The sequence below is a fragment of the Callorhinus ursinus genome, unplaced genomic scaffold (genome assembly GCF_003265705.2).
Source record: "Callorhinus ursinus isolate GAN/ISIS: 27379988/994484 unplaced genomic scaffold, GSC_fseal_2.0 scaffold22, whole genome shotgun sequence".
NCBI lineage: Eukaryota > Metazoa > Chordata > Mammalia > Carnivora > Otariidae > Callorhinus > Callorhinus ursinus.
This window is the reverse complement of record NW_027397084.1, coordinates 5,721,297-5,857,979: the sequence shown is the minus strand read 5'-3', so window position 1 is coordinate 5,857,979 and position 136,683 is coordinate 5,721,297. Positions and strand designations below refer to the sequence as shown.

Genomic DNA, 136,683 nt, shown 5'->3' with positions numbered 1-136,683 from the left:
TAGTTGTACCCAGCCCAAGTTTATTGGTGTACGGAAGAGAAGAAGGGGCCCTTATAATTGCTTCCTTTCTGTCCTGAGTTCCACCTTGCACTAAATGATACCTGCAGGTGCTCAAGAGCACTTGGATTGATTGGCATTCAAAGTGTTGACATGAAAGTGGGAGTAGGGTGTGTTGGGTGGGGGTGGGGGGTTGAAATGGAGGTGATGAGGAGAAAGATTATTAACGTCCCTATACGTTTATAGCATACTTTTGTAGGCTTTTATTTGTTAAAATGAGCATACATTGTGAGTTAAAATCTAGTCAATCAAAGTAGACACTAAAGAGACTAAGCACTTTCCAAATGCAAAGTATGATCATCACTTCAAGGTATAGGCTGACTTGCTGTCCTGTAGCCTTTCATGTCATGAGGAGCACTTTGCCAAGCACTTGTGCTTTGCTTAGGCTGGTCACACTGATGGTTATAAACTTGGGGCTATTTCCCAAGACGCGTTGTTAGTAGATTTGCAAAAGAGAAACATTTTGATGTTCACACAGAACATTTTTAAAAGTAAAGACACTGAGCTTTTAAAGACACTTTTAAAAAATGAGGTAATTTTAGAAAGAAATTAAAGCTTTTGGGTACCTAAGCCAAGAGTAAATTTAAAGAATTAAAAAGGTAATTGGACTGAAACTGGGTTAATAAAACCAATTTTCAGAGCTAAGGGAATCACAGGGAAAGGAGAACAATTTGACCGCGGAGCATCCCAGACATTGTCTGACCTTTCTGACCTTTCAGCTTCTGGTTCTTCTTCATTGATTCTTCAGGATTACATCTTTTACAAACCAGATCCGACCCTGCAACTCTACACTATAATTGTTGGCCCTCATTTGACCTGTACTCTTTTAAAGTTAAAGTTCATGTGATCTTAGTTTCTTTGGATACTCATTTTCCTACATTCAGATTCCTACCTCACTACTTCTCTCCCAAACTCAAAAAACATGGCTGTGGTCACACTTTTAAATCATATTGTATCTATTTATTTATTTTAAAAATATTTTATTTTTTTATTTATTTATGAGCTAGAGAGAGTGGGGGAGGGGTGGGCAGGAATAGGGAGAAGCAGCCTCCCTACTGAGCACAGAGCCTGACGCGGGGCTCCATCCCAGGACCCCGAGATCATCACCTGAGCAGAAATCAAGAGGGTGATGCATAACAGACTGAGCCACCCAGGTGCCCCTATACCTATTGAAAAATGAGATTGTCATTGTGTTTTTCAGTTTTTGATGTTGCTGTCAAAGGCAGTCCATTCCTTTAATTCTATTGCCCATGTCCCATGTGAGATTTTGTAGACAGAACTGCGTTGATGTCATTGAATCTAAAGATGAGGCTCTGACACCAGAAATACATCTGCACCAAAAAGTTAAGCATTTTGCATGGTTTTCATTGCTTGGGTAAAGTAAGCCAATAACTGATGTTGTTTTCCATTTCCTAGGTCTTCTTAAGGGGAGATTTTAAAAGACCTGGCTTGAAAAATGCACATGTGTGTGTGTGTGTGTATGTGTGTGTGAATTCAAATGGCAGACAATTCATCAACATGGATTGTATAAGCTTTTATTCTCTGTGGTAAAAATTTCAGAAATTTAAAACACTGTGCTAAACTGTTAGTAAGACTTCTTAGAAACACCCAATCTATGATTTATTTCCTCATCCTTCCTCCCATTATTTGAGAAACACATTGGCAAACGTAATTTCTTTCATTTTCCTATCTCTTTTCACATTTTATCCCTTCAGGTTACTGTTTTACAGATGATTTATTTATATTGCCTATTGTAGTTCCCAAACCTCACAAGGCTTATGTTTATGCATTTAAATCTTCTGGGACTCCACCAGAGTGATTGCTTTCATTGCATTCAATATTCATCCTTTCCATATCAACGAGTTTCTAGGAGACTTTCCACAAGGTTCTTGGAGCCAGTGCATTTTCCTGCAATTTTTTCTTGGAATGATTTAGGACTTGAGAATAATCATAAGAAGAAAAAAAAAAAGAAAGAAAGAGCTACCCATCTAGGATATGATTAACATCATTAAAAACAAATAATACATTGTATGTTAAAAAAAAAAAAAGAAGATAGTAGGAAGGGAAAAATGAAGGGGGGGAAATCGGAGGGGGAGATGAACCAAGACAGACTATGGACTCTGAGAAACAAGCTGAGGGTTCTAGAGGGGAGGGGGGTGGTGGGTGGGTTAACCTGGTGATGGGTATTAAAGAAGACACGTATTGCATGGAGCGTTATACGTGGTGTTATACGCAAACAATGAATCATGGAACATTACATCAAAAGCTAATGATATAATGCATGGTGATTAACATAATAAAATAAAATTTAAAAAAATGAGGCTGGCTTTACAAGATAATTTTCATCAAAAATTTGTAATTTTAAAAAATTTCAGAAAGTATAGTGTTTGAGTTTTTTTTTTTTTTTTTTTTAGTTTGGCAGGTAGACAGAGGTGTGCTGTGAGACAATGATCAGATTTTTCCAAATCACATCTCTTAGTTCACATTCTTGGCAGAGTGTTTGCAGTAATCCATCTTTGAGGGCTACACCTGAAAATAGTAAATATGAGGTCTTAAAGCTTTTAAACTGGTGGGTTTGATTTTGGTGTGCTAACTCCTTTCTTCGATGTTTCATTTTAAAAATGCTTCTCTTAAAATTTACTCTCCCTTACACAGGGATGAATTAAACCAATTAAAAGTGTACACGTGGGATCCTTTCTGGACTTTAAAATTCAGAGATTGTTTGCAACAAAAAATAAGTAGAGTGGAATTTTATTTTATTTTTTAAGATTTTTATTTATTTATTTGACAGAGAGAGACACAGTGAGAGAGGGAACACAAACAGGGGGAGTGGAAGAGGGAGAAGCAGGCCTCCTGCGGAGCAGGGAGCCCGATGCGGGGCTCGATCCCAGGACCCTGGGGCCATGACCTGAGCCGAAGGCAGACGCTCAATGACTGAGCCACCCAGGCGCCCCAAGTAGAGTGGAATTTTAATAACCCCTGCAAAGACCAACCTATACAGCCCTGGTTTCTCTAACTAGGAAAAGATTCCTGAAAACAAAATATCCTGGTAGTATTTTATGTTGAAAGGGAAAAGGGAGACCCATGAGGCTTGGGGTGTTCTGGAGAGAGGTACAAAATCTCTACCTCCTAAGTGGATGGGGTCTTTGAGTGACATGATCAAGTTAAATGCCATGAGGAGAACAAGTTTCAGCTGGACTGAAGGCAGTTGATGTCTCTCACTTGAATGGATACCCAAAATTATTGGGCTTTAATTATAGGGTCTTGTTTAGATACTGTTGCCATTTATAATTTGTGTCACTGATTTGCATAAGTATATATAGTTCATCTTCATTATTCATGGATTCTGTATTTGCAAATTTGCTTATTTGCTAAAATTTATTTGTAACCCCCAAATCAATATTCTCAGTGCTTTTGTAGTCATTTACAGATGTTCCTAGAGGGTGAAAAATTTGAGTCACCTGAGGCACATGTTCCCAGCTGAGGCTGAATAATGGAGAAGAAAAAAAAAATCACCCAGAAAGAAAGACTATTATCACTGTTATCACTGTTACTCTTCTACCATTTTTCAGATACATATGCATTCACAAAGTTGGGACATAATGTAAGGCAGTTTTGTGTCCTTTTTTTAAACTAAACATGTTATTACCATTTTCTATCCTTCAAATACTGTTCAGAAGTCGAATTTTAATGGCTGTATTCATTCTTAGCCTCACACAGCAAACCTAGAAACCTCCTGGGCTAACTTAAGCCTCATTTTCTCCCTTCAAAGAGTCTGGGGGTTTGCATCCTAGTACTACTTGAAGGAGAGTCTCTTTAGAAAGTCTAATGTAAATGTGCTTTTACAGTTTTCTCTGGAGTTCTCAGGGACTAAGTGTAAGAACATAAAGTGCAAACATTTTGGAAGCCAACTGGGAGTACCTTGGGAAAATGTATGCTTAAGGAGAAACACGTGCACAAAGAGAAAAACATTCAAAGATGCTCAGTTTAGCCGTCCTTAAAACAAAAACAGTAAAAATAGTAAAACAGTAAAAAATTGCAACTAACCAAAGCGGCCATCAATAAGGGAGTGGATAATAAACAGTGATATATTTACGTGATGGAAGACTATGGAGCCATGAAAAGAAATGGGATGGAACTGTTCAGGTCATCATGGGTAGATCTCAAAAGTAGAGTGCTGAATGAAAATAGTAAGTGGCAGGACAGTACCTTCAGTTCACTTATGAGCGTCTGATTCACAGATGCACAAGGGTAGTAAATAGAAAAGGAAGGACGCACAGCAAAATCATGACAGCATGCTCTTCCTGCCTCTGAACTCAGAGCTGTTCCTGGCTGTGCAGCAAGGGTGGAGGGAGCTGTCAAAGCCCCCGGACTTTGGACAGTGGTTTCCAGACTGAGTCTCCAGCTTCTAGTCAGGACTTGTTTCCCACTGTGAAGTTTCCACTCCAGCTTCGGCTGCTCAGGACTTTGTCGGCGCACTGCCCCACGGCGCATCTGCGTGGGCAACACGAAAGAAGCTAAGCCACGTCTTCAGATTTCCTGCCATCGCCATGCGTCTGGCCGAGGAGAGCTGTGGCTTCTTCGAAGATTTTGGCGCATTGCTCCTAGCATCACCCTCTTTCAGCACACCCTCTTCCTGGCTGCCTCCTGCTCTTGAGCCTAATCTCAACTCTCAGGGGGTCGGTCATAGCTGGCAATTTTGTCTGCCTCTCATACTTTCTCATCTTCCTTCTTCAGGGTATAGCTCTCATATGGGTAATTGTTCCCTTTATTCCCCCTGTGATCTTGATGAGGCTCCTCTCCCCGCCCCCTGCAGTCACGTGACCCAAAGCAGGACCAATCAGGGCCTTATCTGAAATTCCTCGAAGGGAGGTGGAAAAAAAAAGTCTTCGGTGTGTGTGGACCTAAGGCTGGGGCTCCCCGAAGCAGACTTAGTCTACAAGGCGGAGGAAGCCTGTGTGGATAAACAGGCAGGGTGCGTGATGGGTGATGGAGGAAGAGAGAATGACTCCGGGTGTTAGGGAGTCCCTCTCTCCTGAGGCTTGGTTCTGCAGCTCCCTCTTGAGGCACGTGAATTGCGCTAGTATCCTTCCCAGAGGAGTCAGCCAACACCTTTCCTTTTTATTTCCCCTTTTAAACTAGTTTGAGTGGGATGCCTTACTTTTGTGATGTAAAGAGCCTCACTCAGCTGCCCCATCATTGCCTGTCCTCTGGTGAAGTGTCCAATTTTCACATAGTTCTCTATTACTCTCTTCCAGTCCTTCCACAAAGGACGTGGTCTCTACTGGTGACTTTTCCTGGGCTCGTCTCTCCTCTTTCCAGCATCACCCACACCCACAGCTTGGTCTTTTCCAGTAACATGTTTATACACATATACATATATTTTATGTATATAATAAATATATTAAGAAGATATATTTTATATAATATAACTTTATTTCATACATTATATATTTGTTATATGTATTTATATATTATAATATATATATATATATTTTAACATAAAGTTGGGATCTACAGATGCTGTGGCAGACCAGTGGAAGAAATGTTTTACACCCCCAAAGAGGACACACCCTACCTTTGTGTAATCCAGTATTTCACAAAGGAGCCTTATGGTTCTACTTCAGAGATCTCCAGACACTCCCATCATGGAACCTCTCTACTTTTTACAGTGCGTTGGAGGATCTTTATTTTTATAGCAGCTTTATAGTAGGTGGTACAGGTTTTCTTACAGGGTGAGATCTGCTATTGTTGAGAAGAAGCTCAATTAAAGCCACTCCCTGAGGAAAGTGTGCCTATAGCTCCAAGGCAGAAGAGCTAGGGAGAATGGTGGGGGGGGGGTATTCAGGAATGGCCTATGCCGTAATAGAAGTTGGCCAGTTCATGACCAGGTACCACCTGTAGTTTCTGGAGCCACAGAATGCTTTGGTGTGAATGACATTTGTGTGGATTTTTTTTTTTTAAAGTATGCTCTGTGGAGCCCAGTGTGGTGCTTGAATTCGTGACCCTGAGATCAAGACCTGAGCTAAGATCAAGGGTTCAACACTTAACCAACTGAGCCACCCAGGTGCCCCCATGTGGAACTTCTAAAGGACTAGACATTCTGTAACTTGGCAGCACATTTGGGTGGATGGTGGTGGATAGAATTAACTCAGGGAATTGGCAGAAATATTAGGTAGTACTTGCATAGGTATGGAGATTAAGGGTTTAAAACAAATTAACAAGATAACTGCTTGGCAGCAAAGTATGAGAAACTCCAGACATCTGTCAAAAAAAAAAAAGACACTTTGTTAAACTTTACTTCAATAATCTTGTAAAAGGCTGTGTCTTGGTGTGTGCTTGAGTTTGTTCCTAAGAACAAGCTGCCTCAAACAGTAACTGTATCTGTTAATATGTGAAAACAGGTTGCTAGGCCTAATCTTGTCAGCAGAGAAAGATACAGTATTTACATGACCAATAAACTCTTTTTTTTTAAAAAAAGATTTTATGTATTCATTTTAGAGAGAGAGAGTCTGAGTGGGGCAGAGCAGAGGGAGAGGAACAAGCCGACTCCACACTGAGCGCTGAGCAGGATGTGGGGCTCAATCTCATGACATTGAGATCATGTCCTGAGCCGACATCAAGAGTCAGATATGCTTAACCCACTGAGCCACCCAGGTGCCCCCATGACCAATAAACTCTAAATGGCATCTAGAAACCTAAGACAAGAGAAGTCGTTTGATTCTTTCCAAGGTGATACACTGTCAGGAAACCCGTGGAAAGGGAAGATAACCTACTAATTTCGGTGCCTTTGTGTATTGGGCTTCTGTGCACCACGTGTCTTTTAGCCTTTTAGCTTCTGTCATGTAAAGGAAAACTAAGACGGGGCTAAGAGAGAGTCACAGAAGAGAGGCAATGTCTTTATTCCAGCAAATCTACTGCCAGGAAGGGAGGGAGAAACCGAGGTTTAGCTCGTTGCAAAGGCTCTGGAGAATCTGGGTCTTTACTCCCCAGAATTCCGCAGAGTTGAGTAAGCAACTGAGAAAAATTCTGAGAATCGAGTCAAATTAATGAGAACAAAGGGTTAACTGTTTCTCTTTGGAACCTAAGGAGGAAAGTGGACCAAAGCAAAATGATTTAGGATCATAAGAATTTAATAAGAATGAGTGAAGAAAAGACAAAATGTTTATTTCTATTCTTAATCCCTTGTTGACAGACTTAGTATAGTTTAATAATACTTGATGGAGTTAGCTATTTTTATATGTGGTTCTGTTTTTATTTTATTTATGCCAAAATTTCCAACTCGAAATTTCCAAACCACGTCCATGGCAAAGGATTCCTGTTTCTCCAGGAGCTTAACCAAACCCATGGCTGTTTTCCTGGTGTCTAGAGACTTTCAGTAAGCAACATAGCTGAAGAGGAAATAACCTTTCTGGCATTAAGTTAACAACCTAAAAATACGGCATAATGGTATGCCATACTCCCACTCTCAGACATCTTTGCTCTTCCTGTTATTCTAGCTACTTCTTTTTCTTAAATTCAGGGGGATAGCAGTGTGGGAAGCTGGAGTCTAGGATAACCATAGTGACTTTGATTTCTAGCTGTGAGGAAGAACATGCCCAAGTGGCCATTCCTCCAGCACCTTGATATCTATTGGAGCAGGAGATAACTATAGAGATCAGGGAGACAGGACCTGGCGAGCATCCAAGCTGACAGCTGGATACTTCCTGCCAGTGCATTCTAGGGACAGCTGGCCTCCGACATCCTCTGCAGTGGCCAACAGAAACGAATGGGGTCAACTCTGAAGAATAATTACTTCTCAGTCGGGAGGGGGGACAGGTTCACTGTTAAGTGAATGTGGGCATTTTCAAGACTAGAATATCACAAATAAAGGCAGCAGAGTGGAGTAGAGAGGGCATGAATGGGCTTTGGAATCAGGCCGCCTGAGCTAAAATCTAGGCTTCCCCAGTAACTAGTGGAGTCATATATAATTTGTCACAAAATTATGAGACACAAATTTGAGACCCCAAATTTTCGCTGAGCGAAATCCCTAAAAATTCACTGTCTGTCAATTTCTAAAATGTCTCAGCTCTTCCTGTGCCCCTCAATGCATTGTTAATATTTTCAACCTTTAAATCATTTTTGTATTTAGCTTTGACACAAACCACTGGGCTCTTAATATAGATTAGGAAGGATTCTCTAGAGAGACAGAGCCAACCTGATATATATAGGAAGAGATTTATTATAAGGAAATTGGCTGAGAAGTTCCACAATCTGCAGTCTGCAAGCCAGAGACCCAGGAAAGCCAGTGGCGAAATTTAGTTTGAGTACCAAGGCCTGAAAACCAGGGGAACCAAGGGCAGAAGAAGACCGATGTTGCCGCTCAAGCAATCCGGCAGGCAAAGCCGGATTCTTCCTTTCTCTGCCTTTTCGTTCTGTTCAGGTTCTCAACAGATTGTGCGAAGCCCACCCGCCCTGGGGAAGGTACCAACTTATTGATTCTACTGATTCAGATACTAATTTGATCTGGAAATACCCTCACAGACATTCCCAGAAATAATGTGTAGCCAAATATCTGGCCTCCTTGTGATCCAGTCGAATTGACCATAAAATTAATCACCACATAATATACATACTGTTGGTACACTTGTCAAATTATCATATTTTTCCTGTTTCCATGATGAAAAAAATAGGCTCCATAAGGGAAGATAGAAAAGATTTTATCTTATATCTCTTTATGTCCTCTTCAGCAAAGAAGATTCGTCCACTGTTGGGACTCCTTTGATCATTCCTGGACGTTTAGCATCCCTGAGCCTCAACACTAAATACTAGTAGCATCTGTAAGACATGGTGACCACAAAAATGCTCTTACAAATTTCCAAGGCTCCTCATAAGGATGGTACAACCTTTGACTGAAAATCATTACAATGTCTAATATATTGTAAATGTATGTTCAGTAAACCTAAGTTTATTTGTTCAGCATTATGATTGTTTCATTTGTTGCAGTAGGGACATCTCGGTCTAAAATCCGTTACTTTTTCAGCAAACAAACAAACAAAATATTCGAGACATTGGTTCATTTGTTATTTTTTCAATTCTGGTTCTACCCACTAATCTTTGTGTATCCTTTATGTTTGTGTTGCAGTTGACATTCTCTGAAATGCAGATCTGAGGAAGATGCTGTACAGTTTTGTGTGTGTCTGTGGTTTTTTTTTTTTTTTTTTTTTTTTACTTAGGGAGTGCTTTGGGGATGGTTGAGGGAAAGGAAGAAAGTAGGATTAAACAGAGGGAGAAGTTGGCAGAGTGTGATTCAGACTCAAGAAAGGCGAGAGCCAATTCCACAGGGGGCTCCAAAATTCAGATGGCCCTTCAGAGTTGTCCCAAGCTGGAGCAAGAGAGCCAGACCTTCTATCCTATGCCAATCAGTCCTTGCGTGTACACTGTAGAAATGCCGTGAGCTGGGTTAAGGTAGCTCTTTTCAGCAGAGGAGAGCTGAGGGCTCTTTGTGGGTTTTCATGGTTCTGGGGGCCAGAAGTCCAAAATCAGTGTGTCAGCAAGGCTCCGTTTCCTCTAAAAGCTCTAAGGTTGAATCCTTCTTTGCCCTTTCCAGGCTTCTGGTGGCTTTGAGCATTCCTTGGCTTGGGCAGCATAACTCCAATCTCTGCCTGTTATTACATGGCCTTTCTCTTCTTATTTGTGTCCCCTCTTCTGTCTCTTATAAGGACATTCATCATTGGATTTAGGGTTCCACTTCTTTGATCCAGAATGATCTCAGCTCAAATTCTTTAACTTAATTGCACTTACAAAGATCCTTTTTCCAAATAAGCTCACAACACCAGAAAAATACACACTAAACAAATCAGAAGTTAACAGAAACCCCCCCCCAAAAAAAAAGAGAGAGAGAGAGAAAGAAAGAGAAAAATGAAACCAGAAGTAGAACAGAACACAACAATAAACTAGATCCTGGGTGTTATTTTGGTCTGTTTGTCCTAGAAGAAACTAGATTCCAGAATAGGAAAGAAAAATTTATATACATACAAAAATAAAATTGAATATAATGAAAGGAACGCAAAATGAGAAAAAAAATATATATAATGTAAATGTAAAAACAAAAATTTAAAAAGACTTAAAAAAAGAATTGATAAAATAAGAAAATAGCTGGCAAAAAGTGGTCACTTTTCTATTTGTAGAATTGCAGCAGTTCTTTTCTCAGATCTCTGGTTAATTTCGCAGGTGTTCAGAATGATTTGCTATCTAGCTGAATTCCAGGGACCAGAAGAAATTAGGGTCCCCTACTCCTCCGCCATCTTAACTCCTTTCTAAATAAGTTCACATTCACAGGTTCCAGAGGCTAGAACATTTTGGGGAGCCATCATTAACCCCTTACAAGGGGTTAAAGGTAAACGTTCCAGCTTTCTTACATAGATCAAATATGCTAATTTTCAAAAGGAAAGAACTTTGATGTGAAATGTAATGTCACCTCGGGGGTCAGTTTTGAAAATTTGAGAGTGACAACGCTGGGGTGTTACTGGTACAGTGGCAAGGGTTTGGCATGCTCACTGCCTTGCCACGTATGGGACACCCTGGCATAAAGAAGGACTGACCCATGTTCTATACAACTTTTCAAAATCCTACCCGACTTGCATATGTCCCCTAGGTCACTGATGTAGGTGAAAAACCTATTTATCATCATCTGGGTCGAGCACATAACTCCATCTTACGAACAACAAGGAGGTTAGATCATCTGTGAATTTGATTTCAGAGTAGTGAAAGGGGCATTAAAAAATATTTATTGTAAAAGGGAGTTATTGGGTCTGACAGGGTTGAAAGTCACTTACAGGAAAAAAAAAAATCCCCCTAAGGTGGTGTTCTCAAATCTTTTAAGTGACTTTTCTAGTTGGGAGTATTTTATTAGCATTTCCTAAAATAATTACAACTGTCAGCTTCTCCTTGAGTGATGCATACTTGGATCCAAGCACAGTTCGTGGCAGTGTGTTGGAAACCATTTAGAGCTCCTGGAATGGGAAGTGGAGTACTTTGTAGCGAGACCTCATCCGCAGTCCTGTTGAGTGGCCATGGAACGGTGGTGACCAGCCTCTCTGACACTCAATTTTATTATCTTTCATATAGAAATGTCATACATCAAGTGATTGTTGTCTAAAGATTAATCTGATTCATCCAATTATCCCCAAATAAGTGATGAGGATGTACTTAAATACTAATGAGATACGGAGAGTTAGGAACCCTCTGAACAGAAGGAAGCTCATCCAGGCTGATGTCTTTCTCTGTCCCACAGCCGACCAGTGCAGGCATTTGAAGATAAGAAAGTGGGGGAGTATAATAATCCATCTTCAAAACCAAACTCTCCAGTGGCGCTCCTATAATTAACTCCATTAATGGTAGACTATGACGTATGTTTTTTAACATCTGTTCTCCTACTCTCAGATGGAGTGTACAATATCTTTTGAAAGAATTGGAAAAGGAATGCCGGGGAACCCAAGGCCTGAAAGATGCAGCTCCTGGTGGTTGGGTGGCCTTCAAATGGAATCTCTACCACGGCCTAAAAGACTCTACCAAATCTGGCTTCCTGCCATAGTCTCCCCACCCGCCCCCTCTGTCCTCAGCGTCTTCGTCCTGCTTCTTGAAAGGTCAACCATGGTTTATGGCCTGTGTTTCCCCTTGGAACTCTCTTCTCCCAGGTATTTTCTCGTGCCTCATATTTTATATGTCATGTATCCCTCTTTTCTGATTTCTTTATATAAAATAGCACTCCCAACCAATCGTATTCCTTTACCTTACTTTATTTTTCATCTTAACACTTGCCATCTTCTTACACATTTATTCGATAATTGGTTTATTGTCTCCCACTGGAATGGAAGACACACAAGGGCAGGGACATTGCCCACTTCATTGCTTTATCCTTCAGGCCTAGAACAGAATGGCATATAGTGAGCTCCCACTAAATATTTATTCACCTTTTCTTAATTTATATTATTTACCAGATCTAGAATTCCAGGTTGATACTTATTCGTATGTCCCTTCTGCATGTTTTCTTTGTGATTTAAGTGATACTCTTCTCTAGGGGCAAGAGATTTGCTTTTCATTTTTGTTTTATTTCATGGATTTCCTTTTGATAATTAATAAATAGCTTTGTCTGATCAGCTTTTATTTCCATTCAACCCATTTGTTTGTCATGGCTTAAAGAACTAGTTAGAAATTTGGCTAGAGAGGTAAGCTAGGTTTTGAAGGTCTCTGGCTAATTCATTATGTAAATTTTACAATCAGAGACCGTTGAACATGGGCAAGATTAATAGAATATTGTAAGGGGATTTACAGCAGATGATGGGAACGTGGACTGCTTGAATTGTTTACTATTTATGCTGTACTGGGAAAAACAGTGGTTACTGGTTATCATAGTGTAATTACCGGTAATTAGACTGCAGACTATAAGTCCATGGGGGTAGAGATCTTGTCTCTCTTGCTCACCTCTGTGTATTCAGGACCTAGAACGGTGTCTAGTATATAGCTGGGGTTCAATAGATGTTTTGAATAAATCACTGAATGAAAGAAGGAATACTGCCATTGGAGATGGGGCAAGAGGATATTCTGGAAAGTAATACTGGTAATATTTCTTTTCTTTTCTTTTTTTTTTTAAAGTAGGCTCTACAGCTCCGTGTGGAGCCCAACACGGGGCTTGAACTTACGACCCTGAAATCAAGACCTGAGCTGACACTGAGAGTCAGACGCTTAGCCAACTGAGCCACCCAGGCGCCCCAATATGGGTAATATTTCTTATGCATATGCCTTTCTTTCACACTTCTATTATCAGCAGAATAATTCAGAGTCCTATTGTCACATTCTTGGATTCACTGATATATTTTATCTTAATTTTGGAAAAACTTAGTGAACAGTATCAATCATCATCTCAGAATAAGAGGGGATGAAGTCTTCAAGTGTTGCTTTTAAAATTCTTTCCTCACAAGATTTTGTGCTAGAACAATAAAAGTATTCCTGACTGTGTGATCAACTTTTGCAGCATGATCCCTGTAATAGGTTGAATGGGAGACCCCAAGATGTATTTCTCCGTCCTAATCCCTAGAACCTGTGACTATTACCTTTTATGGCAAAAGATGTGATTAAGTTAATGCTTATCATGCATTATCCGAGTGTGCTCTAAATACACTCACATGCACTCCCCATAGGAGAGAAACACAGAGAAGGGGACATCCAGGAGACCACGAGACAGTGAGTGGCGGGACCACAAGTCATGAAATGCCAACAGCTACTCAAAACTCGAGGCAAAGAAGGGATTCTCTCCTGGAGCCACTGGAGGGAGTGTGGCCTTGCTGACACCTTGATTTTGGACTTTTGCCTATAGAACTGTAGGAAAATACATTTCTGTGGTTTTAAGCCACCTCACTTGTGAAGATTGGTTACAGCAGCTGTTGGAAATGAAGGGCATGCACCAGAGGCTCTTCTTTTTTCTTCTTTTTTTATTGTTATGTTAATCACCATACATTACATCATTACTTTTTGATGTAGTGTCCATGATTCATTGTTTGTGCATAACACCCAGTGCTCCACGCAGAACGTGCCCTCTTTAATACCCATCACCAGGCTAACCCATCCCCCCACCCCCCTCCCCTCTAGAACCCTCAGTTTGTTTTTCAGAGTCCATCGTCTCTCATGGTTCGTCTCCCCCTCCGACTTACTCCCCTTCATTCTTCCCCTCCTGCTATCTTCTTCTTTTTCTTTTTTCTTAACATATGCTGCATTATTTGTTTCAGAGGTACAGATCTGTGATTCAACAGTCTTGCACAATTCACAGCGCTCACCGTAGCACATACCCTCCCCAATGTCTATCACCCAGCCACCCCCTCCCTTCCACCCCCCACCACTCCAGCAACACTCAGTTTGTTTCCTGAGATTAAGAATTCCTCATATCAGTGAGGTCATATGATACATGTCTTTCTCTGATTGACTTATTTCACTTAGCATAACACCCTCCAGTTCCATCCACGTTGTTGCAAATGGCAAGATCTCATTCCTTTTGATGGCTGCACAATATTCCATTGTGTATGTATACCACATCTACCAGAGGCTCTTCTTAAAAAACAGTTGAGTTGCCATCAATTTTCCTAAGAGCCTTTCCTAATCCTTAGGCATTCCGATCAATCTCTTTTGACTGGCTGATCCTGTCATTAGTGTTGATTTTTTTTTTTTCTTCCATTGCAAACCAGTAGTGTGCTCTGCCAGATCCTGTTCACCAAGGGCTTTTGCTTGGGATGTGAGCAGTTTCCTATCAGCGAGGTGGGGTGATTAGGTGAAGATTAATTTTATATAACGATTTCCATTTATATAACGATCCAGTCTTCAGTAAGTACTGCCAAATTATAACCTCTTTTGCTGCCCCGGCTCAACTCATAAATGGAGACTCAGAATGAAGGACTTGCCTGAATTCACTGTAAGGAAAATTAATTCAGAGAGATCAATGTGGGCTCCGACTTTTCCATAGTCGGAAAAGTCTATCAAGAAATACTTGGCCTGTGTCCTAAATGATGGACCAGGGGTTGGATTAGGGAGAGGAGGCAATGAAAAAGGGCATTCTAAGCCTTAGGTGGTTTATGATCTGAGCCGCGTCCCCTGTCAACTTTACTTGGTAGGTTGCCATAAAATGCCATACTCAATCAAGCTATGTCTGAGGTTAGGAGGCTCACTTGGGGCTTTGGTTATACAGACAGAATCAAAAGCAGAAGAAGCAGGTCTGGGTGGAGTTTCCAGCCTACGTTTTCACTCTGTTTACCAATCTCTTTCTGAACACCTGGAGGGTGGCAGATGGGCGCCACTTAATTACCTTCCCAGAAAGGAAGTGAGAAGGACAAACCCAGTTTTGATCTGCAGTCAGGCTAAGTGGCATATTCTGTTCTCTCCACCTATTGATCTCGGCTGTGCTCTGTTACCCTGAGCAGGTGCTGGGATCCTGACCCAACATAACAAATTAATAGTGCAGCCCTTTCATTTCTTTTGTAGGTACATTCCTAGTATAGCCTGTCAATTAAGTTGATATAAATTGGACCCAATTTCCCTCACATTTGGACACAGCATTGGATGCAAAAGTCCAAAAATCTAGGTCAGGTCCTGGTCAATTTGATTTTCTAGATTTGTGACTCAGAACTTTTTGAGTCTTGATTTTTCAGTCTCTAAAATGATTACCCTCTCCCAATGAGATCAGGTGTGGCTCTCTTTGGCAAACTTAGTATTCCCGTGACAGCTTGAATAGTATCTGTCTCCTCCCTTGGACTGTAAGCTCCCCAAGGACAGACGCTGTCTGCCCTGTTCTCTCTTGAATCCTCAGATTAATGGAGTGTGTTGCACACAGCAGAGACTCAACAAACACTTGTTTCAGTGAACAAATGAAACATGTATCACTTCATATTCCCAAGGAGGTTGAAGTCAAAATGGTTCAGAGTCACCGGAGGTGGGTGAAAACATACATCTTTGGTCTCCTTGACACAGAAGTACAGGACTGCTCTTGACACAGACGTCAGAGAACAGCTCATGCTCTGATGTCACACCATTCTTTAGCCAAAGGCTTTGTCATCACTACATCATGGAAACCGTGCTGTGCATCCTCATGGATCCCGGGGTGTTTTGTGAATGTTTTTCTTTTTCCCTGGGAAGGGTTTTTCTCATTTGCCTTTATAAGTTTTCCAGTGCCACTGCTATCTTCAGGTTTCTTTGCAAAAATACATATCTGAAGTCTTCTTCACGGATAAATAAACCATTCTCTGCCATGAAAGGGAGCACCGAATCATATTAGTGAGGTCTTGGACAGTCTGGGCAAAAAGCATTCATCTAACTGAGATAATTTATCCTTTGGGAAAAATTCTGAAATGTACCTCTAGATAACAAGCTTTAGAATAATGACATTATCTCAAAGGTAATCTATGTGAACAGGTACTAATGTAATGATGCGGCAATGGGAAAAAGTGTTAGGCTTTTCCCCACCTGTTTGTTTTTGTTTTGAGTGTGTCTGGTTCTTTCCCTAGTCCTCTGTTTGCCTGATCTATGAAATGGGTGTGTGAACACCACACCTTCCCAAAGGACTATAACTTTGACGTCAGCAAGGCTCATTAGCTGCTATTTGCCTACCCAAAGAGAACATAGGAGAGGTGGAAAGTTTTTAATTATCCGTCTGCTTTCATACCAGATGCCACTCATCCAGCTTTCAGACAGAGATTGGCATCAAATAGACCAGCCAAGGAAAGAAACATAGAACAATTGAGACAAAAAGCAGAAAAAGGAGCCCGAGAAAGGCTGCTGAGTAACAGAGCTTTGGTCTGGGTCCTGTGTCTCAGGATGCTGTGACTGAGACATCATGTGTTTAGAGGTTAGTCAGGCTCAGATTCAAATCCCAGATGAGGGGACTTTCTGTAAGTTACTTAAAAGTCTGAGCGCTATTTCCAAGACTAAAATGGGGATCGTCATGCGAACATTCTGGGGTTGTCACGAGAATCAGTGATGTGTACGTAAACCAAATGCTTCATCGTACCGCTCAATAACTACTAGCTGATACTGTTTCTGACGCTCTGGGGAGAGAAGGTAAGGTTTGATAACTCCCCTTGTACCTTCAGGTGGAAGAAAGTAGCCAATTGTTCTCTTATATGCTAGGAGAAACTATTATCTACTAGTTACTGGCAGATAAAGTTTGAAGATGAACTTTTGCTTCAAAAATTGTCCCTTGCCTCCCTTACCCATCAGTTTTGTTTAGTTTTGCTTTTTTCCTGAAACATCTCTCTTATAAACTCACCCTCGATTGTGGCTGAAGTCACTGGGCAGGAATGAACAATGGAATGTAAACTTGTCTCATCCTGATGGGTTTCTTCTCCCATCTCAAGCACCTTGGTGATGTTGGCTTATTCTGTATGTCCCTGCTCACACAGACACTAACCATGGACTCGAGCCTGCAGAAGGATGTTCTAGAGCCAGAGCGACCACACAAGCCCTTCTATTTGCCTGTCTTGAGCGCTCTGCACCCCAGTGTCTGTGAACCTTCTGTTCTGTGGAAACCCTAAAATATTTTAGAAGAACCCACGAAGTTTCCTAGGGCAAGAAATGCAGCTATCAGAATCTTTTGTGAGACAAACGGGTGTTACCCTGGTCTTGGACAGAGCCTCGAGGGAGCTAACATAGACATGAAGTCCAGGTAAAAAGAAGACTTTTACAAAGGTCAGGAATGGAAAACCCAAATATGTAAGGGGAGAGTTGAAAAGTAAAGGAGAAGGGAGCAGTTTACCATTGGTTTAGTCAAGATATCATCCCATATATTAGCAAGCAACCTTGGGCATGTTACCTAACCCAAGTCTTATTTTCCACAGCTTTGAGATGGGGATAATGAATATCTATCTCAAATGTTTATTACTGTGATTAAGTAGGATAATGTTGGTGAAGTGCCCTGTAGATTACCCAGTACTTAACAGGCACTAAAAAATATCAACTGTCACATCTTTTCCACAGATCTTCTTTCTTATATGGTAATGTGTTGGAGTTGGCTCACACTAGAGCTAGGGTCAACTGCATGAATTTCTGCCCCACTTTAATTTCAGGGACATCATGTTGGTAGCTCGAAACTTGGTGTGGTGGGATTATTGACACCATGGAAATTGGCAAATGCCATCAGTCAGGGCTTTCTCATCCATCCCCTTCCCTAGAGAGCTTGTTAGTAGATATTTATCAGCACACCACTGGGTACTGACCAGGTAACTTGATATCTCTGAGTCTCAGTTCCTTCACCTTTAGGTGAAGGAGAATAAACACATTCTACCCATCTCACAGGGATTTTGTGTCAAATAACAATGAAAACCCGAAAATTACTGAGAGTAGTAATGATTAATATTAACATTGGCCAGAGAAGGTGCTAATGGCATTTCCTCCAGGGAAGGGCTCTCAAGTCCGAGTTTTTCTGAGTACCCTGAGGAGGTAGAAGGACCACAAGGGTGAAAATCTCAAGTAGAATAAAGTTGGCATACTTACCTTCTAACTAAATACGCTCAACAAACATATAAACCCTATACCAAATGCCAAGGATGTAACAGTGGTGAAGATAGTCTCTGCCTTCAGGGCGCTTATAGTCTAAGGGGAGATAGGCTAGTAAAGCAGAGTAACAATCCTGTGTGGTAAGTGTCCTGACAGGGTGAGCACAGGTTGCTCTCGAACTAACTGTGCGAGCTAATGCAGCGGCCACTAGCCATACGTGGTTATTGAGTATTTGAATTGTGGTTATCCCAATTGAGATGTGCTGTAAATGTAACATACACCAAATTTTGAAGACTTAGTAAAAAAAGAAAGTAAGCTAACTCATGAATAACTTTATTATATTAATGACATGTCAAAATATTAATATTTTGGACATATGGAGTTAAATGAAATACATTATTAAAATGAATCTCACTAGTTTCTTTTTACCTTTTACAATGCCACTGCTAGGAAATTTAAAATTGCCTCTGTGCTCACATTATATTCTTATTGGCCATTCGTATATCTTTGGATAAATGTTTATTCAAATTGTCTGCCCATGTTTAAATTGGGTTGTCTCTCTTTTCGTTGCTAAATCATAAGTATTCTTTATTGTTCTGGGTACTAGACTCTTATCAGATAAGTGATTTGAAAATATTTTCTCTGTGCCTTTGGCAGGCTCTCCTCTGAGTGTGGAGCCCTACTCAGGGGCTCAATCTCATAACCCTGAGATCATGACCTGAGATGAAATCAGTTGGACGTTTAACTGACTAAGCCACACAGGCGCCCCAAGTCTCCTTTTCAAGATTGTTTTGGTTATTCTGGGCCCCTTGCATTTCCATGTGAATTTTAGGACCAGCTTGTCCATTTCTGCAAAAAAGACAGTTGAAATCCTTATAGGGATCAACACTGAATCTGTAGATTAGAGCATTGGGCAATATTGCTATCTTAACAATATTAAGTCTTCAAATCCATGAAGATTTATTTAGGTCTTCTTTGACTTCATTCTGCAATGGTCTGTAGCTTTCAATGTACACAAAAACTTGGTTAAATCTTTTCCTAAGACTTTTTATTTTATACTCGTGTAAATGGAATTGTCACACTGGGATGATAGTGATTTCATCAGGACTGGCTTTGACCCCTTCCGCTGATCTCCCTGTTAAGCTGTCTGCCTCTGGGAGTTTCACACCCAGCTTCCCTGCTCCTCAAATTGCTGGCTGATTGCTCTATTGCTTAGACAATGCCCTGGTTGTCAACTTGCTCTCCCTCTGATGGATCAGAGGTAGTTTTTGAGGCAAGTCTTTGAGGTTTGTTTTGACCCCTGGAGGGCTCTCCTCAGCTGTATGTTTTCCTGGTTCTTTTTGATAAACTAGCTGATGGATGGTTTAATTTGTTGCTCTAATGGAACTCCCAGCCTCCTCTTAATTGTTACCTCCCAAATCTCCAATGTTTTTAAGAGTGACCTTAGGCTTGAGCGTCCCCATATTCTGTTTCAGATAAAGTCTCTGGGAATAGCTTTGGAACTTTCTGTTCTTATGGACTGCCTGTCCCCCTGGCCAAAATCTCTGAGCTTCTGCTCAGGACATAGAAACAGTGGCTCACTTCTTCTGTAGTGATATTGCTGCTTAACAAGGAGGGCGCTGAAAAAAAACAAAACACAACAAAAAACCAAGCAGGGCACCGGATGAGGGTAACAGCTTCTTGTCTTTTCATTTTGCTTCTCCCAGCATAGAACCTCTGCCCTATGAGTGAGCTAGGGCGAGGCTGGTCAGGGCCCCAATATTTTCCACCTGCCACATCTGGGGCCACGCCTGTGGCCCTGTAAGTGTGAGATGGATGGAGGAAGGGAGGCCCCTATTTTTTGGTCACACTCACCAGGAATTTAACTTCAGCAACTTGGAGCTGGAGAGGCTGAGAAATGCCGATGCTTTGCCCCTTCTAGTAAACTACTGTTTTCCCTGCTCAGAATACAAGAGGAAAGGTAGCTTTATGTTCTTGGCCACACCCATCTGGATTGGAGTTTCCGTCATGGCACCGAGATACAGATGAGGGAAGAAAGGAACGATGTTGGCTCAAGTGCCACAGATCCTTGGTGTTATTTCTGAGATGTAGTAGATTTTCTTGAATAAATGTTTCTTCATTTGTTGTATGCCGTTAGGACAACTTTCAGAAACCCTAAATGGTTGTTTTTATATAATTTTTTACCAAATCATAGCTGTTTCCTGTGGAGTGAGTCCACAGCACTCCTCATGCTGCCATTCTGGAAGTGGATGTAGTAATAACTTCTTTAAACAAAACTCCAAAACCATAAAGGGGACAATTTTTTGGTTTTTACTATATTAGAATAAAAGGTTTTTGTTCAAGAATGGGTGGCATATAAGAAGTTAACTGGTCACTACCAGGTGGCAGACTGTGATAAAATATTTACAGAAGGCATCGATAAGTAAAATATAGCACATTTTAAATGGAATATACAGAATATATAGGGATTCCTGTAAATCTGCAAGGAAATGATGGGGAAGCTCATAGAAAAATGGGCAATGGATGGGAATAAGCAGTTCACAGGAGGAGGAAACTCCTAGAGTGAATAAGTTCATGAGGAGAGACTTAGTCTCATGAGTAGTCATAAAGGGGCAGTTATTTTTTTTTTTAAAGATTTTATTTTTTTGAGAGAGTGAGAAAGAGAGAATGAGATGGGGGAGGGTCAGAGGGAGAAGCAGACTCCCCACTGAGAAAGGAGCTGAAGTTAAATTCCTGGTGAGTGTGGGACTCAGTTCTGGGACTCTGGGATCATGACCTGAGCCGAAGGCAGATGCTTAACTGACTGAGCCACCCAGGGGCCCAAAAATGCAGTCAAAATAAGATTCTACTTTAATCCCAACATTGGGCAAATTAAGTTACTTTCTATCAAATACTTATGAAAAATGGGAACAAGAGCCTCACATACAGTTGGTGAGATTGTAAGTTTTTGGAGAGCAATTTGGTGGCATTTAATACAATTGACTCTGCATTTAGCCTGTGACCCAGGAAATTTCTTGCTTCGGCAAATATTTTAGAAAATCTTCACAAAGAAACTAGGGCAAGGTGATTCACGACAGCATTGTTATTAATGTTTGTCAGCGTGAAGATCTGAAATCTGCCTGAAAGTGCATCAACAGAGAATGGATGAACACGTGTGGTATATGCATATTATCAAATACAGTGTATCAATCAAAAAGAATGAACTAGATACATCAATAAGGATAGTTTACAGATGCGATATGGAGTATAAAGAGTGAAAGCAAAGCAAATGAAATGCTTAGCAACTTACAATTGATGTGGAACACAAAATAATACTTTATGTTGTTCATTGTTATACAAATATGTGAGTAAAGATATGGATGGTGGAATAATATTCCTGAAATAAGGGAGCGTGGGTATGCGTGGTGGGAGATCAGATGGCGAATAGCAGGGGGTAGGGGAAGTGAAGATGACAAAAAAGTAAATGCATAAAAATTAAGTTAAAAATGGACTATGCAAGGGCACAGGAGAAAAAAAAAAAGACTATGCGGGTAGTGCTGTCAGTAATATGTCCCAAACTAAGGAGTATGATTGGTGCCATTAATGCAATTCTGTGTGCCCATGAGTCCAATAATGTTTTTTGATGACAATAAGATGAGGTAATGTATGTATAAGTGACTAGCAGTGCTACCATCTTTGCTAGTTCTCCCTTTCTGAATACCTCACAGGTATAGCAGCAGAATCAGGGAGATAAACATTCAAGATGGACTTTGCAGATTCCTGCAAAATTAAGCATGAATTACTATTACAAAAATGACTATTCATTCCTTTAAATTGACCAGTGGTTGAGTCAAGTAGAGACCAACTGGGAGGACAGAGTTTAAAGAGAAAATATATATTTTTAAAGATTTTATTTATTTGACAGGGAGAGACACAGCGAGAGAGGGAACACAAGCAGGGGGAGTGGGAGAAGGAGAAGCAGGCTTCCCGCCAAGCAGGGAGCCTGATGTGGGGCTCGATCCCAGGACCCCGGGACCGTGACCTGAGCTGAAAGCAGACGCTTAATGACTGAGCCGCCCAGGCACCCCAAAAGAGAGAATATTTCAACAAGGAAGGCAGTCAAGGCACATATGAATTATTCACAGAAAACGAAAACAAAAGATTCCTGGACAAAATCTGTAAGTCTGGAAATATGGTCCAAATGGTGCCATCTGCTCATAAAATCATGGAAAGGCTGTTGGAACTTTCCAGCACTGGGCTGGACTGTCTCCACAAAATTCTGTGGCACCAGATCATGAGGAGCATTTCCAAAGGGAGAAGGCCACTGGGAGGCTCTCACTCTTCTTCCCTTGTTTCAGCACAGCAATTCCGAAAGTAAAGAAAATGAGGATTTTCCCTCATAAAACACCAGCCCAAACTAAACTTACTTTTACTGAACTAAATCTAGGAGTGTCCCTACTTGATTACCACCACCCATCCAATTCATAATCACTCTTCAGATTTCATCTCAAGTCCAAGAGAGAGTGGAACGAGCAAGGGCATTGGGTACAGACAAACGGGCTCAAATCTAGATCAACTTATTGGCTGCATGAACTTGGGGCATAATTTTATTTTATTTTTTGAGGGTTTTTTGTTTGTTTTTGTTTTTTGGGTTTTTTAAGAGGGGGGTGGGAGAGGTTGCAGAGGGAGAGGGAGAGAGAGAATCTCAAGCAGGCTTCACACCCAGTGCAGAGCCTGACACACGGCTCAGTCTCACAACCCTGAGATCATGACCTGAGCTGAAATCAAGAGTCAGATGCTTAATAGACTAAGGCACTCAGGTGTCCCACTTGGGCATAGTTTTAAATTTCACTGTGCTGTGATGTCCTGAGTAAAACAGCAGAGGTGTAGGGAATACCTAACTTTCAAGTTGTTGTGAGAATGAAAAAATCAGAGCAGATATTTACACATTATTTCCTCTTCACCTGCCTTGACTACTCTTGTCCCTCACCATCACTCCCTTTTTGGAATTTCCCCAACACAGGTAGGTGCAACTCAATAACTTCCCATCTTTTTTTTTTTTTTTAAGATTTTATTTATTTATTTGACAAAGAGAGCGAGAGAGTACAAACAGGGGGAGTGGCAGAAGGAGAGAGAGAGAGAAGCAGGGTCCCTGCTGAGCAGGGAGCCTGATGTGGGGCTTGATCCCAGGACCCTGAGATTATGACTTGAGCCAAAGACAGACGCTTAACTGACTAAGCCACCCAGGTGGCCCTCAATAACTTCCTATCTTGATTGTAATCTCATTTCATGGTGTAAGTCTTATCTCACCGGGAAGAGCTTGGCGTGAACTTTCTTTCCCTTCTTTTCACCTTACCCCTTGTCTCCTCTCCCCATTTCCCCCCTCCTGTGCTTAGCAGACCTGGTACTTATTAAACCCTTGTGGGCATCATGATAAGCATGCTCTCAGCCTTCCCAGAGGCCTCCAGGAAAACATCTCAGTCAGGTGCAAAATGTCTGGATGGGTGTGCAGGAAAAGCTCATTATTAGAAAGTGAAGCAAAATGTCACTGTTGGACAGACAATCTCAATGCAGAGGGTGGTGCCAAGTATCTCTGTGTGTACCCAGAGCCACCTTAGTCCTTATAGCCCCAACATCAGGCAACCAGAGACCTTTTCCAATTGGTTTCTCTTTTCTCCTCCCTAATGACCCCAACTTCTCCTCATCCTGCTGCCACAAAGGGAAGTGGACAATTTATTTCTTCTATGATAAATCTAAAGTAGATAATCACTCTTTTATCCAGATAGTAAGGCAACACTTGCAGTCAAAAGGGTTCTCTTTTTCTAGTTCATTTAAACTCATAATTTCCCACGGGCCTATGATGATATACCAAACCACAAAAACAGGCCAGTTTCATCCTACTATTCCCAATCAGAAAAACAGAGTTTAATTGGTAAGGGGGGGAGTAGTGATAGCTAAATTTCTTATAAAATCTTTAAGCCAGGGCCGCCTGGGTGGCTCAGGTCATGATATCAGCGTAGTGAGGTCAAGCCTGTGTTGGGCTCCATGCTCAGGGGGAGTTTGCTTGAGATTCTCTCTCCTTCTGCTCCTTTCTCTACTCGTTCACATGCATGCGCCCTTTCTCTCTCAAATAAATAAATACATCTTAAAACAAAATCTTCAAGCCATAGGGATGATTCCATGGCTTTCCATTTTCCCAGTGAATCCTTAAGATTCACTGGGAAAAGAGATGCTCCCTATTTTTCTGGGTGCAGAAAGCCGGTTGCCCTGCTTGGTGGGAATGCACATGGGGTGCCCTTTCAGTTTCCATGCCATAGTGGTTCCTAGAGAGCCAGTCACTCAGCCAGCTCCATGGTGTCCAATTGCCAAGGCTCTCCGGTCGAGGTTGTTACCCCTCCTCATGTAATACAAATTTCCATGAAGAGCTTATAGCCCTCAAAGGAACTTAAAATAATTCTATTTTGGCTTTAATATAGAGGCCATTTGTTCCACACATTTACATCAATCAAGTTGTATTTCAATTTACACTATTAGTATTTGCAGAGTGGTTACTGTGAACAAAGCATTATGTAAATGCTTAAGAATAGCAGCTCTCACCCATGGAGGGAATAGAAGACCCGAAGAGCTTTTCTTTTCCTTTTTTTAAACAGTTTTATTGAGGTTTAATTTACATACTCATAAAATTTACCCATTTTTAAGGGTACGATTCAATGATTTATGAGACATTTGCAGAATTGTATGAACACTGTCACAACCCAATTTTGGAACATTTCCATCATGTCAGGAGCCTTAAAAAATTTCTGATGCCCAGGCCACCCAGATACATGTAGTCAGACTTTCTGGGGTGATTCAGGCAGCTTCCCAAGTGGTTGTAGAATGCAGCATGTTGAAAAGGACAGCTGCAGAGGATTCAAAGACAGGTTCGTTCCTATTTCCTACTTTTACAGAACTTATAGTCTACAGCCGTCCCAACCTCGGCACTAGCGACATTTTGAGCTGGATAATTCTTTCTTGTGAAGGGCTCTCCTGTGCATATGGTGTTTAGTAGCATCGTTGGCCTCTACGTACCAGTAGCACTGTCTCCCTCTACTCCCAAATTGTGACCACCAAAAATATCTCCAGACATTGCCAAATATCCTCAGGGGGGAAATTGGCCCCAGTTGAGAACCAAAGGTCTACAAAGGCAACAAGACATGACTAGAAATACGTTGAAAACTTGACAGAAACATAGTAATACCGTGAGAGATAAAAAACAATGCTGTAGCAGTTTAAAGAAGAAAAGATCTCCTGTGTGCCTCAGTGTGGTACAGTGTCAAGATGGTGGGCTTTCAAGCAACAAATGTTTAGACCGATTTCCTGGCTCTGCCAGTGGCTGGCTTTATGATCTTGGACAAGGTAGCCAAATTTTATGAACATATTTTCTCATAGTAACCATTCAGGATATATGTAGCTTATTATTATCTGCAAAATGAAGATAGTGATACCTTGGCAGAAGTGTAGAGGTAGTACGCCAAAAATTTGCACACAGTAGGCACTTGATAGAGACTTACATTAATTGGGCCTTTACTCTGCTAGGCATTGTGGTAAATGCATTACATAATATCACATTTCATCTTTACTACAGTCTTATTAATTATGTATAATGATCACCCCCAGTTTACAGATCTGGATACTTCTTTAGGCTGAAACTTAGGGTCTAGGTTGATGAACTTACCGAGGTCTTGGAGTTTGGTAAAGAGGGAGGTTCAAGAAGCAGATGGGTCTGACTTGAAAGCCAGAGTATTTGTGAGCTATGCTATGTGACAGTGCTTCTTAAACTGCTCATCAGAAGAGTCACCTGGTACATCATTAAAAATGCACATCTGCAGATTCAGAAGTTTTGTGACTCTGTATTTTCTACATGTGCCACAAATGATTTCTATGATCATCCAAGTTTGGGGATGGTTGTTATGGTGCTTCTCATAAATACTAAATAAGTGTTAAATAAAAAATGAGCTAGCTAAATATTCTGGCTTGGAAAATTAGAAAAATATGTAGGATTTCAATAGATCTAGTAGGGAGGGAATAATATAACCAAAGGTAAGAGGCTTAAATGTAGGGGGTGTGCCTGGGTATTATAGTAACAAAAGCTAATGTTATTTTACATTGACAGGCACTGTCCTAAGCATATTACATATATCATCTTATTTAATCTTCTCAAACCACTTTGTGAGATAGGTATCATTATTTTCTCATTTATAGGTGAAAAAACTCAAGGGCAAAGAGGTGGAGTAATTTGTATAAGACCTCGTAGCTGGCAAGTGGTCAAGCCAGGATTTGAAAACAGACTTGCATCCCATCCTCATATCAACCGAATCAAAGTATGAGGCTCCGGGAGTGTATGGAACTTGCCCAACATAGCTACTCAGTCACGAATATTAGATGGACACTTGAGTTTGTCTATTCCCAAATCTTGATTTTTCCACTACCTCACAATTGTTTCACTCCAAATTGTAGGGAGCTTTGAATACTGTAGCTTCCAAATCACTTAAAAAATATTTATTTCATGCCCATTCTTCACTCAACAAGTAGTCATGGCGTGCATGCCGTGGACCAGAGCCACAGAGCTGCACAGGACTAAGGCATGGCTGTGTCCTGGGGGGACATCACAATCTTGTGTGGAAGCAGACACAGAAGCAATTAATTCTAACAGTAGGAAAGTCTAAAAAGCACTCTGTCTAGAGAACAGAAAGGACAACTCTACCCAGAGTGGCTGAGACTTGAGAAAAAGCCCAGGAGACATGCCGAGTGCAGAGTCTATTCTTAATTCTTCAGATAATAGGGCACGGGTGAAAGCAGAATCAAAATGGTGTTTTAAGATTCACTGATGGTAGGATGGAAATCAATTTAGAGGAGATAAATTGTTAATCTAGTCAGGAAGTTATAATAGCAGCCGGAGAATAAGATGGGAGACACTGGGGTCCTAAATTCGGGCCATGTGTGTGGGGAAGGGAAGGTAGGGGGAGATGGTGGAGAATATGTGCACCATAAACCTGCAATTAGTTACTAAGTCCTTCTATGTGCTCTCTTCTGGGCAGGAGGACTTATAGTGGGAAAGGGTATGAGTAATCATCCATCTGTCCATCCATCCATCCATCCATCCATCCAACACTGACTGAGAGCCAGCTATGTGCCAGACACTGGTCTAGCCATTGGGCATATAGTCATGAACAAGACAGCAAGGGCTGTAACTTACCAGGGTCTATATTCTAGTAGGGGGATATGAATTTTGATTCATGCCTTGCAGGAAGGATAGGGGTTCACTGTGTAGGGAAGGGAGTCAAGACTTTTCCAGTACAGAGGATAGGACATACAAAGGCACAAAGGCAAGCAATAACATGAAATATTATTAAACCCCTAAGAAACTTAATATGGTTGGCTCGTAGGATGTTCAGTGGGATGGCAAAGATGGAAGGAGATGAGGCAGGGCCAATCAGGCACATAGCTGGGAGCTTGGGTATTATCCTGTGGTGAGGGGAAGGGTTAATTAATTGTGCAATGTCTCTGCCTTCCTTTTTCTCTGCTGCTGTGCCCTCTCCTCCTCTGTATCCCAGTCAGCATGCATGCTTGTCATTCCGACCAAATGAGTCAGTGGAGATGGGAGCATTAATTTATTGGAGCAGACATGTGTCAACATCATTTGGAGAAAAGGCACCAGACCCATTACACACACTCAAATAACGTGATTAGGACTAGTTTGAAAGCAGCAAACCTCAGGCCTTCTTAATTCAGTCCTGATTGCTTCAGCCCACTCTGCTGCTCAGTCTGTCTCCCTACCAAATTTCTACTTCCCTATCTCCCCACCCCTCATTCTCCTTTCCCCTACACACACACACGCACGTACACACACACACACACGTACACACTTCACCCAACTCCGTCTCTCTCCTGTTGTCTTAATTCTTGTTAGGGCAAGGAAGGGGTAAATTCATAGGACCTATCTCCCTTGATGTAGGGGAAGGTACTAGAATAAAAAACAGTCTGATCCTAATCTCCTCACATCTTTATTAGATTCATGAAATTGTAAAGGCAAGATCTGGACAGGATCTTAGAGACTAGTGAAATCCACTTCCTTCATTTTAGAAAAAAATAGAGTCTCAGAGAAAGTTATCTAAAGTTAAGAAGACTCTGGAGTTGAAAGCAACACAAGCACTTTGTTTTCTTAATCAATGGGGGATACGTGTGAGTGTGTATGAGTGTGTGTGTGTGTGTGTGTGTGTGTGTGTGTTGAAGAGGAGTGTGTGGTAGGAAGCCCCCGCGCTATGTGCGAAAGTGGGAAGGTAAGACACAATCCCAACAGCAATACAGCCAGGCTTTATGGATGCTGAAACATTCTTTACGTTCTGCAGGAGTCAAATGAGCACCAAATCTAGGCCATCTGGCCATGCCCTCAGCATCAGGAACTCTTAGTTCCTACTTAAGGGTTATACTTATACTTTGTGATATTCCCTTTCCTCTTGATCACTGCTTCTACTGTTCCAGCTGCTTCTTCTATCTCAGGATAATGACTTGAGAAAAACCTCATGTCTTCTTTATGGCTTATGCTGACTCTTGGCTTCTCCTGAGTGTGGTTTCTGCTTGTTGGTTCTCTCTGTGGATTATTCAGCTCATGCCCATTGTTAACTCTCTCTCCTTCTGTCTAGCCTTCAAACTCCTTAAGTGAGAGGGACTGATTGGTTCATTTAGTCTCATAGTTATTCTTTGTGGACAAAATTCTTGTGCCAGCCCTTCTTGGAGATGACCACCTGGCCTGTGGATCCACTGTCCTTGGCCCTTCACCTGTGACCAGGGTGGCAGGAGTTTGCTTTTGTAAGATGAGACTGCACAGGTGACAGTGTTGAACCTCCTCTCCGAGTAGACTCTTCATAATTATTAGTGACTAAAATAGGGCTTGAGTCCAGGTTCAGACTTGCCTGCGTTCTCGATGGTTCTGTGTATTTCTTCCTCACCACCTGCCTACCCCTTAGCTTCTCAAGCTGTGCATGGCATCCTATTGCATTCACTCTCCCATTGAGCAAGGCCCACGCTTAGATCTTGGAATGATTGAAAAGGACCCAATAAAGTAATTATAACTAAGAATGGCTTGGTCTCTTTCCTTGGGTATTTACATTTTAATGATGCCTAAGCTGAGCAAATTACCTCTAATGTGGTATTTCAGACTGCTCAAGAAGGAAAGAAGAATTTGGGAGGGAGCAAATTGTCCAGGGCTGCTCCAATTACCATATAAACGGCAACATATTCTGTATGCCAATAAATAGACCTTCCCGCCTCTTCTACGTACATCATCTCCTCTGTCACCACCACCTTTATTTCACTGATGAAGATTAAGAAGTTAATAAATTTTCTGGGCACAACCCAGATTAAGGATGTTGAGACTGGTACATATAACCACTTTTTATGCTCCAAAAGAAGCTTATGCAACACAAGGTGAAGGATGAAAAATCCCTGTATAAGGGAAAATTTTTCTAATTTAAAGAATTCTCAAACTTTCTATTACCCATTGCACTCTCCTACAAGGCAGAATTACATTGTCATTCACAGACCTGGAATTAGTTGTCTTGTATTCCTGGATAGAGTTATTAATCAACAATATTATCCTCATGCCTACTACAGACTGGGTAAGATTTAGGTGCCCAGTACTGAGTGAGTAGCCCCCATGGAGATATCCACTGTAAATATTTTTATTTTTACATTTATTTCATACATGTTTCAAATAAAATTGAGAATATGTATGTGTATGCATATGCATATGTATGTATTAATATTCTATTTCTTTAATTTCATGTTATTTTACAGGAATTTTTATGTAACTGAACATGTGGAAAGATGTTATCCTAATAAACTACATAATATTTCATCACTTGGATACATTGTATAAATTAAATATTTCCCTCTTGGTGGATATTTAGGTCATTTTTTTTTAAAGATTTTCTTTATTTATTTGACAGAGAGAGACACAGCGAGAGAGGGAACACAAGCAGGGGGAGTGGGAGAGGGAGAAGCAGGCCTCCGGCCGAGCAGGGAGCCTGATGGGGGGCTCAATCCCAGGACCCAGGGATCATGACCTGAGCCGAAGGGAGACGCTTAACAACTGAGCCACCCAGGCACCCCTATTTAGGTTGTTTTCAAATTTTGACTATTGCAATGATGCTGTAAATATCCTTTTACATAAATCCTTATTTGCATTGATTATTATTCCTTAAGATAGATTCTCAGATCTAGAAATAGTGAGCCAAAGAGCATGATGATTTTTCAAGCAAAAAAAAAAGTTATCTTTGGGATGCCTGGGTGCCTCAGTCGGTTAAGCGTCTGCCTTCGGCTCAGGTCATGATCCCAGGGTCCTGGGATTGAGTCCCACATCGGGCTCCTTGCTCATAGGGGAGCCTGCTTCTCCCTCTGCCTGCCACTCCCCCTGCTTGTGCTCTCTCTCTCTGACAAATAAATAAATAAAATCTTTAAAAAAATTTATCTTTGAGGCTGAGTTGTAAAGAAGATGCAGGGGCCGATCTAGGAGCAATGCCAGGACCCTTGTCTCAAGTACGGAGAAAACTTTACAAGTCAACACTCCATTCCTCTATCATGGGAAGGGAGCCCACTTGAGGTGTGACTTCCATGTTGTCCACCTTTTTGTTGGAGAAGTGTGTGACCAGAGTTTGGAGAACAAGTCAGTCCTCTTACATCATTGGCTACCTCCCATTCTCTGCTTAAACCATACTCTCCCTTCAATGGCCTTCTGACTAATCTTAGAATAGCATCCAGGGCCCACAACATCCATACCACCTGGCATCTGACTGCCTTTACTGCCATCTTGTGACACTTTTCCCTTCCTTAGCTTCCTTCAGTGGCTTGAACATGCCAAGCTCTCCAAAAAACCTTAGTTCAGCCTTTTCTCTCTGTCTGGAAGATTCTTCCCCACACTGTTTACATGACGTAGCTCTCTCTTTTCCTTTAGGATTCAGCTTAAGCATTCCTCCTCAGAGGTTTCTTGCCTGACCATGGCACTCAATTTTTGTCTACTTTTTAGAACTTACTAAAATCTGCAACTATTTTATTTATTTCTCTGTTACTGTTACTTTTTTTTTTTCCCTCTGCTTCCCATGCATGATGGGAGAGCATATTCTGGGCATACCACATAAAATCTGGAATCCCTGGAGCTTAACACAGTGACTGGCATGTAGTAGGTATTGCTTAACTATTTACTGCTGAATTTCTGATGAATTTGGCCAGTTGTGGCAGTAGGACAAAGTGTGCAGTAAGACAAGATGTGGAATCTAAAGCCAGATTTTGAAGGGAGGGACTCGGGTTACCGGTCCAATGTTGGGTTGATCTGCATTTCCTGATGTGGTGGTTGAATAATGTCCCCCAAAGATGTCCATGTCTTCATCCCTGGAAACCGAATATCTCAGAATGAAATATTAAGGTTTGCTTGGCCAAATAGCCAACCAACCCATCCCAAGGCTGGGGTAACTGTGATCTAGGCTCAAGGCCAGGATTCTGTTAAGTACCCAGCTCAGCAGAAATCTGAACTGCAATAGTCACAGCACCCACTGAAGCCCAAATAAAATGAAGACAAGACCAGATACTGAAGTCAAAGTTGACTGTAAGCCTGAATGGACCTGACGATGTGCCTCTGTTTGTGTATCAGAAAGTGGCCTAGTGTAATTAAAACAACATGGGCTGTGCATTAAGCTTTGTTCTGAATCTGAGATTAGCTGTTTATAAACTAGCTAGGTAGACTTGAATAAGTCCTTTAATTTAGCTGAGATTTAGTTTCCTCATCTGTGAAATGTCAGTAATAACACCTACAATGTAGGATAGTTGTAGAGATGAGAAAGTCCATTTAGTATGTCTGATACATAGTAGGCTTGCAAAATGGCCATTATTATTTTTCCTGGGGTCTCTACTAGGGAGCCATTTCAGAGCCATGAATCAGGAGCTAAGGTTCTGTCCTAGGTCAGTTCTGATAGATGGGGTGTCTGCTCTCCCGCCCCCAATCTCAAAAAGGCAGGCAGATATAAGAAAGAGTTATGCTAAGGGATCAAATCCATTTCCCCACCCTTCCCCTACCTACTCCCAACCTCAAATCTTGTTTAGCCCAATTTGGCAAACCATGAAATAGAAAACGTGTATTTCTCTACCTGGCAGAAAGCCCATAAAATTTCTGTGCAGAAAGTTAACTTTCAATCTCATTTTCTTCATCTTTTCTTTAAAAAAAGATTTATTTATTTGAGAGAGAAGGAGAGCAAGAGAGAGAGTGGGAGGGAGGGGCAGAGGGAGAGAGAGAATCTCAAGCAGACTCTGCACTGAGTGGGGAGCCCGATGTGGAACTCGATCTCACAACCCTGAGATCATGACCTGAGCTGAAGTCAAGAGTCAGACACTTAACAGACTGAGCCACCCAAATGCCCCTCAGTTTCTTCATCTTTAAGAGAAGGGTAATTAGAGTACTTGCCATACAAGATTATTCTAAATAAGGAATTAGATAATGCATATAAAATACTTACTTTCAAGGAACCTGGTATAAGGTAAGTGCTTGGTAAACCAGAGCACTGTGGCCATGTGGTGTTGCATTGGTGAGCCTGAGGATGCTAATGATGAGCATGGTGATGATGAAGATGATGATTTAAGAAGACTAGCTTCCTGGTTGAACTCAGGGAACACCCTTGGAGTTAACAGTGCTCATACAGCTTTAAGCAGCTTAAACGTGGAATTATTATTATTTTTTTTTCTGGTGGGGGTGAGGTTCAAGCAACACAAATTGAATTTTGAAATCAGTCTCAAGGAGCTAAAAGTCAAGGTGTCAGCAGGACTGGTTCCTCTTAAAGGCTGTATGGGGACAATCTGTTTCCTTGGCTTTTTCAGCTTCTAGAAGCAATCTTCATTCCTGGGCTCAGGGTGTTGTTCCATCTTCAAACTTCATCACTCCAATCTCTGCTTCTGTCATCACACTGCCTTCCTATTCCTTTGACTTCTTGCTTCCCTCTTATAAGAATGCTGGTGATTACATTTATGTCCCATTGGATAACCCGGGATAATATCCCCAACTCAAGATCCTTATCTAATGTCTGCAGAGTCTCTTTTACAATATAAAGTAACATTCACAGGTTCTGGGAAGTAGGATGTGGATATTTTGGGGGAAGATTATTCAGCCTATCACAACCACGCATCATGTCCCTGTTTCCCCATTTCCCACTTTCCCAGTGTAGATTCTGTAAGGCCTCCATTGTAAACATGCTCAACACCCTTGTTCTTATTTCAGTTGTAAGCCTCATCCCTGGGTAACCCAACCCTTCACCGACTATGTGCCTGCATCCAAGCAGCTCAATGAGTCTGGAGAAAAATGCAGTTGTGCCAGCAGGTGCCACCTTACTTTTTTTTTTTTTTTACCCCAGATCTGAAGTAGGCCCTCAGCATTATGGCAGAGCTCTTGACATAGAACAGGGCATAGACAGACAAGGGAGAGATAGAATCATTCACTTTGAGATAATTAGTAAAATAGATGGAAAAAAGGTAGGACAGTTAAGAGGGGATAAGACAATCCATGTGGATTAAAAATTAATCGTGAGGAACATTTGTCCTGACCGTGAAGAGTTCTTACGTGAAGTCCTGTTGGTGATGGAATTCTATAGCACAGAGAAAGTTGTGTGACCAACTCAGAACAAGGGACTCTTTCCGGGTCTGCCCAGAAGCTTGGGGAAAAGGTCATGTAAGTACAGGACTTACATTCTTATGGGGGAGATAGCAAATAAAATAAACACATAAAGATAAAAAATAATGCCAGTTGGAGAAAAATGCTGAAAAAAATAAAACAAGGAAGAGGCTTGCCCATAGCAGGGATTGCTATTTTAGAAAGAGGATTTAGAGAGGACTTCTCTGAGGAGGTGGCATGTGAGCCCAGGATGCAGTGAGGGAGTTCACAAAGAGATTGGCAGGCAAGGAGAAGAGGGACTGTAAAAACCCCTGAGGCAGGATTTGCTTGGTGAGGTTGAGGAATAGCATGGAAGTGAGTGTGGCAGGGAGGGAGTGGTGAATTTGGAGGGGTCTCCAGGGAAGGTCTTCTTGGAGGTCTTTGTCTGGCTGCTCCTCTGGTCAGGGAGACAGATGCCCCTCACCTCTCAACTAGAGAGCATGCTGCCTTGGAGTCATGCCCTGTTCTCTGTCCCGTCTGCTGGGAAGATCCCTTGGATGCTCTGGAGCCATACCTGATCCCAGCCTCCTGCATTCTCCATCGTTCTGGAGTTATCTCCCTTCGGGCAAGTCATTGCTTCTCAAGATCTCAGCATCTGCACTGGACCAGGTCTACTTTTCTGTGCGAGTCAAAATGACACATCTCTTCTCAAGCCCCAAGATATGAGTCACCAGCACATGTCAGACTTTTTAGAGGATTTGCTTCTTTCTGTCATATCTGAAAAGAAATTTTGCTGTCTTCTCCATTGTCCAGTTTTGTTTACTTCTCATATTTTTTCCTTTGTTATATGATTCGCATTTTTGGCCTCTGGGATGAAGACAGACTCAAAAGTGTAGAAGGTGCTAGGGAGAGGTGAGAGGAGAGGTTGGATCTTGGAAGGACAAGTGAGAGCATATGACTAAAGCAAGGGTAGAGAAACAAAATAGAGGCAAAGGAGGAGTCTGATCACCCCTGAGAAATCAACCTTTTCCCCACCATTACTGCTAATGCCTTCTTCCTGATCCAGGGGCTAGAGTGGATGTCCTTGAATGTCCCCACCAGTGGAGGCTCAGCCTGGCATGCCTCCTGCAGCTGAAATGTCAAAGGGCTGGGGAGCTTATCTTTGAGGATGTGGAGGATGAGAAATGGGCCTTGGGGTTTTGCTTTTTGCTTGTTTGCTTGAACAATCTTCAAGGTTTTATTGATTTTATGTTGTTCTGAAGGTGATCATAGGAATTAGAACCGTAGCTCTATAAAGACAGACATTCTGGGGGCTCCTGGGTGACTCAGTCAGTTGAGCGTCTGACTCTTGATTCAGCTCAGGTCATGATCTTGGGGTTGTGGGATTGAGCCCCATGTTGGGCTCTGAGCTGAATGGAGAATTGTCAAAGGAATATTTTAAACTCCTGATCTAATTTCAAATCTTTTCCAATATTAAAATAATCCACAAATGATGAGGGGGCAACAAATGTTTGACACCATGACCTTGTCTGTTATGTCTTCTTGACACCTTTGGTGCCTTGTGACATAGGTGTATTTTTAATTTTTTGAGGAACCTACATACTGGCTTTTCCACAGTGACTGCACCAATTTACATTCCCACCAACAGTGCACAAAAGTTCCCTTTTCTCCACATCCTCGCCAACTCTTTTTGTCTCTTATCTTTTTGATACTAGCCATTTTAACAGGAGTGAAGTGATATCTCATTGTGGTTTTGATTTGCATTTCCCTAATGACAAGTGATGTTGAGCATTTTTTCATGTACCTGTTGGCCATTTTTAGATCTTCTTTGGAAAAATATCTATTCAAATCCTCTGCCCATTTTTTTTTATTTGGATTGTTTTTGCTTTTGTTTTTAGTATTGAGTTGTATGAGTTCTTTATATATTTTGTATATTAACCCCTTATCAGATATATCAATTTGCAAATATTTTCCCCCATTTGGTAGGTTGCCTTTTCATTTTGCTGATGGTTTTCTTTCCTGTGGAGAAGATTTTCAGTTTGATGTAGTCCCACTTGCTTATTTTTGCTTTTCTTGCCTTTGTTGTTGGTGTCAAATCCAAAAAATCATCACCAAAACCAATGTCAAGGAGCTTCCTACCTTTTTTGTTCTAGACATTTTATGGTTTCACGTCTTACATTCAAGTCTTTAATCCATTTTGAGTTCATTTTTGTGTACGTGTAAGATAGTGGTCCGGCTTCATTCTTTTGCATGTTGCTGTCCAGTTTTCCCAACACCATTTACTGAAAAATACTGTCCTTTCCGCATTGTACATTCTTGTCTTCTTTATTGTCAATTAGTTGACTATATATGTGTAGGTTTATTTCTGGACTCTATTCTGTTCCGTTGATCTATGTATCTGTTTTAATGCCAACACTCTACCATTTTTATTTTGATTACTATAGCTTTGTAATATAGTTTGAAATCAGGGCATGTGATACTCCCAGCTTTGTTCTTCTCTCTCAACATTGCTTTGGCTATTCAGTTCCTTTTGTGGTTCCATACGAATTTTAGGGTTGTTTGTTGTATTTTTGTGAAAATGTTGTTGGAATTTTGATAGGAATTTCATTGAATCTATAGATTGCTTTGGGTAGTATAGACATTTTAGTAATACTAATTCTTCCCATCCATGAGCATGAATATCTATTTATTTGTGTCTTCAATTTCTTTCATCAATGTCTTATGGTTTCCAGTGTACAGGACTTTCATCTCCTGGTTAGATTTATTCCTAGGTATTTTATTCTTTTTGATATGATTATAAGTGGGATTTTTTTCCTTAATTTCTCTTTGATAGTTTGTTACAGAAATGCAATGAGATGTCTGTATATTTGGGTCTCCGGTTTTAAATTTGGCCATTATGCTGGTCAAAATTGAAGGCTTAAAGATAAAACCCAGTATTAACAATAACAAGTATAACAAAAACAAAATGTAACTTTTTTGTTTTTGACAGATCTCATCACTTAAAAAGAGTGCAAAGAGTAGGCTTGCTGGGCAGGCCTGGGTTCAAGTCCTAATTCTGATACTTAACAACTGTATAACTTTGGGCATATGGTTACATTTCTTCGTACCAGAGTTTTTCTTGTGTGGATAGAAACACCCGGCTTATAAACGCGTGGATTAACTAATGGGATATATCCAGCCAGTTGCCTAACCTGTAGGGAAGGCCCGCTCCCTTCTTAACTTCCCTTCCTCCCTTCCTCTCTCTGCCTCTTCCTTCTGATTGTTTAAAGAGCTGTATGGCATTCCAAACATATTTATAAAGTAAAAATGTCCAAAAAGAATTTTCATAAAAATGTGGATATTTTCCTAAGGAAATGTGTCAGTGTTTATAGCAGGTGTCATATGAAACTCGAAGCAATGATAAGGAGAGGGAGGAGAAGAGAAGGAAGGAAAAGCCTAAATAATTTCCTCTCTCTCCTTCCCCCCCACTTTGTCTCTCCTTCTGTCTGTCTTTTTCTCTCAGAATATAAATTCCCAGAGGGTAAGTTTTCCAAACATATTTTTATATCAACACAAGTAATGTATTTCAGAAAAAAATAGATTTACAGCTAATCTTGAATTAGTTAAGTAAGCAAAAGTTTTTCAAGCTTCTGTATGGACAGCATTGTTGCAGGTACTGTGAGGTGATACAAACATGACTAAGAAAGGGTTTTCCTGGGGCGCCTGGGTGGCTCAGTTGGTTAAGCGACTGCCTTCGGCTCAGGTCATGATCCTGGAGTCCCGGGATCGAGTCCCACATCGGGCTCCCTGCTCGGCTGGGAGTACGCTTCTCCCTCTGACCCTCTTCCCTCTCGTGCTCTCTCTCTCTCAAATAAATAAATAAAATCTTAAAAAAAAAAAAAGAAAGGGTTTCCCTTTCAAGGGGCTAATATTCTAGCTATATTCACATATAAGCTTATGGAAGTACAGTAACTATAATGCAGTGCAGACAGCCATGCATAAAAAGAGCATGCGTGAGAACCAAATAACCTAATTGTCCTTTCTACATGTGCTTGAGGTTTTCATATCTACAGAGGGTATGAGGATGTGGAACAAAGTTGGCAGTTTTGACACCAGCCCTGGTCCAAGACGCCACCCTCTCTAGTCTGGGTTATTTCAGTAACCTCTTAACTGGCATGCCAACTCCGCCACAGTCTATCTTCAACACAACAGCCAGACTGATCCAGACCCACACACATCAGATCATGAAACTCTACCCGATGGCTTCCTGATTCACTGGGGAAAAGCCAATGTCTTATCCATGGTCCACAAGGGCATCCAGGATCCTGTCCCTGTTGTCAGTCTGTCCTCTCTCCTGCCGCTCTCTAGCGCTTGGCTCTCTCTCCTTTCTTTCTTTCTTTCCTTGTTTTTTTTCTTTCTTTCTTTTTTTCTTTCTTTTTCTTTCTTTCCTTCTTTCTTTCTTTCTTTCTTTCTTTCTTTCTTTCTTTCTTTCTTTCTTTCTTAGATTTTATTTATTAACTTGAAAAAGACAGTGAGAGCATAAGATGGGGGGAGGGTCAGAGGGAGAAACAGACTCCCCTCTGGGCAGGGAGCCCAGTGCGGGACTCAATCCCAGGACTCTGGGATCATGACCGGAGCTGAAGGCAGAGGCTCAGTGCACTGAGCCACCCAGGCGCCCCAGCATCCTCCAAAATAATGGGAATACTTCCACCAGGGCTTTGGCAGGTGTTGTTTCTCCCAGACACCTGCTTGGCTCCTTCCCTCCCTTTCCTCGATCTTTATGCAAATATGGTCTTCCTTGATCACCTTATTTAGAAACTGCAATCTCTATCTCTCTGCTTTGCCTTGTCACTATCATACTGTAGAACTCTACCAGTTTGCTGGAGCTGCCATAACAAAGGACCACAGACTGGGGGGCTTACAAACAGAAATTTATTTTCTCACAGTCCTAGAAGCTGGAAGTAAGAGAGCAAGTGTCTGCAGGATTGGTTTCTTCTGAGGTCTCTCTCCTTGGCTTTAGATGGCTGCTGTCTCCCTGTGTCTTCACTTGGTCTTCCCTCTGTGTCTGTGTCCTCATCTCCTCTTCTTATGAAGACACCAGCCATATTGGTGTTGGGCTCAACTCAATGCCCTCATTTGGCCTTCATTACTGCTTTAAAGACCCATCTCCAAATACAGTCACATTCTGGGGTATTGGGGGCAGACTTTAACATATAAATTTGGGTGGGGGGGACACAATTCAGCCCATAAAAATTACTTAAGTATTTGTTTTTATCTGTTTCTTAGTAAGTTCCAAGATGGCAGAGGTTATTGTCTGTTTTGTTTGTTGCCATGTACCCAGAACTCAGAAAAATGGCTGACCCATCACGGATGATTAATCAACACTTGAAATGAATAGGTAGTAAAGGAATAGACAAGAAGGCCAAAGGGATCTTTTAGTAGTTTGGATATGTCATGGCTGGGGGCAATGCACATTGCAAATTTAGAGAGCTGTCTTCAGTGAGGGTCAACTGGTCAGGGGGAGACAGATCTTAGCTTCTTCTCTGATCTTAGCGGATTCTTAGCTGGATAGTGCTGCATTTCTCCAACTGTGTCTTTGTTCCTGCCAACAACAGGTGTCCTCCCCAAGGGGCTGGGAAAGACTGTAGCTTTATCACTTGGCCACGTGAGCTTGGACCAGTTGCTTGCCTCTCTGAAAATCTGTTTCTTCATCTGCAAAATATGGTTAAGGATTCTTGTCTCACAGGAGTAATATGAGATATCTGTGAAAATGTCTGGCATTCACTGGTATTCACTCAAGCTAAAGTTTCTGACCCATGAAATTTCAAGTTCTACCCTTCTCAGAGCTCTACAGAGGTAACACTCCAGCCCTTAACCCTGCTTCCCCATCCTTAAGGTCTGTTCTCTGCCTTCCAAATCCTTCTGCCTCAGCCCACTGACAGAAGAATTTGAAAAAGAAGCAATAGAAATGAGGGTGGTTTTTTTTAATGGTTAGTAAATAGACAAATTATTATATTAGGGAAACAGTAATTTAATGCCCTAAAATGAAACTCATTTTTATAATTACTTCGAAGAGAAAAATTGCATAAAATACCACTTTAGCAACCAATAAAATCTCGTACAACCTTTGCTTTTTAAGATAGTAAACAGCTGCATATTTTTTTTAAAAGATTTTATTTATTTATTTCAGAGAGAGAGAGAATGAGAGACAGAAAGCACGAGGGGGAAGGGGGTCAGAGGGAGAAGCAGACTCCCCGCCGAACAGGGAGCCCGATGTGGGACTCGATCCCGGGACTCCAGGATCATGACCTGAGCCGAAGGCAGTCGCTTAATCAACTGAGCCACCCAGGCGCCCCAACAGCTGTATATTAAAGACAGAGTTTAACTGATTTGTGGCATAGGCACATAAGTAGGATGGGTTTTCAAATAACACTGTTCATAAGTCATTTCTAGAAATGACTGCCTTAGATAAAATATCTATTGTGCTCATTATTATGAATTCTTTATGTAGCGTTAGTTTTAGTGCTGTGAAGAGGAAGGGCTGAAACAACATTTTTGGTTAAACTAAGCCTTTTAAATATTTTAAATATTTCAGTGAAATGATTCTTTTCCAAGCCAACTCTGGCTGTCCATTTTGCTTGAGAACAGACTTCAGATTCAAGCAAATTAATTGAGCTTAGGGCATAATATGTATAGGATGTCCTAAAATCTTAATGCAGTTTTAAGCTTTAATTACTGGAAAAGTGTATATGTTGCAAACAACAATAATAAATTATTTGAAAATGTTATTATTTCAATTATTTTACCTTTATGAATTTTGAATAATCAATTTTTTTTTAATTTTCTTTTTTGTTTTGGTCAATGTTTGCCATCTTCAGTTAGAGGGACAAAAATTAAAATTAGATGTGTATTATTCTAAAAAACAAAAAATGTCAAAACTACCAAAAAAGTTTAAAAATTAAACTTTCAAATGTTTTTTGGTAAGTTTGTGACGTGTATACTTCTGCAAGTACTGATGTTTGAAACTGCCTTAAGACCTTTGGGGAACCCCTTGGAAAACACTCTGTATAGTAAGTGCTGTGAGGAATAAAAGTGAAAAAGATTTAATCAGAAGGGGAAATTTCCTCTCAAGAAAAAAATTCCCTTTTCCTCAGCTCAGTTGCAGGGCACCAAAGACCAATCATCTAGAAAACTGTAAAGGCCTTTGAAGGGGTGAGGCAGGGTGTGTGTGGGGTGGGGAATTGGGATATGAGATTATATTACCGACATTTCCATCACTTAAATGACCTCTGGATCCAGTTTTCTCCTGCTGATGAAGTTGTTTCTCCAGCCTTTTGTCAGAGGCTTTTTAAAAAATTTTTTATTGTTATGTTAATCACCATACATTACATCATTAGTTTTTGACGTAGTGTTCCACGATTCATTGTTTGTGCATAACCCCCAGTGCTCCACGCAGAACGTGCCCTCTTTAATACCCATCACCAGGCTAACCCATCCCCCCAACCCCCTCCCCTCTAGAACCCTCAGTTTGTTTTTCAGAGTCCATTGTCTCTCATGGTTCGTCTCCCCCTCTGACTTACTCCCCTTCATTCTTCCTCTCCTGTTATCTTCTTCTTCTTCTTTTTTTTTTCTTAACATACATTGCATTATTTGTTTCAGAAGTACAGATCTGTGATTCAACAGTCTTGCACAATTCACAGCACTCACCATAGCACATACCCTCCCCAGTGTCTATCACCCAGCCACTCCATCCCTCCCACCCACCCCCACTCCAGCAACCCTCAGTTTGTTTCCTGAGATTAAGAATTCCTCATATCAGTGAGGTCATATGATACATGTCTTTCTCTGATTGACTTATTTCACTCAGCATAACACCCTCCAGTTCCATCCACGTCATTGCAAATGGCAAGATCTCATTCCTTTTGATGGCTGCATAATATTCCATTGTGTATATATACCACCTCTTCTTTATCCATTCATCTGTCGATGGACATCTTGGCTCTTTCCACAGTTTGGCTATTGTGGACATTGCTGCTATAAACATTGGGGTGCACGTACCCCTTCGGATTCCCACATTTGTATCTTTGTGGTAAATAACCAGCAGTGCAATTGCTGGATCATATGGTAGCTCTGTCAGAGGCTTTTAATGCTGCCCTTATCATTTATAAAAGCTGAAAGAATGGTTCACGAGAGGTGCTGTGGTATCTTTCCGAGGGATCTTCTACAACCAATAACCTACTCTTGTGAGATAATCTATGTATTGGCTAAGTGGGTGAGCTATGAAGCCATAAGACTTGGGCTCAAATCCTGTCTCCACCTATGTCTGGATATGTGACCATAGGCAAGTTACAAAACCTCTGTAAGACTCAGTTTGCCCACTGGTACGCAGGAGATGTTGAGAGATACCTGGGTGGCTCAGTTGGTTAAGTGTCTGCCTTCAGCTTGGGTCATGATCCCAGGGTCCTGGGATTGAGCCCTGTGTCATTGGCTCCCTGCTGAGCAGGGAGCCTGCTTCTCCCTCTCCCATTCCCTCTGCCCCTCCCTGCTGCTTGTGCTCTCTTTCTCTCACTTTGCTCTCTCTATCAATAGATAAATAAAATCTTTAAAAAAAGGGGGGGATAATGATTTTAATAATACATGCCCCACAGGTCTCCTGTATGGATCAAATGAAATAATGCATGTGAAGGGCTTCTATGGTGCCTGGTATATAGGAAGTATTCAATACATGTTGCTGACTGTTAGTGTCACTCTGATTACAGTGGTCCAAACCCTGTCCCTGCTCCCATCATAAAGGGAATCAGGTTTCCCCATTTGAGGTTGGCAAAAGGAGAAGATTGCTCCTTTGTTTTGCAAAATGCCTAATTGAAAGGGAAGGTTCTCAGTGTCAAGACAGAGGAAGCTAAAGGGCTGTAAGTAAAAAGTAAAGCATTTCTTCCCGAGGATGTATAGAGTTTTCCATGCAAAATAATTTGGGGTTCTCTTGGGATAGACCTTAGAAAGGTCTGGAGAAGTGCAAGGAGGCTGGGAAGAGGAAAGATGCTATAAAGGACTCGTAGAGAGGGCTGGCCCAAGATGCAAAGTGGGAATCTTCAGGAGAGAGAAAGCTGCTTTGCTCAGACTCCCTTTAACAGGCAAATGGACCCCAGAACAACAGCATGTAATCTAACTTTTTGTTGTGCTCCTGATGGTAACCACTACACCACAGGGCCTCCTTCTGCTGGAAATCTCTTTCTTCAGGCCTTCCCAGATGGGCTCCCACTTGAAATGAATCTCTACTTCCTATACTCTACTACTGCACTGTATTTGCATCTCATACAACAATTATTTAGTCATTCAGTGAACACGCATTGCATAATTTGTGTGCCAGGCTCTAGCCAGTTATTTAAGGCAGAGTGTCAAAATCTGAATGTATTTCTTTGTTTCCAATAACATGTCTCTCAATAATATTACCAGCCCCTGAAGGCAGAATTCATCATTATTCACCATTGTATGACTTACATTGCCTAGTAATAATGCATTGAACATAGTCAGTCCTCAATAGATGTTTGCTGAATTGAATGGAATTAAATAAGAGAGGTGAAATATTTAGATGAGTCTTGATTGATGATTTCAACTGGTAGAGATTCCAGGCAGAGAAAATGGACTCCACAAAATCACTTAGGAAAATGCATGGTGTGTGCTACCAATAGTGAGAAGTTCTTATTCTCTATAGCTAAGGGAGTGGTGGAGGATGATGCAGAAAAGGGAGGTTGAGGCCATACTGTAGAGAGCCAAAACAAATATTTTATACTTAATTTTTCATTCAATGGGGAGCCATCGATTGTTCTTCAGCAAATGTGAGGAATAACTAAACCCGTGATTTAGGAAGCAGACTTTGGCCACGGTGTGTAAGAGTGTTAGGGCAGAAGAGCTAAAGGGAAATAGGCCAAGAATCACACTAATTAGTTCGTCTAAGCAAAGATGTTAAAAACTTCGATTAGATTGTCGAGAGAAATGGAAATAGATACAAAGACAGAGGAAACTTTGGTAAAGTACAGGTCTTAGCAGGAAAGTAGATGCGAAGGTTGGGAGGTGGGAGAGAGAAGGCAAAGAAAAGGAGGAATCAGGGATGGTTTGGGAATCCAGGCCTGTGGATGAGAAAAATGTGGTGCCATTAACAAAAACAGTGCAAAAAGAGGCATTGGTTTATTTAGGAAAGAAATGGAGAAATGTAAGGGTTTCTTTGTTTATACGTTTACTTAATTTATTTATGTATTTAAGGATGAAGGTCCTTGGATATTATAGGGATGGGAAAAAACAGAAAAGAGAGATTTTTGAGATGCAGGGGGAGAAAGAGTCATGATTTTAGAGGCAGGAGTGGTGAACTCAAGACCATAAAAGAAAACATCAGCCTTGGCAAGGACAGATGCTTCAAGGACTGAAACGAAGTAACAATGAAAGAAAAGGAGGTGAAGTCAGAGAACTACTCAGGCTCATGGAGAAGCTTACATTGCAGAACCCGTGATCAGCAAGGTGGTCTGACAAGGGTGAAGAGGCCAAGGTGGGGGGAGAGGATTTGAGGGAAAGAGAAGTGTAAGAAAAAAGCCCGATTGCCACCACAGAGCATGCTCACCATAACTACTTAGTCACTGAGTGGATAGGAAAGTCAGGCAGACAGAGCAAGTGGGGAAAGGTGAGGAGCCAATGACTTGATAAATCCCCAAATGGAAAAGCAACTCCTGAACAGAAGGGAATTGTGCTCCATCATGCTCCCTCCACACCTCCCTGCATCTGAGCGGACTTCCTCCTCCCCAAGTACTTTCTTCTTCTATCTTGTCACCTTCAGACTTTAAACAACTTGAACCCCTCTGGGCCAGGAGAAAGTATGCTGTTGGAGCCAATTAGAATCCTAGGACTTCGGTAGTCGAAAGAACCACAAATGATCACTTAGTCCATCTTTATCATTTTGCACATGAGGAAGCTTAAACAAACCCAAACAGACACAGAGCAGGGCAGTACCTTGTCCAAATTTGCACAGCTGGCTAATGCCGGACCAAGATCAGGCGTCACATTGCCTGTTGTAACTTTCTTGACACTACATTGCATTTTATCAGAGGAAGCATTTTTTTTTTATCTGTTCTAACCCCAAGTTCTAATGTGTCTATGAAGAAATATTATACTTTCCCACCTTTCTGTAATTAGAGTAGTTTATGAAAGATTATCCTCTCAAAAGGGGACTGGAGAAAGGGAGTTGATTTATTGAGTACATACTAAAGGATAGGCACTGTGCTAGGGATTTTACATATCTTAATCCATTTATTTCCTCATATCACCACTAGTTATGTCTTACAAATGGAGAAGCTCAAAAAGATTAAGGTACTTTCTCATACCTACCCAATTAATAAATGGTATAACAGAGATTTGATCTCATATCTGGTGGCTCCTCAAACCCATTGTTTTTTGATTAAACTATTAAATATTAAATATAAATATATAAATATATTTTATAAATATATATGATATCTAAAATTATATAATAATATATTTATAAATATATGAATATAAAAATTAAATGTAAAACTATAAAACTTTCTTATCAACTCTCACATGAAGTGAAAAATTATTTAGGGCCCTGGGTGAAAAAGCTTATGGCAAAATGAAAACATTATAGGTGTGGACTCTTAAAGTGCATGGAGGATGGGCAATTCTAGGTGAGCCCCATTTTTTCCCAGTGCCCACGTTCTCTCCTTCAGGGAAATGAACTAATTTAATCACCTCCCTGTTCTTGGGAGTGAGACCAAGGTGTCAGACCCTCAAAGGATTGTCTCTTTTATTTTTCAAATCATCCCTCTCTTATCATTCAAGAGAGAAGGAAGCTTCTGGAACTGTGCCTGCTTTGCAAGTCTATTCCCATTTGATCTTATCCAAGAGTGCCTTCTTTGTAGAATGTCACCATGGAGACTTGATCAAACTTCATGCTCCTGCACTTAATCTTGCAATCTGTTGCTGAATGGCTTATATTCCTTCTTAGGCCAAAGAACGGCAAGCTCATAAATGAATTTTTGAAGAAAACAGAGCTGCGGACAAAATGTTTAACCCACGTGTGGGACGTGGCACTTTGGTAATATACAAGATTAAATCTACTGTTGCGTCACACAATGCAGGATGTTTAAATTAAGGCTTGGAAAAAGAAAATGTACCATCAGGTGTGTTAACTTTTCTGCTGCTTGTCAAATTTTCCAAGTTTGTTTCACTCAACCAATATTTACTGAGTTAGTTAAATATCTTGACTCTTGGCTACGGAGATATGAAGAGGATTAAGATACAGACTTTGGCTCCAAAGAGCTCAAAATTTGGCTAGGGACATGGAGAGGTCAGCGAACTATAGTATCATGTCATACATGTTGTAACAGAGCCATCTGGGAAAAAATGAGAGGCAGGAACAACTAAGTCTTTCCAAATGAGGGTAGAGAAGGTGAAGAGAGGACATCACAGAAGGCTTCTTAGATGAAGTACCACTTGAGGTTGGTCTTAAAGGGTGGATTCATAGGAATTCCAAAGCAGAGGAGGGAAAATAAAAAGAAAACAAGACCTAAAAAAGGTCTGGAAGAATCACAGGGACGAGGTAGTCAAGAAACACAGTGATCTAATGGGGTTACTATGTAGACCTTGGGGTCTGTAGGGCTTGGCAGCAATGGGGATAGAACACTGAGCTGGATACAGGAAGTAAAGGCTCTGTGTGTCATATTTGTGATGTTTACTCAACCTTGTGTCAGCGGCGAGGGTTGAATCATCATAAGCAGAGTTCAGAATATGAAGGTTTTTTTAGAACTTTGAACTTCAAATTGGGAATAATGAGGGTTCCTTGTTGGGCTTTTGGCAAGGGAATGACAGGATCAGACTTGGGTTGTAAGAAGCTCATTTTCCTTAGGGTGAGAAGAAGAGATTTATTGCAGAACTGAGAGGTCCAGGCAAAATCGGAGGCAAGGATGTCAATCCTGAGGTTTGTGTATAGGTAAGAGGCAGAAGGGATATATAGGAGGAGCAAGGGGAAAATTTGGCATAGAATCCGATCAGAATTGATTGAGATAGAATTAGCAGGTCTTAGTAAAGTTTGAATAGCAGGGGTGAAGGAAAACTAAGATCTAGTCAATGGAAAGGTTTTTCAGAAGACACACATGACCATTCTGCTTGCCAGAAACAGGAGTCTGGTGCACACTTAGGAGCAATGGAGGCTGGGAAAGGTAGTCTTTTATTCCGGGCAGCTGCCCGAGAGTTGAAATAGGTGTGCACCTGTAATGGGGGTACAATAACAACCTTTACTACCCACACCCACTATACTATTTCCCCTCCCTGAGACCGTGAACTCAAAAACAGGATCACTTCTTATTATTGTTTGTGCAGTATCCCGACACATAATAGATACTTGATACATGTTGCAATGAAAGAGTCTTGCTCTTGCTTAGACAAGTTTCATGCTCTTCTGCCTTCTGAGTTTGGCTTCAGCTGATTCTTCTACCTTCTGCATGCTCATATCTATTCCTGTCAATTCCTGCTGTTCCATCACAAGGATCAGCTCAGGAGGTTGGCCATAAAGCAGTCACAACTCAGAATGTGGACAATGCTATTTTCGTTATAAAAACTGAGTACTCACATTTTTGAAAATTGAAAATTTATTAGAACTGTCCAAAGTGTGCAGGATAAATAAAAGTATAAAGCAAAACTGAAGGCAAGATGGTAACTTTGGTGATTTCTCCAGTGTCCAAATATGTAATAAGGATTTAGTTAGAAAGGCAAAGAAAATGGACAAATTGGAAGACTGAATAAGCAGCGTGTCTGGAAATGCATTAAGGGAGAGAAAGGAATCAACGATGATTTTGAAACTAGAAGACTAGGAGAAATGTATAGCACTGGCAGAAATTTTAAAAAAGCCCAAAGCTGGAATGTGTGTAAGGAGATGGGGGCTGGAGAGTGATATAATGGCAAAGATATGACAAAGCTAATCCTTATGGATTCTTGGATTTCCCTCCTTTCCCAGAAAATAAACATGTCTAAGTGACCATACTGAAAATGTGGCAATGAGTTAATCACTAGTTGAAGAATTTCTACAGAGTGAAATAAAAGCATTTCTATATTTTAATTCAAAGTAATAAAGTTTCACACCCTGATAGATTCAAATTATTCATAATCCATTTATGACTCATATAGAGGGACATTTACTTAAGTGTTAGTAGTAAACAGGATTGAGGGAATTTTTCATCCCTCAAAATGGATCAGTTTCAACTTGATGTGATCAATACTACGTCAGGAAATGATAAAATTCCCAAGTGGTGAAAACACAATTCAAACTTCTTTTGGGTAGTATGAAGAGAGATAGTTAAGAAAGGACTCCTCATGCCTGCATAGTAACCCAAATTCTAAACTTGAAATTTGCTAACTTCATGGAGCACATCAATCAGATCCAACTTCGAGTAGGTTTGGTTGTAAGGAGTTAAACGCACAGCTAACAGACCACTGTTTTCACCCTCCACCCTCCTCTTTTTTTACACCTATGTAAGTTCTTTTTGAAAAACATGATGATATTGACCAGTCATTTGAATTTTTTAAAGAAATAACTGTAACTGTTATATATGGAGACCCAATAAATAACCCTCACTCTTTTGAACTCCTGGAAGTAGCTAGAGACATTCAAGTCCAAATATTATGGTCTGCCCAAAGCTACATATTTAGAGATAATATTTTTCAGAACTTCTTTGGATTTCACCGGAGGTTATATATTATGGCTTTTCCTGCCTCTAATATTTAAGGATAATCCTTTTCTTTACTAATAGATGTTTGAAATAAGAGATTGGAAGGAATCTTCATATTTTTTATCATCTTCGAAGTATGCACAGAACAAAGGCCAAAGCCCAATATATTCAGAAAATGAAGAGTTCACACTCGTATTTTATAGAAGGTTATCTTCAGGAGTACTGGGTAGTGAGTCTTGAAGCTGGTAATGGAGAAAGTGTGTTTATATGGAAATAGAAGGGTCCAGGAAAGTTAGACTAAGCCCAGTATCACCCCGGCTCACAAATGACTGGTGGGCTGACATGGTGAAAGTGGTAATTTCAATATAGCATACTGTGAACTGTCAGTAGCTAGATGATGGACACCACTGTCCCAGACATGGTGGTCATGGTCAGGGGACTGACTCCCTGCAGGTGAAACAAGGAAAAAGATGCCAGGTCCTAGTTCACATTCAGAAATGTAAGAGATGTCAACCAGCCAAGATAATGTTCTGGTTGTTCTTACTTCTGAAGCAGCGCGCTAACTTCCTTTCTACCCACCCACAACCCACAAAGACATTTGAAACTCAACTCAAAAATTTTAACGCTTTTTGGGGGAAAGAATTTTTTTTTAATCTCTGTGATAATCGGATTCAAAACACTGGATCCTTAATTAGGAAGATGCACCTGCCTACACATTTCAAGGATTTCCAAGGCCTCTCAAAGACCACCCACGGACCCAACTCCGCGGACTCTGAGTTTGGAACTCTTACTTTGGACTTCCTTAACTGCATTCATTAGCCTAAAAGTTTTCAAACTTTGCTCCATATTAAAAATCACCCGGACAACCTTTAAAAACCCCAATACTCGGGCCACACCCCATTTTCGATCAAATCAGAATTTCTGGGGTGGGACCATACGTCCATGCATATGTTTTCAACTCTCTAGGTTATTCTAAAGCGCAGCCAGGTTTGAGAACCAAGTCACCGGTATATTTTTGGCACGCGGTTGATCTAAGTGTTCCATGGTCATCGGCTGTTTTTAATCACTGCCGTCAAAAACAGCAGAACGGCGCCTGTCGCAGAAATAATTTACTTAGAATCATTTTAGAAAAAAATAAGTAAATTTGGGTCAGGGGTGTGCATACCTCCGCAGCGATTTCTCTGGGTCAATAAGCTGCTGCAATTTCTTCAGCCAACGCCAAGGGGCACCCTCTCCCTCCTCGCTCTACTTGGAACGCCTTCCCAGTTCCGATAGCACAAAGAGCCCGGCCTCCTCCCGGGTGACATCACAAAGGGCCGATTCCCCCGCCCCTTCGGCGCCACCACGTGTGTCCCCGAGCCCGGCGGCCACCCGACTCAGTCCCTCGCCGGCCGGTCTGGGCAGCGGTGGAGGGTGGTTGGCAGTGGCTGGAGGCTTCGCTATGGGAAGTTGTTCCTTTGCTCTCTCGCGCCCAGCCCTTCTCCCTGGTTCTCCGCAGCCGCTGTCGGAGGAGAGCACAGGGAGGCGCGGGCTGCAGCAGCCGCTGCCTCTCCCCGCCCGGGCGGCCGCGCCGCTGGGCAGGTGCTGAGCGCCCCCGGAGCCTCCCTCGCCGCCTCCCTCCTTGCCCGGCTGCCCGGCTGCCGCAGTGCACATGGGGTGTTGGAGGTAGATGGGCTCCCGGCCCGGGAGGCGGCGGTGGATGCGGCGCTGGGCAGAAGCAGCCGCCGACTCCAGCTGCCTGGGGGCCACGCGCCCCAGGCGCCCCTGCGAGCCCCGGGCTCAGCCATGGGGACCTCAGCGAGCAGCAGCACCGCCCTCGCCTCCTGCAGCCGCGTCGCGGGAGCTACGATGATCGCGGGCTCCCTTCTCCTGGTGAGCGCTCTAGGGGACCGGGGGCGGCGGCCGCGCCAGAGCCGAAGGCGTCGCTCTCCGGGACCGGGGCTGGTCCCCGGGCCGGGGCTGCGGGGAGGCGCGGGGTCGACCGGGCTGGGTGGGGAGGGAGGGGGGCTTGCAAGCAGGGGAAGGTACCCGGGTCGTTTGGGGGAGCCACCAGGCTCAGCCGGGACTCTGGAACCAAGGCGAACTGTTTACCTCGCAGTCTGGCTGCGCTGGAGGAGGCGCTAGAGGTGGCCACCCGGCTTCCTGCGCATTTCAGGGCTTTCCCCCCTACTCGGACCCCTGGTGCCCCGACCCCTCTCCGCACACGCCCCCGCCCCCCCGCCCCTCCCAGCCACCGGCCACTGCCCACTCCGCGTGGTGACGGGCCGGAGCTGCGGTGCGGGGCGGCGAGGGCTGGCGGCGGCCGCCGCTTTGTTGCAGCTGCAGTGTCATGTCGGGATGCTACCGCAGTGGGAGAGTGGTACCGGTGCGCGCCGGACGCTGGAGACCCGGGTGCGTCCGCGCTGTGCATTCCCAAGCAGGGCGCAAAGCCCCTCCCCCACCTCGCCTCCTTGGCTCGGGTGGGTCCCGGTTTCTGCACGCCAAAAAAAAGAACCCTTAGTTAGACCCACTCTCAGGCGCCTCCAAAGCGCCGGCTCCCAGCCAGCCAGCACGCTGGTACTTGAGTGGGGGAGGGGGAGAGGGATCTACATAAAGGAAGATGAATTTCTCCAGTCTTTCCTAACCCTCGTTTACCTGTGGCCAGGCAGGTGACCCTGCAAAGTGGAGCAGGTTCCTTCTTCAGCACCCAAGCTGCATTCAGCTCCAAGGCGTGTCCTATACCTCCTCCGCCCCCCCCCCCGCCCCTTACCTGGTCAAAGCCTGAAACCATCCTTGACCCAAAACTTATCCCCAACTTCCCACAGATCGTTTCCCCTTTCCAAAAGTTAAAGGGGAGGGGCCGCGTTACGTGGAAGAAAATTTATTTGAGATCAAACCCTTGAGCCACCATAAGCTTCCCAGGCCTATCTTTTTGTCTTTTCGGGGAAGACAGAGATTCTTAGCTGAAACCCAAACAAAAACAAAACACAAGAGCCTATTTTCACGGCAGGGCTGTGTAAGGGAAAGGCAGGCTTGCTGTCTCCTTCCCAAAAAGGGCTTAATGCCTGGTCAGCCAAGATCTCTTAGATCCCAGGGCATTGCAGTTGCTATGGCCTGGGAATTCATCCTACAGACGCTCTGGTTCCCTGTGTGAGTGTGTTTTAAGGGGGAAAGAGAGACTAAAGAAAACTTTGGTGCTGTTAGCATTTATAATGAGGCAAGTCCCAGTCTCCTTCCCAGAGAGTCTTTTCTGCCCATTTATAGTAATGGCAAAGTCAAGATCTATATCCTCCAAACAAGTGTGGGGGCTGCTGAGCAGTAAGGAGGGAGTCTCTTCAGTAGTGAACCTGGATTGACAGTGTTGGTGTGTAGAGAAACCCATTTTCAGTCCATGGAACACTGACTCTAACATCAGTGGAGTTAAATCAATCCTTGAGTTTCCTCCTCCCATCTACTACTCTACCCTCCCCCCATGCCTGTCCGCTCCCTCCAACATATCTGATTATTACATGCCCCACAGAGTCCATTCCTAGATTAAATCTTAAGTCAGTGTGATATTTCATTCATTTTACAATTGAACATGAGATAGATAGTTGTTTCAAAGTAAGGTCTCCTTGTAGTGAAAGGGTAGGTTGCTTTAACCAACTGAGAAAGAGCTCAGTTCCTTTTCTTAAATCACTAAACTCAGTTTATCTAAAAATTGTGCACTAGATTTACAACTAAAGACCTGAGAATTTAAGTTTGGCTGTCCTTAAAAAAAATGAAATTTGTAATGGAGCTTAGAAGCAATCTCATGTTGTTAACTAAATAAGAGTCCTTCTTTTCCTGGTAACTAATAGAAAGGCTCTATTTCGGTCCATGGAATGGCTTGGGGTTGACCCTGTTGCCCTGAAGGGTGCCGGAGAGGGTGTAAGAGGGATCACCAGGGATTTTGCTGTAACCCCGAACCAGGGTGGGGAGGCAATGTCTTTTCTTTTTTTCTATCCCCAGTCTGCAAGCTCCAGCCCTCAGGATAGACATTGCCCATGTATAAAATGATGCTCTTATATTAGTATAAGGATTATTTATCCCATTGGGATTCTTAGCCATGTGAAAATGACAGACACCAGGCACTGGAGCCCAGCTAAGCATGGCAGGTGCTCAGAACACTACGGGTGGGGCGGGAGGGGGTGTGTGTGTGGGAAGTGGGGAAGTTAGTGCCTTACCCATATATTACAGTTAGATTAAAAAAGAATAAATTCATTAAAATGTCCTGTTTATTATGGCTTTCAGTTACTGTCATTTTTCAAGTATCTTCCTTTTTGTAACAATATTTGTTATTGTCATCATTTTTGGCACTTTTTTTTTCCATATGATGACTGGCTAACTGTATGAAAGAGAACTTTCATATGGCTTTAATAAGCTTAAAAAATACGATACCTAACATATAGTGTCATATATATATATAAATTTATATTATATATTATATATATTTATATATACTTACATATATAAATTTAATTTAATATATATAAATTTATATATATATATAAATTACTATGTGTCAGATGCTTTATATACAGGATCTCATTTACTCCCAACATCTCTGTGAAGCAGGAAGGTGTTATCTCCATTTTACAGATGAGAAGATGTAGGCTGGGCAAACTTCATTGGTTTGTTCCTAGACACACAGCTCGCCACTGATGGTGCTCAGGCCAGGAGCTGGGAGCACCTGACTCCTCAGCTCATGCCCTTGCTCCCTCCCGTGCCACAGTACCTATTTCACAACTCCAAATTGCTAGACGATGAAATGTAGCAACAGTGAAGGCTCACTGGAGCAAAGTTGAGGCTGGTGGTTTGGTTTGTTGCAGAATATTAGAATTACATGCCTGCCTTTGGAAGAAAGTGTTCTTGCTCCTTGTACTTCTGATTCTGATGAGTTGGGGTGTCTGCATGATACTGGGAAGTAAACCACAAACGGAAAGATAAAATGTTATGTGTTCCAGGCCAAAAGTCTGGAAGGAAGATAAGGGAAGCCTTTAAATTTGTGCCAGTGTTAAGAAATGCCCTAGAAGGGCTAGTCCAGCACGACAGGACACTCTCAGAGATGTCTCTTGCCCTCAGGGAGCTTGGTTTGCCTGGGCCCAGAGTGGTGGCAATGAGGCAGTCAGAAGAGAAGGGAACCATGATGGATAAGGTTCCATGTTCGAAAACCCACACCAAACACCCACTCTGAGAGGGCCACTGTACTAGGCAGTGGGAACCCAGGGATGAATTAGGGTTTCGATCTTGCCCCACAGGCACAGTTTTTATGCTACGTAAAACATACCTGGCTATCAGTAGTGACAGTTGGGTTTCATGAGCAGACATGGAATCAGTGGATGAATGTATTCAAAATAATACACAAAATGTGGTTGATGTTAAAATCTTTAAAGTACTTAAAGTGACTTTGGGCTGGTATAGTCAGTATGAAAGCCAGCAGAAGAAAAACCTTCCCGATTCTCAGAATAACATGCGTTGGTAGGGAAAGCCACTTATGCTCAGAATAGGGAGGGCAGACATGTCCTGGAATGCAGGATTTCTGACTTACCGCATGAATCTCTGATCCCTGTTGTCAAATGTATAGTAGAGGATCAAGCTTTCTCTATCTGAACTATTTCTAAAGGCATATGGCTGAATCTGCCTTTAGGTTCAGCCCAAAACAAACAGACGGACCTCCAGTATAAATAAAATACGCAAGGAAAAAAAAAAATCCTTGTGATGGAATGTATACTATACTACATTACATTGAGGAAAAAACCCGAGACTAAATAGACGTAGATCCACCAACGAGTTAAAGGACATATTTTAGTGTGGCCATATTTTCACAAAGGCTACCAAGCTGGTTGTGGTTAATGCCCTATTTTCCAGGACAGGTTGCAGAAGGCGCCTTCTCCAGGTGCGCCTGATTGGATAGAGGCGAGGAGGCGTGGCCTAAGTAACAGGTGGTCTATGTATTCTGTCCATTCGTAGATCAGAATGTGGAGACATCACACTTGGAACTGTACCTTTGACTCCATCTGTGAAGATGAGGGGTAAAGCTTCTTTGGTGACTCTGTAGACAAGCTGCAAATTGGTTTTGTACTCCGCCGGCCCTTTATAAAGCATGCTCGGCTTAAGGAAACTTGATTGGTTGATTGACGGATTGGTGCTGGGAAATGGTCAGATGCATCGCCGGCTATTCAGGAGCCAGGATGAACTGAGTGACTTTTTACTGCATAAGCGGCAGTGTCTCTTTTCCAGTAAGCGCTAAACGCGGTTGGCCTTCTTCCCTCAAACACGTCTGGCAAATTCTGGGGAGGCCGGGTCACCGGCAACTTCCTGGAAAACTCGGATGCTTGCTCTTCTGTGACAGGAGGAGCCCAGGGTATGTCATCGCCTTTGGGCATGTGCCCGATGACCATTTGAAGCTGATTCGGTCTGGACCATCAGGCGCAGATATGTGTATTTGATGGAATGAAAACAGAAGCCTTAATAGGAGTTGACTTGTTCCCCCAAATTGAATCCTCGTTTAGGGTGAGGACACTGGGATTTGTTGCTGTTAGGATAGTGGCTATTGAGCTTTGATTTTTTTTTTTTTTAAGAATGGGGGTGGGCAAATCATGAATAAATACGGGCCTTGTCCCAGTGTTTGTATTTGTCAAATACCAAAAAATAAACAAGAATCCTAAATTGGCTTGTATGCTGCCATCTGGCTCTCCTACCAGCTCCCATTTCCAGCCCAAGTCCAGGGCCCCGGCCGAGGTTATAACCAGCAAGGCACCTGGCAGATGTCAGGGAGTGTGTGCTCACCTTGGCTGCAGAGAGGTGCGGTGCGGTGATATTCAGGCTGTTGATTCAAAGCTGATATTGAGGCTGTTGACCTCATTCTTCTCAAGAGATGGAAAGTCCGCCAGGAATGGTTCATTCTTTCTGGGTTCTGGCTGTCTGGATTTTTCCCCCCACAGATGTCAGCACATGGCCTTGTAGAGACAGATGCTTGCAGTGGTGAGAAAGTTTGCTCAGAGGGACCTCAGGCTGGGTGGGGCTGGGCCTGGTGAAGTGAGGAGTCAGGGTACTGAGCTATATGTAGCCCCATCTCCTCTTTTAGAAGATTGGAAAATTATGCCTAAGGCTTTGTTCTAAAGAACAAAACCAAAACAACAAAAAAGGAGAGGGGGCTCCGTAAGCGAAGTCCTAGCAAAGGCTCATTCTCTGCTCTTTACACAATTTTCCCGTTGCTCTTCTGCCACCACAAGGGCTTGGCGGATCAGCTGCTTGGAACTGTATGCAGATCTGTTTTGGGAGAAGAAACATGAGTTTAATGGATTTAGGAGTGAAGAGAGGAGTGAGCCCGTTCGTCCTGGCATCACATGAGAGCCGCTGTGGATTCAAGAGGGCTTCAGTACTGAGAACTCAGAGGGGAGGAATATTAATGGCTGTTAATTTTAATCATTTATATTGAATTACTAAGCTCCTATTTACTGAGCTCCTACTTACTACTGACATTGTGTTGAATGCCTTCTGCAAATGATCTCAGTAAATCTTTCAAGTCCATGATGTAGTGCCCCATTTTATAGATGAGGATTTTGAGGTGTAAGAGAAGTTAGGGTCGAGCAATTGGCAGCTTCCCGAGAGAGGATTCATTCACACATCTAGGTCCGAGTGGCTTGATACACACTGCTTTTTTTCTGCCAAGTTGTGGGTGGGGGACAGATAACCTCAATTTACTGGAATTTTGTTTTTTATTTATTTATTTTTTAAGATTTTATTTGTGTATTTGAGAGAGAGAGAGCGAGCACAAGAGGCGGGGAGGAGCAGAGGGAGAGGGAGAAGCAGACGCAGGGAGCCCGATGCGGGGCTCCATCCCCGGGGCTCAGGAATCATGACCTGAGCCCAAGGCAGATGCTTAACTGACTGAGCCACCCAGGCGCCCCTGGAATTTTGTTTCTTAATGTTAAGGGAATGGTTTTACCTGAGAGCTGAACATTCCCTTTTTCCCTGGGAAGCAGGTTGGCTCCACGATGGCGCTTGGAAGTTTAGCTGGAGGAGCCGATTATAAAGTGAGAGCAACCTGTGTGTGTGGATTGAAAGCCGAGGGTGTGGAGGCCCTGGCAAGCATTTTCCTATGGTGTGCCTCTGACGGACAATGGTGCCATGGTTAAGATGGAAAGATACTCTTGCAAATTGAAATGTTAAAAATAGGGAATGGATGCTTGCTTTCCTGCTAGTCGGGTCATTTTGGAAAAATATTTGCTTAGTGAGTAACAGTGTGACATGGGTTCTGCTTAGCAAGGAGTTTTCACTCACTTCTCCTGAGAACTTGAGGACCAGGGTCCTCTCTTACCCCTCAAATCCTCATCTATAAAATGGGGCGAAGGCTACTACATCATGGACTTGAAAGGGTTGGGTTTTCGTTGCTGCCAGCCTGATTATTTGTATAGGATTAGTGCATAGGTTTGCCTCATCTGTTACTAGTCTTTACTTTGGTAACTTTTTGGGTCTCATAGAAACTGGTCTAACGTCCTGATTTGCATGGTCCCCTAAGTCATGTTTTTGTGTGTGGTTTATCCCACTCACTTTTTAACATTCTCGTCAGCAGGCTTTTAAACTTGCCTCTTCCTAGATTGCAGATGCTGAGTAGACTAAAGAAAGGCAAAGAGTGAGAAGAAATGTAATCATTGGTTCTGGGAAAGAGGATGGAATTCTGCTTTCCCAAAGAACTCATGGGACGAGACCATTATTTGACTTCATCCTAGGTATGGCCAGGTCGGCATAACCAGGATTAGGAGAAATGGGGGGCAGGGGATGGAGAAGATTCAAAGGCACATGGTGACAGGTTTCCAGAATAATTTAACTGGTTATTATTCACTCCTTGCTCTTCCTTTACTTCTGGGAGTCCATGGCCCCTCTCTCCTCTTTGGTTTGAAGCTTCTGTATTTGGTCCAGGAAAAAATACCAAATTAGACAAGGTTTGGGTGTGCTTCATTCCTCATTTTGAATGCTAGGACCAATGTTGTTCCCCCAGCTCAGCTTCTTAAAGACAACATACAATGTGCTATTCATCTTTGTGCTTTTGGCTTGATGCCCTGACACATAGTAGTTAAGCAATAAATGATTGTTGAATGAATTCCAGAAGGATCTTGCTCTAAACTAACTGTTCATTCATTCTAGACAGGTTGAAGGGTAGTTGGATCTTGAGCTCCATCTCAATACTTTGAGCTACAACTGAAGGGTATTTGAGTAATTAACAAAGAACATTTTATGCTCAGGCTAATTGCCAACTAGAAGGACCTAGGGGATATGGATTTCCCTTCCCAGTTCATTTTTATTCTTTGACGTTATACAAACATTTGTGTACAGTTAAAACTAATGTGTGCATACGTGCTTGTATTCTGCTTCTCTTTATGTAGCTATTTTCTCTTACAGAGATACATTTACATTTTTCATTCAGTTTAACAAATATTTCTGGTGCATTGCTCAATTACATTGCAAAATGTCAGGCATTGCAAAATGTCAGACTTTGGGTACATGATAGTAAAAGGCCACTCGTGATCCTTCCCTTTGGGAGTTAATAGTTTATCGAGGATGAGAGAAAGGGTGATGGTCTGGAAGAGCCGAAGGAAGAGTATACCAGTGAGAAGGGACAGCATATACGGTGGACCAGAGGTAGGAAAGAGCCTACGTGCTCAGAGAGTAGAAAGGCCATTGTGGTTGGTGCTCAGGGAACAGGGGCAAAGGGAGTGCGGATTGAGGTTGTGCAGCCAGGCAGGGGCCAGATCGGACAAGCCCTTCAAAGGTCTGAACATGTCGGGATGTTGCTGGCCATACAGTTGTAGGCAAGGTTATAATATGGTTTTATTTTTATTTTTTTAAAGATTTTATTTATTTATTTGACACACACACAGAGAAGCGGGGGGACAGTCAGGCAGAGGGAGAAGCAGGTTCCCTGCTGAGCAAGGAGCCCGATGTGGGACTCGATCCCACGACCCTGGGATCATGACCTGAGCCGAAAGCAGACGCTTAATGACGGAGCCACTCAGATGCCCCTATAATATGGTTTTAATGAGATTTTCTTTTTTTAAGATCACCCTGGCAGTTCTGTGGAGAATGGATTGGAAAGAGGAAGTGGAGATGCAGGAGGCCAGTTGGATTCTTTTGCAGTTAGCTCAGGGTGGCGCGGGGGAGATGGTGTTTCTGGGGGTCGGGGGGTGGCTGTGAAGACAGGGATTACTAGATAGATTTTAAAGATTTTGAAGGTCTACTGCCAGTGAGATGTGAGAGGGCAGGAGTCGAAGGAAAGCATGACTGCTTTCACTTGGTCATCAAGGCTGACTCCCTGGTTCCTGAGCTGAGTCTTTGGTGGTCTCATTACTTTGAAGGGCAAAGCTGCGGGAAGGGTGGATGGGTTTGGGGACCCCAAAGTTTGGGTGTGTGTTAGTAAGTTTGAGGTGCCTGTGATTCCTGCAGTTCAAGCTTCAGGCCTGCCATGCCCCCGTCCTCCCCGGGTTGGCCGTGGGTGGAGCCATCCTGCTGTTGTTGGTCGCTTGGGTTGTTGTCATTGTTCTGCAAGCCAGCAGCACTGATGAAGTTGTCTCTGTACAGATCAATTGCTCTTTTTCCTTTTGGGTTGTTCCCAGAAGTGAGGTATATTTGGGGTATATTGCCCGAAGTGGATTGCTGGGTCACAGGAAATGAATGAATGGTTTTATGGCTCTAACAGCACATTGCCAGATTGTCTTTAGAAAGACTGAATTAATTTAGAGTGCCACCAGGAACTATAAATGCGCCTTCTACCCCACAAGGCTGCCAACATTGGAGTTTATCATTTTCATTTATTTGTGCTGCTTTAATATAGATAGGTAAGGGTCCTTGGCTGTGCACATGTAGGTTTCAGGAGTTGCTAGGGATGTCATAAGTTTATCCATGTGATAATTACCTTTGTAATTACTCATGTCGTCCTCTGGCTCAGCTATTGAGTGGAGTTTATGTTAACCCCATTTACATAAATTCTTTACATTTTTGGTGATAAGCTTTTATTAGCCGTGTATGACATACTTTTTTTTTTTTAAGTAGATTCCACGCCCAGCATGGAGCCCAACATGGAGCTTAAACTCACGAACCTGAGATCGAGACCTGAGCTGAAATCAAGAGTCAGACACTTAACCGACCCAGGCACCCCTGGCATACATTTTTATATTCTACTTTTAATATTACATTTAATATCAAAAATTTAGGTTAACATTCTTAAGCCTCTTCTTTTTTGTGTCTGAGAGTATCCTTTGTTGCCATTGGTTCTGTTTTAATAATCAGAAATTGATCTCTTTACCGATGGTCTAATTCTTGTTACTTCGAATTTTATATCTGATCTTTTTAATTTTGGGTTTGTTGACTTTTCTGGACGTCAGCATCATGTTGGTGGTGGAAACTGCTTCTGCAGGTTCTGCAAGATGTTCATACATCTTGCATGAGTAAAGGATTGTATGGCCAAATACGTTTGGGAGATGCCGGATTCAACAAAGTCACTGTTTTCTGCAGTCCCCTTGCTGGGCCTCCTGGAGCCATCAGCAGGCTAATATTAATTGTGCCTCTGTGAGGGTTGCCATCAGGAACATTTCCTCTACTTGGAGGTCAGGGCTTGGTAAAGTTTATCTGTAAGGAGCCAGATAGTATTTTTGGCTTTGTGGGCCAGGTGACCTCTGTGGAAACTACTCAACTCTGCCTTTGTACTTTTTTTAAAATGCGGCTCCGGGCAGTACCTAAAAGAAGGGGCGTGGCTGCGTTCCAATAACACTGCGTTTGTGGACACTAAAATCTGAATTTCAAATTCCCACGTGTCACCAAATTTTATTCTTCGTTTGATTCCCACCCCCTGCTATAATTTTTTTTAAAGATTTTATTTATTTATTTGAGAGAGAGAGAGAGAGAATGAGAGAGAACAGGAGAGAGGGGAGGGTCAGAGGGAGAAGCAGACTCCCTGCCGAGCAGGGAGCCCGATGAGGGACTGGATCCTGGGACTCCAGGATCATGACCTGAGCGGAAGGCAGTCGCTTAACCAACTGAGCCACCCAGGCGCCCCTTGCTGTAATTTTTTAAAACGTGAAAGTCGTTCTTCGCTTGCGGGCTGTAAAAAAGCAGGCAACTCGCGGGAGTTTGTTCGCAGGTGTATCGTACCCGAGGTCCTCACCATCCTGTGGGACTCAGTCAGGGAAACTCACTCCGGAAAGTGCTTGCTGAGATTCTGCTCCATTTGTCTAAAGTGCACTTTATTAATAAGAAATCCTTTCTCCTCTCTTGTGCTTCCTCGTTTGCTACATGTTGTTTGTATGTTAAGCCTTTTTTGAAGATTGTATTTATTTATTTATTTGAGAGAAAGAGAGAGAGAGAGAGAGATGCGGCGGGCAAAGGGAGGACAAGCGGACTCCAGGCTGAGTGCAGAGCCAGGCGCAGGGCTTGATCCCATGACCCTGAGATCATGACCTGAGCCGAAATCAAGAGTCAGTCGCCTGACTGCGCCACCCAGACGCCCTTGTTAAGTCTTTTTTGAAGTGTCGGTTGGCCCTTGTTTGTCTTTTAACTCATCACCATGCAGTCTGTATTTTGTTTGTACTTTTTTTTAAAAAGATTTTATTTATTTGACAGAGAGAGAGACAGCGAGAGAGGGAACACAAGCAGGGGGAGTGGGAGAGGGAGAAGCAGGCTTCCTGCCGAGCAGGGATCCCGATGTGGGACTCGATTCCAGGACCCTGGGATCATGACCTGAGCCGAAGGCAGACGCTTAACGACTGAGCCACCCAGGCGCCCTTTGTTTGTACTTTTTGTTTTGTAGAATGCTCCAAGTCTAGTAGGGGATGTTTCAGGATGACAGCTTTTTAAAATCTGGAGTCTCTTGATACCCTTCTCAGGAACTGGACATTTGCATTTTAATTGGGGTGTTTTAAAAGATTGTCTAATCCCCGGCGCCTGCGTGGTTCAGTGGGTTAAGGGTCTGCCTTCAGCCCAGGTCATGATCTCCAGGTCCTGGGTTGGAGACCGGAGTTGGGTTCCCTGTTCAGTAAGCAGTCTGCTTCTCCCTCACTCTCTCTCAAATAAAAAAAAAAACTAATCTTAAAAAAAAAAGATTGCCTAATCCCAAGGGAATGAAGCTAAACTACAGTAATATGCTAAGCAGAAGGAGTGATCATTAAAATAACTAAACTATATGGGGGACTTGGGTCACGCATGTCCCACCTGCTTGATCTGTCTTAACAGTTGTGAAAACAATCTTAGGAGGGACGCCTGGGTGGCTCAGTTGGTTAAGCGACTGCCTCTGGCTCAGGTCATGATCCTGGAGTCCCGGGATCGAGTCCTGCATCGGGCTCCCCGCTCAGCGGGGAGTCTGCTTCTCCCTCTGACCCTCTTCCCTCTCGTGCTCTCTGTCTCTCATTCTCTCTCTCTCTCAAATAAATAAATAAAATCTTAAAAAAAAAAAACAATCTCAGGAGGGTAGGTATTACCATTATCTACACTGTACTGATGAGGAACCGGAACACATGCGTTGGGTCACTAGCCAAGATCGCCCAGCTAGGACCTGGTAGAGTGGAGCCTGCTGAGCACACGCCAGGCTAAAATAGGTTTGGTTGATGCTTTCTTGGCGGAACTGCTGTGCTGGCTGGTGGTGTTAGTTTTGCCTTGGTTTATATGCAGATTCTATAAATTCTTAGTGAGCACAGAAGAGTATTTCCCCCTAAACCTTTATCACTGTCTAGTTTATGACGTGGCTTCTCCATGTAGGTGGGGGTCCTAGCTTACAGAAAGTAGCCGTGGGCATAGATGGAAGGCGATGAAGTCTGAGGTCCGAGGACTCAGTGCCAAGTGTCACCAAATTTTTATTCTTCGTTTGATTGCCACCCCCTGCTCCTCAGCATTGCAGGTTCCAGGGAAGACAGCATCCGGTTAAGTCGTGCCTATTTTTTTCCTTTTCCCAGTGTGCCCTGAGCTTGCCTCCTTCCAGTCCTGGAGTCAGCACATTCTAGCCTTGGCGTTCTTTATATTCTTCAGCATTAACAGCAGTCCCTGCTTTTGCCTTAGCAACAGAAGCCTTTTTTAAGTCAGGGAAGATAATAGGAAATGCAAGAGCTGACCAAATTTATATAACATACATAGGAACAGTTCTGTTGAAGTTTTCCTTTTTATACCATTCTTTTTTTCCCTTGGAATCTGGAGAACTCCAGCAGTCAGGGTCTTGTTATTGTAAATTTAATGTAATTCTCAGAATAAATGGTCAGAAATTCTGGGGGTGCCTTGCCTGCCTGGCTTTTTTGCCTTTTGATCATCAGTTGACATATTTTATGGTCACCGTCTCGGGAATAATTTTCTTGCCTTATCTTTGTTATAATATCACAGTAACTGAGATCCCTCTTAAAATATTAGTTTTATGCACCATTAAACATTTTCTATAGCAAACTCACAGTCAGTCTTCCTGCTTGCCCATTATGAATAGACAAAAGTTTATCACTGCCTTGAGTTTACTCATTTTCTGTGAAAAATTATTGGAATTCTATAAAGAACAAGAAAGGCATAAATGTGTTGTACTCATCAACCGCAGGGAATTTTTTCCTCATTTGTTTGAAGGATGAGGTCATGGGATGAGAATCGTTACAGATAAATAGGCGTCAGCAATCTGACATGTGTTAGCATATCTGGGTGCTTCTTGTCTTCAGTTCCGTCCCAGTGCCCTAGAGGAGAAATGACAACAGAACCCCTGTGACATGGGCCACCACGGTGTGTGTGGAAGGCTTGGAGGCCTTTATAGTTGGTCATTTTAGAGCTACCTTTTCCTTCTTTTGAAATTTTCTTTGTCCCAGGGTTTACCTTTTGGTTACTCAACAAGTACTTAGAGCCCTCCTACATCCTGTACAGTTTGGATGGTACGTTGATATTTGGTGGTTTATCTGTTACTGTCAGTGAAATTAGTGTCCTGGATAAATGAAATTTTCCAAATAACTGAAGTTTAAACCAGGACAGAACATAAATGACTTCTGAAGAATAATCTCATTATATACTTCTCACAGTTCCAAGTATCAAGTTAGTGTCATTTTTTTATCATTTTTTATAGAATGAAGGGGGATGTTTTATTTTTTTATTTTAATGATTTCTTTTTTTTTTTTTTTAAGATTTTATTAATTTATTTGACGGAGAGAGACACCGCGAGAGAGGGAACACAAGCAGGGGGAGCGGGAGCGGGGGAAGCAAGCTTCCCGCCGAGCAGGGAGCCTGATGCGGGGCTGGATCCCAGGACCCTGGGATCATGACCTGAGCTGAAGGCAGACGCTTAATGACTGAGCCACCTGGGTGCCCTGAAGGGGGATGTTTTAAATTCTTCATTACATGTGCTTGTCATCGTAAGCACCCTGCTGAGCATAATTCTTGTAAACCAGTTAATGGTTCTGTTAAAACAGTGATGTGGCCTTAGGGTCTTTGGAGGGGAAACACATGTTTGGCCTTCTACTGAAGGGTGCCAGGCAGCTTTATCCCTTTAATTTTTTACGGCTACAGTGTGGAGGCTTTTTGGTTTTTCTCACACTTGCTCTTATACTTGTGCTCCAGCAACCTCTTCTACCATCACCCTTTAATTTGTTGCTTCTGATTATTTATGGTCTGCAAATCTGTTCATTCTGTCAACAGACCCCCTGTCAGGTATATCATGAGTCGGGTACTGGCCTTGGGGCCTTGGATAGCATCGTTATGTAAAATAGACTCTCTCCTTGCCCTCACGGAGCTTGCGGTCCTGACGGGAAGACACACCATACCAGTAAATGTACAACTATAAAATGATGGTAGTCATGTAGGAAGACAAGGGAGGGGAGAATGTGAAACCTGTTTTGAGTTAAGAAGAGGAGGGCAGGGAGGATCTTTCCCTGGAAGAGTTTGCATTTCATCCGCAGTCCTTTGTGAAACCACTGAGTTTTAAGGGCATAAAAGGATCGGATTGGGTGCGTGAGTTGGAATGTCAATAAGGGAAGCCAAGAACTCAGTCCTCACTGCTAGACTCTATAGGAGGTCCGAGGGTTCCTGTGAATGGGCTCCTGGTGCCGGGATTTTTTTTTTGACATTTCTTTGGACTGTTCAGAGCAGGTATTGGCTGGCTTTTTTTTCTGTAAAGGGCCAGAGAGTAAATATTTTATATCTGTGGACCATATGGTCTCTTTTGCAACTATCCAGCTCCGCCATTATAGCGTGAAAGCTGCTATAGGCAATACCTAAATGAATGGCTGCATCCAATAAAACTTATTTACAAGAATAAGTGACTTTGTTTGCTGACCCCTGGCTCAGAGGCTGCTTTGTTTATGATTTCCATGGTCTTCGTTATTGAGGTGGTTGAGCAGGGAAGGAAATGCAATCTACGTGGTTGTCCCTGGCCTTGAGCTGCTTATAATCGTTATGGGAAGATAAATATATGCACCTACGAGGCCATCAACAAACATTACCAGCAAGATGTAATTAGGCACCGAAATGAAGAATAGAAACAGGAAATGTGATGAAGAGTTTGCTCATCTGCTTGGAATCTGGGTGTCTAGGAGTAATTGTAAAGCCTTCATGGAGAAGGTGTAACTCGACCTATAGTCGCAGACACCTTGAAGGGTAGAGTTCAGTGTGACCAAATTCAACATACTAATTTTACAAGCATTAAGACAAGGTCCAACTGATCCTTTCTCTTTTTTTTGAAGATTTTATTTATTTATTTGACACAGAGAGAGACACAGCGAGAGAGGGAACACAAGCAGGGGGAGTGGGAGAGGGAGAAGCAGGCTCCCCGCCGAGCAGGGAGCCCGATGCGGGGCTCGATCCCAGGACCCTGGGATCATGACCTGAGCCGAAGGCAGACGCTTAACGACTGAGCCACCCACGTGCCCCCAAGGTCCAACCGATCTTAAGGCAGGTCAAAACGACAAAAACATGTCTTTTGTTTTCTAAATCTTTGCCCAAGTATTCTTATTCAGGCCTGGTCCTCCCACAGGCTGACAATACTTATATAGTAGATTCAGATTAATAGGGAAGAGGGGTGTGAGTGAGAGCTTCCAAGTTATGGGTTATATATTTGGGTTACATATATATATATATATATATATATATGTATATATATGTATATAAACACACACAAATGGGTTATATTTGTCCTTGAAAGAAGTGGTTCTCAAAAGACTGAGAGCAGGATGGTTGTATCTGTCTTTTGGGGTGGGAACGACAGAAAAGGGAAACTGGGGTGTGGAGTGGGAAGGCACGGAAGGGAATGTGGAATGCAGAAGAATGCACGGATCCCCTGACATATGGATAAGGAGGTTACTTGCATGTCCTCAGTAGGAAAAAAATCTCTGCATTCAGACGTATCCATCCTGTTGAAGAGAACTTGGGCCATTATAAGGAATAAAGTAGTCTGTGTGTTCTGATATGGAAAGATTTCAGTGATGGACAAAAGCAAATCACAGAACAGTCTGTATGGCCTGTCCCTTTTTGATACGTGAGGCAAAACAAACCCAAAAGCAACAGAAACAGCCAACTCGAAGTTCATGTGTATGTGTTACGTGTGAAAGCTCAGAAAAGGGTCTGGGAAGATATGCACCAAAATCACCTGTGAGTTTCTCTGAGGATGAGTGGATTTTAAGTCTCTAAACATTTTACTCTATTTTGTAATTGTTGGAATTGTTATAAGAAGGTTGATTTTTTTTGTTGTTGTAAAACAATAAAAAGTAGCAGGTTGGGTAAGAGGCAGAGGGAGGGACTCTGACATTGGAACCGGGGGTTCTCCAAAGGAGTTCTCAGGATCAGGGAAGGTTAGAGCCAGAGGGGTCCTGCCTTAGTTCAAGGGGGCCAAAACTTGGCCAGGGCAGCAGAATTACTTGGAAAGCTTAAAAACAAAATACATTCCTGGCTCTGTTGCAGACCCGCAGTAGTCTCAGATGATGGGAATGGGGATATGGATTTTTTTTTAAGAAGCTTCCCAGGTAACAGCTTTGATGCTGTGTTTGAAGCCTGAGACTTTGGGGTGAACCTCTGATTTAGTTTTTCTGCCTCTGTGCAAATGAGAGAATTAAAGATCTTGATCTGGTGGAACCAGACTCAAGTGCTCTGCTTCCCTCTCTCTGTTTTCAGTGACTGTGTCTCCTGATTCAGGTGTCTTCCTAACATTCGCTTTTAGGTATCATCTAAACTTGTTTTTACATTTTGTAGGGAACATTTTTTTTAAAAGATTTTTATTTATTTATTTGAGAGAGAGAGAGAGCAGGGGGAGGAGCAGAGCGAGAGGGACAAGCAGATTCTGTGCTGAGCGCGGAGCCAGACGTGGGGCTCGATCTCACGACTCTGAGATCATGACCTGAGCCAAAATCAAGAGGTGGACACTTAACCGACTCAGCCACTCAGTGCCCTGGGAACATTCTTAAATATTGTTTTTTGAACTTGATTCCCCCCGCCCCAAACGGCCCATTGCTTCACCCCCAGAACTGTCTTTGGGGATGATGTATACATCATTTTAATTTTCTTAGAAACCAGAGGCTTGCCACCAGGCTAGTGGGAAAAGTTCTAGTTTTAGACCAGGCTTCAGGCAACTAAAAGCCTTTAGGAAAATAACTTCTCAGGTGCCACCCGTGTCTCTGTTCAGAGAAAGGGGTGTTGCCACCTCTTCCCTTCAGGAGAGTTTCAGTGATGATGAAGAGCCCAAGGAGCAGGTCCTCCAGCTTTGTAGCTCAGATGGGTTTTGCCGTTAACTTTGGAATTGGGGTAGATCGTAGAGGTAGTTCCCTCAAGTAGAGTGATTTTCAAACTTGTTTTAGGAGGAATCCTTTCTTCAAATGAATTCTTACTTGCCCCCCTCACCCTCCCTTAGCAAATTGGTAAATTGGAGCTGCTGTGTTTGAGGCAGAAATGGGGAGTTTGGAGCTCTACCTCTTGACCCTGCCATGGGCCCAGAGGTGCACCCTCTCGGCTCGAGGGGTAGCCTTGAGAACGGTGTTCTGTCCCGTGCTCTCTTGAGTCCAATTTGAAGATGATTGATTTTTTTCCTCTTTCTCCTTCCGTGGGTAATCATTCAGCAAATCTAGCTGCCCTGACCTCTTAAATCTGTTGCTGTCTTCTCTTTCCATGGCCACCCCCTTCATCCAAGCTGCCCCTGACTTTCACCTTCTAAGTGGCATTTTCCATCCCCTCCCCTCCAACCCCTTTCACCTTCTGCTCTGCTGCCAGTTCACTTTTTTATTCACAACTGTGTTTATATATCTCTTCCCCTCCACCCCCCTATATAGAGGAAGGGTGACTTTTGGATTTGGATTTCCAAAATTTTGGATTTGGGATTAGGATCAAAATGCAGAGCCTCTCCAAATTTAACTATGTGGTCACTGTGTTGCATTTGAGGGAGAGCCACATAAACTTTTTAGTTCCTGAGCTGAGCTTCATTCTGCTTCAGATTTTTTCTGTGGGGCTCCCTCTGCCTAACCCGCCATCCCTTCCCCCTGCCCAGAATTACATTTGCTTCTCTGTCCTTGAGAACGACTCTGAACACTTCTGTAACGTCCCTCAGCTGGGAAGCACCTGCTAACCTCTCCCTCACAGGACTCTTGTGTTTCTCCCCATCAGTAATCTCAATTCTAATTAAGTAATTCCTGATGTAATTAGGTGTTTCTGTCTGTCGTGCTTTAGAAGGTGTACTTCATGGGGCTGGAATAGAGTTCACAAGGTTCTGTTGTCAGCCTGTGGCATAGTGCCTTGCATACACGTAGTAGGTCTTCAATACATATTTGCCCAGTGCATTCGTAACGCCTAGTTTTTGCACAAATCTCTTTTCTAGCGTTCAGTCCAGGTGAGCTGCCGAGGCATCATTGTTAACTCTGTGTAGGAGCTGGAATTGCCTCCTGCAACATGCGGTAATGAAAGGTCCATTTATAGAGCCACCTTGTCTAAAGTGGGTTACTTTACTATGATGCAGTTAAAGAGCCCTGGGCTTTGCTTTAGTTAGAAACTTGATTGGTTATTTTCAATGAACCAAGAACTGAAACATCTGCTTAATGAGTGGGGAAGTGTGTGGGTGCTGTGGGATTTGGAGGTGGGTTTTGTGTGCTGCTGGGGGACCTCTGGTAATTCGGTAGTCAGGGGGCTGATGGATCCCTAACAAGTGTGTGCCCTGGGGAGAGAAGTGAAGCTGTAGGAAGACAAGCCCCAGCCTTATGCCTGGATGCACACATGCACACACACGCACATGCACACACACGCACATGCACACACGCATTCGCGCGCACACACACTGCTATTCGCCACCACCCTGTGCTCGGGGTATGTGCCTGGCTGACTGCCCAGCCTGCCTGCACAGGTAGGGGGCCAGACTCAGAGCCCATGGCACAGCAGGGTGATGTTTGTTCCTGACCACCGCCCTCTGGCCAGATCTCCTGTTGCCTTCTCTGCTTTTAACTCGTTTGCACAGGTATAATAACCTGCCAGGGAGGTTATTTATACATCTTTCAAATTCCAGAACCCTGTGGCCATCTAAAAGTGCTTTTGCACTTAGAAATTAGATGTAAAGGAACTCGGAGAAATACAGAGCAGAGGCACTTTTGCGACCTCTCGGGTGGCTCCTTAGCGTCAAGCAGACTGGGAGGAGACTTGTCCTCAGGTACTTGCTGAATGGAACCTGGGCTCCAGGCCATGGTGGTGGCTTTCTGCCCTCCATCTAATACACCTGCCAAGAGCAGAAGAGGGTGGCTGGGCTCATTTTGCAAATAGAAGGACCAAGATAAGGGAAGAAAGCCAGAAAGTGAAAAGGGAAGATAGTGCAGAATTTACCATTATCAAGCAGGAGATTTCGTTTTCTTCGGTCCAAGATACCATTAAGTTCTTACTGAGAAAAATCCACTGCTAGCCCTTTTTTGTGTGTCTCACGTTAAGGAAAAGATGAATAGATTCTCACAAGTCAGAAATTTGTTTTTAGTATTGTTGTTTAACTGGAGGCAGCTCTAGGATAGGGTAAGGGACTTTAAGGGAGATACTTTTGATTTAGATCGTTGAATTCTGAGGTGGAGGGGAACTGAATCTTGGGTTAACTTTCAAGGTGCTAAGGAGACAGGAACTCTGATCAATTTTTGAAGAAATTCTTATTTTATTCTCTTAGTTCCTGGTACTAATTTAGAAGGAACTTGCCCTGATGGGTATCTGGTAGTATGGGGCGGCCACTATTTTCTTGACACACAACCGTTCTCCATTTTGTAGAAGGCCGTGGAAACTTCCTCCTTGGAACCTCTCAATCTTCATTCATGCAGAAAAGCTCTCTCTCAGTATTCATTCTTAAACATTTTCCCCCTGCTCTCAAAAAGGACCTCAGGATTTACTACCACAAATATAATTTCCTTTCTCCCAAGTTTCCAGTCTGGAAGGTAGTATAAAATCCTTTCTAGCTGGGTGAAGTTTCTGTCCTATGAATTAAATTTACTTCTTTTGAGTCCCTGCTGGGCCCGGCTTTGTGCCCGGACTTCCTAGGTGTCTGCAGGTCCATGCTCCAGGGACCGTGGCCTTTAGAGGCTGAGTGAACAGGATGTACCTCTAAAAGCATCAACTCTGTTGTTTAAAGCAAATTAAGAACGCCAAGGGCCTGCCTCTGTTTTGCAAATAAAACAAAACAAAAACCAAAAGATGTTTGGCTTTTTGCATAGACAAAAGCTTTGAAAAACTCCAGCCTTATCAGTTAACTCCATGTGGGTAATCTGGTGCTCCAGCAGAAGCAGCTTGAACACATTCCATCCTATTTCTTAGCTTTGTCCTGGTGCTAAGAAATGGCAACTTAACATTGTGTCATGGGAAGGAAGACAGGCTATTCAGCAGGTTATTTTCTTCTTGCATTAGGATTTTTCACTTCTACACAGCATTTAAAAAATTTTTTTTTAAATTTGAGAAAAAAAATTTTTTTTAAGTAAGCTCTACGTCCAACATGGGGCTTGAATTCATGACCCTGAGATCAAGGGTCACATGCTCTACCAACTGATCCAGCCAGGTGCCTCTGTATAGCGTTTTGAAAATGAACAACAAAGTGCTTACATGTTCATATTCTCAATCGATTTTTATAATCGATTTGAGCAGTATTGTCAGCTTCATTTGATAGAAAAAAAGGAAGTTGAGGCAAAGGTCATGAAACAAAACCAAAGCTTCGTAGCTAGTCGGTCAGGCCCCAGGATGGAATTGGAGTCTTTCTTTCTACCATGTCACTCTAGTAGTGTTAAGAGGATGCAGTACTGGTCAGATCTTTAATGGGAATGGTGGTGGTGGTGGTGGGATTGTTCCATCTTTTCTTCTCCTCTGTTCCTGTGTAACCCCTTCTTGGTTTTTGTTCCTTTTCCCTCCCCTTTTGTTTCTTTCAGCTCGGATTCCTTAGCACCACCACCGCTCAGCCAGAACCGAAGGCCCCAAATCTTGTTGGCAAATACCGCCATGTTGACCGTGCCACCGGCCAGGTGCTAACCTGTGACAAGTGTCCGGCAGGAACCTATGTGTCTGAGCACTGTACCAACACGAGCCTGCGTGTCTGTAGCAGTTGCCCTGTGGGAACCTTTACCAGGCATGAGAATGGCATAGAGAAATGCCATGACTGTAGTCAGCCATGCCCATGGCCAATGGTTGAGAAATTACCTTGTGCTGCCTTGACTGACCGAGAATGTGCTTGCCCACCTGGCATGTTCCAGTTTAATGGTACCTGTGCCCCCCATACGGTGTGTCCCGTGGGTTGGGGCGTGCGGAAGAAAGGGACAGAGACTGAGGATGTGCGGTGTAAGCAGTGTGCTCGGGGTACCTTCTCTGATGTGCCTTCTAGTGTGATGAAATGCAAAGCATACACAGACTGTCTGAGTCACAACCTGGTGGTGATCAAGCCGGGGACCAAGGAAGCAGACAATGTCTGTGGCACACTTCCGTCCTCCAGCACGACCTCACCTGCCCCTGGCACAGCCATCTTTTCACACCCGGAGCACACGGAGTCCCATGAAGTCCTTTCCTCCACTTATGTTCCCAAAGGTAACTTAACCTCATGCGTTATTTATTTGAAAAAGTCTTTGAGCCCAATGGCACTACCAAAAATGGGCTTGAACCAAGGATGTTTTCTCCGTTTTGTATATTCCAAAGTCACCCCTTGAAGAAGGGGCCTCCATTTTTGTGGCTAGTTTAATCTGTCTTCTCTGGATGTATTAGAAACATTTAGACTCAGATTTTCCATTAGGGGGGATCAAATATCTAAAAAACTAGGTCGCATCAAGCTTAAAAAGAAAGACTGAGAGAAATGAGGACAGTGCATGGCCTTATATAAGTCACTTCCTCAAACTTGTCAAATACATGAGTGATTTAGATGTTCAAGGATCCTCCCAGATTCACAGCTTTCCAACATGGAATCTATCCTGGATAGACACAGCCAGAAGGAAAGAAGGAAGGAAAAGAGGAGAAAATACCATGATGGCCTAGAAGGGAGGGATAAATATTGGAACCAAGGTGGGGCAAAAAAGGGGAAAGAAAGTTAGAACCTTTGGGAAACACACCAGTTTGTAGCCTGTTGAAGATAACTAGCGTTTCCATCTGGAAAAGAGTAAGTTTAACTTTTTTGAATGATTTTAATTTTATGCCCTTCATCAAGTGTCCCAGTTGGCCTCAGGCAGAATACAAAATTTATTCTTTATTTTCAGATCCTTTTTGATTAATTTTCTTGAGGTGATAGCCAACTTGAGTTGTGCTTTCTAACATACTCTTCATGTGTGATTACACTGGACCTTCATGATAACTCTATAAGGAGGGCCTTACGACTGCCATTTTGAAAGGGAGAAACAGGCTCAGAGAGCTCCAGTGGCCTGTCCAGGTTTTCTCAGGGACTGATGCAATCCAGGTCCTGTCTCTTGGGACTTGAAATCCCTGGCTCTCACACTCCTTAGTGAAGAGTGCTGTGGAAGCTTCTTTGAAGGAAGTCCACTAAGCCGCCAGCCCAAAACTTCTCTCTTAATAATAGATCCTAAGAAAGTCCTGCCTTGTTTTAGTCACTGATTCATCTCACCAAAGCTTTCACTGGTCAGATTTGGATTTGAGTTTGAACTCTTCTCCCTATCTTAGTCATATTCTCAATTTTACCATTGTATCTTGAAATGGCCAAAAGATGGGAGAGGAGGAATAAACGGATTAAACTTGAACTAGTTTTGTGAACAATCGACACAATTTTGAAAGTTGACTAGAACCCCAAACGTACCTGAGTCTGCTCTGTATGTGAAGCATAGGGGAAGCTGCTGTGAGGCTCAGATGTTGGATCCCTGAGGATGCTGTTGGTTTTGCCATGAGGAAGTGAGTTTAGCTGTGAAGTTTAGTTTTTACCTTCCACATAAAGGTGCTGTTAAGAGTCTTTACAAATATGTGCAGTATAATTTATTCTTAAGCTCCAAAGTCCATCTCTTCTTTTATTATCTGGCCTGGCTTGGAGATGAGCAGGAAGAGGAGGAATATGCAGATCCCCAAATATAGAAAAGCTCTCCCCCCTCCTTTTTTCTAGGCATGAACTCAACAGAATCCAACTCTTCTGCCTCTGTTAGACCAAAGGTACCGAGTGGCATCCAGGAAGGGACAGTCCCTGACAACACAAGCTCAACGAGGGGTGAGGAAGGCATGAACAAGACCCTCCCAAGCCTCCAGGTAGTCAACCACCAGCAAGGCCCCCACCACAGACACATCCTGAAGCTGCTGCCATCCATGGAGGCCACTGGGGGTGAGAAATCCAGCACGCCTATCAAAGGCCTCAAGAGGGGTCCCCCCCGACAGAACTTACACAAGCATTTTGACATCAATGAACATTTGCCCTGGATGATTGTGCTTTTCCTGCTGCTGGTGCTTGTGGTGATAGTGGTATGCAGTATCCGGAAAAGCTCAAGGACTCTGAAAAAGGGGCCCCGGCAGGATCCCAGCGCCATTGTGGAAAAGGCAGGGCTGAAGAAATCCATGACCCCAACCCAGAACCGGGAGAAGTGGATCTACTACTGCAATGGCCACGGTGAGCCTTCTTTTCTCCTCGCTCACACACCCCCCTGCCTTTCCTTTCTCAGTCCTCACTGCCTGAAAGAGGGGGAAATGCAAAGTTTCCAGAAGCCCCTGTCTACCAAGTGCCATTTGGTCCAGTTGTGTTATGAAAAATGAGGTGGTCAGCATTGGATCTAATACATTCAGAGAGAATCACCACTCTGCCCTTTTCTCCCCTGGCACATTTTAAAGGAGAATGTTGACACACCAGAGACCTGAGAATGACCTTTAGGGACTTTGTCCAACCGTGTCATTTAACAAGCGAGGAGGTAGCATTGGGGGAGGTTTGGCTGTGTCCTTGACCCAGGCTGGTTGTTTGTTCAGGACAGACGGGACTGACTCTGTGTCTCCTCTGACCATTGACTACTGAAAACTTAGAGGGCAAAAAATCCAACTTGTCTTAATTAAGTCTGTCTTTTTGACTCTGAACCTTGCTTATAGATTCCTATCACTTTCTCCCATGTGCTTTTCGGCTCCTTGTATTTTTAGGATCCATTTCTATCAGGAGGATAAGAAGGTCTTTTAGATTTTAGACACCCAAAGCTTAATATACCGGTTATCATCTGAGGCTGGACCCTACATCTTCTACCTAGCAGCCAGCGTGTGTTGATACAGGCTAGAATATTTCAATTTTTCCTTTTCTGAAGACAAACAATAGCTTACAGAACTTGTCTCTGCAGTGAAATTTGGTCTGAAGACTGCAGTTTTTAGCTTGTGGCAGTAACTTCCCTTTCTTTAAATCCTCAGTGAGATATCAGCCCAAAGTTTTGATAATCTCCTTTAGGTGTCTCCTTTTTAAAGATAAAGGCATAAGCCTAATTTTCTAAAAAAGTCATTTGACCTTTTTTTGCATTGAGTCTTAAAAATGTTTATACCCTTTGCCCCAGTAACTTAATTTTTGTGAATCTGTCATAAAGGTATAAATCAGAAATACTAAAAAAAAGACTTAAGCAGTAAGGTCTTAAACTTTTAACTCAGCATTATGTGTAATAAATAAGAATTGGAAATAATCAAAGGTCCAGTTTTAGGGAAATGAAAAAGTAAATTATGGCATATCCATATAGTGGAATACTGTGTTGACATTGAAGATTTAATGGAGTTTTTTTTTTTTCCTTTTTACCCATGACATAGGAAAATATTAATACTAAGTTAAAGGAAAAACAACAAAACCAAACCAGGCTATGCACTTTATACAATATAATCCCAATTCTCAAAACTTTGGGAAAAAGACTGAAGAGAAGTATGCCAAAATAAAAATAATGTTTCTTCCAGTTTGGTGGGATGTGGTGGAATTTATGTATGTTTCTTTTTCTTCTTTATTAGGTTTCTATTCTTTCCCCCAAATTTTCTATAGTAAGCACATGCAATTTTTATAATCAGATATTTAAAGAAAGTAAAAAAACAAACAAACAAAAAACCACCTCATTTTGCTTCCTTTTGCTAGTCTGTATGAATGATCAAAACAAGTGAAAATCAGACTGAAGCCAACATCCTACCTGGGATAGAGCCTGTATAGACCTGAATAAGACATCTCTTTGCTGGCAACCCAGCTGGGGAAGGAAGGCTTCAATTCTCCCCTCCTTTTTAATAAAACATATTTTTAGTTGGATGTCATTTCAGACTTCAGAAAAATTTGCAATAGTACAAAGAATACCAATGTACCTGTGCCCAGATTGAACTATTGTTGACTTTTGCCCTTTTGCTCTATTATTTGCTCTTTTTACATAAAAATACATGCAGACTTTATATTATGACATATGTATAATATAGACTAGTTTATTACATATGATATGATGTTATATAGTATGTATAATATAATGTTCTTTTTTAAAGATATTATTTATTTATTTGAGAGAGAGCATGAGCAAAGGGAGGGGCAGAGGGAGAGGGAGAGGCAGACTCCCCGCTGAGCAGGGAGCCCGATGCAGGGCTCGATCCCAGGACCCAGGGATCATGACCTGAGCCGAAGTCAGACACTTAACCAACTGAGCTACCCGGGTGCCCCTAATGTTTTGTAATATACAATACATAGTGTATATATACAGACTGTCCCTGATTTAATGATAGTTCAACGTAAGATTTGTTAACATTACAATGATGCCGAAATGATATGCATTCAGTAGAAATCATACTTCAAATTATGAATTTTGATCTTTTCCTGGGCTAGTGATAAGCAGTATGATCCTCTTTCATGATGCTGGGCAACAGCAGCTCCCAATCAGCCACGCAATCACAAGGGTGAACAACCAGTACACTTATAACCATTATGTACCTGAATAACCATTCTGTTTTTCACTTTCGGTAGAGCATTCAATAAATTGCATGAGATATCCAACACTTTATTTTAAAATACGCTTTGTGTTAGATGATTTTGCCCGATGTAGGCTAATAGGAGTGTTCTGAGCATGGTTAAAGTAGGCTAGGCTAAGGTGTGATGTTTGGTAGATGAGGTATATATTTTTTTTAATTGAGAATAATGGGTTAGATGTATTACATGCGTTTACGACTTACTCTATTAAATGATATTTTCAGCCTGCACTGGATTTATCAGGGTGTTACCCATCATAAGTCACTATTGTACATATGTACAGTAATTTTTCTAAATCATTTCATGGCACTTTATGCCTAGATACTTCAGTATGTATTTCCTAACAATTAAGGACAGTCTCTTAAAAAAAAAACGGTCATTTCAACCTCAATCAGTTTAACATGGATACGATATTTTAATTCACTGTCCATATTCCAGTGTTGCCAGTTGACCCAGTAAAGCCCTTGATTGATAGCATCCCTTCTTGCTCTGGTCTAGGATCAGCCTAGGGTCAGATATTTCACTGAATTGCCCTTTAAGTGGCCAGTCAGAACACTCGCTCTGATCTGTTTAATTAGGAGAAAATTAGCAGAGAACATCCTGCTGGATTTGTAAATGTCTGGAGCTGTCCTCCTACTTTATTAAGAAGTGACTCCATTTCTCTAGTGGTTGCACTTACCGATTAGATCTCAGATAGCTGTATTTCTAAACGCTCTTTTGCAGCCTAGTTGTCAGAATTCTCTGAGAACACCGGGAGTTGTAGAAGTAAAACTGGGTCCAGCAGCAGAAAGCAGCCTAATGCAGTGAGTGACCTGAGACATTCTTATGACCACTGTCACCTTGTAAACTTCCGTGCCTGTGTCCTTGAAACAATATCCTGTTTCGTAAAAAGAAGTGCCAAATCGAACAGAGCCCGGCCGTGCCTCCTGCGATAGCAGTACCTGGGCAGTATGCTTTTCCAGCTAAATCACCGTAGTCTCATTCAGGTGCAACCACCTCTTCCCATAGTTTAAACTTTCCCCCAGGTTTTTGCGTTGCTATGTTTATAGTGAAGGTGTTTTTTCTCCCCCCCGCCTCCGCTAAGGAAGGTCTCTTCTTTCCAAATTGCTCTTCTCAAAGGTACAACCAGGTAAGATCCCATTACAAAGAGAGGTTCTGTTTCATAAAAACTGTCCCGGGGGCTCAGAGAAGCCCCTAGAAACACTACCTGTTTGATCTGATCGCAGTGAGTTCTGGGCAGCAGATGATCCTGTATAATAAGATCTTTATGTGGTCCTCATCCATTTCCCACTGAATTGTTCATGAGGATGAGAGTGAGGATACAATCACCTAGCTCTGGGGCGTGCTCTATAAGAGGTCGTGTAGGACCTCCCTTACCCCTGCCTACCTTCAGCAGACCTGGCCATGACCCTGATGGCCTTATAGACCATCAGTGCTCTGAAGCTGGGCTATTAGTTCCCATCTTTGTCACCAAGAAGAGCCTCTTCTCTGTTAGGCCCCACTCACCCCTCTCTACCTCCCATGGACTTAGGGTTTTTAAAGTTGAACTCTACAAAACTGCAATCCCACTTTTACGGAATGCTAGAGTTGGAAACACCAGATGAGACATTATGTGGCCAGGAGGATCGAAGAGCGAAGGTGCTGTGGTCCATTGTATTCTTCCTTCCTTTCTGCAGTCATAGCAATGTTACATCTAGTAGGTTGGGACTGTACTGTGGTTCCCTGTAATATGTCTCCTGCAGCAACAGAATTAGAAGTCCCTTCAGAATTTTTAGACACAAAAGTGTGTGAGAGTTTATTACCTGGTCCGAGTGTCATCAAGATGTAAGTCTATTGTTAATGCTCCATTTGCCATGTTTTTGTCACTTTTGAAAACCTTTAGTTCTTTCTGTAGTATAACCCCAACACAATGAGGCAAATGGTAGGTCCAAAATGGTCCATTTAAAGTTAAGAAGTGTGGGTCACATTATTTGGGAGGTTACACAGGAAACAGTAGTTTTTGTTTTGTTTGTTTTGTCACAAAAGGCACAAAAGTAAAGATAGTGAAACCCGGTCTGTACCTAACCGGCCATACGTTGCAATGCGAGAGGCTCATATGATCTCAGGGTAGTCGTGCCATTCACTTCCTGGTAACCATGGAAGGTCGAGAACTGTGGCCCAGTCCCCCTCGAGAACAGGGATGCTGAGGATGACCATCAGCTGCTGCTCTCTCTTCACCGTTCCTTTATGGGCCATTTCCATTTACCTTTCCTTCTCTCTTCCCTCTTCTCTCTCCCTTCCCTACTTGTCTCTCTTTTCCTTCCTTTATCTCCCCTTCTCTTCAACTATTTGCAAAAGGTGTGAAGTTGGCTTCCCGGCCAACCTGTTGGCCTAGGGCTCTGGAGGGGAAGTTTGAAAAGCAGGTCGAAGAGTAGAAATCCCCTGGAAAATGCTTGTACAAATGAGAGGAAAATCCCGAGAGGAGGGCCCTGCAAGGTGATAAAAGGAGCAAGAAATGGACAGTATTTCTCCCTGGTCATTTTTCCTTTTTCTCTCAGGCTTCAGGCTATGATGATAAAATGAGAGAAACAGGAATTGGATTTATCTCGTTTACACTGAGCTTAGTTCCTGATTAGCACATTCTTAGTCCTGTGTCTTGGGGAGATAGTAAGCATTTGACAGGGGCAGCGATCCCTTCGGGGGTAGCTACTTCAAGCACATGACCTATAAGGACAGCAGCATCTCCTTTCAATGGATCGTAGAAGCGATAATGCAGCCAGGTGGCATACTCTTTCTCAAGCAGACTGTTTTGTAACCCCAGTAGCAAAAGGGTAAAGGACTCATTCTGTAGAACTAGGTTCTAAGATGCTCTTTCTTAATTCCTGTAGCTCTTATTGTCTGTCACTGTTTAATTGCTTGTGTGTATGTGGTTTATCTCCCCACATTGCTTCTAAGTCCTTAGAGAGCAGACTCTGGGTTTTATTTGTGTGACCCCATGCCTGGTCAATAGCACGGGGTCCTGGGAGGGGTGGTCTGGAGCCCGGCTGGCCCATACGGTAGCCACCCGTGCTATGTAATTTAAAGGTAAAATGAACTAAAATAAAAAATTCAGTACCTCAGTTGTACCAGCCACAGTTCAAAGGCTCGACAACCACATGTGGCTACTAATTGCCATATTGGACAGGACGGATAGAAAACATTTCCATCATAGAAAGTTCTCCTAGATAACACTAGTTGAGAGCAACCATGAACTAATTCATCTACTTAATCCTTTTCAAGGTTGGATTGTTTTCAACCCACTGAACTATTGGATTTTTTTTCCTTTTGACTTCTAATAATATTTGCTGTTAGGGATTAAGGTGGGTTCTTGACACGAAATTGCCATAGATACCAAGAATTCTTGTTCAGAGCTAATGGACGCTTCCATGACAGCAGTGCTTTAAAATATGCAAAAAACAGCTACAAAAAACTGCTGATATTCCTCCACCTGCTTTGCTTCTTCAGAGTGGAACGCTTTCGCCCATGGACACTGGGGAGCTGGGTGATGTGAAGAGACAGAAAACCCCTAACTCCTGAACGCTTCAATGCTTGTGTTTAAGCAGAACGGAAATGGCTTAGTCTGGTGGGGGGCCTTAAGCAGAGAAGCCTATGGGAGTCTTGTGGTTGGGTCAGAGGCGAGAGCAGCAGAGGTGGTGGAGACAAGGAGGCTTTGGGAGGAAAGCAGTATCACAAACTAGAAATGACAGCCATAAAGTTGGGCTCTCAAATTCTAGATTTTCCATTCCCTGTCCATTTCAGTGAAGACCTTTTACTTCTCTGGGCCTCTGTTTATAAGGTTAGAAAAAAGGTGTTATCATATGTGCTTAAGAGCAGACTCTGGAATCTGGTTGCACTTACTAGCTATGTGATCAAGGTCCAGTTGGTTAACCACTTGGTGCGGTATGTTGCTGGCATCCAGCCAGTGGTCTGCAAAGTGCCAGTGGTGACGAGGGTGGTGGTGATGGTGGAGATGACTCATCGTCACCTCCGTCCTCTCTGGTAATCTCTCGGTTTCCTGATTCACTCACAGAAAGAATGACCCTGAAAAAGGCGAAAGTAGTCTCCTTTATAATGCATGCAGCTGCACTTAAGGAAGTAGTCTGGTTCTTCTTGGAGAGCTTCTTGAGTTCCAGCCACTAGTGTTGCGCCTTATATTTAGCAGTAACTGTTGCCCAGTCTGTGGACTACTGAAGGGATGAGTTATAAAACAGGACCATCAGATACCTGTGGGAGTGAGGAAAAGGTGGCAGTTATCCTGTAATTTGCTTACAAATTGCTCCATCCTTCCTCCGTCTCCTCCTGAAAAATACTAGTTTTTACCTCAAGACCTCAGCCGCGCACTTGCTACACCGTGTCTGTCAGGCGAACCAGAACCATAGAGGGAGAGAGAGTAGCTTGGGGTGCAATCTGCCCGCCTACCTTTCATCTGTTTGCTCGGGAAACCGGTATACTTTGAGTGGAGAAAGGGGCCAAGGGGGACAGTAGACAGACGCCACCAGCTGTAGACTCCAGCGCACCCCAGCTGTCCTCAGAGAGAACCCCAGAGAGTGAATGGTTGTGAATATCTTCTTAGTTCAGTGCCCGAATAGTGCTGTGGAGGAGAGTTGGAAGGAGGCACGCCGGATTGCTACACAGGGTAAGGATATCCCAGATGCAGTCCTTTTAACAAGTATGAGCTGGTTGAGCCGAGCCGTGGGTTTATTCTTCAGAGTCTGGGTTGCAGCCCACAGGCGGAGCCGTGGCGGCAGAAATGACCTTGGCTTATGAGACCTGACGTCCGGATCTTGTTCTCCTAAGAGGCTGCATGACCCCCCGCAGAAGGCTAGCTCTCTTTGAATCTCAACTTTGTTTGTAAAATGAGGAAACTTGAACCCCTCACCACAGGGACACCCGATTTCAATCTACGTGACCATTTTGCTGTAACTGAGCATACTGCCGCCCCGCCGATGTCTGTCCTGGGAAACACTGCCCTGATTGATCCTGCGGGGTGCTGGCGAGTGGAGTACAGGGGCTGCCAGGCAGAGATAAGAGGCCAGGCTTCACCCCACACGGATGCCGAGGAAGGGCTGTCTGTGTGCTCGCTGCCACACGGCAGAGCTTTCCCTCGTGCTTCCAGTAGAGTAAGGTCAGTGCAGCGAGAATTTCCAACTTAAGTCAGGACACTTGGGGGGCGGGGGAGGCCCAGGAGAACGTGCAGTAACTGCGCATGCTTTTAGGAAGAGTGTGAGACATTTCGGTAGCATGGTAGCAACTGAGCAGCTATTAGAAACTGCTTTTAGGTCTTTCAGTCCCTTCAAGTGTGTCACCTCGATTGCAGTGGAGAAGCTGTGTCCAAGGCATTCATGCATTTCTGGATTTTTTATGCTGAGGGAGACCTTGGTCTCCTCCTATGGGCCAGGGAGCCCCAGTCACAACAGAGTTCCTGAGAACAGCTTTGCACTTGGTAAATGCTTTCCTGCTTTGGACAAGTTAACTCCACTCGTATGGGCTGGCGGGAGGCCAGCAGCTCATATGCACCTGTGATGGGTGGGCAGCTCCTAGGATACATGTGTTTAGGCCGTACCTTCCTCTCAGTCTAACTATCAGTAAAGAAGTTCAGACTTTTGCTATACTGAAACTCTCTTTAACTTTCATGTATTCTTATTAGTTCTTGTTACCTCATTAGTGTGAGCGTTACTGTCCCCTATAAAGAAGTTCTTAGGGGCGCCTGGGTGGCTCAGTTGGTTAAGCATCTGCCATCAGCTCAGGTCATGATCCCAGGGTCCTGGGATCAAGCTCCGTATCAGGCTCCTTGCTCCGCAGGAAGCCTGCTTCTCCCTCTCCCTCTGCCTCCTGCTCCTCCTGCTTGTGCTCTCTCTCTCTCTCTCTCTCTCTCTGTGTCAAATAAATAATTTTTTTTAAAGAAGTTCTTAAATTACACATTTACCACAGATCCATGTATCTTTGTAATTCGTTGGGTCTTTGTGCTTGGATTTTTATAAGATAATCTAACAGTAATCCTTGAGGCTGGGGGAAAAATGTTCCCCAAGAGTGGAAGGCTGGGGTTACAGAAATAATTTATTTCACTGTCCACAGGATTTGTCTTTAGCCAGGACAGCCAAGAATTTCTTCAGGGAAAAATGCTATGAGGGATATCAGATTGGAGAGGAGCTATTCTCCCTTTTAGTTACACGTTTCTCCCTCTCTTTTTGGTCTTTTGCTGTATTACCTCCTGTTTGAGAGTTGTTGTCCAGATGTTGAATTATTTTCCTAAAGAGAAACTCAGTGGTCAATCTGCCTCATTCTTTGGCTGAAGTAGGGGACTGTGGGATCTGAAGTAAACTTTCCCTGTTTGTAGCCAGGTTCACCTTTAAGGAATCCCAAGGCAAAAAAAAAAAAAAAAAAGAAAGAAAGAAAGAAAGAAAGAAAGAAAAAAAGAAAAGATTAGGAAATTTTAAACACGACTCATTATTAAACTGCTTAACTTCTGTTGTTTTTCATTTAATTATATGTATGTGAACACAAAGTTCAAGGTACTGTCCTAGGACTAGGCTTTAGTGACATAAAGCGTATTTGTTTTAGGTTTCTTTGGTGAGAGCTTCAAGTTGGAGATCATGGAGAATTGTGTGTGTGTGTGTGTTTTGTGTGTGTTTGTGTCTAATCCCCCATTTTACAGAAGCTGAAACTGAGTCCCAGGGAAGAACAGTGCCTTGCCCAAGGTTACGTGGCCAGTAGGGTGAGAGAAGAGACTAGGGCTGAGTCTCCTGACTCCTGGGACAGTGCTTTTTATATTTCATGTTGCCTCTCCGTTCAGGGGACTACAGGGTACTGCTCAGAACCAGAGGCTGTCGTGGTTTGGAAGCTATTACTCCAGTTTCTCGAATGACAAAGTGAAGAAGCAGTTCACCTGTGAGGCTACTGAAGGCTGCCCCTGGGGGTGCAAAAGAACTTAGCCCTTCGGCCTCAGGGATTCAGGAGTGGATGAGGGAGAAAGAGATGAAGGCGTGTTTTGGAGGGGAACATCCTCTGGCTTGTTTCTCCCTGGATTGCCTTCATGGGAGTGGTGATGGTCCATAGGTGGTCATTTAGTGTCGGGGGGCGGAGATGGTCAAGCATCTTCATTGGATGATTTCAGACTGGGGGAGGTGAAGGAGCTGATGGCTGGAGATGAATTAGATCTTGGCGGCAGGTGAAAGTAAAGAAATGCTTAAAACTCACAATCTACATGGAACCTTCCCACCTTGACCTTGAAGAGGCAAAATCATCCCCTCTTCATTTATCCTTTCTTTACACCCTCTTAGCCTGTCTCTCAGGCACTTGATCACCTTTCTGGTTGCTCTTGACATTCTCTGACTTGAACTCAGTTTTACTTGAAGATGCCCTTGTCCAGGATTATTCTATAAGCAAATTGCTCCAAGGCAACCTGTGTAAGGCCTTATTATTGACACACTGGTGTGGGGGGAAAGAGAGAAGTAATACTTCATGGTTATTGAATGCTTAGTGTGTGCCAGGCACTATTCTGTGGGATTTATAAGTACTTTCTTATTTAATTCCTAGAACAACCTTCTAATGTCAGGATCATGCCCATTTTACATACTAAGAACACAGAGGCACAGAAGGGTTACATGACCTGACAAAGGTCATACCTCAAGTCTGTGGTGAGCCAGGACTAGCATTCAGGCGGTCGGCCTTGGATTCTGAGCTGGTAACTAGTGTGCAACACCGCAGCTCACTCGTGTCTCTCCGTTGTTTGGAGGAAGGGTGGAGTGTGGGCAGACAGCTGAAACCTAGATTATCGCAAATATATCGTTGTAACAGACTGTATTTCCATTTGTCTCCTTTTCTATGACGCCATGAAGGGGAGTAAGGGTTGGCGGAAGACATATTCAAAAGTTTTACATTCAAAGAAGCAAGCAAGGCTCAAGAAAGATGGGTTGGTAACACTGTGCATAGTCCCAGGAGGCAGCATGGTGCTGTGAGGGATGAGGGGCCGACGGGTCGGACTGACCTGGGTTTTGACTCTCAGCCCTCACTAGGCAACTGTGCCAAGCTACCGAACCTCTCCTCAGTTTTTCTATCTGGAATGTGGACATAACTCCCGTCTCATGGGATTGTTTCTGAGGACCGAATGAGATCATATGTAATATTGATCAGGCTGTGAGCTCTGCTTCTTTTTCTTTCTCTTTCCTCACGGGAAGGTCAGGAAGTTAAGCTGTACTCAGCACTCGTGGAGAGCTGAGGTCAGGGCAGAGGGACAGTTGTATCCGATCTCCACAAGTAGAACTCCATTAAGGGTGAGACTTAATGAGTCATAGGCGCCAGGAGAAATGGCTGCAGAGAAAACATCTATACAAGAACACTGGCCATAACACGCCTCGAGGCCTGATTGAGCAGTACAAAAACAGCTTAAAAGGAACTGATGGTGTGGCATATGGCTCTGGTTCTCAGCATTCTCGAGGGTGAGACAAAGGACTTCTGCTCATCCAGCCTGCTCCCGTGGTGTGAGGAGCACTGCTGAGACAATAGTGCGGCCTGGGGCCATGGGAGCGGGGGGGGGAGCACCCCATGCCCAGGGGGCAGGTGCAGTGGGTCAGCGTTGGCTGTGAGGGAAGCTGTGCAAAGGGACGGAGCTTGTGGGGCCTGATGGTGCTCACGGGTATGATGAAGGTCTTGGATTCAAGATCTCTAACGTCTTCCATTCTAAAATCCAATCCTTCAGTGTTGCAGAAACTGAACGGTGAAGTTAAACACAATCCACAACCAAACCGCTTCTGTATCTCAGGCTTGAAACCCCAAGATGAAGTTCAAGTGCAGACCAGCTGGCTTGGTGGTTAAACCTCGTATTTGCATTAACTTGATTGCATAACTTTATTTGTATAAGACTGATAGCCTAATCTGTATGTAAAGACTTTTCTTGGGGGAAACAGTGCTGCTTCAGAACCGGGACATAATTTGCTTGTGTTCTTATTTAAAAAATTCAGACCCAGTCCTTGAACGAAGCTGCATTTTAGGTGTGGAGAGTTTCTGGTAATATAGCTTTTGTTTCTTCTGTCCTGTCCGCTATCCACAACCCACTGCTCAAGCGAAGCAATACATGGCATCATCTCACGTTACCTAGCAAACACGCAAAACCTTTCCCTTCTCATCTGCCTTGTCTTTTGGTCTTAGTCAGGAACAGCATTCTTGGTTCTGGGTCCTTATGAATCCCAACGATAGGCTTAGGAAATGTGTTTCCTTTCTTCCCAAATTGTGGTTCCTCCTTTAGGATGGGTCAGGTGTGGGAGAATTGGTCTTTGTGGGGGTTGTGAAGGAAACTCTTAGATTCCCAGCTCTGCAGCCTTCCTCCTCTTTCCAGGGATGCAGTTCAAGTGGGATGGTATTTCTGGCATTAATCTTTCCTCAAGGTTGCAGTGACTGGTTAGGGGACAGATGTTGAGTAACCAGAAGCTGTGCCCCATATGTATTTGAACAGTGTCAATATTCTCTTCCATCAGGTTTCAGGAATGACTTAAAACATTTCAACTGAATTATGAAAACTACTCTATGCAGTGTTCAAAGAAGAACAAATGTGTGTTAGGAATTTGATAATAAGTACTTCTCCACTCTTTTTTTTTTTTTCCCTAAAGTGACACTGTGAGGTGTTTCTTAGTATTGACATAGGCAAGATCACGACGTGATTCTGGGATGCAAAGACCTGTTACACTGTGATTACGAAATCTATTTTTCTAACCTTATAAGAAAGGTCTCTGCTGCCATTAAGTCTTGTTTACTTTTCTTCAACAAAGACTTATCTCATGCTGACCAAGCGCCATATCCTGCCGTAAGTATTTTCAAAATATTAACCTGATTTCCATAACCCTGGGACGTAGGCCACTATCATCACCACTTTACAGATGGGGACACTGAGGCTGAGGGAGTAACTCGCTCCAGGTCACACAGCTAGGAAGTGGCAAAGCTGGGTTTTTAAAACTTGGGTACCAGCCTGACTCTAGATACTGCCCTGTGATTCTTACAGTCTGGATTTCCCATGAATCACCTGAGGCTGGAAATGTCTAGGTTTCTATGGTTGATTTTTTTTTTTTTTTTAATCATGCTCCATTAAGAAAATGTTATTTCCCTTAGCAAAGCCCAGCCTGTTCTAAAGTAAAACAACTACAAAATTATCATCAGTAAGGAGTTGTCCTTTGTAGAAGTCACACTGGTTTCCTCCTTTTTGCTTTTTTTCTTCGATTGCTTGAAAGGGGAAAATTCGAAAGCCAGATACCCAATGGGCTCAAGGCCCCAAAGGTTCTTGGAAAAAATAAAGGCTGTGACCGATAAGTCAGAGGTGCTTTGCTAATCAGAAGTCACGTCTGTTGAACTTGGGTTTTCTCAGCCCCAGACAGCGGACAGCTGCGAGCAGAGAAACATTCCTTCTTTGCCTGAAGCCTCCTTGACTAAAAATTCCAGACGGCCCAAATTTCCTATGGGAAGTAGACTGGAAGTGTAACCACCAGGAAGCTGGGCTGAAGGGAGCAGATTGTTTCACTGAAGAGGTTGCTGTGTCCTTTGCCCCATCCCTGGGGCTGCCCTACTGCAGTGATTTTCCAGGGGCTGCAAGAGGCTTCCCCCTGCCCCGGAAGCCCTCACCCTACTGCCTTCACCTTTGCATCCAGCGATGCCACTTTCAGCAGACCGCACCTTTCTGTTTAACCGCTGAGGATGTCTGGGGATTATACAGCAGGCAGAACTGTTGCAGGAGAAAAGCCTCTTCTTATCACTGTAGCCTAAAAAGCATTATCTCATGCCCAAAGAGGCCAGAGAGGGGCTTTTGCCCTGGGGTGTCACAGGCGGCTGTCCACCCACCCCAGGCTCGCCCACTGATGACGTCTTCCTCTAGGCTTTAGGGTATAAAAGGTATTTATTTTTAAATGCGTATTTTATTTTGTAATTTACCTAACTAACAGCTTTTGAATTTAAGCTGTTTGGGATATTGAAAGACAAATCAGCGTTCTCCCCCTACGTAGGACTATAAAATACAAAAGGAAACAAACAAAATCCTTAAAAATGAGTGCCCTTGAATCAACCTGGTCAGGTGTTATGTAAGCAGATTTTGCCGAGGAGGAGGAATTTCTAGATTTCTGTTGATCGTTCTTCAGGAGTAACTGGCTGTTAACATTGCGGGGTATGCACAGAATTTGACACATTGTGTGTTGATGGTATGTCGACTTCTAAAACATAGGTGGGTTCAAGTTTACATGTTTAAAAAATAGTGACTCTTACTATGTCTTACCAAATCTAAGACACCACTGATGGTGACATATCATTTTCTTATATGCCACTAAGGAAGAAAACCCACCGTCACCAAACTGTGAAAAGGCGTTGATTCAAATACGGGTTCAGATGTCCTAGGACCCGTGAACTATGGCAGTATCTTAGCCACAATCTTGTGTCTTTTCCATAGGGTCTGACCACATGATTCTAACTGCACTGTTCAGTTTAGTTTCCTCTCCTTGGCCTCTTGGCAGCATTGAACACTCTTGATTTCCTTCTCCGCGAAACACTTACTTACCTTGGCCTCCAGGACACTGTTCTCTGCTGGTCCTCCTCCCACCTCTCTGGCCATTCCTTCTTCATCTCCTTGGCTGGTTCCTCCTCTTTCACTTGACCTGTGAACAGTGGACAGCCCCAGGGCTTTTCTCCCTGCACATGCTCCCTCCTGTGGTGACCCAGACCTTTAAAGACCATCTATCTTGGCTGGTGATTCCCAAGTGCGTAGATCCAGCCTGGTTCTTGCACCTGAACACAACATGTGAATACCCTCTCCCTTGCGTGACTGACCCAGATGTCTAGATGCTCGACACCTAAGCTGTCTAAACCAAATCCCAAAGCACAACCCCACGTCAGTCACCCATTGCAGAAAGAGCCCCCTCCAGCCTTCCAGTTGCTTAGGCCAGAACATTAGAGAGTGCCTCCTTCCCTTCTCTGGCACCCCGTAGTTAGCAAACCCGGTAGCAGATCCCATCAGCTCTTCCTTCAGAATCTATACAGAAGTTGACCATTTCCTATCATTTCCACTATGGCCCCTCTGGCCCAAATGAAGTCAGTCCCCTCTCTTGGATAATGGCTGTGGGCTCTGACCAGTGGCTCCTCCTCTGCCTGTGACCTTTCCATATATTCCTGACACAGCAGCCAGAATGATCCCGCCCAAAGGAAGTCACATGGTGCCATTCAAGACTGAGACATTGAGACTTTTTTAATAGTCTCCAGGGACTTTTTGTTGCATGCAGAGTAGCAGCCTCAAGACCCAGTGCAATCCGTACTTGCCATTTGTCTCTCAGCCTGTGACCCCCGTCACCCTCCCCCTTTGCCCACTGGCTTCCACCACACCAGCCCCCCCTGCTCCTCCTTGTGCATGCCAGTGCCCTTCCATCCCCCAGACCTGCCGTTCCTTCTGCCTAGGAGTCCATTCCCTCACATACCTGCATGCCTTGCTGTCTTACTTCCTTTAGGTCTTGATTCAAATGTTAACCTCAGCAAGGTCACCTTTTAGCTTTGAGGACGAAGGCCCCATATCTAAAAATGACAGTCCTGCCCTCCCATCCCTGGTCCCTGCTTTATTTGCCTCTTCAGCAGGGCCTCACTATCTATCACTAAATATTTTATTACATCCCGTGTCCTCCAGGAGAATGCAGGCTTCACGAGGAAAGGCTTTGGTTTTGCTCTGTCCCGCCATGCCCCCAGAGCCTAGAATAGGGTCAGGGGATGGAGTCACTGCTCCATACATTTTTGTTGGATAAATAAATGAACAACTTCAGACACAGACTAAGACCAGGAGGAAGGAGGGATTTTTGGCTTTGTGCTTTTTGTTTTCCTCCATGGGATGAAATAAAAGGTTATTGGTTTTCCTTACCGCAGCAGTGGCATCTGGTTTTTCCATCTGGAAAATTGTCTACTGTTTTGATAGCACTTGTCATTGGTAAACAGTCCATCATTAGCTTGATGAGACCTTTGCACAGGTTTGTCAGTAGCTTAGGGAATTCATCTGAACTTATGATGATTGTCCATTGAACCTTCAAAAAGATAGTGATTAATTCTGCTTCAGAAGTCACTTTTTGGGTTAAAATGAGGTCTAAGCAGTTCCTATAACATTTGTACTTCAACCAGGGAAGGGGTACTTTTAACTTGGGGCATTCTGGGCTCCCAAGCGCTGATAAAGCAGTTTCCTGTGTGATGTATTGGGAGTGATCCCTGTTGATAGCCCATTTTTAAATCATCCTATGAAATAGTAGTTACTACAAAACACATGCACATGTTTCGAGTTTGTTGCTTTTAGAAGCACTTACTGTGTAATCGGGCCAGACAGACCTTGGTCTAGACAGTTGCTCTCTGCAGGGGCAGAACCCAGGAGACTTTTCTTCTGGTGCCTGACATGGACGTAGTGGACCACCCTGATGGAGAGGAGGGCACCGCCAGACGGAGAGGCTCTTGCACAAGAACGGGGTTCCTGTGCCAGGAAGCCCAGCTTCCACCCATCGGGGACCGCATGAGATTGATCTGGCATGGCTTCACGACAAGGGTGTGTTGGCATGTGGCCCCCCCATGTTCTCAATGGCTGCAGCCATAGAGATTAATGAGATGATAAAAGGTGTGTGTAGGGGATCAGGCAAGAGGGGAAGCTGACAAAAAAGGCTCTCATTCATTCATTCATCCATTTAAGATGATCATTGTATTCCTAGTATGTGCTAGGCTCTGGGAGGTGATGGAGATAATGATAGTCAAAGTCGACATGGGGCTTGGGCAGAAGGTGGTCAGAAAAGGCATGAGTGAGGACATGACCATTGTATAGGGAAGAACATCAATTCTAGGAAGGCTAAAGCCACGCTTGTATTCAGATTTCGAACTTGACATACATTGCTCTGTACATACATGGGATGTGCTGCCCCTGTACCTGCAGTTCAGAAGCCTGAGGTCACAGCATGTGCTAATAAAGAGCAATGTCTAGGGGACAGGAATTAGGGTGATGGTAGAAGGGAGAGAACCTTGAACTCATTGTCTCCTGTTTTTTGTGTGCCTCACAGGAGACTGCTTTGTGTAGAGAAACCAGTATGGGGATAACTGTGGAGTCATCTGTCCTGGGAGGAGGTTGTGTATTAATTGCCTCGATGGGAATTTTCTCATTATTTGTCCCTCTGTCTCTTTTTCTAGAAGAATAATGAGAACTGACATTACATTTCACAAGCATGGGAGATGGCTGTGGGAATGCTCGAATCTTTTAAATGATGAGAATTTGGTACCATTATATGGTGGTACCATAAGTTTGGTACCAAAGTCTGTAACCTGCTCATGTCTCCCATGAACGTGTTCTGTGCGAAGCCGGGTGCAGATCATGAAATGGGGTGCTGTGTTGTGCATTACAAATGGCCTTTGTTTCCTCGGGCTCTGTCATCACTGTCCTTCATCACTCATCCAGCGAGGCTTTAATGTGGGTTCTTAAGGATGGCACCCATTGCAGGTATTTATCTCTAAAAGGAAAGAGCTCTAATACCTTCTCTGATGATAAAGGTCAATTCAGGTTTTTATGAAAAGACGTGGAACTCTTTTTTTTTTTTTGCATACTGGAGCTGACATTGAGCTTAAAAAAATGAGCCTCAAATTAATGTTGTCACCCCGATGAGATCTAATTCAGGATTTTAGAAAGCACTAGAAAATGCCTTTTCATCCACAATAGCCCAGTCGATGGTCTCACGCCTCTGTTCTCGCGTTCGCTCATGGGGGATCTGGGCAGTGTCAGCAGCGAGTACTGCTGGGACGCCCTCCATGTCTTTTTCTTTGACATTTGCCTTTCTCTGAATGGGGCCCTTCAGGGTGGTGGTGCCCCTTTTGACATGTACTGGTGAGGTGCCGGAAAGCACAAGAAGCCAGGATTGTGGCGCTTGCCTTCATCATTCAGTACCTACAGTCCAGGCGCTAAAACCCATGTCTCTGCAAAACTCCCACCAACTTTTAGGTCCATTGCTCCGATGACTTGTCCGTGCAGAGATGGCGGGGATGGAGGAAGCGAAACTGACGTGTGCTCAGGTTCTTGGCTTGCTGGTTTTACTACGTGATCTCATAAATCGCCTTACCTACCCTATGAGAGGAGAGGTGGTGTTGTCCTTTTATTGATGTGGACACTGAAATCGTAGAGGTGCTCGTTTTTCAAGGTCACACAACTGACAAATCATGGCACTTGAATCCATAGCTCGTGATGGCTAAGTTCATGATCTTTCCACTACCTGCCCCTTACAATTCAAAAGCTCTGTCCTGGGGCCAGGGCCACCTTCTCGCACACAGCTCCTGGTGAGAACAGCGTCTGGTGGATAAGGGCTTGGTTGACTCCTGTGACGATTTCTTTAGAAGCTTCATTCTCAGAGCTCTAGGACCTGACATCACAGGAAAAGCAGAGTTAAGCTCCATACCCCTGTCAGCACTTTGGTGGGTTGAGGGATGTGTTGTTTGTTTTCAACCTACAAAAAAAGAGACTTGGCATCACTTTCAGCCAAAGGGGTCAGATCGATTCAACACATCTGTTTCCAGTCTCGATGAAAACTTGGAAATCTGATGTGACAGGGGATTGGGGCACTCTGTCAGCCAGAGAGTTGGTCTCCATTTCCCTAACCCTTATGTCACATTCATAATTGGGGCGGGAATTTGAATCATCTTGTGTGTGTGTGTGTGTCTGTGTGTGTGTGCACGCGCGCGTGTGTGTGTGTGTGGAGGGGTGTTTAACAAAATGTTTTTCTTAATCTTTATTCCGTTTGGTAATTTAGCTATGGTCCCTTAAAATTGCAACAGTTTCAGGGGTTGGTGAACTATATAGCCTTGGGCCATCTCATGTTGCAGGAGAAATGGCATGAGACCTCCCTGTACTCAAAACCTAATATGTTTACTGTTGGTTGGCCTTTATAGAAAAAGTTTGTTGACCCCTCTCTCTCCCCCCACCCCCAAGGGTACCATACCGTAATTTTAAAGAAATTTTAAAGAAAAGAAATAAACTTTTTAGCCCCGGAGAAAACTTTCCCAGCATCTGCTTGGTCAGTAATAACAGGTCAGGAAGAAAGCATACACATCATATCCAACCCCGAGTGCATTCATAATTCCAGCGTATAATAAAGCTCCTTACTACACCACGTTCCCTCCCTGTGAACTGCAACAGAGGTACCATTAACTAGCTAGCTGACCTTGAACCAATAATAAAGTAATAAGATAAAAGGAAGACCCATTTCCCCAGCATCCAGTTTAGCAAATAGAACCTGTGACTACCTTGGAGTCCCTTCTGTTTCTTTACCCAGGAACCTCCACCTCCGGGCCCAGCCCCCAGGTAAAACTCTTTTAATCTAGTTTAATTATCTTCCTGCTTTGCTCTGTAATTGTATTCTTTTGTTTTGCCTAAAACTTTTTTTCTGAATAAAGAACACTTTCAAAGTCCATCAAATTTTATGTTTCATTGGCATTACTTGATTTTCTTGGGGATAAATTCTTTCTGCATTAAAATTTTGTAAGGGTTCTCAGTCCAGCAAACCCAGGAACCCGCAGTGACTGCTCAACAAATGCTCTTGAAATACCCTGCAAGCTTTTCTTTCCCCTTTGGTGAGGTGGGGACAAGGTGCAGCGCGCTCAGGGGCCCCTCCCCTGCTGCGGTGTTGGGACTCCTCGCCCTGTTGGAAGGCTGCTGTCACCAGCCATTTTCTCTGGCATGTTTAGATTTATCACTGGGCCATGGGAGGGGGCTGCGCTCAAGAACACTGCTGACCCGGGGCAGCTCCCGCGCATTGACTCCACGTTTTCCTAGGAAAAAAAGGGAGATGAGACCTGATTTGTGGGCCTTAAATTTAGCTTCCAGTCAGTGTTGGTTGAAGGAAAATCTCATTGTGTCTGTTCTTCGTGTTTTCCTTTTTTTCCTCTTTTTTCTTTATTTTGTGGCTGAAAATAAAGTATAAATACTGAGTTTTGGAAGAGGGAACTGTTGTTATGTTTGAGCGTTTTAAACTCTGTAATTACTCTATAAAGGCTGTGTATTTGCATCAGAAATGCATTTAGTCTTAAGTTTTAGTGTTCAGTATATGGAACATTTATAATGATGGGGTACTTCCAAAAATAAATCAACTCTATAGAAAATGTTAATCAGCTCATCCCCAGGGACCATAGTGAGTATGTCCATTGTACAAATGAGGAAATGGACATGACAGTTAGTGGTTTGCCCAAAGCCACACTGTCATCGGCATTATGAAGATTTAAGCAAAGGTCCCATGTACAAGAAAATGCAGTCATGTTTTCATGTAAGGCACTGTGGGCCTTCGTCAAATTAACCTAAATTAAGATTCAGGGACTAACGTGCCTTTTGGTATTTGGAGGAACCTACCACATCAATCACAAAGAGCTGGTTTGCTCCTTAACGTTACCTGCAGGGTTTTAAATAGGACATGGAATTTTTTATTTTATTTTATTTTTTTTGAGTCTGTTGCTTGAAATCAAAAGCTCTGTATCTGGCTAAAACATTGCCCTAAAAATTGAAAAGCAACTGGTTCAAGTGTATTTCACACTGCCAGGGAAAATCATGTGAAAAGTGCAGTAATGCCTCATTCTGTGGCATTCTACTCTTAGAGTTGACAAGAAAGCAGCCTTCTACTAGGAACTTATTTTTCAAAAGCCATTTGTGGATGGTTGATTCGGGATTTGTATGCACTCTTGCAGATCATCTGCCTCTACAGGTTGGCGTGGCAGAGTAGGGATTTATGTTGAGGAAACACCAAGTCCTCCATTTTCAAAGAAACTTCTGGAATTGGTATTGCGCTTTTCTTAGGCAAAAATTGAGAGCTAATTTTATAGATATTTTCCCCAACAACTGAAGGGAGCACAAAAAGATTGTTTTCCCCTGGTTAACCTCTAGTTAATTGAAAAATACAATTGTCTGTAATAGGAAGCTTTTCTTTATTCTCTCCCTTTCTTTTCCTACTTCGCTTGGAAACTTGACTCCTTTTTTTTCTTTTTTCTTTTTTCTTTTTTTTTTTTTAGTTGTTAGTGTTTTAAAGACACTGTTAGCTGTTATAACTCTGGTATCTGGGCATGTGGGTATGGCTTCATTCAAAGACATGGTATTGGCTGAGAGGACTCACCCCCCTGTGTGGTAAACTGCCAGATCCCATACCGTGAGGTTCGCTATGACCCCATGTAGCAGTTTGGACAAAGTCAGTATATAAATGCAGAGAGAAAGTGCTTTGAAGAGGAAGACACCAGAGCGTGCTGCTCAGGGAAAGCCACACCTCACAGAGGGTCGGTGCCAAGGGCTCATCTTGAGCTTGCAGCTTTGAGATTTGACTTGGCATTTCACCCTGCGCTCCTCAGATCTGCATACTGCAGACCCACACCGACCCAGTTTACAAGTGACTGAGAAGCCAGAATGACAATAGAATGCACTGTCCGGTGAGTTGGGTTCAGTTCCCACCCAGCTACCTTTGTGATATTGGGCAAATCATGATTTTTCTAGGTGTTATTGCCTTATCTGTGCAATTGGAATGTTAATGCTTTATAAAGATGTTCTAAGAGCCAACACCTTAACATAAAACCCGGGAGACTATAGTGATTATTATTATACTGTCATTTTGGTGGTTGTCTCCATTATAACTATACAGGTCAACTTACAAGACTGAACAATAGACCAGAAAATTGCTTGTTGAGCATAGGATTAGAGCACCGGGAACCAGCAGTCCTTCAGGAGTGCCTCCCTGGGGCTGGAATGGCTGGGCAAACTGTCGGCTGACATAAAGGACACTATTGCTAGAATCTGAAGACGCTTTATCCAGACAGTGTTGGATCAACTCCACGGCAGTTTTAATCCGTAGTTTACTTTTTTCTTAATTTCATGAAGTCACCACTTTTTTGGTCTGGGGGGCCTCTTATTTGTTTACACTTGTTTTTAGCAGTAACAAAGGAATCACTGATTATTTTGTTCTGGTTTGGCTTTCAAAACAGCTTTTTGAGGGGTAGTAGTTATTGCCCTTCTAGGATTCACTCCTTCTTCTCGCTCCACATTCAGGAAGTGAAATTTGCAGGAGGGCACCTAATTAGTCCCCAGGAGGGGCTGCAGATGCTGAGTGCTTAGAGAAGGCAGTCCATTCCTTTGACCAGGTAACAATGGGAGAGTGTGCTTCTTTTTTTAGTTCATTAGAATAGAGTAGCCATATAGAAAGACCTTCCCTCCCATGCCAATCCCATGGATTTGTCTTTAATTTTATTTTCCCTCTGGTTTAGGGATTGACATCCTGAAACTCGTCGCAGCCCAAGTTGGAAGCCAGTGGAAGGACATCTACCAGTTTCTGTGCAATGCCAGTGAGAGAGAAGTGGCTGCTTTCTCCAACGGGTACACGGCCGACCATGAGCGGGCCTACGCCGCTCTGCAGCACTGGACCATCCGGGGGCCCGAGGCCAGCCTCGCCCAGTTAATCAGCGCCCTGCGTCAGCACCGACGCAATGATGTCGTGGAGAAGATTCGGGGACTGATGGAAGATACGGCCCAGGTAATGAAACTGGGTTGTTGGTCTTTCCAACTAACCTTTTTCTCCCTGAACCAGGGATATAGAATAAGGAAAAATACAGGTGTTAGGTGTTTTGGTTCACACACATTCCCCTTCTAGGGCCGTGGTTCTCAGTGGTTGTCCATTACAATCATCTAGAAACTTTATTTTTTTTAACTTGTGTTAGTTTAAAGATTTTACTTATTTATTTGAGAGAGAGAGAGAGAGAGAGAGCTCACAGGTGATGGGAGGGGCAGAGAGAGACAGGGAGAAGCAGATTCTCCTGACCTGGGGCTCGATCCCAGTTCCCCGGGATCATGACCCGAGCAGAAGGCAGACGCCTAACTGACTGAGTCACCCAGGCGCCGCCATCTAGAAACTTTAAAAAAATTCTGATAACTTGGACCCCACTGTAGACCAGTGAGATCAGAATCTCTAGGGGGAGGGCCACAGATCAGTATTTTAAAAAGTTCCCTAAATAATGCTAATGTGCAAAGTTGAGAATCATCCTGTTTGGGGTATATCCTAGCATCAGACTCTACAGCCAGATCTGCTTCTTGTTATCCCACGTACAGTCTCATTTTGCATAACACACTCGGAACAAATCCAAGAAGGAAGATTTTTTTTTTTCCTATTCTCTCTCCACCCACCCATTGCCCCCAGGATATGTTTTTGTGATGTAGTTTAGGGAAGCTCAATCTTACCTTCTGAGGATGCAGGTCGAGCTGACAGCAGTGGGTAACGGGATGGGTGGATCCTTCTTCTTGGGCTTGTTCGGTCTGCACATCAGATGGGAACTGAGGGCACCCAGGAGTGTGATTTACTAACAGTCACTGGTCACTGAGCTTTGGCTTTGGAGCCAGGCAGCACTGGATTTGAATCCTGGCTCTGACACTTACTAGCTGGGTGACCAAGGACAAATTACTTCAACTTTCTCTGCTTCTGTTTTCTCATGTGTAAGCCAGCCTTAATGGGCTAATTAAGATTAGAGGTAAAGTACATGGGATGCCTGATGCATTGAAGGTGTTTTACAAATGGTAGTTATGATCATAACATAACTGATTTTACTTAGCCTTTCCTTACTCATAGTATGCAACCCTGAAAGGCCATGAATTAAGTACAAATTTGGGTATTGACTTATATGTCTCACAGACTTCGATTAAAGTTTCCGAATATATTCCCAAAGTAAAGGAAATGTTGCCACCGAGACCTGATAAAACCCACTTAAAATTTTAAAAGGCCATTCTGTCGCTGTTATTTTCCAGTGCTCTAAACTCATTACCGAAAGAGCTGGAGAGAGACTTTTCCCCCATCGACTCTAATTCGCGACCGTCCTGTACCAAGTTTTGTATATCATGTGCTTTTATTCTTTTTTATATGAACAGTGTAGTATTTCTTCACTATGGAGGTAAACATTTATCAGGTGGATCTTTTATTTAAGTGACTGGATAAAGTTTATAGGTGCTAATTGATGCCAAAAGTGATCTTTAAACTCCTGGCATATTTTTAACTTCTTCGAGGTGTGGAATTTCAGAAAAAAATATTTATGAATAGATGGGATGGTAAACATTCAAAGGCACACACCAATGTCTTGTGACTTCCTGAGAACGATATCAGAAGTGTGGCTCAAACATGAATGGGCTTCCTTGGAATGTTGACTTTAAGAGCTGGTAAGATGAGCAGCAGACCTGAAGAAGGATCCAGATACTGGAGAATAAGTCATTAGATCTTTTTGATGATACTTACAAGAAAGGTAAAGTGTGGTTGATGCAATGTTAGGATTTGGTTAAATGGAATATTTCATAAAGTGGATGATCATGATGCATTTTTAAGGGAAAAGGAGGTTTCTCATTAGATATAAAACCACGGGAAAACATAAACATGGGGAAATGAAAGAGCACAAATGTTAATCTTACATTACTAATTCCAGGTGGTACGATTAGAAGTGATTTTTTTTTTAATTTTCTGCAATGAAAACACGTTACTTTTGTGATTTAAAGCATTTGATCAAATGACTAAGCTGAAGGGGCACCCGAGAAAGGATAGGTAGGGCTTTGTTTGTGCTAAATTGAGAGAGGGAGGCCCTCCTCATTTCGGTTTCAGGAGAGCAGACCGAGGTTCGTGTGACAACCCATTCTTCCTTGGTAGCATCGAGTGAGGTTTGTAACATTGGGTCAGATTTGCCAAAAAAAATTGTTAAAAACTTACTTCGCTCTTGGATTCTGCGAGTCTGTCTCATTTTACTGTGGTACACTCAGCATTTAGAATTTGGTCCTAGTGTTTGGGATTACTTCTCTTTTGGAGGGGGTAGTGATGGTGGTGGAGTATTGACTGTAACAAATTACTTGTATGTTTCTCTGATGATTCTGTTGAGGTCCATGAATGTCTACTGAGCACCTACTTTATTCCAGGCACTGTCATAGGTGCTGGGAAAGGTGGGCCCAAAGTCTCTGTGGGGGAGACTGCATATCAAGGAGAGCGATTCATAACAAAAATCACAGTGTCAGTGAATAAGAAAACAAAACAAAATACGTAGTCCCCAAGTGCCAAACTCTTGTACCCTTTAGTTCTTTCCTCTTAAATCGTCTATATCCAACAAGATTCTAATATCTATTCTGTTATTTATTTTTTAAGGGAGAGGGGCATCAATGCATATCCTATAGCTTTCTCTGTGGTTCTAGTGTAACCTGTGTGTGATGACGGGCCTAAGAAGCCAATATAAAGCTTCTCAGTCCATGTTTTCATAATGCCCATCATTGTCTAGCCACATTGTGGACCCAGCTCTTGACTCTAATTTTAATAGCCAAGGAGCATGGATTTCTGCCGGTCAGCTCTTAGTAATCACACGGTATGTAATTGTCTACAGGTTATCTCTGAGATTAGAGTCAAACAAGACAGAATGCAGGGGGCATAATTGAGACTTTTTCTTCCCACTTGATGATGGATTTGTATTCTTTGTGTATTGTGGTCCTGCTGGGGACTTGAGACTTGGCCCTAGGAGTTAATGGAAGCTTAATGTGTAAAAATGACTGTGTGCATTGTTTGAAAATGGTTAATGTTTTTTCCTATTCATGAACCTGAGAGCACCCACCTTATGTTCCACACAAAAGATTAGCCTGGTGTGCCTTTTAGTTACCTCTGTCAGGAACAGCTGGTCCATTATTAACCATGGTGGCCTATTAGCCATTTTTTAATTAAATGCATCCCAGTCTGACTTTTTCTTTTTTAAAAAAATTTCTTTGTGTACTAAAAATATTATATAATAATATTCACTTTTTGGTGTACTGTTGAGTCCTTTATTTATTTATTTAATTTTTATTTGTTTTTTTTTTTAAAGATTTTATTTATTTATTTGAGAGAGAGAGAATGAGAGATAGAGAGCATGAGAGGGAAGAGGGTCAGAGGGAGAAGCAGACTCCCTGCTGAGCAGGGAGCCCGATGTGGGACTCGATCCCGGGACTCCAGGATCATGACCTGAGCCGAAGGCAGTCGCTTAACCAACTGAGCCACCCAGACGCCCTTAATTTTTATTTTTTTAATTCATTTATTTGACACAGAGAGAACGAGAGAGAGAGAGAGAGAGAGAAAGCACAAGCAGGGGGAATGGCAGGCAGAGGGAGAAGCAGGCTCCCCCCTGAGCAAGGAGCCCGATGCGGGGCTCCATCCCAGGACCCTGAGGTCATGACCCGAGCCAAAGGCAGCCGCTTAACCGACTGAGGCGCCCTGAGGCCTTTTTTTTTTTTTAATTAAGTTTTTAAGAGCACTTGTAGGTTTAAAACAAAATTGAGAGGGAGATACAGAGATTTCCCATATATCTTCTGCTCCAACATTTGCATAGCCTCCCCCACTGTCAGTATCACTTACCAGAATGGTACATTTTTTACCAAGGATGAACCTACGTTGACATATAATAATCACTCTAAGCCGATACCTTAGAGCTCACTAAGTTGTATATTCTGTAGGTGTGGACAGATGTATAATGACATATATTCATCATTATACTATCATACAGAATATTGAGACTGCTCTCCCTCCTACCCCACCCCTGACAACCACTGATCTTTTTACTGTGTCCATGGTTTTGCCTTTTCCAGAATGTCATATGGTGGAAATCACTCAGCCTTTTCAGATGGGCTTCTTTCACTTAGTAATGTGCAGTTAAGGCTCCATCACGTCTTTGCATGACTTGATGGCTCATTTTTCAGCTCCGAATAATATTCCATTGTCTGACTGTACCAGTTTATTTGTCCATTCACCTTCCTGACTCTTTCTTTATCGGAGGTATATATTGTATTTTTCGAGTTCAGTGTCTGCAGCCTTCCAGAATCCTGTGCGTTCCTCCCGTCCAGGGCATCAGCATTTGGTAGATGCGGCAAAGCAGTGGGACAATAGTTGGAAGTTATTGGGACTTGGCCAAAGCTATTTAAAAACCCTAATACAGCATTCCAAATTGTATGCTATCTCTTTTTTTCCATCCTTTTACTTTTTTTTTTTTCCTGAGGCTTTATTTAAAGAAAGTCTTTTGTAAGCAGCATATATTTTAAGGTTTTATAAAAAATCTAGTCCGACAGTGTTTGTCATTGAATTAGAGAATTTCAGTGTGGTTACATTTCTCATGTAATTCCTCATATATTTGGGTTTAAAGCTACCATCTGATTTTTTTTTTTTTTTTTTTTTTTGGTATTTGTCCTGTCTCTCTTTTTTTTCCTCTCTTCTTTCTTGCCTTCTTTGGATTAATCAAGTATTTTTTTTATTATTCCACTTTTCCTCCTCTTGCGGCTTGTTATAAATGTTTTACTTTACTTTTAATGGTTCCCATAGAGATTACAACTTGCACACTTAAATCATGGGAGATGTTTCCTAAGTGTGTACTTCTTTTTCCAAACAGCACAACAGCCTTAGGAGACTTTAATTCTATTTATCTTTCACTTGCATTATGTTTTTTATTGTCGTGAATTTTAACACCACACGTTTCTTAGCCCCCAAAAGGCATAATTAGTATGGTTTAACACAGTCAGGATTCACATGGATTTACCTGCATATTGATCTTTTCTGTTCTTCTTTCCTTTCTGCAGCTTCAACTTCTACTTGAAGTCATTTTTCTTTGGCCTCAAGAATACTTAGTGAGGGTTTCTAGCAATAAATTCTGTTTTTCTGTGTCTTGGAAATGGCAACTAAATAAAAAAATTGCATTATTTGCCCCCCTCCTTTTTAAAAGATTTTATTTATTTATTTGACAGAAAGAGAGTTCTGAGAGAGAGAGAGCACAAGCAAGGGGAGAGGCAGAGGGAGAGGGAGAGAAGCAGGCTCCCTGCTGAACAGGGAGCCCGACTTTGGACTTGATCCCAGGACCTTGAGATCATGATGTGAGCCAAAGGCAGATGCTTCTGACTGAGCCACCCGGGCACCCGTGCCCTTTGTTTTTGAAGGATAGCTGGAAAAGAGAATTTAGTTTGACTGTTATTTCCTCTTGATGCTTTCATATCTGGATTTGTTTCCCCTGCTAAAGAGCAAAGGGGATGTCGTGATTTTATGTTCCTATCTATATTACATAACAAATGAGGTGTACAGTATTTTACCAGACACTTTGGGCAATGCAAAGATGAGTATAAGACGGGGTCAGTGCTGTCAAGGAAGCTTACAGTTGAATGGAAGAAACATATATACTTAACACGGTTTAAGGGAATAAATCCACAAGAGTGGGAGGAGGGAAGGTGCTGGATGTACAGCTAATCCATCGGCCATTACGGCTCCAAATGGGAACAGGAGTGTGGAGATGTGTGCCAGGTTAAATTCCTGCCCTGGCAGCATATCACTTTGGGAACATTCTGGTAAGTTACCTGGCTCTCCGCTTCAGTTTGTTCCTGAGGAAATGGGAACACTGTTAGTGCCTGTCCTGTGAGCTGTTGTGAGGATTAGTTGAGTGTGTACCACAGTAAGTACCTGGTGAATGTTCACTATTCATAGTTGCAATTATTTCCCGATTCTGGAGGCAAGCGAGATGGAAGAATGCTCCTGAGTAGCTCCAACTCATTCACAGAATGGATCCTTCAAGTCCTGAACACTGAGGGGTTCGTTGCTGACTGTTGGGTGGGGAGGCACCTCCAGTTCCAACACGGCTTAAAGTGGACGGTTGAGTATCAGGGTTGCCATCTGGGTTCAGTGCCCAAGAACTGGAAATTCCAGCTAATGGTAAATATTTATTCCTTACTGCCTGAGCAAATGTTCCTAGGCTGGGGATGTTTTCTCTAGTGAAGAAACAAAGGTGATGGTATGTGTGTGATAACGGTCTGCTTTCTCACTGGCTGTCAGAAAAAGGGAAACAAAATTGAGCAACGGAATTTCTTAGGTTTACTCTCGCCTCCCCTCCCCCCCTCCCCTCCCCCTCCCCCCTCCCGTCTCCCCTCACCTCTTTTGCTCTTTTCTTTTCTTTCCTGGACTTGGTGTATTCAAATAGGCTTAACCAGTGCAATCTTTTTCTTTTTTTTCCGCTGCTTGGAGGGGGTGGACTTGTTTTTTTTCTCTATAGGAAACCTTGGGTAAATGATTTCTCGGACTCAGATTTTTCTATTTAGCATGGGAAATCAAGTGGTTATCAGAATTAAATGAAGTACTGTTTTGTTAAACTGTGGGGTAGAAGAAAGTGAGGTAGTAAAGCGATGCTTACTGGCTAGGTTCGGCAGTAATTGTGATTTGAATTTCAGTATTCCTTTTTTGTCTTATTTTGATAAGGGATGAAAAAAGGAATTTTATGTACATTAAAAAATGCTAATCTTAAAAACAACCACAAGAATTTAAAATAATATAAAGTGTTACTTCAGCTGTCTGCTTTGACCAGAGATTCACAAATGTAAAGAATTGGTGCTGGGGCGGCACCTGGGTGGCTCAGTCGGTTAAGCGTTGGACTCTTGCTTTGGGCTTAGGTCATGGTCTCAGGGTTGTGAGATCAGCCCCACGTCGGGCTCTCTGCGCTTGGCGCAGAGTTTGCCTGAGATCCTCTCTCCCTCTCCCTCTACCCTCCCCCCATAAATAAATAAATAAATAAAATCTTTAAAATAAAAAGGAATTGGGTCTTGTCAGGCAGGGGAGTATCTTAACATTCCTTCCCTTCTTCCAATAGAATACACAGAGTAAAACTACACTAGTGGACCTGAAGCCAACCTTGTTGTGGGCTGCTGTGTAGTAGACTGAGATTCTTGATCCCTTCCAGAAACCATGCAGGAGACCTATGTCCCAGAGACCCGCTGCCCGCCCCCGCCCCCCCGCCCCCAACTAGAGTAGACAGCGTTTGGAGACTGGTTGGCTTTGAGTCTCAACAGCGCCGGGAGCACTGGGCTTTCTGTTTTGGCAAGGACAGCACCACTGCTGCTGCGCAGAGGGAATTACAGTTGCTGATTTATTTTTTTTGTTTACCAGCTGCAGGATGCAACTGTCCTTATCTATGGTCTGACCGAGACCAGCTATTTTCAGAAATTTAACACAATGAGGGCGCGTTGAGGCAAATACCAGCTGTAGGTTTAACTGCTGGCTTTTTGGCTGTTCAAATTTGTCTTTGTCTTTAATGTGCTAGTTGGTCATCTCTGAGAAAATAAGGATTATTACCCCCAGGCCCTAAGTTGTTAGCTGAACTCGCCTGGATCTTGCGCCTGCCCTCTGCCGTGTGACCACAGCGCTGAGGGGCATTTGAGGTCAAGTTACTTCCTTTGCAGCGTGTGACTGTGGGCTCTGGGGAACCCCTGGTGTGATGAGAAGGGGACTTTATAAAGGGATTGCTGCCACAGAGGAGGCCCAGGTCCATTTAGCCGTGCTCGTGGGGAGGGCAGTCATCGTGTACAAAGAAGCGAGATCTGTGAATAAGCCGTTAGGTGTTCAGTGTTGTTTCAGGCCGTTCTACTTATTATCATGTTCTCAGGTTTCACTTGGTTAGTCAACAACCTTTTGTCGAGCACCAGCTGTGTTTCTGGCACTATGTAAAGGAAGGTGGTCTTCGGGCCTTTCAGTAGCTCAGTCACTGAGATGGAGACTCTTGTGCAAATAATGACAATTCAGTGTGATCAGCAGATGTTAGAACAGAAGGGTACACAGGAAATTATAAGGTTGTAGAGGAAGGCAGGGGTACTGACCCACCAAAAAACACATAGAAAACAATAGCAGACATATATGTGTCCATTTGAAAGTCATTTTTAAAGAAAAAAAAAAAAACAACAGACTGTACTTTCTTTCAAGACTGGATTTTGGTCCTCATCCCTGAGATTTTCCATCTGGTTTCTGCCTATGGAGCCCTACCTACTTGATCACGCCAAGGGCTTCTCAAGCCTTTGACTCAGCAAAGAACTCTTGTTTTACTGAGAACCTTGTTGTGTTTTGCTCAGTTGCAAGCTTTTCAGAAAGCTTTCACTGTTGTGCAATGTGAAAAGTAATAAAGGTGCGATGTCTCACTTCATGGCAGGGCTGGAGTTCGAACTTTGAATCTCTAAGAACTAGTAGAAGGGACCGGTGCATCCAACAATTTGACTTTTAACTTCTTAAGTTCATAGCTGCCTGTAAGGATCTGGGGAGGATTAGAGAGAGTGTAGATACCGGAGATCATAAATATAAATGCCCAGTTCTGCACTTTGAGTACAGGGGCTCATTGAGTAGGGGCTCAATACATGTTTGCTGCTATCTTCTATGTTGAAATTTGAATTTTGCATTCTCCTTTTCTGACTCAAGAGCAAATGATACCACTCTGCACATTAAGGAGAAAGGGAACCAACATTTGCTGAGTATCTACTGTTTCCCAAACACTGTCTGAGTGGTTGACATCTGTGATAACCTAGCAAGCTTTCATGGTCCTGAGAGGTATAGGTTGGTATTAGAATTCAGACATATTTCTGTATTTTGTTGAAGGCCATGTTCAGTGTATGATGCACCATTATACACACGACTAAGGAAGCTATTAAAACATTACCATTTATAGTTGTAAGATATATCCCTATTCGAGAGATGTTAAAATATGAAAAAATACACATCATAGAATTAATCAAATATGATAGTTGAGCTTGAGTGTACAGTTTATAAGGAGAAGTCTAGAAGCAGATTCTTGGGGTCTAGAGATCGATACACTCTCGCTCTTAACATGTATTCACACATGCTTTTTTTTTTTTTCTTTTTAAAATTGCCTTTAAGGATAAGATCGATTAACATAAGCAACTTATTTAGTAAACACAAATGGAACACCCATTATATTTCGAGCCCTGTGCCAGACACTGGAGATACTAGATGAAAACTCATGCATACAAAACACATACAAAACAAAACACAAAAACAGGGAATCCTCCCTGAAGATGCTGACAGTTTTATAGGAGGGATACGTATGAGCCACAATTTAGAGGATATTCTGTGGATTTGAAGTGGCCTTTATTTTTCTCCTGAGACACAGTGTCTCCATGTTCAGAAAAGGCTGAATTTATTAGTTGATGATACTTTCCACCCCTTAATACACACCCTTACTGGCTTTCTCAAAGAATCCACTGAGAGGAAATCAGAATCAATAGTGTGAAAACAAGCTTATTTTCTCCATCAACTACCAGTGCTGGATATCATATTTTTATTTATTTTTGGAGCCAAAACTCATAGCTGGATAAAGCTTCATAGCTTCCAGTTTGGGCCTAGCTTCTCCATCCTATGTTTACGAGACTGTCTCTTGATCCGTTATAACTCATGTGCCAATAGCAGACGCACTTGCTAATGAGAAATTGCATCATGGTCAACAGTAGGTTTTATGATACACCAGTTGATTTCAACATTTTAAACACTTATTCCTCATATTCTTCGTGAGTGTCAGCTGTCACTCCTGATTTTCCCATTACATTTTTTTTTTTTTTTCACAGAGAAACTTTGATTTATCCACAGTTGGGCTTTGTCAGGGGACATGGAATGACCAACCATTAAAATGACTTGTCACCAAAAAAAGAACTAGAAAAAAACACGGGGAAATTCTTCTTTGTTTTTATTCTCACAACAGTAGGTAAGTCTCTTCTGACAGTGATAGAAAACACTGAAGTCATACAAGAAAGAATCAACTCCTTAACAATAAATGTATAAGCCAGAAAGCATCATAGGCAAAATCAAAAGCCAGAATAATGACTGGGAGAAGCTGTTTGCAACATAGGGTTAATAGCCTTAAAAAAAAAAAATGAAGAGCTTTTACAAATTAATTAAGAGACCAATGACCCAAAAGAAAAATGGGCAGTCTGTGAACAAGCGAGTTCACAGAAAAGGAAATACTGAAGATTCTTAAAGGTGTATAGGTTTTTTAGCCTTGTTCAGAATAAGAAGAATTAAAATGGAAACCTACACTGAGATACAATTTTAAGCTCTTAGATGGTAAAGAGGGAAGAGTACGACACCATTTTTTTGTGTGTGTTGTGAGGGTGTAGGGAAAGAAGCACAGTATCCATTGCTGATGTGTGTGTACATTAGCCCAACCCTTATGGAGAACCATCTGTATTATCTACCAAAGTGTATGGCAGTTGACTACTGACCTTGCATTCCCAGGAATATGTCCTACATTTAGTCGCGCCTACCTCCACCATGTGTGTAGAAATTGCAAGTCCAAGTATTCCTCTGCATAAATGCCCTTCAGCAGAGAGTTGGTCATTAAGTTGTGGAACATCCACACAGTGGAATAGTCTGCACTTGTCGAAAGGAGTGAGTCAGCCGTTTATGTGCTAACCTCAAGAACTGTTTTTAAATGGAAAAAGGGCAAAGTGCAGAACAGTGGGTGCGCTCGGCCACCATATTGTGTTAAAAAAAAGTAAAAGTAAAAAAATGTAATAAATACAGAAGAGCTGGATCAGGTGGAGACTATATATTACCTATTCATTGGTATATCAACTGTGGAAGAGGACATGAGGAGCTGGTAAGAGTCACCACCAGCAGGGGAACTGAGTAGCTGAGGGAGAAGTATTGTTCATGGTAGCCCCTTTCATACTTTTGGAATTGTGTACCAGGTATAGTTATAATTCTAAGAATGCATCCAACTAATGATTTTATTAAATAATACTAATTTAATCAAATTGAGCAGGTTCAAAACACTTGGAGTCACTGAGATGAGCTTGAGCCTTCTTACCTCAAGGTCATGAGTTTCCTATGAAGTTCCTTTCTATCTTCCACAACGCCTTAAGGCAAGCTTGTAAGATTCATGCAACTTCTTTTCATGGTTAGAATTGTTCAAAGGCTGTTTTGTGGGAAAGGCTTCCTAATGGGTTCTCAGTGAGTGAAATTTAAGGAAGCCCACGTCATTTCCAACAGCATGATCGCCTCATGTGTCCATGGGGCTGAGCTTTTGTAAGGCTCAGCAGTATGTCTGAATGTGAGTGAGCAGCTCTGAACCAAGAGAGCCCACTTACTCTACCATCACTTCCTTTCTAGTCCGTGAGTCAGCTCAGGGCTGCAATGTTACTGTTGATGTCAGCAGCCGGGACAGCTTGCAGACACATGCGCCAGCAGCTGGGCGGGGCTCACCCTCCCGAGCCAGCTGGTTCTTACCAGCTCTAGCAGCTTCCTACAGCACTGCTTGGGGTTTCCTCTGGCTCTTCCCTTCTGCATCCAGGAGAGGAACAGATCCCTTGTTTAGGGCAAGGATTGGCCACCTTGACTTAAATGTAGGTGGATTCGTAGGCTTTGGGATTCAGTTTTGAAGTTAACTCTTAGAAATAAACAGAATTGATGGATAACATATATACACACGACTGGCAACTACCTTGACTTGGGCCTGGGGTAGTTAAGGGAGTGTGTTTCACACTCTGGCCAGTTAACCTGGGATAAAGTTTAAATATAGCCTTAAGGAAGGTTGCAATTGATACAAAATACTTTCATTATGCTTTGCTTGGATAGATCTAGGGTGGGTGTGAGGTGTCTTTTAAAATAATTTCCCAGTGGCTTTGCCATTTTTTGGCCAAGGTAATCCTCTGAGCCTCCCAAGGATGAGTTCCTTCATTCTGCGGGCTCTGCTGGGGCTCCCAGCTCTCGGAGGCTCAGTGTCCACTCAGCTCTGCTACCGTGGTTGTCTGACACAGGGCTTCCCAGGGAAGCTAAGCAGGGCTTTTTGGAGTTGCACTCCTGTTGCAGCTTCCATCCCATGACCTCCAGTGGCCTTGGGGGGATCTAGACCACATAAGGCCAGCAACGTCTACTTGGCAACTGATGATTTTAAGTGTTAGCCCTGTTCCTTGCTTATGCAATGGAGGCACCTCCTTATCTCCCTTTCCCGTGGCAGGGGTTGGGCAAGAGAAGAAAGATGGAAAGACAACAACAGACTAAAGAGAAGCCTAGGAAAAGTTTGGGGAATTTTTGTCTTATAGTTATTTGGCTGTTAGCCCTTTTGTATACTTATTTTCTGAACTAAAAAATAAGGCTTACGAAACAAAAAAAGTTGAAAACACAGTACAGCAAACACCCATAAACTTACCAACTAGATTTCACAGTTAATTCACATTTTAACACCTTTGCTTTATCTATATACATGCATGTATATTTCTAGTTCACATTTCCATTTCCAAGAATTCCCTCCAAATTTCTTTAAAACTGATACTACTTCTGAGGGCTAAGGAATCAGCACCTTCCCGTGTCCTTTTTCTCTTTTTGTTTGCAAAAAAAATTTTACTGGGTAAATTTGGATTATGCTTGCCAAGACCTCTTATTCTGAGTTGAATTTAATAAGAATTCACGCTAGAAGAATAAAGTCATTGTCTCCTACCCATTTTTCCTTTTTATTAAGTTGGGGACCACTGCTGTATTTGTTTCATTTTTTTAAGGGAGAAATCATTGTATTTCTCAGATATTATTCACTATCTGAACTTAGGAATTGAATAGATTCAGATAATTTTTGGAGAGACAGTTGGTAACTGTCATTATCTAAACCCTCATTTATATCTGAAATCCTGGAACTACATAGATTTAGATAACAAAGCTCTCCTTATTATCTGCATTCCTGTTCTCTAAACACAAGAACTACGTAGACTCAGGCATCTAGCTACTCATATGCTGAGGGAGATGGCCCTTGCTTTTATCAGAGGCCATTTTATGTACTTACTAGACCTATAGGAGGTCATGAAATCTAATCTGATTACGATTACATGAGCTCTTGGGAGAGCAGGGGGAGCAAGCTTGAGATAACTATCATCATCCTTAAATAATTTTAGTTATGTATTTATTTGTGACTATAATTCTTTTGAGATGAAATTTTAGTGGCAGTTGAATGTGTTTGTTTTTTTTTAAACAATCACTGGTCTGTTGGGATCTGGAATATTTTCAAATACAAAGCGAAGTTATTGGGCCACAGTTGATGTGTCTGATATTTACAGAATCTCTCATCTTTATCTCAGAGCCAGAGTGTAAGCTTGCCATTGAGTTACAGATCCTTGTGGACCCTGCCTTTTGCCCCTTCCCTCTGGCTCAGAAGCCAGAGCAGCATCTTGTGGTCATGTAATTGCTTGTATTGAGTGTATGGGGGGTTGACATTTCCTGTAAATGTCTAGTGGGTCCAGACAGAAGTGACATAGCTCAGCAAGGAGGATCACTTGGAAACCAGACGGACCTGATCTTGAATCCTTGCTTTGTGACTTTGGGCAGGTTATGCAAATCTCTTAGAGGCTCAGTTTTCTCATCTGTCAGATGAAGCTCATAAGAGCTACCTTCACAGCAAATGGATTACTTACATTTCATGCTGAATCATTTTGTGCAGTACTGGTATTGGTTTATTTCTTAAAGTCCCTGTTGTTTACTGGATCTGAGCAACAAGCTGGTCAGCTCAGATGGAATAGCAATTAGTTTTCATTGAATTTAGCAAATGGGCTTTTAAAAACCATTATTGAAGTGATGGAAAATTTCACAAATGTGGCACAGGATTTTCCCTTCTTTCTAAGCGTTAAATGAGGTCTGGAGGGAAAGTTCAGTGGAAAGGGTAACTTTTGACTGTAAGGAAGCTTCTTCTTGAATCTATCAGGCATATCTGGCTATGGGGGGGGGGAGAAGTGGCCATGTGGAATCCAACTAGGTAGTGCCTGGAGCCAAGGGGTTCACTTGAACCCCTTTAGCAGATTGGCAAGGAGCATCTAGGCTGGGTAATTAATGTTTCATTTCAGGGGATCATTGATGCATCAAAGTTGTTAATTAGTTTTATGAAAACAGATTGTGTAACCACAGGAAGATTGTAATTGAAAATAACTCAGTGGTAAACCTTAGTTGGGTGAACCAGTTGGGGGTAACTTGGAAGGAGAGAGGGAGTCGGGGCGGGTGGGTTGGGGGCAGGGAGAATGGCATAGCAAGAGTAGGGCAGACAATAAATAAAACATAAGTTGAACAGAGATTACCTGGTCTATCTTTTTTGTTCAGAAATGTGGAAACAGGTCTAAGGAGGGAAGGGATTTTTCTAAGACCACACAGCCAGTTAGAGGTCTGTTTCCTCTCTTCCCTTGCAGTGAAATCCCAGGATATTAATGACTTTGATGTTTAGGAGTTGACTATGAGGAACATGACAATGCATGCTGGAAAAACTGCTTCTGAGGCAGAGAGTGTACTTAGGAAAGCTGCTAGATCATAGGAGGGAAGAAAGGTAGTCTTAGAACCTTGTTTCATTTCACTTTTGCCATGACCAAGACTTGCAAGGATGTTCCTTTACAACCCACTAGTGGACCATCCCCAAGGACTAGAAAACTCTTCAGCCTCCACAGTGTATCCTCTTAAGAAGGGCCAGTTGACGGGGAAAGTGCTTTTTGGTTTGATATTAAAGGAGAAGACTTATTTTTGAGCTTCAGTTTCAGGTTGTATTCAGCTGAGCACCCGGAGTGGGCACTTCACTTTGGAACCTGTAGGAGCAGAGGGTTGCCCGGACACAGCTGAAAATGGCTCATTCCAGCGTAGCCCAAATACAAGTTCAGTCCCCGTTCTCACTAACGCTGCTGCAAACTTCTATACCCCAGAGGTGTTCAAGCCCCCAAATTTCAATCAATACCTTGTTTACCTCATCCATTTGGCTGGTTCCTTGGGCTCAGTGGTTCTGGTTATCAGAAAGGAAAACAGGTCAGCAGAGGAGCTTTAGTTAGGTGTGACTCAGCTGTGGACTTGAGGTGAACCGTTTCTCTCTCTTCCCCTATCACTTGGGACTAATAAATACAGTATCTGGAAGGACTAAGTATACTTGCATGGAGACTAATCAGGAGGACATTTGGGGGCTCATTTGGCCAAAATAAATTGCATGCTCTTGAAGTTCACACAATAGAACCACCGGTCTGATTTTGGCTGCTTGGGGAGCTCTCCCCTCATCATCCCTGCCTCCTCCCCTTTCCGTGTGTCTTACCGTCTCTACCTCATTTCCCCAGTGAGTCTTCCAAGTGAGCATGAGGAGCTCATGGCTGGGAGGCAAAAAGAATTGTATTTTTTAAGTTTCTGCAAAGGGACTTCGATTATCTGGTGGATAGATTGCCTTCACTGGCCAAGTTTCCCGAGAGGTCTTTCTCTTAAGGCTTAATATCTATCTCACTGCAGTGTTGCGCTTTTGGGCCTGGGAACTCTTAACAAAAGTCTAGAGAGGCGCTTGGCCAAGTAGGTGATCTTCCAACTCTCCTGTTCCTTGGCTACCAATATAAATAGGACCCACAGCAGCCATAACATTTTCAAGTTAGCAAAAGGAAAACATACTTATCAGTGGTGACTGCTTTTAAAAAAATAACATGCATTATTTTTATAATTATAAAAGTTAATATGTCCCTGTAGAGAACTTGGAAGCCTCGAAGATGCATAAGGAATAAATTAAGTCACTCGTAATCTATTTTGTGAATATTTGGATAAGTTTATGTTTACAGCTTTTGCAAGAGGATGAGACCCTTTTCTGGCTTTCTTGTTTCGAGTATTTGTCTTTTGGGGCGCCTGGGTGGCTCAGTTGGTTAAGCGACTGCCTTCGGCTCAGGTCATGATCCCAGAGTCCGGGATCAAGTCCTGCATCGGGCTCCCTGCTTGGCAGGGAGTCTGCTGCTCTCTCTGACCCTACCCCCTCTTGTGCTCTCTCTCTCTCTCAAATAAATAAATACAATCTTAAAAAAAAAAAGAACTTTAAAAAAAAGAGTATTTGTCTTTTGGTATCTAAGTCTTATTAGAGGTATTCTTTATTTGCTGTGAACTCAACAGTGAACTTTCTGAATCAATAAAGAATTAATTTATTCCACATATCCTGATGACTTCATTTCCAGTTAGAGCTATCATAGGTCATACAATGCTTGAGTTGCTGTGTTGCAGTGCAATTTTGATGGATATTATGAAGAGTAAGCTCAAGGGAGGAAAGAAGTTAAGTTTCTATGAGCAAGATTTTCTTTTCTTATAGGAAAAAAAATGCAAATAACTTTAGAGAAATCTGGAATGCAACTGGCTGCTGTGTATCCTGCATAAAGCAAGGGATACCTACACTTAGTAGCTGAGTAAATTTTCTAGGAAGATGGTTGTCACGTGATCTCGGGCTTTGGCTATGGTTGTTAGCCCCATTGTGGCGATGCTAAAACCATTTTTAGGGGCATTTTCATATTCTCTTGACTCATTGTTAATTACAAGAGGGCATTCTGCAGCATTCTGTCTTTCTGAATGATGTTGGAAATCATGCATTTAATTTCCACGGATAGGATCCTTTGGCAAAAGTGGAGAAAAAAATTAAATATTTAAAGTTTTGAACTAAAGTTCAGGAAATGGGTGGGTGGACTCCTTAGTCTGTTGGCATGTGATTTGGGGGCAGGAATTTCTTTTTTTAAGCAAGAACAGGGCACTATATTGACTGGCCACGTTGTCCAATGTAATGTTGTCCCTGAGAACCAAAGTGTAGACAAGTGCTCTTTGTCTAATTGAGTGAATAAAAAATGTGTATTGGCATGAATGGCCATGTACATTTTCAGGGCGGAGGGGCACATGCTGGGGCCCTATTGAATTAAAAAATTTAAAAGCATATACACAAAACTTTGTGGATCGGAAGGGGGCAGCTGGGAATGCATTACCCAAGTCTTAAACTCGGGGTATGGGTGGTTGTGCAGAGGACAAGTGCTGTTGGAATGGTAGACACGTGCAGTAATTGGTGGTCTTTGGAATCTGCAGTCAGTTGCAAGAATTTCTCAGGCCTTATAGGTTGTAAAATAGACAGTTGTGTTTGCTTTGTGCTTTTTACAACTCTGCAGCCTAGTACTTTGAAATGAGGGTCAATGTCTTCTCGATTGAGGAACTTGAAAATGTTTTGCTTGTCATGTGTAAGTGAAGTCAATAGGGTTCTAATGAGTGGTGATGAACACTCCCTGAACCCTGCTCCGTGGGATCTGGCCACCTGACTCCCAGATTTGCAGCCATGCCAGAAGAGCCAATAAAGAGATTAAGGTCAGTGGATTTGGAAGATGCCACAGGTACTTGCCAGAGTTCTGAAGACTAGTGGCAAATGACAAGCCAAGTACAGGTATCAAGCAGACCTGATTTGAGCACTAGCCTTCTTCCATTGGCTATGTGCCCTCTCTGGGCCTTAGTCATTTCACCTGTAAAATGGGGTGATATCACCTATCATTTCCCCACTGCACACCCAGGTGCAAGCCGTGGTTTTTACCTTCCCCAAGCCACTGTAGCAGCATCCTAACTGGTCTCTCTATTTTTTTTCTTGCCCCCCTAAAATCCATTCTCCATGTACCAGCCAGTGGTCAATGAAGCTCACCATCGCCATCTGAAAACTTTTTGTTTGTTTGCTTACTTGTTACTGTCTTTCTGACCCTCCCCTCCAGAATGCAAGCTTCACAGTCTCCGTTAAATCCATCGGAGTTGTACCCTGGCTCCATTGGGGTGGTCCTCACTCTCTCCGTCCAGCTGCTTTTGCCTCTGGGGTTCTCCTGAGCTGCTTTGAAGTGGGAGCTGGGGAGCCCAGGGTCTAGCCTTAGTTCTGCCCCTTACTGGGCAGGAGCCTGTAATTAAGAAAGTCACATCATTTCTCTAGACCTCAGTTTCCTTACTTGTAAAGAGAGGTTGTATTAGTTTGCTTGGGCTACCATGAAAAAGTACCATAGACTGGAAGCTGAAACAGCAGAAGCTTATTTTGTCACAATTCTGGAGGCTAGAAGTTTGAGATAAAGGGGTCCTCAGGCTTCTCTCCTTGGCTTGTAGAAGATGGTAGCCTTCCCCGTCTGTCTTCACATGGTCTTCCCACTGTGTATGTCTGTGTCCTAATGGCTTCTCATAAGGACACCAGTCATACTGGAGTAGGACCCAACTCTCCCTTGATCACCTCTTTTTGAAGTTACTTAGTTGGCTCTGTCTGCACGTACAGTTATATTCTGGGGCTCAGGAAGTTTTGACTTCATCATACGAATTTGGGGGGATATAATTCAACCCATACAGAGGGGACTGTTCTAGATATTATCTAAGACCTTTTCCAGCTCTGTGAGATTCTATTTTGAGTTGGAGGTCTTCCTCTTCACTCCCTTGTCCTGCTCCACTCCTGTGAGGTAACAGTTTCGTGCATAAACTTCCCAATATTTTGGTAAAATTTTATTTATTTGAGGGGCACCTGGATGGCTCAGTCGTTAAGCGTCTGCCTTCAGCTCAGGTCATGATCCCAGGGTCCTATCTCTCCCACTCCCCCTGCTTGTGTTCCCTCTCTCACTGTGCCTCTCTCTGTCAAATAAATAAGATCTTAAAAAAAAAAGATTTTATTTATTTGAGAGAGAAGAAGTGGGCACGAGTAGGGGGAAGACCAGAGAGAGAAGCCGGCTTCCCGCTGAGCAGGGAGCCGATGCGGGGCTCGATCCCAGGACCCTGGGACCATGACCTGAGCCGAAGGCAGACGCTTAACGACTGAGCCACCCAGGTGCCCCTGCTTCCTAATTTTTAATGCTTACACATAGCTCCACGTATATTTTTGAAGGGTTTAAAAAAGTGTGTGTGTGTGTGTGTGTGTGTGTGTGTATTTAGCAATAATGTAAGTTATGGACCATCAGAACAGCAGAATTTATCTGTAAAACATTAAATGGGACAAAAAAAACACCTCAGGGGGTTTCATTTTCATTTTTTTCTCTTTAATTTTTGAAGTATATAATAAAAAAGCATTTTTGTTTGTTTCCTCCCCCAGCTGGAAACTGACAAGCTGGCTCTCCCGATGAGCCCCAGCCCCCTTAGCCCGAGCCCCATCCCCAGCCCCAACACGAAACTTGAGAATTCCACTCTGCTGACGGTGGAGCCTTCCCCGCTGGATAAGAACAAGGGCTTCTTCGTGGATGAGTCGGAGCCCCTTCTTCGCTGTGACTCCACATCCAGCGGCTCCTCCGCGCTGAGCAGGACGGGCTCCTTTATTACCAAAGGTATGGACATTGGCAGGACGGCTACAAGACTTACTCATTCTGTAAGCCTCCCCCAGAGGAGCCTCTGGGGTTTCTCCCTGGCCCGTTCCACAATCCAGGGGTAGTTGAGTCATTTGGGAGACCTGTCTGGGAAGATCTATCATAGACCCCAAGATGAGGCTGGCCTCAGAGAAACCACATCGCTAGCCAGCCGGGACCCACCCAGAAGGTCTCTTCCAGCTCTGATTATCTGGCCGAGAGTCTGCATTGGTCGCCCTTTATCCTCATGATGCTATCGAAGGTGCTTTGGGAAGGTCTGATAAAATGTAGTCTGGCAGGTTTTTTTTGAAAATTATTTACCAGGTTTGTAGAATCCAAGGATTTAAAGTGTAACCTATCTTGAGCGTCTAGAGTGTAGGTTTCAGTGACTCAAACGAATTAAAATAGCAATGTTTTAAAACATTGTGGATTAGTACATTTGGTAAATAATTTGCCACTTGCAGTTTTTAATAGCAGGATAAGGATTGGCATGCACGCTGTATTGATGACAGGGTTTTGTTTGAAATTTCCCAGTTTGGGTAATTCCAATTATATTCTCGTGGAAGGGTTGTATTTTATGTTATGTTATAGTTTATGTTTATAAAATACGTTCTCTTTTCTATACCTTAGCTATTTAGATGATCTATTTTATATTTAAATGAAAGATTTATATTTTAGTTTGTATTTTATGTTCCATGTTATACTTTAGAGAAAGCTTTTTATAATAGTAGTAAAAGTTACAGTCCTTCACCTCATTGTGTAAGGTATGACCCAAGAAGCAGTATTTTCTTATTTATGTGCTTTTGCTCTTAGCAGTTTAGTTTTAAAATTTGGCCGTATAATTAGAAAGTTAGATGAGCAGATTACATTGACTTGGAATTTTTGAGGGGCAAAGGTGAACTGATGTCTTTGTTTAGTAAACACATTACAGGTGGGGAGAGTGGCTTTCTTTGTTGTTTGTTTTGTTTTATTTAAGTTTCTGTAAGTATTTCAGTATCCTCCCGAGTTTTAGAAGAATCTAGAAGTCTTGTAAATCTAGGTAAAGTCATGCTAATGACAATCAACAACCCATTCAAGCGGTTCCTTGTCTGACCTCTATGAATCAAATCTTGTTAAGATAAGTGCAAGGGTGGGGGGGACTCTCACCTTGAGGGTGGGGGTGGGAACAGCCTGTGGGGAGGGGAGCTGTCCCTCCTAGCTCTCCTCCTCTCCTCTGTTTCCCCAGTACAGTCCCTTACCTCTGTGGCCTTCTCTCCCCTCTCCTCCCTGCAGAAAAGAAGGACACAGTGTTGCGGCAGGTACGCCTGGACCCCTGTGACTTGCAGCCTATTTTTGATGACATGCTCCACATTCTGAATCCTGAGGAGCTGCGGGTGATTGAAGAGATTCCTCAGGCTGAGGACAAGCTGGACCGACTGTTTGAGATTATCGGAGTCAAGAGCCAGGAAGCCAGTCAGACCCTCTTGGACTCTGTGTATAGCCATCTTCCCGACCTATTGTAGAACCCGAGGGATACTGCACTCTGGAAATGACTCAATGTAGTGGCAGGGTGATTTTTCGTTGGTTTTGTTTTTGTTTTTCTAGTTTTTTGGGGCGTGTGTGTGTGTGTGTGTGTGTGTGTGTGTGTGTGTTTAACAGAGTATATGGCCAGTGTTTTGAGTTCGTTCTTTCTTTTTTTAACCCTTCTAGGAAGTTAGTTTATAAGCCTTCTCAAGGTGTAACTGTTGAAAAATACCCACCACTAAAGTTTTTTAGGTTCCGTATTTTTCTCCGTTTTGACTTCTTACGTATTTTCAGAATTGTTCTGTGCACTTTAAATTCACTTAATGTACCACAAACGCAGTGTGACTTTCCCTGCACACTGGATTGTGAGGCTCTTCTTAAAAGTATAATGGCATCTTGTGAATTCTCTAAGCAGTCTTTCATGTCTCAACATCCACATCTGCTTTTTTTTTTAATGATTACTATTTTTATTATTATTTGTAATTTACAAATTTTCCTAAGGGTTGAAGAAATGTAATACCCCATTGAGTTACTGTAATACAATTAGATTTTGAGTTCTCTTTTTAATATGCCTTGGTGTAGAGTTCATGTTCATGGCTGAAACTTGACCACACTGTTGCTGATTGTATGGTTTTTCACTTGAGCACCATGTAGAATGCTTCATTACTTGTGCTTCTCTTACGCTAATATGCTCTGGGCTGGAGACAGGAAATCCTCAAGCCATCAGAACTTGCTACTTAAGTGGCTTGACAACTGGGCCACCAAAGAACTTGAACTTCATCTTTTAGGAATTGAGCTGTTCTGGAACATACTGCTGCACTTTGGAAAGTCACAACTGAGTGCCAGGGGCACCTTTTTCCATAGGGAATTTGCCCAGCTTTGCTTTAAAAGATGTCTTGTTTTTTATACACACATAGTCGGTAGGTCCAGTCCGCCTCAAGGCCTCGGTCTTGGTGGGTCTCCTTCGTCCTTCAATCACTTTAATTAAAAATGGCTGCAGCTATAAGAACTCTTACCTGATATATTTGCAACTCTGCTCCCATTTATAAACCTGCGCGCTCTCTCTAATGCTCAGTTGGCAGACTCGAATGCAAAGGTGGCGTGGACTCCCTTTGGGCGGGGTTTGTGGGTTGTGGTGAGGGACTGATATCAGAAAAATGCCTTCAAGTGTACTAATTTATTAATAAATATTAGGTGTTTGTTACTTGAGTAGTTTGAGTGTATTTACTACTTGCCTTATTATACATGTGCTGAAGTTATAACTCTTTGATGAGTCCCTTGGAAAAGAATATGTGTGTTCCAAAAATCTCAGCATTTCTGATCTGTAAATCATGCAAATTAACAGAGCTTTGTGTCTGGAAGAGTATCTGGAGATACGTAGAGAAGGATGGCCAAGCGTTAAAGATGACCAAGCATTTCCTGGTCTTTTGAGGGTAAACCTAAGGCTCCTGTTTTGGAGTTCATTCCTATTTTTAGAAAGGTGGATTTGGAGGTGGAGAGGTGAAAATGATGACCAGGCCCTGGAGTATATTCTTACTCGTGTCCATCGAGGAAGTTTACCACTTGTAGGGGGTCTATATCAGTTCACAGGCTTCTGTGTGAAACTTCTTTCTCCCTGACTAAGTTTGGGGGGCTTTCTTGGCAATAGGGCAAGGTAAAGTCTTATGTGGATGAGATATATTACATCACATTATATGTATTGTTTTATATTATATTGTATCTTGTATTTGATCACATAACCGCCTTAGCCTGGGAACCCTGGCTCTATAGAATTCCAATGGCCAGGACCTCAGCAATTTTGAGTTCCTCTTTCAGTGGGAAAGTAGAAGTAGATGGCCTGTCTGAACACTTGGACTCCCGTGTCAGTGACATTAAAGGGGTTTTCTGCTTTCATCCACTTCACGTGGCTGGTTTCTAGAGAACCATTCTGGCATTGGGGTTATGGTTCTCTGGCCAGGTTTCCCTTCCTCTTTTGTCAACAGAAGACAGGAACTCTTCACAAATGAAAAGCAAACTAGAATGGGTCAGAGATAGTAGGGGAGGAGACAGAGTGTGTTTTTCAGAGGATTTCCCGACTGCCACTTCTTTTTTGGGGGTTGAAAACATAAATCAGTGTTGTGGTTATTAAGTTTGTAAGTTATTCATAGCTTGGGGGTTATGATTTTCTTAACCATTTATGCAGCTTTATATTTTACAAAGTGTTTTTTACATTGTCTCGTTGAAGCTCCATAACTATCTTGCAGGTAGTATTATTGTACCTATTCTGTAGATGAAAAATAGGCTTATAAAGGCTAAGGGGCTTAAGGCTCTGCAACAGAGTTGTAGAGATCAGACTTGACTCTGAATCCAAGGCTGTTTACTCAGGACTGATAACGAGAACTACTTTGTCAGGCTGAACCAGTGGACACAGAGATCACAGTGATGAAATTTATTTGGCTTATAAGGAAAGCCTGATAAATTAAATTCAATAAATAATTATGAACTTATAGGAATGGGGTAGCATCTCTTGATGATCCAAGGGAAAGGGACAAAGAAGTTGTGGTTAAACAGAAGTTTCATATTGAATTAACATAATATAGAGCTTACCCCCTCCAAAAAAGCAACCCCAAGCTGCATTATTAAAAGTGTATATATATATATATATAATGTTTGGGTCAGAGTTTATGACAGTCTGATTTATATATTTTGTGGCTCACTTTGGAGGTTTTCTCTGGTTTGAGCTGCCTGACTTTGAGGGCTATGCTGAACTAGAAGGTTTCCAATGTGGGCGTTGGAGGGATAACCAGAAGAGTAAGAAACAGTCAGGAGCAATTGTTGAGAAATCTAAACCTGAGGACAAAGGTCATTTGGGTGGGAGAAAGACTATCTTCAGTTATTTGCAGCGCTAAGGAAGAGACAATTTCTTTTTCTTTAGAGAGTAATACTGTTTCCTCTAGGCCAATTGAGGTTAAATGTAGAGGAGCTTTTAAACAATTAGATCAGGCTGCTTTTCAAAGGAGAAAATGACCCCTATTCTGGGGAAAAGTTGGACGTGCTTCAGTGGTTCTCAACCTTGCATGTAAATAATCACCTGGGAATGAGCAGTCCTATAAAGACAGGTTCCCAGAGAGTTCGATTCAGAAGGTTTGTGGTGAAGGAGAGAACCAGCATCTCACACCATTTTTTCTGGAAACTCATGTTGGGCTAAGTGCTTGAGATCCTTGCCACTGTGGACTGCCACAGCACTTGGGAACTTGTTAATGCATAATTTGAGGCCACTTTGCTATGCTCCTTAAACTTTAATGAGCAAATGAAACACTTGGGGATCTTGTTAAAATGCAGATTCTGTTTCAGTTGCTGGGGGGGGTGGGTACCTAGGTGATGTGGTTGCTTCTGGTCTCTAGATCAGAGGAGCCCATGACTGTGCCTCGGTTTCATGCAGAGTAGTGCCAACATGGGAAAAGATTACACCAATTCCCAATGAGAGAAGTAAACAATTTCTGACGATCCGAGGAGATTTCCAGAGTCAGGCAGTCCTTGTCAAGATCTACAGCAGTGGTTCTTGATCCTTGGTTGCACACTGAAATCAGCAGGGGAGCTTTGGGAAATCCAATGCCCAGGCTAAACTCCATACCACTTATGCCAGAATGTAAGGGCCTGGGACCCAGGTATGAGCATTTTTTTAAAGCTCCCCAGGAGATACCAATGTGTAGTCAACTTGGACAGCCACTGATTTGAGTTTGTAAAGAGAGTGCTTCTCAATCCTCACCCCAGAGCTGTTGGATAAATCTCAGCAGGGAGTTAACCTGGAAATCTGCAATTGTGATTTTGCTATACATAGTCCCACTCAACTCTGCAGACTTGCTTTAGGACCCATAACCCTACTGTAAAATTCTATATAACTGTTAAGAATTGATATACTACCAAGCATGGATGGGGCAACATCTTAAAGCTTCATTGCACTGATGAATAATTAATTGATGCAACTGATCAATTCTTCGTGGCTTTGAGCATTATGTATAAGGTATGATTAACCAAGAACATTTGGGATGTGATGTTATTCTGATTTGTGTTTCTATATATATTGGATTGAAGGTTTGCCAATTTTCAAAAAATAAAGTAAGATCTGATGAGTCATAAACTGCACTGACTATGTCATAGAATCTCAGACTATTGTAGCCCCTGGGCTCTGGGAGCATAGATCTCATTGTACAGTCCTGTAGATGCATCAGGCACCTCTCTTAAACTTCGATTTGAGCAATGGAGATGTGATCAATCTCTTGGTTAGCAGAATTGTGGCCCTTACCTTTGTAAGGAAACTTGGACATTGTGTAGAAGTCGTGTGGTTTTCAGGTGGGAAGTTAGGCTCATTTCTGCTATGTAGTGGTAGAGCCCAGTTACCCTAGTCCCTGCCAGCACTCTTTCACTGTTCCAAGATCCTTATTTTGCCTCTTTTCTTGAAAGGAAGTAGAACATGAAGTTAATGATTTGAACAAGAATTATTTGCATTAGAAATCCAAAACAGTTTTTACTCTAGTTGACTTCAAGTAGCTGAATATGTGAAGCATGTTGGATGCCACCATCTTTATCATTTCCAAAATACAGGTATTCATAAAATACCTTACAAGGATATATTAAAAACATGGCAGTGGAGAGAAACCAGCCATCCAGGGAGAGGAACCAGCCATCCAGGAGACAGAAGAGGAAAGGAAGGACATGTTCTTTTCATGATTTGTTCTTTGCAGCCTTTTTTTTTTGTTTTTGGTAAAGATTTTATTTATTTATTTGACAGAGAGACACAAAGCGAGAGAGTGAACACAAGCAGGGGGAGTGGGAGAGGGAGGGAGAAGCAGGCTCCTCGCTGAGCAGGGAGCCTGATGCGGGGGCTCGATCCCAGGACCCCGGGATCATGACCTGAGCTGAAGGCAGATGCTTAACAACTGAGCCACCCAGGCGCCCCTCTTTGCAGCCTTTTGAGGTTTGCACCGTGTGCACATGTTGTGGAATTTAAAAAATTATAAATAAAAATTATTTTTAGAATACTTCTGAGGCATCCAGGGAATGTATGCTCATGAAGACCAAGGTAAGAGTCACATGAACCAGACTTAAATGTCAGCAATAGTTTTGTAAGGGGCATTTTTGTAAAATCTGCAAAGGGAAATGGCGTCCTGCTCTGCTCACCACCAACCCCAACCTCTGTGATTTTAGATTCTTTTCCTGGACTTGGCTCCCAAACAGACCTAATTAATGCAAAATTGAAATGGAGAGACTCAAACTTAGAAATTTAGAGACGTGGGACATCGCAGCAATTTTCTGGCCAATCTTTTTATATTTCTCAATATAGGAATCACTTGTAATTAATAGCTTTAAGAGGAAAAAGGTCAAATATTTCTTAAGAGTCTTTGGGTGGTTCTTCATCTCTCCAGAGGAGATACTTCTGCACCGGCTTTGTCTTGTTTTCACTCACCAGTTGATGTATCCCTATGGACGCCAAACTGGAAATCTCATGAGGGAGATGGACGAGACAAAAGGTAGCTCATTTCCAATAGTCCTATGACAATTGTTTCTCATTCTCTTTAGAAATTAAATGGTTGATTTCACACTAGAGTTTGGCTCATTTTGTTCAAATATAGGGTACCCACCAACAGAAATGTTCATTTTACCACTCATCCAACTACGAAACATTTGAGCACCTACTGTGGGTCAGGCGCTATGCCAGAAGCTAAAAATACAAAGAAGAATTCCATACAAGACAGTAGGTAGCTACCATGGCATCTAGAACAGTGCCTGGAACATGGTAGGTGCTCTGTTACTCTATGATGAATAAATGAAAGCATGCAGGCCCGGAGCTCAAGTTCACATCTCAGAAGGGAAACAGACATACGGACATTATAATCCAATGTATCTAAATGAAATGATAGAAGTACAAAGAGGGTATTGGGAGAGTTAGAAACCGAATATGAATATGAATTAAGGGAAAAGATCACAAAGTTTTTTAGGGGAAGTCTTTTTTTTTTTTTTTTTTTTTTAAGATTTTGACAGAGAGAGAGCACAAGCAGGTGGGACAGCAGAGGGAGAGGGAGAAGCAGGCTTCCTGCTAAGCAGGGAGCCTGATGCGGGGCTCGATCGCAGGACCCTGGGATCATGACCTGAGCCGAAGGCAGACTCTTAACCGACTGAGCCACCCAGGCGCCCCGGCAGTCTTCCTTCTTATTAATTCCAAAGAAAACTGTGCCAAAAACAAAGGGCTGACAGTTGTGGTTTCATATATTTCAAAGCTTTGGGGAATGAGATAGTTTGAAAAGGGGAAAAAAATCCAGAAGGAAAACATAGGTGTTGCAGACATTATTATGCAAGCAAAGAGTTCATATTGTTTCTACATTGGCTGACGATCATGAGACATGAGGCTAGTCTTGTGACTGCTTTGCACGTATCACTTATTCATTCAGAGGACAGAATGTATGTGTGTCCCTTCATGGGACTCCTCCTCCTATAAAGTATCCAAAGCACTTAGTATAATTCACTCTAATCTTAACCTGGATCTTATGATGTGGGAACTGTTAGAACTTCCCTTCTGCTGATGGGCAAACTGATGAACAGATAGATGTGACTACCCCCACGTCACACAGCTAGTAAGTGGTGGAACCAGGAAGGCTATTGTAGAACTGCGTGAGCCGGGCATGGTCCTAACTGCCAAAGAAGGTAGACTGGATGCCTGTCCTTCTAGAGCCTCTCATCTGGACTCAACCAAAGTCAAATTACTTTTTTTTTCTTTTTTCTTTCTTTCTTTTTTTTTTTTTGGCGTCTCCTTTTTAATTTTTTTTTTTTTTACTTTGAAATAATTTAAAATACACAAGAAGTTCCAAAGTAATATAGGGAGTTCCTATCTACCCTTTGCCTAGCTTCCCCAGTATAACATCTTTAATAGCCATACTATCACCCAAACCAGGAAATTGGCATTCAAACAATTTTATTGACTAAGTTATAGACCTTACTCAGTTCACACCAGTGTTACATGCACTTTGTTTTTTGTTTTGTTTTTGTTTTTTGGTGTGTATAGAGTACTATGCAATTTTATCACATATATGGATTCATGAAACCACTACTATAATCAGAATACAGAACTGCTTTTTTTTAAGATTTTATTTATCTATTTGAGAAAGAGAGAGAGAGAGAGTGCACGTGTGAGAAGGTGAGGGGCTGAGGGAGAGAGAGAATCTCAAGCAGACTTCCTGCTGAGTGCAGAACCTGTCCCAGGGCTGGATCTCACAACACTGAGATCATGACCTGAGCCAAAACCAAGAGTCAGAAGCTCAACCAACTGAGCCCCTGGGTGCCCCAGGAACTGCTTTATCACCATAAAGAAACTCCCTCCTGCTGCCTCTTTATAATGATACCTTCGCCTCTACCCTAAGCCCTGACCGCTGTTTTCCATCATGAGTTTGTCATTTAGAAAGTGTTCTATAAATGGAATCATGCAGGATGTAATCTGAGATCAGCTCGTTTTCACAGCATAATTCCCTTGCCATCTAACCAAATTGTTACATATATGAACACTTTGTTCCTTTTCATTGCTGAGTAGTATTCCATGGTAAGGATGTACCACAGTGCATATAACCATTCATGCATTGGAAAACATTTGGACTGTTTCCATTTTTGGGCTATTACCAGAAAAGCTGCTAGCACCATTTGTATACAGGCTTTATGTGGAAACAAATTTCATTTCCTTAGGATAAATCCTCAGGTGTAGGATTGTTAGATAAAATGCTAAGTGTATTTTTAACTTTATTAGTAAACCGACCAACTGTTTTCACAGTGGTGGGACCATTGTGTATTCCCAGAATGATACATAAGAGATCCAATAGCTCTGCATCTTTGTGAGTCCTCACTATTTTCAGTATTTTTATTGTTGTCATTCTAGTATGTGTGTAGTAGTACAAACCTAAATTTATAGTTATGGAAACATGCAAATGAGTAAGAATTTAAAATGAAAAAGTGCTACCTTTCAGATGCTCACTTCTATTTAATTGCCATAATTTCATTCTTTTTAAAATTTCATTTATTGGATACTTAAACATGAGATCTACCCTCATGACAAAATTTTAAGTATACAGCACAGTGTCATTTACTACAGGTACAAAGTATACAGTAGATCTCTGGAACTTATTCATTTTGCCTAATTACAAGTTATGCCTCTTGATTAGTAACTCCCAATTTTCTCCCTACTCCCAGTCCCTGGCAACCACTATTCCACTCTCTGATTCTATGAATTTGAGTATTTTTGATGCTTCACAGAAATGAAATCATAGTGTCTTTCTGTGACTAGCTTATTTCACTTAGGCATGAACTCAAGGTTCATCCATGTTGTCACACATTGCAGAATTTCCTCCTTTCTTAAAGTCTAAATAATATTCCATTGTATGTATACACCAGGTTTTCCTAATCCATTCATCTCTTGATGGAAATTTAGTCTGTTTCCATATCTTGGCTATTGTGAATAGGGCTGCAATGAGCACAAAAGTGCTAGTATCTCTTTGAGATCCTGATTTCAATTATTTCGGATAAATTCCCAGAAGTGGGATTATTGGATCATATTAGTCATTCTATTTTTTATTTTTTGAGGACTATCCATACTGTTTTCCATAAGGGCTATAACCAATTTACATTTTTAGTAATACTCTACAAAAATTCCCTTTTCTCCACATCCTCACCAACATGTTATCTTTTGCCTTTTTTTTAAATTGAGGTATAATTGACATACAACATTGTGTTTTAGTTCAGGTGTACGACATAATGATTTGATATTTGTATATATTGCAAACTGATCACCACAATAAGTCTAGTTAACATTTATCTCTTTTGACTTTTTGAGAATAACCATCCTAACAGGTTTGAGGTGGCATCTCACTGTGGTTTTGATTTGCATTTCTCTGATGATGGGTGACATTGAGCATCTTTTTATATACCTCTTGGCCATTTGTATGTCTTCTTTGGAGAAATGTCTACTTGTGTCTTTAGCCCATTTTAGGGTTATTTTTTACCACCAAGTTGTAGGAGTTCTTTATATATTTTGGAAGTTAACTCCTTATTTGATAAATGGTTTGTAAGTATTTCTTCCCATCCCATTTGCTTCCTTTTCACTGTTGACTGTTTGCTTTGTTGTGCAAAAACTTTAGTTTGATATAGTTCCTTTTTTTTTTAAGAGAGAGAGCAAGCATGAGCAGGGGGAGGGGCAGAGGGAGAGGAAGAGAGAGAATCCTAAGCAGGCTCCACACCCAACGCAGAGCCCTAAACGGGGCTCGATTTCATGACCCTGAGATCATGACCTGAACCAAAATCAAGAGTCCAAATCAAGAGTCAGTTGCTTAACCAGCTGAGCCACCCGGGAGCCCCTACTTGCCTATTTTTGCTTTTGTTATTTGTGCTTTTCGTGTCCTACCCATGAAATCATTGCCAAGACCAATGTCAAGTTTTCTCCTGTGTTTTCTTCTAGGCGTTCTACAGTTTCAGGTCATACCCTTACGTCTTACTCCATTTTGAGTTGGGTTTTGTGAATGGTGTAAGATAAGGGTCCAGTTTTATTCTAATTTTTAGGGAAGTCTTGACTCCCCTGCTCCATTTACATTACTTCTGAGAGAAATTTGTTCAGGTGACCCCAGGTCAGTGTTAAAGAATGGAGCTTAAGCCTGGTCACATGTTTAGAGTGTGCCACCGGAAAAAAATCTCTACAGGCCAACAAATTTGAAAAAAGCTATATACTCTGCTTCTCTCTTCCCACCCCTTGAATATTACAATGCCCATTAGTAGCATATTAGGGGGCCTAAAAGTCTTGTAATGAAGTAACCTGTTTAACATTGTTTAACACAGCATTTTCCAAATTCACATGACCACGAAATACACACACATATAAATGCTTCTTAGTGAATTCATTTGCTAGTTCTACAAATGCCTATTGGCTCATAGAATAGTAATTTTCTACAGAGCAGAGTCTAGATGCTGCTGCGATAGATCGTAACATTGTGGCATATAGAAAGAACGGTGATTTAGGGTCAGAAGATCTGGGTCCATTGCTGCTATTGGTTAAGGCTGGGAAGTTCTGAGCACACGTGAGCCAGCTGTCAGAGTAAGGCAATAACCTGGTGGCTGAAGAGGCCCCGAGAGTTCCAGGGAAGCAAGAGGCATAAAATGGTCACTGTTACCATGGTCAGGTCAAACTCTGGGTCAAAGACCAGCATTCGGACGTGCAAGCAAAATAATCAATACCAGACAAAGCCAATTAGAAAGTGATAATGTGGTCCTGATAACCGAGACAAGGCTTTGACAGAACCAGAGATTTTGCCTTCACTTTGGTCAGAAGCCAAGTCCAGGATCCTAAGTGGGACCTCTGGCCTGGAGGGGCTGGGACAGACTCAGGATCTGTGGGGTTCTGAGCCCAAGCTGAAATGTCAAGTCAGGTCTGAGGGTCCACATGGGAGCCCAGCCGGGAGATATGGTGACATGGTTCTAGATAGGATGTGTCCCAGGTATCTAGAATTTAGAGGTCACAAGGACAATTTTCAAGGCTTTACAGTTTAAAATCCAGTGGTGGCTTTGAGCAGGAGTAGGGTGGGAGATCAGCCAAGGCCCCCAGAGCAGGGCATTAGTATCTAGAAGGCTAGCAGCATGTGTCAGGTTGGCAGTCCCTCAAAGATGGGAAATAGGGGTAAAATCCACACTAGTGATGGTCTGAGAGTGGGGGATTAAAGAGGATTTTAGTCTCCAAGTACCCCCACATAGCTCTCCTTCTCTAAGACTAGATCTATCCCTGGGGGACACAACTGAGCTTAAAGATGAGGGTGAGATGTGGGTGAACAGAAGCCCAGCAAGACAACACAGTCAGGGCATTGAAAACCATGGGCCACAATTGAGGAAAATAGGCAAGTGAGCCCCTGACTCAAATGGAGGACAAGTGAGTGGAAGTGAAGTCATTTCTGGAGGCAGGGGACCTGGCATTGCCCTAGAACAACGTTCTTAAATCTCATAAAGTATGAAACTAGATCTCAACATGGTCCAGCTTTTCCCTCCATCATTCCAAATGGTCACTGACTCATCTGCCTGAAGTTTGGTTAACTTTATTTTAGAAGAAAATGATTATAAATGTAGTAGCCTCAGATATCTGCGGCCCAAGGACAGGGGGTTATGTAAATGGAAGGAGCATTAGAGGTCACTTAATCACACTTCTCACTCCAGGACTCTATCGCATACTTCACTGCAATTCAAATTCATGACCCCTGAAACTTACAAACATCCCTCCAGCCCTTGAGCTCTGAAACCAGTCAAGTGCAACCGCCCAAGTGCAAAGTGTGGGATTTTCAACTGCCGAGAAAATTGGGGCAGTGATGATAGCCAGAATAGATAATTCCATGGCAATGATTATCTACGCGCTACAATTCAGCTGCCAAATGGCAACTCTGGATTTCATTTTGAGATCTATGAATCTCGCTCAAAGTCTCAGCTACGTGAGAAAATAGCTCTTGCGCTGTGAAGCGAATATTTCCAAATATATTTCCACAGGTGCAATTGCAGATACAGTGAACCTAATAACAAGCACAGTAAAAACACTTTATCTACATTACCACCCTTTCATTCCAATTAGCAGTTGTTTTGTTGCACCAAGTGAAACAAACATATGAAAATAATAAGGTCTGGTCTGGCTTTCTGTTTTGAAAACACTTTCAGAGAAAACAAATTTTTGCAAACTAAATAAATGTGCATGCTTGAATAATGTGCCTCGTCTGGCACGTAGGTTCTATATCAAGTAAGCATCTTCGGGGGAGGCATCAGTGTTTAGTAAACTATCCAAGAGATATGCTAGTCCCGGAAGGCCATGTTCTCACAGGAGATGCTGCAGAAGGTGAAAAGTGCCACGGCGAATCCAGGAGCTTAAGGAGTGCGTCATGCCTGTGTCACCATCCCGTTAGGACTCCTCTCTCCCACCAGCCCAACTCCAGCCAGCTCCCATCCCGATCTAGTCAGTACTGTCCTCCAAGGACTGGCCTGTGCATAATTTTACATTTTCAACCCTCATTCTTCTCCCTTCTTTATCCACTCAAATTTATTGGTCCAGCCCAATGATATATTTTGCAGTCCCCCACATTGGCCCTAATTTCCTTCATAGACCCTTTGTCAGGGCTGCTTCCTCTGCCTAGAATGCCCTCCCTGCACCCTCAGCTGCCTCCGACCTCCCCCTTTGTTGGCTAATTTATCCTTCCCCAGCAAGACTCAGCTGCACTCCCAGCATCCTGCGACCTCTCAGCTGCATCCTGCTACCTCAGCCTGCTAGCTGTTGCCATCTTATTTTTGTTGGCTGTATGGCAGGAGCTGTGCCCAGTAAATTTCAGCTGATGGAATTAATAAGAGGAAGTTTAGGAGTCATTAGGAGGTTAGGAGGAAGACTGAACGGTAAGAAGAAAAGGAGGTAGGTGGGCCAGATGTCATATGGAGCACCAGAACCTACAACATTAAATTCAGTGAGAAGAAAATGTGGCTCCTGTTAGCAGATGTTTCCAATTCAATTGCAGTTGGTGAGGCAAACCCAAGTGAGACTATTAAAGCTACAAATTACAGGGCAGCCTATATAACAACAATGATAAAGAATAAGTGGAATAAATGCATGGTGGAGAAGCAATTAAAATGGCGCAGAATTAGTCACTTTCTGCCCATCCTGGCAACTGGGTGTCTTGCTTTCCTCTTTGCCATGCCCCATCCCTTGTTTCAGGAAAAGTAAAATTTACTGTAAAAATATGTGTCCCGGGTGCCTGGGTGGCTCAGTCGGTTAAGTGTCTGCCTTCGGCTCAGGTCATGACCCTGGGATCGAGCCCCACATCGGGCTCTCTGCTCAGCGGGGAGTCTGCTTCTGTTTGCCACTCCCCCTGTTTGTGCTCTCTCTCCCTCTTTCTCCCTCTCTGGCAAATAAATAAATAAAATCTTTTTTTAGAAAAAATATGTGTCCCTTCTCCCTTTCATCTCTCTTAAAAATATTCTCATGAAATGATATGGTATTTGGGATTTCTTTCAAAATAATTTGGGTTTGGGCAGGGAGAGAGTGGGACATACATGAAACATGCCTGGCTATGAGTTGATTATTCTCATAGCTGGGTGATGGGTACAACTGGGGCTTATTAAACTTTTCTAGTTTTGTGTAAATTATTCATAATAAAAAATACAAAATAAATTCTCATCAGGAACCATGAGTTCCACTCTAGTTAAATAATTCAGCAGGCTACATTAAATACTAATTGGATGTTTACACATGACTTCAACAAAATCTCAAGCACTTGTGAAATGTGTCAGATATGTGATGAGGTATAAGATACTTACTGTGATAAATGCAAATGTCCCTATGTTTTCTGCTTCCTCCTCAAGCTGAATCCTGGCTTTCCTGGACTCTAGGTTCAGGGATGATTTTGGGGGAGATGGTAAGGGTTATCAATGACCTCATAGCTGAGAAATGGGCATAGTTTTCTCCTGTCATTGGGTGCCACTGAGGGCCTCTTACATAGTAAATATCCACAAAATATGGGGACGCTTACCACCGCCATGCTATATTTCTTATGTGGTTTCATTCATCTACTATTCTTAGATAAGGAAGTTAAGACACAGAGAGGTTAAGTAACTTGTCCAATGTCACCCCGAAAGTAAGGGGCAGATAGAGGAATTGAACTTTAGGGTGTTAGACCCCCAAAGTCAATTTATCCAATCACTAAGAAATGCCCAAGTCAGCCTTCCATCCTTACATGTGCTGATTTCCATATCTACTTATTGTGGTCTCATACCTTCCCACTTTCAAATACTGGCGTTAGGGAAAACTTTCTCACTCCCTTTCCCCTGCTGTAGAAGATAATTCTCTCTCTCTGTCTCTCTTTCTCTCTCATATACCTGATGCCTGGATTGCCTTAGGCTAAATATGACTACTCTAGCCCTCAGATAAAATTTTTCCCTACAGCTAAATTACTTTTGGTTCTGGGGTCTTTGAAATTGCTTTATAAGATGTGGTGCTATGACAGCAAAGGACAAAGAAGAGAAGGAATGAGATGTCAGCTGCTATCTTACTGATGCCCCTTCTTCTTTCAAGAGACAGCTCATTGAGGAGGTAGAGGAGGCTAATAACAGCCAACATTTAGTGACCACTCAACAGATTCTAATGCCCAGCCCTTTACAGCATTTATACCTAGCTCTTAGAACAACCCAGTGGGGTAGGCACAATGTTCTCCATTTTACAAGCGAGGGGCTGAGGCTGATAGAAGTTAAGAACTTGCCTCAGGTCACGCAGCTAGTGGGCAGCAGAGGAGGGATTTGCACCGGGGCTGCTGGGTACCTTTGTGCAGGTCTTTCTGATGGGCACGCAGGTGCCGTGCAGATTAGTGGAAGCCCTGTGTGAACCCGGGCCCAGCCGACTTGGCATTCGGAGCTTCGAGTCTTGATCCCCCCAGGAACAAGCCTGAACTTTCTACAGAGATTTGACATTGCCTGGGGTACACTGGATTTTGCGAGGCCATTTTGAGAAGGGAGAGATCAATGTGGACTGGTAAAAAAGAAGCATTCCTGGAGGAAGTAAGCCTAAGCCACACGTTGATGGATAGGCAGATCATTTCTAGACAGGGGGAGAAGACAGGATTTCCCTAAGTAAGAGAGGAGGGAAAGAGGCAAGAGGGAAATGCACACGGAGAGCCTGGGGAGGAGTAAAGGGCAGTTCTGACTGAAGTGGGCATGCAGGTGATGGGGGTGCCAAGGATGGGGAGGGAGGGAGGGCCGGACTGGGGATAGAGCAGTTTAGACTTGAAGCAGGACGCAGTATGGAGCCAGGGGAGTGCTCTGATCCAGGGAGGGGTGAGATGAAAGCATTTTCGGGAGGATTAGGCTGGCTGAGGCACAAGATGACTTGGTCTTGGGCAGGTTCAGACCAAGGGTTGACAAGAAGTCCCGAAGGAACTGCCCTGTTCTGACGTTCGGCGCAGCTTTAGTCTCCCAGTTGTGGTGATGGCAGTCTTCATAAGAAGGCTGGAATGATCTAGGGGACCTCCCTGTGTGTCTCTGGGTCTCATCCTCCCACCAGCTATCCCCTCACCCGACATTTCTAGCTGAGGCAGACCAGAGGACTCAGCAGGCTGGGGTTTGCAGAGGCAACTCCCTGAACTTGCCTCCTCTGGCTTCCTCCCTTGCAGAGAGGAGAAAATGCATTGCTCAGCTGGACCTGGGGCCTTTGCCGTCACGTGGCCACAGCAGACCTGGCCTTCTCTTTGGCTCACCTCATATCCCCGTCTCCTCTCGTGTGGCTCGTTCTCCCACCTGTTTGTTCATTGCACTTATTTCACCTTCTCTAACCCTCTGGAGGCTCTGAGGAGAAATGGTGCTTCCAGCTCCAGCGGCAGGCTTTAGAAAGACACTATATCCTGCCAAGCCTAGGATGAGGACTTAATGAGAGGTGAGTCTCATCACTCCCCCCCTCCCTCACTGGCCGTGGTTTATGGGTGACAAAGAAGGCTCCTGGCAGGCATTTGTGCCCCACCCTAAGACAGCTCAGGAGTGGGTCTGAGTTGCAGCTCTTGCTCAGCCCTAGCCTGATCCAAGGCCTGCACCAGCTCGGGGTCCCACTTCTTCATTGGTGCTATAGGGGGGCTTCAGGATCTCCTGCCTTCAGGATTCCCTGAGCACCTTCCCATTCTCAGTGTGTTGGCTGGGTAGAACCCTGGCTCCACCTGGGGCTGTGGCTGCCCAGTGTGGATACACGAAAGTGACCACCATGTAGTAACCGCTCCTACTAGCAATAGTCACATACATGCTCACACTGACCGACACGTGCACAAGCTTTGCTCCCCGTGATTCTGATTCCTCTCTCTGGGGAGGATGAATGTGAATTACACTGGGAGGATTTGGTAAGTAGAGTATTCACAGGGCTCCAGAAGAATAGGAGCCAGTGAGCATGTCAGAAAGAGGAGGTCCGTGACAAGCTTGGACTTGTCGGTCTGGGGCAGTTTCATGGGTAGTGAGAGATGACGCTGGAGAGAGAGGAGGCATCTGTCAAGGACACTGGGGATGAGCTGAGCAGCCTGCTTCTGGAAAGGTGTGTGTGTTGCTACTGAGGTTCTCATGGGACAGTCAATTGCAGAGACTTGGTTATGAGTTAGCACTGCTAAGAAATCCTAAGACAGCTTTGAGGAAATGAGCATTGACAAGAGGTCAGTTTGTGTTTTCAGCCACTCTCTTGCCTTGGAATGAGGTTGGCTTTCCTTTGTCCCTTCCAGTCACTACAATTGCTTAAAGTGATGCCTCACAGACTCTGAACATGGGTTTCTTGTGGGCAGGACATATTGCTAGCAATATCAGGTGCGTGTGTGAGACAGAGAAGAGACTGATAGAGAGATAACACATTGAGGTTGAGAAGGGAGGAAAGAAAAGACAGTGTAGTGTCTTACTGCTGATGGTCAGTAAATGTCAGTGCTTAATAAATGCTGCTGTGTTGAACTCAGGAACACAGCAGAATTAAAGAGCTGTCCTGGGTCTGCCATATTCCTTTTCTTGTTTGGTGGACTTTTCCACCAACCAAGTGAGCACCATGCAGTCATGCCCATCACAACAGAAATGCTGGCAACAGGAGGGAGCAGCTTGGAAGCCAATGTCTCTGGAGATAGTTTTGCTCTTTCTTGTCTTAGGTTCTGTGGTTCTTCCTAGTCTTGGATTAATTAACTTTGCTTCACACCAAGGCTATTGCCAGTACCCATAACCCTGGGCCAGGCACTTTCTCAATGCAGGGACCCCTGAGAGTGTGATTGGCTGCACATTAAACTGTCGCCACTGCTGAAGTCGCACAAAGGTCTCCTGAGTTTGGGCCAACACAGCCATGGTCAGTGATGAATGGAAGGTGACATGTGCCATCTTTCCCAAGAGCTGAGCTCTTGTTTCTGTTAAGCAACCAATCAGTCACATAAGTACTAATTGAATGTCTATGGCGCCACTCAGTATTTGGAGGCAGCCTCCTGTCCTTTGATACCTCAGGACTTTTAACTCTGATTTGAGCTTAGACCTGCTTGTGCTCCAGAATCACTTGATTTCTCTTAACTAAATTTGTTTCTTCCTCTAGAAATTGAAAGATATAGCTCTGACCTAAGTATTCATGGAGCAGTAGGGAAATGGGATAGTTACAAATTGGTATAAGAAATTCTTTCGGTTATTGAGTTCTCCAGTAATTTTGGACCACATGGATATTTTTTCTCCCATTCTAAAGATATGAAACATTTTACACCAAGAGAAAAGAATAGAGAGTAACATTGCAATAACCTGGATATCAACTATGCAGTTTTGTTAGATATTAATATTTTTCCATAGTGGCTTCAGAACTTTGTTTTTCAAAGAAATGGAGCTTTGTACTTAATCCCAATTCTATGATGTGACTTAGGAATGAGTTGGTTATCTCTGTGCTGCTAAATGCAGTGAAAGGTTGGGCTTTGAGAGGAAGGGAGGTGACTAAAGTTCCAGATTCTGTTGCAGAAGAATTATAAAATATGCTTAATAGAAATTCTAAAATATTTTTAATGGAGTTTATCAATTGTATTCATCAGAGTGTAAGCGGATCTTAATTTCCCTAACCACTAACATTTTTGAAAGATTTTGCAAGTCTTTCTGTCTATAAGATAACAAATTCACCTATCATTCTAACTATTGTCCTTGCCTTCCACAAATTAGCATATCTGAATGATCATCAGGCACTTAGGATTTAAGAATATGACTTATTCTTTTGGTTTCAGTCCTTAGAAAGCCAAAAGTTCAATGCCACTTTTCTATTTTGGCTTGGTTTAACAATTTCCTAGGTTGTTCTTTGAAAAGAGAGAGATGTGTGAATATTAACTCAACCTCATTAATGAATGGCTACTTGAGTACTCTGAGCTGAAAAGTTGAGTGGGTTGTTTCACTTGAATCAGAAAGTTAGAGTATTCATTCATACAGAGAACCAAGCTGATAATGATTTATAGCATTTGGAATATGCAAAACATGTGAATAATAATGGACATACTTTGAGAGATTAAAGATAACCCTAGCAAATCCTAAGATTTTCCATTCTCATTATAGATACTATTAGAAATCATTGTCTCCAAGGACAAAGACCATGTCGTACATAGCAGGTTCTTACATCAATGCAAGAGAGAGACCAGTCGGTTGAGTTCAATATAGATGACAACAGTGCCCAGTGCACTTAGTTGGAAACTAGGAGAAGTTCAAAGACGACTAACACACAGCTATCTGGCCATTAGGTTATATAGTCAGGAAAACAGGTGTGTGCAACTAAATAGACCACAAGTTAGTAAGAAGCAAGTGCTATAACAGATATACAAGGGAAGTTCCATGTGATCAGTGAACACACTTTGCTAATGCAGCAACAATTTATGTGGCAAGTACCGAGTAATCCATTCGAACTGCCAGGAGTGCAGGGAGGCTCAAGGTATGAGAGTATTTGATTTGGTTTTGAAAGATAGCCAGCATTTCAGTGGGAAGAAAATTGGGACTAACAGCACAGGCAAAGTAGGGAAAGAGGTAGGACAGGAGGAAACTGGTACAGAATGAGCAAATGGCACAAAGATGTAGTGAGTTTCAAATTTCCATAAAGATTTGTCTAGAATTCGAGTCTTCAATGCCTTGCCTTCCATACATTTCTCTCTCCACTGTGATATGGCCTTGCCTACATCACTTGCTCAAATGGCTCCTGGGCAGGTTATTAGTCATTTTTCCACTCTAAATCCAATGGACACTCTAGTCCTTGTCTAATTTGACTTCTTGGCAACAGTGTGGTCCGCTCTTGCCTTTTCACTCATCCCTTGGCTTCTGCAACACCTTGTTTTTCCTCCTTGTCCTCTGATCTCTATTCTCATGTCCCTTTTCTCTGGCCATCCTTTCTTGCCCCAAGTCTTTTTGCATGCATTTCCTTCTGTATTAATAACAACACTTCCCCCCATATTATATCTGAATAATTCTTATTTAGCTTCAGTTCTCAGCTCAGTTGTTACTTCCCTTAGGAAACCTTCTCTACCTCCCTATTCCCCAAATCTTGTCCCTGTGCAGTTAGGAGCAACCAGGTGATTGCTCATAGTACCCAGCTCTCCTCCTAGATTAGTACTTACCATACATTCTTTTCACTGATTGTATCATCTAAATCTAAACACAAGAGTCATGTCCTCCATTATATTTCCAACACTTAGGACAGTGTTGGGCTAATACCAAGTGCTTAATAAATATTTCTTGAATGAATAAATGGTTTATTCAGGGGCAATCTAGAAATTTGGGCTGGTTAAAATAGGGTGTATATAGGAACAGGTGAGGGGAAACATAGGTTGGGAGAGAATCTTGGGCTTTAAACTAAAATGTTTTAACTCCATTTTATAGGCAAAATACTTGGAAGAGCCCTGAGCCTGAAAATGACATGACCTAGCATTAGCCTAGTAGTCTGTTTTGTTAGGTGGTATAGTATAACCCATGAGGTGAAGCATACAGGAGAGTCTGGTTGAGTAACTGTAAAAACAGAAAGATAATGATTTATTGACAAGGCATGGTGACCAAAGATATATTGGGATGATGAAAGAGAGAAAGGCATTGGAAGTAACTCTGAGCATTCTCTTCTACATCACTACCCTTCGCTGAGAGAAGGGGTGCAGAGGGAGAGCCATAAGAAGGATGAGTGAGTTCATTGTTGATATAGTTTGTCAGACCTGGTAGGATATTATGGGGATAATGTAGAGACATTTAGAAACTCCAGGCTGTAGTCCAGAGAAGTTTTGAACAAGAGATGTGGATTAGAGAGACATTTGAAAAGAGATAATGGTTGAAGCTGTGAAGTTCACCAGAGAGAAGACAAAAGGAAAAGAGTTAAGGGATGCACGTGGGACCTTGAAGAAATCCCACCTTTTTGGTGGAGGGACACAAAGATAGCAAAGAGCAAAGGAAGAATTTTTCAAAAAGGAGAAGGTAGTCACATTCAAATATTGTTGAGATCGGAATCTTCAGAATGTGGAAAAATAACTTCAAAGTTGGTAGATAGCAGAGCAGTATGGAGAGCAGGTGATAATCTGATATGGGTTTTAAAAGAGGAGAGATAGTTGAGCTTAGAATATGAAAAGCAATGCAAAGACGATCCGGAGGCCAGAGTGGGGTAGAAGGCAATGAGAATGTGCCCCCTTCGAGACTTTGAGGTAAAGGAGAAATGAAGAAAAAAGTAAACTCTACTCAAGAGGGTGAAAAGCCAGGGTGCCTGGGTGGCTCAGTTGGTTAAGCAACTGCCTTCCGCTCAGGTCATGATCCTGGAGTCCCTGGATCGAGTCCCGCATCAGGCTCCCTGCTTGGCAGGGAGTCTGCTTCTCCCTCTGACCCTCCCCCCTCTCATGTGCTCTCTCTCTCTTTCTCTCTGTCTCAAATAAATAAATAAAATCTTAGGGCGCCTGGGTGGCTCAGTTGGTTGAGCGACTGCCTTCGGCTCAGGTCATGATCCTGGAGTCCCGGGATCGAGTCCCGG

At 42.8% G+C, this 136,683-nt stretch overlaps 1 protein-coding gene across 1 annotated transcript; it reads left to right on the top strand.

Annotated features, from left to right (window-relative positions):
- The first annotated feature begins 49,748 nt into the window (after nucleotides 1-49,748).
- TNFRSF21 (TNF receptor superfamily member 21) lies at nucleotides 49,749-117,372 on the top strand. The gene is made up of 6 exons (XM_025890546.2): nucleotides 49,749-50,298; nucleotides 70,779-71,427; nucleotides 72,935-73,429; nucleotides 95,033-95,298; nucleotides 114,419-114,647; nucleotides 115,938-117,372. The coding sequence occupies exons 1-6, from the start codon at nucleotides 50,212-50,214 to the stop codon at nucleotides 116,165-116,167; spliced, it is 1,956 nt and encodes a 651-aa protein (XP_025746331.1). The 5' UTR covers nucleotides 49,749-50,211; the 3' UTR covers nucleotides 116,168-117,372.
- The last annotated feature ends 19,311 nt before the right edge of the window (nucleotides 117,373-136,683 follow it).

Coding starts and splice junctions, on each gene's coding strand:
- TNFRSF21 (XM_025890546.2), top strand. CDS start 50,212: ATGGGGACCTCAGCGAGCAGCAGCACCGCCCTCGCCTCCTGCAGCCGC. Junction 50,299..70,778: donor TCGCGGGCTCCCTTCTCCTG/GTGAGCGCTCTA, acceptor TGTTTCTTTCAG/CTCGGATTCCTTAGCACCAC. Junction 114,648..115,937: donor GGGCTCCTTTATTACCAAAG/GTATGGACATTG, acceptor TCCTCCCTGCAG/AAAAGAAGGACACAGTGTTG.